At 43.7% G+C, this 142,513-nt stretch overlaps 5 protein-coding genes and 2 long non-coding RNA genes across 7 annotated transcripts; 1 reads left to right on the forward strand and 6 right to left on the reverse strand.

The window, feature by feature from the left end:
* Positions 1–2,056: 2,056 nt before the first annotated feature.
* Positions 2,057–6,554, reverse strand: PSTK (phosphoseryl-tRNA kinase). The gene is made up of 6 exons (XM_064716258.1): positions 6,297–6,554; positions 5,878–6,136; positions 4,966–5,164; positions 4,501–4,576; positions 3,901–3,994; positions 2,057–3,283 (listed from the first exon to the last, which is right to left on the reverse strand). The coding sequence occupies exons 1-6, from the start codon at positions 6,552–6,554 to the stop codon at positions 3,096–3,098; spliced, it is 1,074 nt and encodes a 357-aa protein (XP_064572328.1). The 3' UTR covers positions 2,057–3,095.
* Positions 6,555–7,117: 563 nt separating this feature from the next.
* LOC135449562 (disintegrin and metalloproteinase domain-containing protein 9-like) lies at positions 7,118–23,499 on the reverse strand. The gene is made up of 22 exons (XM_064716714.1): positions 23,430–23,499; positions 21,678–21,775; positions 20,750–20,826; positions 20,026–20,104; positions 19,153–19,229; positions 18,162–18,378; positions 17,378–17,443; positions 17,226–17,297; positions 16,723–16,895; positions 16,181–16,265; positions 15,205–15,326; positions 14,165–14,336; positions 13,216–13,305; positions 12,800–12,995; positions 12,579–12,684; positions 12,214–12,388; positions 11,760–11,840; positions 10,941–11,046; positions 10,112–10,244; positions 9,652–9,715; positions 9,264–9,316; positions 7,118–8,690 (listed from the first exon to the last, which is right to left on the reverse strand). The coding sequence occupies exons 1-22, from the start codon at positions 23,497–23,499 to the stop codon at positions 8,612–8,614; spliced, it is 2,391 nt and encodes a 796-aa protein (XP_064572784.1). The 3' UTR covers positions 7,118–8,611.
* Positions 23,500–25,459: 1,960 nt separating this feature from the next.
* C6H10orf88 (chromosome 6 C10orf88 homolog) lies at positions 25,460–30,662 on the forward strand. Its single transcript, XM_064716095.1, has 6 exons — positions 25,460–25,680; positions 25,771–25,962; positions 26,928–27,000; positions 27,553–27,759; positions 28,488–28,957; positions 30,098–30,662. Exons 1-6 carry the CDS (start codon positions 25,520–25,522, stop codon positions 30,324–30,326), a joined length of 1,332 nt encoding a protein of 443 aa, XP_064572165.1. The 5' UTR covers positions 25,460–25,519; the 3' UTR covers positions 30,327–30,662.
* Positions 30,663–31,866: 1,204 nt separating this feature from the next.
* LOC135449686 (deleted in malignant brain tumors 1 protein-like) lies at positions 31,867–98,847 on the reverse strand. Its single transcript, XM_064716907.1, is given in 52 exon segments — positions 31,867–32,039; positions 32,902–33,170; positions 33,512–33,897; positions 35,049–35,221; positions 36,057–36,280; positions 37,091–37,241; positions 38,232–38,446; positions 39,234–39,369; positions 40,969–41,061; positions 47,844–47,885; positions 47,979–48,020; positions 48,126–48,137; positions 48,714–48,755; positions 48,860–48,898; positions 49,003–49,044; positions 49,159–49,200; positions 49,799–49,894; positions 50,852–50,881; positions 51,410–51,497; positions 51,500–51,636; positions 62,650–62,909; positions 63,605–63,993; positions 64,571–64,743; positions 64,983–65,194; positions 65,506–65,656; positions 67,487–67,798; positions 68,685–68,996; positions 69,829–70,209; positions 71,382–71,693; positions 72,631–72,942; positions 74,482–74,793; positions 78,686–78,997; positions 79,978–80,009; positions 85,124–85,292; positions 85,943–86,214; positions 87,262–87,650; positions 88,039–88,211; positions 88,836–89,038; positions 89,248–89,395; positions 89,897–90,211; positions 91,169–91,489; positions 91,846–91,848; positions 92,541–92,861; positions 93,931–94,238; positions 94,860–94,890; positions 95,318–95,578; positions 95,581–95,649; positions 96,720–97,018; positions 97,545–97,716; positions 98,105–98,416; positions 98,658–98,705; positions 98,772–98,847. Coding segments are annotated over 52 exon segments (9,792 nt in total).
* On the reverse strand, positions 48,273–48,672 carry LOC135449302 (uncharacterized). The gene is made up of 3 exons (XR_010440714.1): positions 48,571–48,672; positions 48,427–48,465; positions 48,273–48,313 (listed from the first exon to the last, which is right to left on the reverse strand). It is a non-coding gene; the product is annotated as an uncharacterized LOC135449302 (long non-coding RNA).
* A 757-nt stretch (positions 98,848–99,604) lies between the features above and the next one.
* On the reverse strand, positions 99,605–104,735 carry LOC135449301 (uncharacterized). The gene is made up of 3 exons (XR_010440713.1): positions 104,575–104,735; positions 102,599–102,698; positions 99,605–99,721 (listed from the first exon to the last, which is right to left on the reverse strand). It is a non-coding gene; the product is annotated as an uncharacterized LOC135449301 (long non-coding RNA).
* Positions 104,736–111,501: 6,766 nt separating this feature from the next.
* LOC135449687 (deleted in malignant brain tumors 1 protein-like) lies at positions 111,502–118,273 on the reverse strand. Its single transcript, XM_064716908.1, has 9 exons — positions 118,268–118,273; positions 117,612–117,715; positions 115,830–116,044; positions 115,042–115,074; positions 114,487–114,637; positions 113,931–114,142; positions 113,490–113,662; positions 112,444–112,832; positions 111,502–111,781 (listed from the first exon to the last, which is right to left on the reverse strand). The coding sequence occupies exons 1-9, from the start codon at positions 118,271–118,273 to the stop codon at positions 111,502–111,504; spliced, it is 1,563 nt and encodes a 520-aa protein (XP_064572978.1).
* Positions 118,274–142,513: the final 24,240 nt, after the last annotated feature.

Here is a 142,513-nt window from a genome sequence, read left to right on the forward strand (position 1 = left end):
GTGCTAGATAAGAATTTGAGACATTAAAAATAAAGGAAGAACTGTTACTTTTCCCATATTTAGACATGCACTTTTACCTTGGTTTGTCCTACTTGAGACAAATTAAAGCTTCCCTTATATATTTCCCTTTTCCTATCAGCAAACCATGTTTTGTTAAAAGCAGGGAGATTTTATTAATGTTCCACAAGTCAGAGGTTGGAATCTCAATAGGAAATGTTTGGCTTACTCAAATTTATATTTTTATGTTAAAACTTCCAGAAACCAATGGAAAAACTTACAGTGATCAGGGTGAGATCAATGCAGGAAAACCACCTGTGTAAGAATTTTAGCTGTAGAAGTAATTTTGACTTTAATTAAATAGAAATTTGGATACCAGATGTGTTTCTGTCTACCTGACTGACCTACAGTTGAATTTCTGTGCTTGAGGAACTGGGTTCTTTCTTGGCTGTGCAGTCTTGAAGTACTGAGGTCAGAAATCTGCCACAGGAGTGGTTCCAGTGTAGTGAAGATGAATAATAATACTGTCATCCCTAAAAATTGTTTTGTTTTCAGGCCTGGTTCAGAATTTGTTTTGCTGGATTTTTAAGACAGAATGTGATTTTTATTTTTCATCAGGACACTCTGTAATTCCAAAATATTTCATTGTTGCTTTATACTTTTTAGATTTATAAGTAAAACTGCAAGTCTGTGTGTGTAAACATCTTTATTTTAAGGAGTAAAAGCTGACTGAAGTGGAATCCAGTTAGAAGTTACTGCTCCTGGGCAGGTTTTGGAATCAAAATCTTTTCCAATTAAAGAGGGCAGAAATGGTGGATCACACATTGGACAATTAAATTTAAATTTGGCTGAAATGTAGTGTTAAGAGAAGACTGGAAGACTTTACAATTATTAATTGATGGAAGTGGTTTTCCTTGCCTTTTTGGTAGATGGTGCACTGTAAGCTCTGGCATTCCCAAGGGAGTTGTGGCCTGCTGGAGCTCCAGGGAGCCCCTTTCAGTGCTGAGGGACCCCAGCAGCCAAGTGCTCCTGCCTTGGGGCTTTTCCCTGCTGCTGTCCTGGCGAGAGTCATGGCCCTGGGCACAGATGTGCTTTCTGACCTCTGGGGCTTCTGCTCACGTTGTTAAAAGGCTTCTCTTTGTCTCTTGATTTGGTGATTTAGGGAAATGACTCCTGAGCCACCATGGCCTTGGGCAGAATCAGGGTAGGGCACTGATGGAGGGGTTGGGAGCAGGAGGGATCCTGCAGGATCTCATGGAAAAGGGGCCCTTGTTTAGGAGGGGATCCCACTGTGGGGAATGGATGTTCTTAACAACAGAACTCAGTGGGAAAAAATCTGTCCCCAAGCCTTGCAAATGGATGTTTGGAAGGATTTTCCTGCTGCTGCCTGGACACCACTGGTTCTGCTCTGGAGTGACTGAGGGAAAGATTAGCTGGGACATCTCTGAGTGGTTGAGGAATGAAAAAACTCTTTTCTTGTTTCCTTGGGCAAACTCCTCATGGCAGGGGGGTTCTTGGGCAGCAGCAGCAGCAGCTTTGGTGCTCATCCCCTGGCTCTGCCCCCAGAGCCCTGGGCTGGATCCCTGTGTCCTCCCCAGGATGGGACTGTTCTGTTCCATGATCACACTGTGTGTTCAGTTTGCCAAACACTGCCATCATTGTCCCCTCCTGTCAACTGAGCAGCTTAGGAAGGTGCCTTTTCCTATTTTTCATAATTTATACATACTATTGACTATAATTTAAAGTCCAGAGCTGGTCCTGGTAAATTCTTTCCAAGTGTGATCCCTTGCACGAGCAGGCCTTACCCAGAGTCAGTGAGGGAGATTTGTCCAGGACTCTGGGATTGAGCCCTTTGTTAAAAGAACTTTTCATTTTGAGTCCTCCATGTGCTACACTGCACTCACTTGTTTTGGTGTTTTTTCTAAAAACCCAAATCCTCACATTATAAGGTAATGGGTGATTAGTATTTTAACTGTTATTAATGGAAGTTTGGAAAGGAGATGGAATTTTTCCATAGCTCAGCTCTGTTAAATTCTGTTAAAGTTGCAAAACACGAACATTGTGGGGTTTTGTTTTTATTGTCACAGATTATTTTATAGCTTTGTGGACATTTCTAATGTGCACTATTTAATACACACTCACAGTTTTGAGACTGAATATTCCAATGAACATATGAATATTTGAGACTGAATATTCCAATGAACATATGAATATTTGAACATCTTCATTAGCTCAGTTAATATTCAACTGTGCAGGAGGCAATAGGAAAAATATTTTTTCACAGACACATGTTTAGACATAAAATGTTGATTGGCTTTTTAATATAAAACTCAGTGCTGGGACACCTTCCAGCAGTGTTTTCCAGACAAATAATCTGTTAATGTTTGTTTTGTTCCAGAATGTTTTGAGGGTTTGCTTTTTGTTTCTTTTTGACAAAGGGAATGTAATTTAGAAGTCTTCACTGGCAAGTTTTCTACTAATTTTAAGCTTCTTTGAAAATCTACAGCAAATGATGTTCTGCTGCAGGAAATCTCTCTCCTGCTAAAGCATTTTTCATTGAGCAATCTTTGTGTATGTGCTTCTAAGTACCTACTTTGTTAATAATATGTATTTCAGTGTAAAGAGCAGATTTTATGCAAAAATGAAAGCTGTTAGAGTTGTAAAATAAATTTTAATGTTAGTGAACGTTTCTGAGACGACAAGGTTAATTCTGAAATAACTCAATCTCGTGTAGTTCATGTTGTGAAGCTTTGCTTTTGTAAGATATGAATAAAATAACACTTTCTAATTAGTTCCCATGTCAATTTTTAATTGCATATCCTTCCAGGGGTGGAGCTGGTGATTTCCCTGGTGCTCCTCCTGGGTTAACTCTTCCTGATTCTGGGAAATTTGAATCTCAGGATGGTTTGCTCTTGGCTTGATCTCCACAGCCAAGAACAGCTTGGTTAGACTTGATTAAAGTGTTTATCTCCCATTTCATGGGAGAGGAGGCACAGGGGCTCCAGAGAGGGGAGCTGCACCTCAGATCTCTCAGCAGTGCTCAGAGTCCTGCATTTGAAACACTTGGGACTCCTAAACACCCAACATTCTCTGTGTCATTATTTTAAAATATATTTATTTACTACCTTGGTTGCCTCCTGTTGGAATGAAGAAATAACACTTGTAGCAGGGTCAGAATATTGGGTTTTCAAAGTCTTCCCTTGCCTCAAGTCTTCCAAAAATTCTGCTTTCAGTTTGTTGAGTTCTTCTGCCAGGCTCTTCATCTCACTCGGGAGAACGTTTTTACCTAAAACAAAATTTTAATGAACTTTTAACTTCATGCTTACTGAAAAAATCACAGAATCACAGAATATCCTGAGCTGGAAGGGACACAGAGGGATTGAGTGCAGCTCCTGTCCCTGCACAGACACCCCAACAATCCCACCCTGGCAGTGCTGCCCAAACTCCTGGAGCTGTGGCAGCCTCAGGGCTGTGCCCATTCCCAGCACCTCTGGGGAAGAACCTTTCCCTAAATCCAATTAAACCTCCCTGGCCCAGCTCCAGCCATTCCCTCCTGTCCCTGTCTCAGGGAGAAGCCTGAACCCAGGCACAGAGCTGAGCTTTGCAGTTAAGGACACTGAGCTGCTCCTCCTGTAAATCTGCCCCTGTCCTTATTGCCACATGTCCCAAAACAGTATTAAAATCCTCTAAAATGCTGCTCTGTACTAAATGGCTTTATTAAAGCTGTAATCAATACAGTTAATAAACATGATGCTGGTTTTTAAACCTACAAACTACAAACAAGCCTGAGCAGAGCTGTGAAGGTGCTGCCTGAGGCACAGCTGCTGGGACAGGACCCTGGACAGTTTATCCCAAGGGAATTGCAGGGCTGGAGCTGGGATGGGTGGGAAGGGCAGATGGTACCTTTGGCATCCTGCATGGCCTCAGAGATGGCTCTCCTGCACGCCTGGTCAGCCTGATGGACAGCACTGGCTGCACACACGGCTCGAGCTGCCTCCTGGCCAGGGCCACCAGCAAGGAACAAAACAAACCAACAAACAAACACTGAATTTACTTGGCTTTTGAAGTTCTATTTGAGAACAAAACATTCCAGCATGCCAGCAGCACCTCAGGCTGGCACCACTGTCCCAGGTGCTCCAAACCCCAATGTCCAACCTGGCCTAAATTAGTGTTTAAGTCCTAGCATGAAGAGTTTAGACTATACTAAGCAAAAACTTATTATTAACCTTCATCAGATTAAAGCAACTTTTACATCAAACTGATTTTGTACGTGAAAATTGCTTCTGTTTGTTTGAGTAGCCAGGTTTTTAAGGATTTCTCCAAAGTCAAAGTTTGGAAGACACCTTAAAGGAGGGACACCTTGCACTGTCCCAGGTGCTCCAAGCCCCAATGTCCAGCCTGGCCTTGGGCACTGCCAGGGATGCAGGGGCACCCTGTGCCAGGGCCTGCCCACCCTCCCAGGGAACAATTCCAAAGCTGTGCCCTGTGTCCCAGCAGTGCTACCTTCTGCTCTGTGTCCTCCTCATTTGGCCTCTCTGGATTTTCCAAAGCAGTGACCAGCAAGTTCATGATTTGCTCACTAAAAAAACAAACAGGGTAAACCATGGCAATCACATTTACTTTCTAATGATGCTACAGAAAAAAAATTAAAAGTAAGATTTTAGTTAATTTTTTAAGGTAATCAGTGAAATAATCTGAAATGAAAAACAATTACAACTCAAATTATTACAACTCAACCTTAGCATTTCAGACAACTTGCAGATTTTCAGTGATAGGGCAGGAATGCTGTGATTTTTGAGGTTAACTCTGCAGAGGATGGTGGCTGTGAGCTCCAGCAAACCTGGATTCTGTGTAACTGCCAAAAATCACCACTGGCAATACTTTTTACACATTGTGCAGATACAATAAAAAGCTTCTATCACTGGAAATAGCACTTAGGGAAAACTCTGGGATCAATCAGCAACATACTCATCCTCTGAGATGCCATCAGAACTGCTCAGGATGAGGCTGTGCTGCTCCCAGGTGTTTTTCCTGGGATCTGGCATCTCTATTTTCCTTGCCATTAATTGTATGGTCTGCTCAGGCACAGGGTGACTCCTGAGGCGGTTCCTCTGCAGGCAGCATTCCACTGGACACTCCAAAAATAACTGGCAGAAGCCCAAGGAGTCTAAAAAGAACAGAACCAGACAATTTTATATTTAAACAGTTCAAGTCACAATTTCTGAGAGCAGCATGCAGGAGAAAGGCTCTACATGAACGAGGAGCTTCTGCTCTGCTTCTGAGCCTGACATGAACACAAATCTGGACAGGGAACAGAATTTTACCTTCAAGGCTGCTCAAGAAATGAGTGAGACAGAACCATGAATTGTTTGGATTGGGAGGGATCTTTAAGTCATCTCATTTCATCCTTGCCATGGCAGGGACACCTTCCACTGTCCCAGGCTGCTCCAAGCCCTGTCCAGCCTGGCCTTGGGCACTGCCAGGGATCCAGGGGCAGCCACAGCTGCTCTGGGCACTCTGTGCCAAGGCTTGCCCACCCTCACAGGGAACAATTCCCAATTCCCAATATCCCATCCAACCCTGCCCTCTGTCACTGGGAAGCCATTTCCCCTGCCCTGTCCCTCCATGCCCTTGTCCCAAGTCCCTCTCCAGCTCTCTTGGAGCCTGCTTATGTACTGGAAGGTGCTTTAAGGCTGCTCAAGGAAGGGTTTTCCACGATCTAACAATTTATAACAAAGCAGTAACAAGGTTACATTGATTGCTACTCTATTACAGGTACCCAGCAATCAGAACAACCCACGCTCCGGGAGAGCACGTGAAAGAAGGCGCTGAATTTCCCACAAACATCCTCATGCCGAAGATCAGGGATTAAATAATTACATTTGCGGGCCAGCTGGTACACCTCGTAGCGCATGCTCTGGTAATAGAAGTTGTCATCCAGCAGGAGGACGAGCGGCCGGGGGGCGGCTCCGGTGTCCCCATCGGGGGCGGCCAGCAGCCCCTCCCGGCGGCAGCAGCGCAGGAAGCGCGGCCAGCCCGGCTGCGCGGGGCCGGGCAGAGGCGCCCCGGTGAGCAGCGCCCGCAGGAGCCCCTCCAGGCACTGCAGCAGCTCGCGGCGGCTCTGCTTCCAGCCGGGCAGCTGTGGGGAGAGGAAGGCGAGAGATCACGGCCTCCATCGCCGCCGCTCAGCGCTCCCGGCCCCGCGTCCGCCGTGAGGGGACCTGGCTCGGCCAGGCCGCGTCCCGTTGCCAGGCAACCGCGGTCGTACGCGATGACGTCACGCGGCGCGCCGCACTGACCGATGGGGACGGGCTGGTGCGGAAGGCCTCGGGCGGGATGAGCTCGTCGTAGGCGAGCAGTGCGCACGCCCAGCCCGGCCGCTGCGGCAGCCGGCGGCTCAGGGCGCGGCCCAGCGTGGACTTGCCGGCCGCGGGCAGCCCGCACAGCAGGCACAGCCCCACCCGGGCGCCGCCGCCGCTGCCGCTCTCCCGGTGCTGCCGCTGCTGCTCCGCCGCCAGTGCTGCGGGTCTCGCCGCTTCCGCCGGCGCTGTGCGCATGCGCCGCGATCGCGCCGTGAGGCGCCCCCTGGCGGGCTCGGTGCGAACGGCAGAGCCAGGAACGGCCCCTTGGACCGGCTCTGGTTTTACCAATTTTTTACCCTTCTGTGGTTTTACCCATTTTTTACCCAATTCTGGTTTTTACCCATTTTTTCACCCCGTTCTGCTTTTACCCACTTTTTACCGGGTTCATGTTTTTACCCAGTCTTTATCCAGTTCTGCTTTTACCCATTTTTTACCCAGTTCTTCTTTTACCCATCTTTTACCCGGTTCTGGTTTTTACCCATTTTTTACCCAATTCTGCTTTTACTCATTTTTTTACTTGGTTCTGCTTTTACCCAATTCTCGTTTTATCAAATTTTTTTATCCAATTCTTTTACCCAATTCTGGTTTTTACCAATTTTTTACCTGGTTCTGGTTTTCCTCATTTTTTACCCGATTCTGCCATCACAATAAGCACGAGAATTCCCTTTAGCCCCCCCTGGAGCATCAAAGGCTGAGCCATCCCCCGTGCCCCGCGGTGCCTTTTGTGGTGATCACAAAACACAGATACAACCACGTGTGCTGCCCCTGAGGATTTATTTTAAATTGTCATGTAATAAATAAAATCAATGTTGTATCATACTTGAGGTCTAAATGACAGGGATATTTACTAAGAACAGTTTGAGATTCTGAGGGATCAAAGAAGACACTTTGGAAGACTCAGACTTTTTGCCAGCAATCCCTTTTGGGTTCTTTTTTCCAGCTCTTCAGTGATGTGGCCATCTGAGGGTTGGAAATATTCTCTCAGTGAGGCAATCCTGTAATTTATTCACTGTTTTTCCCAGTTTGCACTCTGAGATTTGCATGAGCACAGCCAGGGTGTGCTGCAGTGCCCAGGGAAGGTGGATGCACACCCACAGCTCTGTTTTGGCAGTGAGGTGCTCTCTGCACTGCAGCTGGTGGAGATTTCCCTGGATTTCCTGCATCCATCTCCCACAGAGACATTTGAGGGAGCCTGTTTGGAAATCTATATCCCTCCATACAGGGGATATAGATTTGAAATCAGTGCTGGTTTCTAGCTGTCCCATTCAGAATGACAAAAGTTAATCTGTTGCTTTTGTGGTGGAAGCAATTTCTATGAAAAAGGCCAAGCTGCCACCCCCAGTAAACCCTGTGGAGCTGCAGAGCTATTCCCAATATCCCACATTTTCTGTAACAGGCATGGATGGGACCTTTCACACTCAGGACATGACCTACAGAGTTTCTGGTGTCCCCAGGTGAGGTTACTTTTATAAATTACCTGAAATGCAAGCTGACCTGGCTGGTGGGGTGTGAGAGGTGGGCTCTGGGCTGGTGGCACTCCAGGAGTTCTGCAGCACAATTCCAACTGAACTGCTACCATTGCATGTCAGGTTGTGTTCTGACTCTGGCAGTGTTGTTTTGGTTTACTGTGTTGTTTATTTTATCTTTTTATTTTCTTCCCTAGTAAAGAACTGTTATCCCTGCTCCCATATCTTTTCCTGAGAGCCCCTTAATTTAAAATTTATAGCAATTCAGAGGGAGGGGTTTACATTTTCCATTTCAGGGAGGCTCCTGCCTTCCTTAGCAGAGACCTGGCTTTGCAAACCAAGACATAGGTGTCAGGGCAGGGCACAGGGAGTGTCCCCAAACCTGGCTCTGCAGACCCTGAGGAGAGGCCAGGAGGTAAAGTGCAGATCTCCCATCTTTGAATGATGTCTGTGAACAGCAGAATTCACTTCTCTGTGGCCTGAGGGGGAGGCAGCAGTGCCAGTCCTGTTCTCTGGCACTCCCCCAGGTTCACTCCTGTGCACAATGATCTCCAGGGTCTGTAAAAGGTGAGGTAGAGGAGGCACAAACACAGCCAGCAGCAAGGAGCAAAACCCTGGGGTGTCCCCAGTCTGTGCTCAGAGCCCCTTGGCACCCAGGGCCAGGAGGGACCTGCTTCCCAAAGGCAATTTGGCTGCACAAGGAGAGCACTGGAGCATTGAAATCCTTTCATTTGTTTTTCAGGCCAGTTTTTTGCCAGAATTGGCTGAGGGTTCCCAAGAGAGGTCTCAGACAATTGGTCTAGGTGGGACTGGGGGTCGCTGAGGTCTTGAGGAAGCTGCAGGAGGCTGGGTTTGGACTGGCTGCCTGAAGTGTGGAAAACACATTGGGTTTAGTATCTCATGACTTGAGACACCTGACTTTTACAAACTGGTTCTTTAGCATTTTTAAGCAGTTTCTAGCATTTCCAACTAATTCTTTCTGCCCCTCCTCTCCCTTGCAGCATTTACCTGTGTTTATGCCAACATGTTTCCTTCAAGCCTTTAATCTATGCTTGATGCTGCATGAAAAATCTGTTAATTAAATCTAATTAATATATTAATTAACCTAATTAATTTAAATGGAATTTATCTATTAATTAAATCTAATCTAATCTTTAATCTATTTCATGATGCTGCATGAAAAGTCCCCCTAAGCAGGACACAGGACATCAATAACTTCACTTACAGCAACATAAACATAGGGAAGATGAAGTGAAGAAGGTTTTAAACATAGGGAAGATGAAGTGAAGAAGGTTTTAAACATAGGGAAGATGAAGTGAAGAAGGTTTTAAACATAGGGAAGATAAAGTGAAGAAGGTTTTAAACATAGGGAAGATGAAGTGAAGAAGGTTTTAAACATAGGGAAGATGAAGTGAAGAAGGTTTTAAACACTACAAACCTTGTACCAGGAAAATGCAATATGGTAAAAATATTGTGACTGGGTGCAGCAGGCTGGAAAAGACATTGCAAAAACTCAGGTTAGCAGAAAACACAAAGTGTAGATAATTCTTCAGTATTAAGCTAATGTCATTTTAGAACTGGCTCTCATTTGCTGGGGCTTTCTTCATATTTTCTTGCAACATTTTGTCTTGATAATTTTTATTCAGTTTTATCAGAACTAGACCCACAGCCTGGCTAAACAGCATCCCCAGTGTTTGGCCAAAGAAATAACAGAGGTGTTTCAATGTATCAGAAAGTCCCAAAGTCATGATTAATGCTTTGGGGAAAAGGCACTGTGCAGTCTGGATTACCCAACATGAAATAATCCAAGTCTCCATCTATTTTACCTGATTGTTTCCTGTTTCATGACTTGCTCTGTTGCCTTGCTTTGGTTCCTGCCCATTGCTATCCCTGAAACAGAAACCACATCATCAGGAATCCCTCAGGGCTCCAGCATTTTCCAAGGACACAGCCACAGCTCAGAGCTCTGGGTTCTGCTTTGAGTCCATCCTGCTCTGGACTGGACAGCAATTTCAATATGCTCTGCCCCTGCATCCATACAATTCAATTATCAACAAAAATTAGGGAAGTGCAATGGATTTGGGGAAAAAATGCTTGAGAACAGACAAGTGGAGTGTCTGGATTGCACCTCCAAGGAGCAGGGATGGCTGTTAACTCCCCACTGCTGCTGTTAGCAGGGCAGCTTGTCCTGTAGGAGGTGTGGAATATTTTGTGTAGATAAAGCCTTGCTGCACTGCCCTGGGGCACAATCTCATGTTGGAATAGCACCTGTGAGAAGGGAAATACCTGTGCTGTGCTCTGCTTTTCCTGCAAAGTTTTCTCCTTATTGCATCACGTTTAAACACTGCTACTGCAATGAGGATGACTACAGGCAGCACCAGGAGGAAGAAAATCAGCAGCCCATCCCGAAGCGATGTATCTAGGGAAAAAGAATTGAAATAATGGAATTTAAAATATTAAAGCTTTCTTTTTGTTTTAAAAAATACAATCTTCAAATTGTTGCAGAATAGAATTAACAGTTTCACTAAAATTTATAACATGTTGCAATCAGAAAAGTAGGATTTGGCCTTACAAGTTCTTTCTGCCTTGCCCACCCTATGTATATGCAATGTTTTTCCTTTTCCATAAAATGTTTTCAATAATTCTGAAGCAGACAAATTCGTTTTGTATTTGCTTATCACAAGTGCTCAGCATGTTTGCTTTGCCTTCCTAAACTTTTAATAAATACAAAACGTTTTTTCCCTTTCCCAAAGTACAAATTTAGTAAAATCCAATGAAGTTCCACAGAAAGTAACAGAGATTTTCCTCAGAAAACTACAGATTATGAACTTTGCTTCTAGACAAAGAGATGGAAACCATTTTGTGTGTAAAGGCCAGCAAAAGCTACTTCATTATCAAATAATAATGTTTGTTCTTCGAGTCAGTCCATGATTTGGATCTCATGCAACAGAAAAAAACATTAATGTGTTATTAGTAGATTATTTTTATGTTATTAGTAGATTATTTCTTTGTTGTTAGTAGATTATTTTAATGTTATTAGTAGGTTATTTTTATGTTATTAGCAGATTATTTCTCAGTCCCTGGGGCAGAATAAGGGCCAGTTTCAGTGTCCTACCTCTGTGAGCTGGGCCGCTGTCAATGCTGCCGCCGTAGCCAGACTGGTTGCAGAAAGGAGGGGCCCATCCCGGATTGCAGTGGCAGTTCCCGTTGTTGTTACACACCTGCAGCTCAAACAAAAGCGACTCGTGAGTCAGGCAGGGACAGCCCCCGGGCTGTCACACCCCTACAGCCCAAACACAGGGATTAGTCAAACAACACCTCATTAGTCAAACAACGCCTCCCTGAGAGTGGCCACTCAAACCTTTGGCATGGATTTGGAGTTCCATGCGTGGAATTGCATGTGGAAATAAAAAATGCTGCATAGTATTGCATGGAGATACATGAAATATTAACTGGGAATAAGCACTGCCCCTCCATACACCCCAAACCACAGAGGGACTCTGATACCCTGTGGTAATTCTCAGATTCTGATACCCCGTGGTAATTCTCTCTAAATTAACATTTGTGTTATCTGCCTGCAATTCATCACAGTCCAGAAACCTTCTTAGTTTTACAACCTTTGAACTCCATTTTGATTTTTCACAGAGACATATATAAATCATGAATTACCAGATCATCATCCTCAAAGGAATATTTTCCTTTTGTAATTCACCAGCTCGGTAATATTAAAAAAAAATTCCCTTGGGAAATTGAGACAAAATGCCTCTCAATGTTAGTGCTAAGGGGTTGCAGTGTTCTGGCAAACTACAGGTAAAACCCATGGATTTAACTTTTAATACAGATCAGGATAAAGCAAAGCCACCTGCTTGGTTATTGCTTAAAAGCAGGGAAATTGCACAGTCTAGAAACAGGACACAAAGCACCATCTACTCACCCCATTATTATTACACTTCTGCTTTACATCACAGCTGTAGCCCAGAAATCTTGCATCGAGACATTCAAAACCTAAACAGGCCTGCAACAAGTAATTAGTGTCTTGCAAACACAAAACTGTAAAAAATCCCATCCTTTTATAAATATACAAGTGTATATGTTTACAAGCTTTCACTTACATGTTAAGAAAAAGGACTGATATAACATTTGGTATTTCAGAATTTTATAACTTTATTGGTCTCAGGTTTGCTTAACTCTGTGGATGCACTTTGATGGAGTAATTTGATAATGTAGCACGCCAGTTTTTGAACAGCTAATTAATTGTTTGCATGTATTAATCCCAAAAGATTTTTATTGTGTTATATCATATAAACAAGAGAGCCAGGGAATATTTTTGGAAGCTCAGACCCTTCCACCTGGTGTATATTCTGTCATGCAGCTGTGGTTCCTCTTACCTTGTTCTCTCCACAGGCTGTGCCATCATGAACTTGGGCAGGATCAGGGATATCTGATCCCAGGTCAAAGTCAGAGGACCAGCACAAAACCCCAGATGCATTATTGACAACGCTCCAGGCCGGGAGGTTCTGGAGACTGACAGAGGTGCACTGCAGCTTCCCACACAGACTGTGCCTGTTTGGAATGAAGGATACTCTGAGACAAGGTGAACAGGTAAATATTAGGATCACTGTAATCCATTCCAGCTTTTTAGCTTGCATTAAAAAAAATATTCTTTTAAATCTCTCATTTTAAGACTTTGTAACAAAGTTATTTTTTTTACATTGAAGATTTTAAGGTTAGCTTTGATTTGGTAGTGACTTACTGGACAGGGCATTTCTTGTACACTCCACCTTTCATCCCACAGTTCCCAAACCTATCTCCTTTAATATTTGCTTTTTCAAAGCATATATCAGGTGCTTTTCGTGCCCCTGTACAAAAAAAAAACAGTGAATCTCAGTAAGGTGTCTGAAAAACACCAGAAAGAAAAATTGGAAATGTTTATCAGGAGCCTACAAATGGGTTTATATTAAATGCCAAGCCTACCTTTGCCATAGATGGATTCACACTGTGCATCAAAGCTCTGGCACAGCCCATAGTAGCAATAAGCTTTGCTGTTGCTGCAGGGGTGACCATTCATGATGTAAACATCATCTGGGCAGTAGGCAGTGCTTCCATTGCAGTACTCAGGGAGATCACAGACATCTTGTTTGGCTCTGCACTCTGCTCCTGCCACTTTAAACTAGACCAAAGAGGGAGAACACTTTTAGTATTGCAACAGAGGAAGGTCTAGAGTGAAACAAAAACAACTGGGAACATTTATAAGACAAATTCTCTTCTTTCATACTCTCTTACTAGTCAATGTCATTTGAAAATATGTCAAGAGGACTAGGATAGCTCTTTTCAAACACTAAAAAATCCCAATGAACAGTAACAATTGAGTTTAATAAAGCACTGCCCACCTTGCAGTTTTTGCAGCACAGTCCTTGAGCACACTGGGAGCCAGGGGTGAGTTTGCAGGTGGCAGCATCACAGCAGGGGTTGGAGCATTCCTGAGAACATGGAAAGGGAACAGAATTTTATTTATACAGCCAGGAAAGCACTCACCAGTCCACGTGGATGGACAAGCCAAAGTTTAAATAAGTGTCAGATTCTCACATTTTCTTGCTGTAAAAAGAACCAGCAGACACTGCTGCTGTGTTTTGTTTGTACAAGTCAGCAGAAAATCACCAATTTTGATGGGCTGTGGCACAGGGATGCCAATGCAACCAGGGCTTGCTGGCAGCCTTTTGATTTATTGCTGCCTTTTTTGAGACACTTTTACCCTGTGAAGAATGACCAATATCTCCCATTCTTAGAGGGACATTTTGACAATGCAAATGTGACTGTTAAAAGTAATTTTGTGTAGGCAAAGTTGAAGGGTTGCAGTTGACAAACCTGTCCATGTTCTATAGATAAACACCCTCTGTCATGGAACAGAAATATCCATGATGCTAAACCAGCACAAAACCCAGTGGTGTCCCACACCCAAGAATTTCACTTCTTTCTCAGCAGTGCCTCAAGGTTCTGTGGAGTCCAACAGCCCTTAACTGAGTCCACATGAAAATCAAAGCATGATTTTAAACTTTTACTAATATTTATTTTGATATTGCTTGAAAAAATGCAAAATTACAAAGAAAACGCCTCAGATAATAATGCAATTAAGCCAGTATTATATAGAACAATATGATATGATATGATATGATATGATATGATATGATATGATATGATATGATATGATATATAATATAATATAATATAATATAATATAATATAATGTATTATAATATAATATAATATAATATAATGTAATGTAATGTAATATAATATAATTAATATACAACAAGTATCTAGCTGAATTTGATGCATTACCTGTGGTTTGCCACAGTCACATTCTTCATTTTTATCGACCACATTATTACCACAGACAGGTTCTTTGTACACATTGCTTGTTTTGGGAGGATTCCTAAGGCAGTTTCCTCCTCCACTTAGAATAAAGGCCTCAAAATCATCAGCACTACAGGCGCTGAAATTCCTGGATCCACTGGAAAGGATAATATTGGATTATGATAAATATTTTGCTTACAGGAGAATATACAACTCAAGCTCTTAAATATCGTTGTTCCATACTAAATATTGCATTTAACAATGCTAGATCATAAACCAGTTAATTTTTATTTTACTTTGCCTTAAAGTGCAGTACCAGAAGTTTAAAATACTATTTTAATATGAATGCTTTTAGAGGCCAGAGACCATCAGATTAACTATTCTGGTGTCCTGTATGAAACAGGCCTCAGAAATTCCATACTGAGTGTAAAAATGTTTGATTAAAAAATATTCTCAGGAAAACATTCATCTTAATTTGGAGTCCCTAAGAACTGAGGAATGCCCCTTCCTAGAGTAGTTTTGTCCAGTGTTCAGTTACCCTGATTATTAATACAACTGGGGATAAATAAAATATTATGATCTTTTTCTCTTAAGGGGAAGCCAAAGAATAAATGAACTGAAGGAAACATAAGGCAAGAAGATTTTTGGTTTTTTTTTTTTAATTAACTGTTAAATAATTTGTTGCATATTTGCACAAACCCAGTGAGTACATGTAAAGCATTCTCAACAGGGTGAAAAAACCCCAGCAACATACTATTATTAAAAAAATAATTAAGTCCAAACATGTTTTTAGGAATATGTTTTTGTTACAAATAAAGAATGATTAGGTCAGAAAACAGATGGAATTTCATATAAATTAAAATGATGTCAAATACTAAGTCAGTGACTCCACCTCTGTGATCAAAGTTTTCAAACAACTCCCCATCCACTAAAACTCTTCCAGATTCACAGGAGTTTCACAGCTCGTAAGGCATAGTCACTGCAAACAAAATTAATTATTTAAATGAAATAAGTGGAATTCTTACTTATCTGTGCTGTGCATGATATAGTTTGCAGGACACCTCTTGTCATCATGTTTCATTCCCAGATTGTGCCCCAGCTCGTGTGCCACTACTGTGGCGTGCCGCAACATTTTGTCATGATTCAGCTAATAAAGAGAATCAAGTTTAAAACAGTGAAACTGTGGAAAATGCTGTTTGTCCCCAGTGATTTACTCCCACCACAAAGCTCTCAGGGACTGAGAAGGCAGGATACCGAATTGTATTGCAAGGTGAAAGCAGCAAGGACTGAAAATTTGTAATTTTATTTTCAGGTAGGGCCAGATTCTGCCACTCCTTCCCTGAGGATCACATTCTGGATAATAAGTTGGCAGATGGTCTGGATCACCATTGCAGGTTTTATTCTGTGATTCTGTTCTATTTTAACACTGTTAGACATTGATTTCAAAGGAGTCTTCAACAACAAATGTACTGGTAAAGAACAGGATCTGCTTCTGAGATTGTCCACAATGTTGTGGCATCCATACTTTAAGGACAGGAACCTCTGCAGTTACTGGTTCTGCCCCAAGGGTGGAGAAAAAAATAGTTTTATACTAATTGTTAATATTTTTTTTTCCTGTTTACAGTCTAATTGTGAGAATTCCAGACACTTGAGACTACAGTGTTCACTTTCTATGTAAAGATTATTTTGTAGTTGCATTCCAACCCCAACCTCTGTGGTTATAAACTTCAATGGTATAAGGAGGAGATTATGCAATATTGAGTTTGATGAATCACAAAAGATGACCAAAAGAATTTATTGAAGATTAAATGAGCCAAATAGGCTGGAATTTGACAAAGAAATTGGGAAATACTTAAGGAAAAAAAAAAAAAAGGTATAAAAAACCCACAACTCTTTAAGTAAAAAAAACCATGAAAGAAATGAGCCAACTCCATGACCAGGGTGAAAATAGGCCAAGGACCAGGACCAATTTCTCCCATACCCAAATGTTGATGTACTCACAGTGCTGATTGACCCTCCCTGGACATGTGAGCACACAGAGCCCACAAAAGCCATTCCAATGGATCCACTGAAGGAGCTTCTCCCTCTGCAACAAGAGCAGTTTGGAGGTGGTGTTAGAGATGGGTTCAAAGTTCATGATTTCTACTAAAAGACACTGATAAGCTGGAAAGAATTATTGCAAGGCAAAATTTGGTCTTCCTGGAGTCAAGAAGGAATTTATCACCACAGCAGGACTTTATTCTAATTAATAATGAATATCTGAATAAGAACTTGAAAATAATGATCAATCCCTTAAGTCTGCTGTGTCAGTGCACTCAATTACAGAAAGGCTAAGGAGGGAAGGGACCTCTGGAGGTCACCCTGTCCCTGGAGCTGATTAACTCTTAAGAATCCATTCTACTTCCTTGTCATTTTTCCAGGTTAAACCATTTTGGAAGTGCAGAGAATTTTACTCCAGGTATATTTTAATGAATATACAAGCCCCAAATCATATACATTAACACTGGCAGCATGGCTGGTTTTGCCACTGGATGCAAACTTACATTATGAGGTGAGCAACGTCATTTCTTGAGCGCTTCAGAAGATCCTTCTGTCTCCAAGAAACAAATCTACCCAGCACATCCCCAGCTGAACCATCCATCACAGCTATGTGGTTGGCATCTGTCCAAATCTCTAATCCAACCAAAACAATCTGGATGTTTAATGCACTATACATCTAAAAAAAAAAAGATAATTAATGTCCCTTAGCTGTTCTGATGGAATTCTGAAAGATGACTTAATTACTACTGAGTGAACAACAAGCTGAACATAGTGACCAGGACATAACTTCAGTTTCTTTGAAATTCAATACAGGATAATTGTAATTATAAGTGAAGTATAAAATACTTATAAATTGTAAACTAAATAAAAATATTTAGAATATAAAATGAAGTATGACTGAAAACTTTATGAAAGTACATAAACATATCTTTTGGAAAGAAAGCTGCTCTTCTGAATGCTATCATAAAATAGAAACTACTGAATCCAGGCAAATTATCTCACCTACCCCATCAACATAATTAATCAGCTCCACTGTTTCCTTTTGCACTGCAGCAGAATCAGAATTCTTCAGCAAAAACTGTAAAATACAATAACAATGTCAGAGAAGAAAAATGATCAAAAGAATAAAATGTATTTAGTGTTGGATGATATAATTACCCTGTTGTGATCCACAACCACAAATAACTCTACATAGCTCTTCTGGGGCAGGACAGCTCGCTTCTCCTGCAAATGAGAAAGCACAGCAAATTAACATAATGAGTTTGCAATGCTGCATTTTGTAACGTGGCCTCAATTTGTGTCAGATTACCCCACAAACATCTCTGTGTCAGTAATTCCCAGCAGGTCAGACACTGGCATGCATGAGCTGAATGGCAGATTGTGCATTGCATGTCCTGCCCACAGCTGCCCTGGCCAGACCCTGCTGGGTGAGATCCTCACTGTGCTTCTTCTGCTCCAGGATTTCCTCAGCAGGGCTCCCACCAGCCTGGTGCCCATGGAAAGGCCTGTAGCAGATAGGGCCTGGCGTTCGGAAGATCTCGTGATGTTACGGGAAGACAGGGCCCCTGCCCCCTTAGATAAGAAAATTAACATAGGAATGTAGTCCCCTGAACCAGATTCCGATAATTTTCCACTTGCCCAGGTAACTTTCCATCCCTACTAACCATAGATGGTAAGGACAGACCCTCACCTGACGTAGAAGCCCCCTAGACTATAAAACCCCACGGGAAGAGAGAATAAAGGCCTTTGATCCTCCACCACATTGGTGTCCGCGTGTTTCTTAGGCCCGAGCGACCCCGGAGAAGGGGGTCGCCGTGCTGTTTCCTGAAACCAGGCCGCCTGCCTTGTATCAGAAGGCAACAAAGGCCACAAGGAAATGTCCACCAAGAGCCCTGGAGATGCCTTGGAGTGCAGCTCAAGGGAGAAACAGAACTATATTTACCCTGAGGAGCCTGTCCCTGCTGGAGGTACTGTTTGATGAAAATGTGTATTTCACAGATGGCTTCACGAACATCTCATGCTCCAGGCTGCCATTCAGCACCCCACAGTGGAAGGGGACACCCTGCTCATCTTCCAGTCCATAAAGAACATGTTCAAATGTGCTGGATGTGTTCAGGGGCTCCATTCCATACCATTTGCCTCCAATGTAGAGAATTCCCCTAACAATCATAATAGAATAAAACATTATTTCATCATTTTTCCCTCCTGGTTATGACTAGATGAATGAATAACAGCTGGATACTTAGACACTATATAGAAATAAATTATTATTTGAAATTATATTAAAATATATAATATATTAATAAAAGACAATTCAGTCTTTTACAATAAAAGACAAAACAGAACTTATTTAAAATACTCAACAAGTGTGGGCTTCTTGAATCAGTTAGAAAAGGAAGAAAAAAAAGAGAATGAAGCCAATAGTAAATGTTACTATTGTTAGTAAATTGTTAGTAAATGAGTCTGGATTGTGGGTACAGAGCTGATGCAAAGGGTCCTTTCAGCCCTCTATTCATTTAAAGAACTGCCATGGGTGAATTTTATCCCATTTGTGATTTTATTGTATTTGAAACACAAGAACCAGTTCAAATTTGGACAAAATTTTTTCATGGAAATGGTCTGTCTTTTGAAATGTGCCCATTCATAAGACAAAGTTGTTTGCAGGAGTGTTTTAAGTTCAACAAAAGCTTCATCAAGGTAAGATTTTTTTTTCTACAAAGGTATCTCTGGTCACAACATTCACATCTGGAAGCCTCAGGTCATGCCCAGTTTTTCCCTACATTTATTACAATTTCTCTCATATTATCTTCTTTTCTGTGAAGGAATTTTGGAAAAGAGGAAAAAAGTGGGAGTTGAGGGAAACTATAAAACCTGTAATGAGTTTCAGCTTCATCAAAAGGTGAAATATTAAAAAAAATAGGAAGAGGAAATACCTAAGGCCATCACATGTGCTAAGAGCAAGTGTGGAGTCAGCAATTCCTTCAACAGTGCCATGATAATAACAGTGTGTCTGAAATGCAACAAACCCACATCATTAGTGACACAACAAGGTGGCTGCCTTCAACTGCAAACTCATTTTCTAACTAACCACATTATTTCCATGACATCAGGGCTGGCTGTTAGAAATTTACAGAGCTCCCTATTTGGAAAGCAATCCTGACCTTCTTGGAGGAGAATATCCCTTGACATGAGTACCTAAAGTAGCCTTTGGTCCCTTGGTTCTAGAACACAGCCAGCTTTTTTGTTTAACCCATCACTATCTTTTAGATTTTTATAAATTTTAATGTTATTTTTATAAAATGATAAAATATTTTTATATTTTTAATCGACATTGCTCATCCTGCTTAAGAACTGCTCTGAGGAGATCTTTCATGCACAAACCACCCAATTAAGGCTCACTGAGCTCATGTGCAGTTTAAAGATGAAATTAAATTTAGAAGTGTTTATAAGGTCTGTTTGATAAAGGATTTAAAAACTACATTTTAAAAAAAGCTATTTAAAAACTACAGAGCTTTGATGCTGCCATTGTACTTTAAATTGCATATTATGCAAAGGTGGCTCAAATTCAGGGTTGGCATAATCTCCTGGCAAATCCTTTCACACCTGGGGAACAGGGGGGCTGCACCCCACAAACAGCCCAGTCCTCCATGAACCTCATCTTTAGATCACTGGTAACTGTTAAACAGAAATGCTCCACTGTGAAAACTCACAAAAGTCTCATTCCCAGCAAATCTATTTTTTCTTGGCTCCCCTGGTTTTTCAGAGAAAATTCTGCCACAAAGGGGAAGTTTTATTATGTACAATACCTCATTTTTAGATGGTGTTGCCTGCAGTTTCCCATTTCCCCCATATGTGTACAGCTTGAAGTTGTCACTGAGAAGTTTTCTGGAAACAAAAATAAACTACTGCTCTTTTAATGGTCTAGAAACAAGAAATGAGTCAAGACTCCTGGTAAGTGCTACATTCTGTTAGCAGCACTCTTAATGCTAAATTATTATTAAAATCCAAGCACATGAAACAAAATGCTTTAAAACAAGCTGGAATTTTTGGAAAATAAGTTATTTTGAAACTCATTTATTTTAACTAAAATATCCATAGAACGGAATCTAAGCAAACACAGTTGCATAAGGACCTGGTCTATTACAGGCTCAGGAATGAGGAACAAGAGAAACAGAAACATTTCTTAAAATACAACAGAGCTAAAATCCCTCTGACCTGCTAATAAAAACTAATATTGAACTGAATTCTAACTTTTCCTAAGGATTTTCTGAAATGTTCTGTCTTGCACTGCTAATAAAAAAATAGTCAAAATTAATTTCTTCAAAGCTAGAAAAACTTTTATTCCCTTCTATTTACAAGATATTACCATAACAAAGACACTATATTTAACAGTATTGAACAGAGTTGTTTTGTAGTTGCTATAATTTGACATTTAAATGGTTTCTTCTGAATTTTTACAGTATAAAAATTCTTCTCTGTATGCAACTAACCCCAAAACAAGACAATTCCTTAGAACACTCTATCACATACTTATTTCTCTTCAGCTTTAGGAGGTATGTTCCATTTCTGGTTTTAACTGAGTAAGAAAGATTGTCATCTGAATGCTCCTGAAAGCAAAAGAAAATATATCACTTAATTAGGTGATTTTTCTATTTGGTTGTGTTTATTCCATGTTTTGCTTGACAAGAGAGGCTCAACTACTGTGTAGGTTTTAAGTAAAAAATCACAAGATTCCTAACTCTCATATTTCAAACTCTCAGCAGCAAAGTGAACATTCTCTCCTATGTAAAGTGTAAATTCTCTGAATCTATATTTTCATTTAGACAGGAGGGCACAGTCTCTGAATGCACTCTTTGCTCAGTACCACATCGTGCTTTGTGACACTCCTTATGTAAATCAGATAAAGGAGTCCCAGTCTTTTATCACCTATTTGGTTTGCACAAACATGACTAATGTTTCATTAACAGTTATTTCAGTAAATGAACTAGGTACCTGGCACAAAGGTAAGTTACCTCAGAACTGAAGAATTAAGGCTCAGGTTTCTCTTTTAACTCATCTTTTAACCTGTGCCACTCTGTGGGACCATTTTTATCCTTCGGGTGCCACATGGCTGAAATCCTCTGGTTCTTACCCAAAGAGCAGAACACGGACAGCATGGATGGCAGCTCAGGTTCAACATCTAATCTGACTCAGAAGAAATGAAAATATGCTTCCTGTCTCTTCTCAGTTCTGTTTTACAAGGTCATTAACAGGATTAGAAGTTTGGAAGGCACTCAGAGTAAAATCACAGGCCTTTGTGGGAACAAATTTACTTAAAACTAGCTGAAAACACTAAGAATCAGAAGAGAAAATGTGGGGCACACTTCATTACAAAAATCTCTATATACCATCCATTGTGTGTAAGTGTAATGAAGGACAGCATCAACAATCAGAAAAAAAGAAAATCACAATAACAAACCTCATGAGAAAATGGGGGATGTTTCTCTCTGCCTGTGAGACTTCGAGGAATGATTATTTCTAATGTAGAAAGTCTGGATGTGTGTTCAGAGGATCCACCTGAAAATAAAGTTTGAAATTGGTAAAGAATCAGAAAGGATAAGGCATTATGTTGGCACCTGCACAGTGGTGATAGCCAAAAGCCTACTCTGATCCAGCCAGAAATGGAGAAAGAGTGAAGAGCTCAGGAATGATCAACCTGACTTTGAAAAAAGTTACTTCAGATTGAAGCTGGGGTATTCTGGGGCACACAAAGAGAAACTATCAAAGCCTTTAAACAAAATCATAATTCTCTCATATTCTGGATTATTAACTTTGTGACTTTTTCATTTTTTCCTCCATGACTGACACTTTTAATCTGATGTACCACAGAAAATTGGTACAGCTGGCCTTCTCTTTTTTCCATTGTCCTGAATAAGGAATACTTTTAGTTGTGCTCTGGAAACAATTTGTCCCCTTCCCTTCCCTTCCTTAGAAAACATGGCTCACCATGCTGCCTCCTGCCATTGCCTAATCTTGCATTTTGTTTGTTCTAGCAACAGTCAGATCTTTGCAAAAGGTTTGTAGCCTTTTACATGATATCAGAATTATCTCCAGAACAACATGCTAATGCAGGAAGCTAAAGATAAGAAGGCTGCCAAGTATCTGGTTTCAGGTAAATGGTTTTATAAAGACAAAAACAATCTCCAGTGACTTTAAAAATTGTGTAAAGTTGAAATAATCTTCCTTTTCCTGTCTGCTCATCAACTGGTTTGATCAACAGAAACACAACCATTGCTTTAAACAGAATCAACAATTATACGACTTTTAACAATGAAAGTGGTTTCTTCCTTATTAAATTGTTCTTTTATAAGGAAACAAAGAGATTTCTTCACATTTACAGTGGTACAAAGTCACCCTCAGCTTCCCCATTCCTGTGAAAGGAATTCATAATTGCACAAAAGTCACACAACCAGCCATTCAAAGTGAGGAGGTTTCTCCAGTGTAACGATGATCTCTACCTGTTAGATAGCATCAGGATTTTTAAAAGCTAGGTGCAGGTAGCATATATTTAACTGTACAGGCTGCAATTGCAATCAAAATGTGGAAGCTGATATTAGCAAACTGATCTGAAAAGAATATCAGCACTTCATGTTGTGATTTTCTTCTTAATCTTCAATAATTTTATTATCTAAATCACAAAATCCATTTTGTTTCATGAGTCAAGTGTGTGTTGAACTAACCATGGAGATGCTCTTTTAACAATTCAAATTTTGACACCTGAAAGCAGGAAACCATCTTTGATGCACGTCATAAAAATACCACTTTCTAAGAAACATTTCAGGTGTTACACTTAAATCTAAAATGTGAAGCCAAATCGTAAATGGAGATGAGTTAATGAAAAATTCCAGTGAAATTGGAGGAATTTCCCTCACATCAGAGAAGAAGAAATGTTTTCCTACCATCCCTACTATTGGTGAGAGTGGCACCAACTGCAGTTGTGCCAACCAGACAATGATGGATTTACATACCTATGACATCCAGGAGGAAAAAACCCCAAAAAGAGCTCAACTATAAAAAGTTTCAAGCTATAATCTTTTCCAAGATTCTCTCAATGAGCAGGGCTGCACAGGGAGAGCTGTGGCACAGTGTCAAAGGTTTGCATCATTACAATCAGTGTCCAAGCAGACTTGGAGAAAACTTTCTGAATATGTAAAAAAAAAAGAAAGCTTACCTTTTATCCAAAAAGGGTTTCCAGTAAAAATTAGTCCAAAAGTGAACAAAAAGAAGCTGTGCATTAACATGACTTCCCAGAGAAACTACTGCAGCATCTGAGCTGGCTCTGGCTGCTCTGCAGGGAACCAGAAGACCGAGAACCGTCTGCTCCAAAGGTAAACAAGAGAAAAAGCTCTCTGATACTGCATCTCTGCTGAGGAAATGGGAAGTAAAATTTAATCCACTGGGCTTGTGAGAAAACTGGTCAGACAGCCTAATGCAAATAAAAAGCAGCACATTCTTAAATGCTGATTGGTGAGTCCCGTGTCAGGATCAAACTGGTTTATTCCAAAGGACTTTCATCCCACAGTGAGATCATGTGAGATTAGAAACATAAAATGTTGCTACTGACAAATGCAGTGTTTAGGATGTTTATCCTGGCTACTGCCAGCTCAATAAAAAAACTAATGTGAATCAATTTACTCTTTGAAATTTCTGCTTATTGTCTTCGATTTTTTTCAGCTTTACTTTAAAATATAATGCACATGAACACATGAAAATCCCCAAAACAGAGGTTCTACCCAGTCTACCCAGTTCTACCCTATGTTAAACACAATTCTCCTCACCAGATGTCCATAATTTTGTGCAGATCATTGCTCCTCCAGGATCAGTCATCTTCCATGTAACCACATTGTCACCGAAAGCAGAAAATAAACGCTTCTAAAAGTGGATGAGTTTGCAACGCATTTCAGAAGTATCACGCGCATTTAGAAACACAAAAACGAAGCTGCGACAACACACTCAAGCATTTACATTAATTAATTTTAATTAATTCTTTGATTAAAGCAGAGAAAATTCAGTTTTCCATTGCTGGTAAATGCTATGAAACAATGCTTTAAGTGACAAAAAGCAGCATGCTGGCTGTATTTGCAGTATTAGTTTGTCAAAGCCCATCCAGGTCCATTTCCAGAGAGTCACAGACTGAGAACAGCCTGAAATTCCTGCACTGAGCACTGCTGGAAGCAGAACTTGACACCCTCATTCCCTGGGTCTGTGTCTGCCACAGAAGCAGCGTTCCCCAAGTCCAGAAGGCGAGATCCTACTGCAAATTAAATGAACCCCATCTTTTATTGATGGCCTCTTTTATTCATAGCCTTTCCTGTGCGGTGCACTATGAGTACACAACTCGGGAGAATCCCGCTGCTCCAAATTTTGACATATTAGCAAGTTTCACAGAATCCAAGAACCATTTCAGTAGGAAAAGACTTTTGAGGTGTTGAGTCCAGCAGGGGAGCCTGTTCAGAGCTGGATCACACTATGGGGGAAGAACCTTTTCCTAAAATCCACCCTAGACGTCTCCTGGCACAAGTTCAGTCTCTTCTCCCAAGCCACCAGTGACAGGACAAGAGGATATTGCCTTAAGCTGCACCACAGGAGGTTTAGGGTGGACATTATGAGCAATTTCTTCTCAGAAGGAGTGGTTTGACATTGGAATGGGCTGCCCAGGGAGGTGCGGGAGTCAGAGGTGGTTAAGGAAAACCTGGACGTTGCCAAGATAAGGTTGGCACGGGTCATGTATTGGACTCAGTAATATCACAAGGTGTTTTCCATGAGAATTAACTCCGACTCTCTGCGCCCCTTGGGCCATCCCCGAGCTGACGGTGCCGTTCCCCGGGATGAGGGGGCCGTTCTCCTGGAAGGAGGGGTGCCATTCCCCCGGGATGAGGGTGCCGTTCCCCGGGATGAAGGGGCCGTTCTCCTGGAATGAGGGGTGCCATTCCCCCGGGATGAGGGTGCCGCTCCCCGGACTGAGAGGGCCGTCCCCGAGATGAGGGTGCCGTTCTCCCGGGATGAGGGGGCCGCTCCCCCGCAGAGGGTGGCGTTCCCCCAGGCTGACGATCCCGTCCCCCCAGGCTGACGGTCCCCTTCCCCGTTCCCCGTTCCCGCCCCCGGCGCTCCCTCGGGCGGTTCCCGCCGCTGCCCAGCGCGCACGCGCGGAGCCCCCGCGCTGCGCAGGCGCGTCCCGGCGGCGGCGGCGGCCGCTGAGGGTCGGTCGGTGCCGCTGCCCCGCTCCCGGCTGTCCCGGCTGTCCCTGCCCGCGGCTCCGCGATGTCGAGCGGCTGCGCGGCGGCGGAGGAGGAGGAGGCGGAGGAGGGAGGCCGGGAGCCGCTCTGTGTGTCGGCGCGGTGCTCCTGGCCCTGCGCGCCGCCGGGCGGCCTGGCCCGGGCGCTGTGCCTGCGGCGGGGTGCGGGGGACGGCGAGGAGCCCGGGTGAGGGCGGCGGGCGGCGAGAGGGGGCGCCGGGCTGGGCCGGGCGGGAGCGGGGCCGAGGGGACAACGCGTGTCGCTTCCCCCCCGCAGCGGCGAGGCCGTGCTGGCGGAGCGGCGGGAGGGCGGCGAGGAGCCCTGCGAGCTGCGGCTGCAGTGCCGGCCCGGCGCCGAGATGGTGTCCGTGGGCATCGTGAGCCAGGCCCGGAACATGGAGGTGTACGTGGGCGAGGAGTACTGCGGCACCGGCCGGGGACAGAGCCGCGGCACCCGCCCGGCCCCGGGGTGAGTGGCGGGGCCCGCACTCTGCTCTGTGTGTGTCTGTGAGGTGATGCTGCTGTTCGAAACCTGTAGCAAGGCTGAGAGGACTGAGGTTGTTCAGCCTGGAGAAACCCTAGAGCCATTTCCACTGCCTAGAAAGGCTGCGAGAGAGCTGGAGAGGGACTTTGGACAAGGGCTTGGAGAGATAGGATGGGGGGAATGGCTTCACACTGCCGGAGGGCAGGGTTAGATGGGATATTGGGAAGAAATTCCCTATGAGGGTGGGCAGGCCCTGGCACAGGGTGCCCAGAGCAGCTGTGGCTGCCCCTGGATCCCTGGCAGTGCCCAAGGCCAGGCTGGACAGGGCTGGGAGCAGCCTGGGACAGTGGGAGGTGTCCCTGCCATGGCAGGGGTGGCACTGGGTGTCTTTAAAGGTTCCTTCCAACCCAGCCCATTCTTGAGTTCTCTGAAAGTCTCTGTGATAAGTAGTCATGTCAACTTCAAAAAACAAAAGAGAAAATTTTAAAAAGGAGGTTTTGTTTTCCCCTTCAACACTTCCTTCCATGCTTTGCCGGGGGAAATAAAGCGATGTTTCTATTTTGTTTTTAAGTCATTACATGGCACATCTGCTGCTTAATTAGCTAACTAGAAACCAGCCGACTCAGAGCCTCAGGGAGGATGGGTGAATAATGTACAGAACCTCAAAAGCTTCTCTAGTGCGCAGTGCAAGCACACATACAAGTAATTTTTACATAAATATTTCATAAGATTCATTACAAGTTGTGTATAAGCACTAAAGCTGCTATTAGAAAGTAAAAATCTGCTAAAACCTAGAAACTAAAAGTGCTGTTGGAAACCATAAATCTGCATTGGAAACGTGTTTCAGTCAGTCTTGTTTCTTATCTAAATATTTACCAATATAGTGTATTTCTACAAAAGAAAAGTACCTTGTAAATTGATGTCACAGCTTGTTTATTTTGTTTTTCTAGTGAAACTGAAGAGGTTACTTTATACCACAAGTACCTTAAGTTTGAATGCCCTGCAGCCTCCTGTAGAATTAAGGTAGGGAGTTGAACAGCATTGTTTTAATTTTTTTCCTATCTTTTTAATCACTTAATCTACTTAATTGCATTGCTCTTAGTAAAATTATTGGTTTTATACACTTCATCTCTTGACATAATCACTTAAAAATCTGTTGGCTGGTACTTTGTGTTGATGGCAGAGTGCTGCTTTTAGATTGATGTCAGTTTTCTTTTTGTGAAGACTTTATGTGCTACAGATAATTTAGTCTTAGAGAAAAAAAACATAACCCAGATAAACTGCAGATTTGTGATTAGAGCTGTCAGGTCTGGGGTTAAATAAGTTTGTGAAAATTGTGTGGCAACTACTCTTAAACGCTTAGAAATTTGTCTTTGGGGTACTCAGGCACCTCTGTTCCAGTCAGAATTTTATGGGGAACAATAGCAAGGAGAAATTGGCTTAATTTCCCTGGAAAAGAGCTCATCATAATTTTTCCCAAGACTCAAAGAGCAATGCATTGTCCCCTATGTACAAGGAAAACATGAATTGGTTTTTTCCCTAACCAAAGTATTCCTTTTTTCCTTCTTGCAATAGCTGCTCTCCTTTGGTGAGAAACACAGAGTACTCATCAATAAAATAATTCTAGAAGTGAAAGCAGTGTCTGCAAAACTAGCAACTGATTTTCCCTCACTAGGCTCAAGCATAGATCTAGACAGAGTGCAAACTATAATGGAATCCATGGGATCTAAGTTGTCTCCAGGTGCTCAGCAGCTCATGGACATGGTTCGGTGTCAGCAGAAGGTAAGTCAATTTTCCACAGACACTTCACCAGTTAGGAATGCTTTAAAAAGATTTTGGGGTTTTTTAATCTGTACTTTCTGCTATTTTGTTTTTTTTAATCTGTACTTTCTGCCATTTTCATCCTGATTTAACTGTTGCCACTCAAATGAGTGCAGGGAGTAAAGACTATTTTCTCCAGGATATTATTATTATTATTAATGTTAGCATTAGTATTGTTGTAATTTTAAGCTTCACTACTCATTAAGAATGGTGGGCATTTTCCCTGGAATGTTTGGGGTGTAGATAGATGGGTTGGTTTGTCTCTTTAGTGGTCATTTTATATATATACATATATATACATGCATACATACACACACACACATATATATACATACATACATATATATATACATATATATGTGTGTGTGTGTATGTATATATATGTATATATATGTGTGTATATGTATATATATGTATATATATATTTATAAGAATCCTAAATCCATCTTATGTCAATAATTCAGTTTTGGGGACACAGCATGGTAAAAATGAAGTCAGTAAAGCTCTTTTCTTACTTAGACACTGACAAGATAATTAATACTTCATACTTAACAAGAAATGCAGTTCAAAATTATTTTAAAAACCTTTACTAGTAGAGTGCAGGGTTATAATGGATCTGTTGTTATTGCTGTATAATTTCCAGTATATCTGAAATCTCAAATACTCAAATGGGTTTTTCTCCCCTTCAGAACAGTTTCTCTCTTGGAGACAAGCTCAGTTGGATCATGGGGAGGAATTCTGGCTTTGGAGGTGACCATGCACTAGATGGAATGCACAGAGCAGCTCTGCAGTCATCACTGAGTCCACCAGCCAGTGAACCTTTGCCTGTTAAAAATCATTTAACAAGTGAGGCAGTGTACAAAGATGTGAAAATAACTCGTGATCTGAACTCAGAGCTACCTGAAACAGGGAATACTTTGGATTCTGAAAGACTTCCTACCCAGCAAAATGCAGCTGACCTCAGGAATGATTTGAAAGTCATGGGATCTCTGCACGTGCAGCAGCAAGCAGGTGAAACTCCAAACCTGGCCAACCCACAGGTGCTTCTTCCTTTTCTTCAAAACCTGTGCACTCAGGTGAATCACCTTCGGCTCAGGGATGGAGAGAGGCACCTCGGGAAGAGTGCAGTGGCCAAAGAGGAGACTGCTCAGAGTGCTGGGTGAGTTATGTTTGGTGAATCTCTCCAAGTAGTATTGAATATTTGCTGACAGGTTTAAACAAAATGTGTAATGTAATTTTCTTCTCATAGTGAATCTTAGAATATGTGGTTTTGAAGGCCGTGTGGTGATGAACATTACAAATTTTCAATTTCACAACTTTTTTGAATGTAGGAGTTTTTCAGAAGAAGTCACATCATTTGTTACTAAACTGTTTTGTGTTACCTGTCTTAGACAACCCTGGCTGTCTGATGGTCACAATCCAGGGGTGGGAAGGGGGAGAACAGAGGACACCTAAACCACAATAACATAACTGCACATCACTAAAGCTGTTCTTAATATTCACACAATAGTTATTTTCTATTGTGAGAGCCAGTCATCTCATTATCCATCTATAACATCTTCTGCCTCCATTTAATGTAATTTAAAAGCATGTTTCTTCATACACATTTAGCTTGTCTTTCTCATATACTACATTTCCAGTTTGATTACTTTTACCCCTAAATTCTCACATCTTCCCTTTTTCACACAGTGTGCCACAATCTTTGTGCTGTACTTGGTGTGAATCATCCCACTGATTTTCCTGTCCCTCCTCACTTGTTGGCATTTACAGTGCAGGTGTCACAGTTCCCCAGTTGGTACCTCAGGAACAATAGTGGAACCCCTGAGATGTGGGAATCAGGATTTAATGGAGACTGAATATCTCAGCTGCAGTATTTGTACAGAATGCAGATACAAACCCAGAGAGTTGCATAGTTTTATAACTCTTGAAGCACTTTTGCTGACAAGAACAGTCTTCCATGCTGACAGAATACAAACTGTGTATATTGACTTGTGTGGATTTGTTTTATGTAATTAAGCTCTCTAATGCATATTTGAGCCTTTGAAAAAACAAGGTTGAAAGAAGATGACTACATACAGTAGCATGTTTATGAAAAAAATTAGATTTAAAGTGTGGCAGGCAAGGTATTTTGCTTGTCCTAAAAACCTAATGCCTTTCAAAGCTCATTGCCTAATAAATGAAATTTTACATTTAACAGATGTTCATGTGCCCAGATCTCTATATTGCCCCTTGTCATTAAGAAATAGATTATACTTATTCTTATAGGTTATACTTATTCTTGTCTTTGCTTTTCTTACAGAGTGGAACAACAGCCCATTTGCTCCTATTTGGAAAAGATCATTTCAAAAAACCTGGATCTGATGGAGAAGAAGCTAATGGACTATATTGACTGCCAAATCCAGGCTCTTCAGACACACATAGACAATAAAATGTTTCTCTTGATGGACTTGGTTCAGAACTCAAAACCAAACAAAATTTCCCAAGCACACTATGACTCTAACGAGGGGTTTTCTAATGGGGAGAGATAGAGGGGTTCACAGGTGGGGTTCAGTGTGAATACCTGGAGTAATTAATTACACTTCACAAAGCTCAGTATTTATGCAGTTCAAACTATGAAGAACCTCAGTGTTGTTAACTTGCATTTTGTTACTGTAATTCTATCCACTGTTGTACACACTTGGTAGTTTTATGAAAGATCTTAAGAATGTGTTTTTTCCTAAATATAAGAGTTTTGTATGGCCTTTGTGGCTTATTTATTTAAAGAGCATTGCTAGAAGCTGTATGAGCAGTCCCCCAGTTCCAGTTTGAACAATGGAGTGCTCTAAATAAACTGAGTTACTGCTTATCTTTGTACCTACATGTAATCAGCTCACTTTTTTTTGTTGTATTAATTTTGATGTGAAGTGTGTTGTCAGTAGAACAGAATGCAGTTTGTGCTTTTGCTTTATTGGCACTCCTTCAAGAAATTGAAGGCATTTGTTGTTCCATCTCTAAAAGGAAGGTTGGATTGTCATTGCCTGATTTGGGATTGCCTAGTTTGTGGAGCTGTCTTTAGAGAGCTGGGGGAATGTGAACCCAGCCTGGGTCCTTTGGAAGCCTTGTTGGCTGTACAGGCACCTGAATTAGGAGTCCAGGCTTCTTAAGAGATGCCTAAAACAAGATTCTGGTAGTTCTTTCCCTCCTAAGCTAGCTGAGTGTGCAGGAACAAGTGAAATGATTGCACACTCAGCAGGCTTTATCCAGGTTTCATTATCCCCAGAAGTGCAAGTACTTCAGCCATGGCTCCTCTCAAGTGGGTGTTGCTCCCAGACAGATGTGCTGGGGCAGCTCCAGAGGAGTTTTCCTTGCTGCATCACATTTCCTTTAACCTGTTGGGATCAGTTTTGGTGTCATTTGGGGAGGTAGGAATGTGACTCCAAGCCCCTCCTCTGTGGCAGCTTGAGTTTCAAACTTCATTCTGTTTGTTCTTGGATTCTGGGGTGCAAATTGAAGGGTGTAGGGACTTCATGGTAATCCCTCCCCACAAACATTTTTGACAGAAGCTCTTGATGGGGAAGCAAGTGTTGACTCAAAATCAGCATAAGCATGTGCAAGCCACTATCTTTATTTACTCTGCCTGATATTTCCCTCTCCAGGAAAAGTGATGTATTTTGAAGACTGTCAGATCCTGCTGGTAGTGAACACACAGAAGCAGATTTGGAAGAGAGGATATTCTGCTCTAAAAAGACATCTTGCAGTTGTCCCTGATCTTAACTCCTGCCAGGTGCACTTTCAAAGTGATTCAAAAAGAGAAAAAGATTTTTTTAAAGACAAAAAATTATCTTAATTATCTTGTACTTTGTACCTGTGAAGGCATAAAGTCTGTCCTGAGGTATACACACTTTTACAACTCAGTAACTTGAGACAGAGTATTGAGATGTTTTTGGGTTTGGATTTTTTATTTGATAACAAAATGAATTTCTGAGTATTGAGTTCCAATGCTGTTAATTTAATGACTTTTTGTTTTTTCCCTCTCTGGGTGACAAATATGAAGAGCAGTTGACACTAAGTAGAAATCTCCAGAAGTAGTTACAATGAGCTCTGGACATTTTGATACCTGTATCCTCCCTGGTGCTTGTGATGCTTCAGTATCACAGCTACCACAATGAGAATGTTTGAAATTAAAACCACAAATGCCAGAGTGTGGAAGTTGTATTGCTGCAGGTTTGGTGTTTTTTCAGCTTCCACTTCAGTGAGGTATTCTGTGTAGAGAGAAAAAATAAGTGTTTAAAGTTTAGAACACTGTATGATTTAACTGAAATCCTGAATAGTAATACTGAAGAGTTGTAAAAATTGCTAATAAAACAATCCTGCAGATCATCATGATGTTCAGTTCTTTGGTATTGCTGCAGCAAAGTTTCTGCCAAGCAGTGCTGTCACCATGAGAGAGACTTGAGACATTTGCTGAATCAAAGTTGGGCAAAAAAAACCCAATTAGTGGTTTCCTATCTGCTTCTCAGTAAAACTCATTCTGCTTTATATTTGCCTGTGAGTTGGAGATGTGTTCACTTCCATGTGTATGGATGCAAAATCTTTATTGAAATAAATGGAAACATATCTAAAATGTTGCTGTAATTTAGAAAGGTTAATAATTTTTTAAAAAGAAAATATTCTAATTACTATTAAGAGCAAGATTAATTCTAAATATTTCCTAGCTCTGATACCTGAAAGCAAATGGCCCAATGTTCTTTTCTCAGGTGAAGCTTTGGGCTCCATAAAGATCAATGAGCACAGTGGGAGCAGCAATACAAGCTTTTAAAAATAAATAACTTTTCCATATTTTGTAGTTTCTCTTTTCTCTCAGTACCTGACCAATGCAGATCAGACTGCAAATGGCACCAAAGCTTAGTTGTCTTGCAGACTCCTCTGCAGCTCTGATTTAAAGCCATGGTGCTTTTGGTTTCTGCTCTCAAGGCTCCTTTTTCCTCCTGTTCTGTGCAGGCAGTGGGAGGATTTAACCTGCCCTGGAGTCAGTCAGCTGTGCTTATTTTCTGGAGTACCAGCAACAAAACTGAGTGAAGTGCACACATAGATACATTTATTATTTTATTTTTCCCCTCTCACCTGAGAGCTCAGCAGCCCTGGGATCTCTCTTCAGGCGGATGGGCCCCACCACAGTGTTGGTTTTCCATGTGTAGGGAGAGATGGCTCTTTTGTGCCTGGAGATGCAGCCTCTGGCACAGCGAGAGTTGGTGCTGTTGCTGTCACAGATCACAATGTCACACTGCAGATAAACTGATGGGAAGCTCCTCAGGAACCTGAAGGCCCTAAATTTGAATCTTCCATGGTTTTCAAACGCTGGGTAGGTTACCACAGTGTCATCTTTATTGCAGCTGCAAAAGGATGTGCAGGTCTGTTAAAAGAGTCCACTTGGAATAATCATTCTGGATGAGTCCTGAGAGCTGTAACCACAGCATTTAACCAGGGCACTGTTCTACATGTGGGCATACAATGATGTGATTTTTTGCCTTTGCCCAGCATGATGTGGATATTTTTCCTAGCTCTATTTGTGGAACATCTTTAAATTTATCTGCAACTCAGTTCCAACCACAGTCTACTAAAGAAGGTAGGTGGAAGAGACAAAAATAAATAAAATAAATAATAGAAGAAGTGCAGCTGACATTTAGATGCCATTTCCTCTCACATTAGGAGAGTGTAATAAAATCAGCCTTACCCACTCCTGATTAGGTCGTATGTCAGTGATCCAAAGCCAGGCTCTGGAGCTGCAGTGCAGGTATCAATGAACACCTGGAGATTTGGATCAGTGGAGTGAAGAGTCACCTCAGCAAAGAGAGTTTGGTTCAAGTCCACGTAGTATGGGGAGTATTGCACGGGCTTGGAGAACAGATCTGACTCGTAGAAGGCCATGCTGACGTTGTACCTGCCCCCTGCAGCCAGCTTTTGGATGGCATTGTTTGTTGTGGTGTAGATGAGCTCCAGGGTTTCATTGTTGCTCATGGTGCACTGTGCAGTGATCTCGGTGCTCCTCTGGCGGGTGATGGTGCTGCCAGCTGCAGCCAGGGAGATGGTGTTGGTGTAAGTGATGCTGTGCCCTTCATCCTGGGAAAGGAGCGTGCCAGGGCTCAGCTGGGCTTGCACCAGCACAGCGGTTGAGAGGAATTGTAGCTAAAATCTTATCAACCCTCTGTAGCCATGATATTTTCTGAAAAATCCTTTCCTTAGGATTTTTTTCTCCTGAGAAGCTGAGAGGCCTCAGGAACAAAATGCAAACAATGGTTATCTGCTGCTGTGGAATGCAACAGGTGCATCTGGGATTGGTCTCATGTGGTTGTTTCTAATTAATGGCCAATCACAGTCAGCTGGCTCAGACTCTGTCCGAGTCACAAGCCTTTGTTACCATTCTTTCTCTTCTATTCTTAGCTAGTCTTCTGATGAAATCCTTTCTTCTTTTAGTATAGTTTTAATATAATATATATCAAAAAATAATAAATCAGCCTTCTAAAACCTGGAGTCAACATTCTCATCTCTTCCCTCATCTTAAGACCCCTGCGAACACCGTCACAACCCTCCTCTTGTTTTTTCTTAAACACTCAACCAATCCAGGCAGAAATAAGGTTAAGGAATAATTAAGGAATTGTAACTAAACTTACAAACCTGCCCAGCTATGCTTATCAGTCCTGGAAATGTGAAACAGGCTGCAGCCAAAAAAATCTTATCAACCCTCCTCTTATTTTTCCTAAACACTGAACCAATCCAGGCAGCAACAAGGTTAAGGAATAGTTAAGGAATTGTAACTAAACTTACACACCTGCCCAGCTGTCCTTGTCAGAGTCTTGGAACTGTGAAACAGGCTGCAGCCAAAAAATCTTATCAACCCTCATCTTGTTTTTTTCTAAACACTGAACCAATCCAGGCAGCAACAAGGTTAAGGAATAGTGCATGGAGTGTGGGAAGTACTAAAGCTATGCTCCAGTCACCCTTATCAAAATAGTGCTATGAACTGGCTCTTGGGAATCTTCTGGGGGGGTTAATTTGTGTGGATTCCCCCATATTTCTTTTGAAAGGTTCATTGATCATCAGATTCCTAAAGAGGAAAAAATGTTCTTTGTACTTCCAGACAGGAAACATGGAATGGGGTGAGCTGAGTGAAACTAAAATCAATTTACTCACATGCTCTTCATACACTGCTTTTACCAGCTCTTATCTTTCCTAAGCTCTTGTTAGCTTATTGATATTTTTATCCCCTTTACCTTTTTAATTGTCCCACAGCTGGCCAATGGGAAGGAGAAGATCACTGAATCTGTCACAACTGGTCTGCAAGATGGATCATTCAGCTGCAGGTGAGCTTCCCCAAAGCCAAGGGAGGCCAGGTAAGGCTTGCTCAGAACAATTCTCATGCTGTCTGAGGAGCATGTAAGGGTTGCTGCCATTGAAAAAGAATCAAACAAAACCAAAAACACATTAGGACAAACTGCTGTGGTCATTTCTCACTTTATCTACATCCTTGAAATTGTCACATGATTCTGGATTTGTCAGTGAAAAAGTTCATGCCCAGTTGAGATCATGCAGAAGTTGCACCAAAATTTCATGCTCAACTTCAGAATTGGAGCAAAACCCCATAAAACTTATGCTGACAGTTTAATTTAAAAAACAGTAACACAGAAGGGTCTCTGCATTTTTAAAAGGGAAAATGAATCAAAGTGCTGGTGCAGAATGGTGGGTAAAGAAACTGATTTATCTCAGGCACTGAGGCTTTAGAAACTCCTTTCCACCTCAATTAATGGGAAGATGGGCATGCAAGGATATAGGACCAATAAGAAAAATAAGGCCCAGCTCAGAGGGAAAGGAAATTACCACACACCTAAACTCTGACTGCCCCGTGCAGACCAGGAAAATTCCTGAGTGCCTTAGGCAACAAAACCATTTAAACTAACCAGACAATAGCAGTTTATCTTTGCATCTTAACATGGTAACAATGTTTGCACAAAAGAAGGAAAATTTTGATTTTAAGTGATGTCAGCCAGAAAAAAAGCACCCAAAATTGAAAGAACTGTTTTTCTTTGCAGATGGGTCAGGAAGTAACTTATGCTCTATAGATGAGATAATGTGGGATTTTTGTCTGTAAAAGGGGTTAAAAGACTATCAATAAAAAGGCTTAACTCCTCAGTATCAACCACCAGTTCTTTAGGATGTTTGTAAGAGAAGAATCACATTATTAAAAAGAATCAGCATCCTCCCCATGAAGCAGAGGCACTCACTGTTGGGCTCCATGGGTCCTGGCAGGGGAGCAGTGGAATACTGAGCTGAAAATCCTCTGTAGGAGTTGGTGTCATCTGTGGACAGCACAACGGTCAGCGCGTTGGAAGAAGACTCAAAGGTGGGCTGGGCATGCCCACACACTTTCCCCAGCAACCCAGAGGCAGTGCTGGCCCCATCATAGACTGCTGTGAAGTCAAGCTGGCAGTTTCTGTCCAATTCCAGGCTGCAGACACAGGAAAAGAAATCATTACAGGGAAATCTTTGGTTGTACTGGATAGAGGATCCAGTGCAGATAAAGCGTCTGAGAGCTCCACTCAACTGAGGTAATAGAATGGAGAACAGAACACCACAAATAGACATTGTTAAAACCAAAGAAAACATATAAAAATATTATATGTATAATTTTAAAAGTGTAGGGTTGGCTTCTCAAACCTCTTGAGTGTATCACAGAGGAAGATTCTTGCAATTTTTCACCAGTGGAAGGTGGATTCTCCCAGAATTTGAGATGCACCCTGGCCAGGAATGCTCAGAGCATATTGCACCCTGTGCAGAGTTTATCATCTCAGAGGGCAATGGTCAAGGTAAAGGTTTCCTGTGGAATCCTGCACATTTCATACTGAATTCTTGCAGGGCATCCTGCAGTCTGAATATCTCAAGAAATGGACCTGCACCTTGTGGCTGGTCACCAGAGATGTTTTCTGCATTTCCCTGACTGGCACTGCAGCTGCTTTAGGGAAATGTACAGGGATGTAAAACAATCATTTTATCATAACAGTTTATCGTAACTCTTTATTTTAAAAGTGTACAGAGGTTCTAAAAGTTAAAAAGCACCTCTTCCTGTGCTTAACAAAGTAATGTCTGTAAACAGAATATATAAAGAGAAATAGAGCATTTATAAATATATGTATAAATAGGAATATGGATATATAAAAATATACATAATATAAATAAATAAGTATATATAAAAATATAGGATATATAAAAATATACATAATATAAATAAATAAGTAATATAAATAGGGAATTTACTCACAAAAAGTCTCGGAACTCCAAGTTTATCTTGGAGTTTTTTGGTGCTTGTATGTGCCAGACACAGTATTTGAATTGAGGGTAAGGTGCTGGGTAGTTGGGGCTGCTGAATGTCCCATTGGGTCCAGTTAATTCTCCCCCACAATTTTCAGTTCCTGAAAAGAAGAGGAGATATATTGATAACAGAATAAGTCATATAATGAGTCATATAAAAAATCCCCAAACCTTATGCAGCTATCAGGATTTATTCTTTAGGAGTCCATTCCTTTGGAAATGATTAAAGGCACTAAAGATGGAAATTCTGTAGGGAATTTGAGGTGGAATTACAAAATGGAGCCAGTGGTCACTATTTCTGTGAGGCTCAGTGTGATGACACCTGAGCTGGTGTTAACTTTGAGTTAACTTTGGTTAACTGGGAGCAGCTTAGGGAGAGCCACATTTATCCACATTTTGCATAAATTTGATGTCCTCTTGAAAAACTGCTAATGAAGTTGCTACACCAACCATACATGATCTGTATGGAAGTGCAAAATCTGCAAGTATGAGAGAGATTTGACTTGCTAGACAAAGGCAAAAAAAATCAAACCAGTGGAATCTCAGACAAATGTAGACTAGAAACAGGGCAGAATCTTTCAGCAGCAAAATTAAAGACTGGAGCATCATGAACTGGGATTTGGTAAGTACTATATAAAATTAAGTTTTTAAGAGCTTAATACCATGCCACCAGGTCAGCAGAAGCAAAGGGGCTGGTCACAAGCTAAGATTGATTTTGTTCAAGCTGTTCTTATCTTTCAAAAGAAAAAGAGCAAGGAGCTTTTTAAATTTAAATCCTTCTGTGATCTGTTCTTGGCAGGAGTTCTGACTAGATGGTAAAATTCTCCTGGGTAAATGCTGTGATATTTGCAAGCTGAGTACATTTCATAGAAATCTGGAAGTAAAAGTCAAGTCCCATAATGTCACCTTTGCCATCACTTTTCTAAGTTAAATTTAACTTTTTGGGATCTCTGCAAACACATTGCTTGTGCCTCTTTCACTGATTTTTGTCCCACTCCGTTCTCTGAGGCCTGAAGACCTGAGTGAGGCTGATCAAAGTTTTTTTAAATTATGTTTCATTGCTGCAGTTCAGATATTATTTAATGGCTTACTTGATCCTGGTGAAAAGAAGTAGTAGTAGACGAAGAAGTTTCTTGTGAAAGGCACGGAGTTGGTTGTAATGAGAAAAGTTAAACTGTCAGAGGAGGATTCAAGCACTGGGACTGCATCTGTGCCATCACACACTTGGCCAAGGAGAGCTGAAGCAGTGGAGGCACCATCAAACACTTTGATGCTCTCTGTTTCACAGCTTGAAGAAGGAGCAAATCTGTAGGGAAAAGCACAGTGAGAAACACCTGAGCTCCTTGGCAAATGTGCACAGGGGCTGGGGCAGTCCCACAGATACAGCCTGGGTGGGGAATGGGCTGGGAACAGCCCTGAGGAGATGGATTTGGGGGTGTTGGTGAGTGAGGAACTCAACATGACCCAGAAGTGCAACACTGAAAATGAATGGGAGATTGAGGGAAGTGATTCTTCCCGTGGGACCCCAGCTGGAATGCTGCATCCAGCCCTGGGAGCCCAGGACAAGAAGGATGTGCTGGAGAGAGTCCGGAGGAGGCCATGGAGATGCTCCCAGGGCTGGAGCCCCTCTGCTCTGGGACAGGCTGGAGAGGAGAAGGCTCCGGGAAGAGCTCAAAGCCCCTGGCAGGGCCCTCCAGAGAGGGACTGGGGACAAGGGATGGAGGGACAGGACTCAGGGAATGGCTTCTCACTGCCAGAGGGCAGGGTTAGATGGGTTTTGGGGAAGGAATTCTCTGTGAGGGTGGCAGGCCCTGGCACAGGTGCCCAGAGCAGCTGTGGCTGCCCCTGGATCCCTGGCAGTGCCCAAGGCCAGGCTGGACAGGGCTGGGAGCACCTGGGACAGTGGGAGGTGTCCCTGCCATGGCAGGGGTGACACTGGATGGGATTTAACTCAAATCCAACTCAAACCATTCTGTGTTTCACTGGAGGGCACAACACAGATTCAACAGAGAGAAATATTTAGAGGCAATACATTTCTGTGCTTTATTCTAGTGGAATGAAAAAGTGCAAAAGCATCTGTAGGAAATACTTACTTAAAATGGGAGAAAACAATCCTAATTGTTTGATTTGCATTCCTCTGGATTTGCCAGGTGCAGTTTGCATTTGCATTGAGTTCAATCCTCAGGGCTTTGTTGGGCTCATGCAGGGAAGCCCCACAGCGAGGCACCCCTGTTGGACAGCAGCAACAACCACAGAAACAGCTTGCAAGGATTTCTCTCAAGTTTTCTCTTGCAGTGAATATTTAATCCTCTATTATACAAAGATTGGAAGAGTCCATCATCAAACAGATTTGAAAAATGTGCTAATTTTTAAAAAATTATTTATATTATTTCATTTTATGAAATCTGATGGTAAAAGAATATTAAAAAGCCATGGTTTATCCTGGTTTTCCTAGTACCACAGAAAAGGATCAAGCCAGCAGCACAACTGGAAATGCCAAGTGCTGCAGGACACCTCAGCAACCCTTTTCAGCAAGGTTTGTCACCACAAGCAATTCAGGCCTTGGGACCTGTAAGTACCCTTATGAAAAAACCCCACAACTCAACTGTGTCTGACATCACTGACATAAATTAATAGGTTAGGAAGTAGTTGAAATAATGGCCATTGCATGGGAAAGTTTGTAATCCACTCTGAGCATAAGATCTCCTTTCAACTTTAATAGAATTATATTTAATTATATATTCATTTATATATAAACAATATTTATTTATTATTATATTAAATAATAATTAAATAATTTATAATTAAATAATATTACAATCAAATATAATATATAATATATAATATATAATATATAATATATAATATATAATATATAATATATAATGTATAATATATAATATATAATATATAATATATAATATATAATATATAATATATAATATATAATATATATATGTATTATATAAATATACAATAGTATTATTAAATATGATATTAAATATATAATGTGTATTATATATTATATAATTATACAGATATGTATTATATAGATACTTAATATTATAATTAAGTATAATATTAAATATATATTATATTTAATATTAAACATAATATAATTATATAATTATATAATTATATTTAATTATATAATTATATTTAATGTTATATATAAAAATAATGGTCTAAAGCAGTAAGAAGAATTTTCTGTAGAGTGCATGCAGCCCCAGAAAATAAAGTCAGGCTTTCTGATGGACTCCAGAGGGAATAGAAAGGTTGGGGAGAGACTTTTTCCATCACAAATGAAACCTCCTCTCTGTAAGAGCATTACAGGTCAGTCCTGCCCTCTGCACTCTCTGGGGTCAGACACCAGTGGAGCAGCTCTGCTGCAATATTTCATTATCCTGCAACAGCCACCCTCCTTTAATCAGCCACATTGCTGATCTGAGCAGCAAACAGCTCTTTATTGCTTCTGATTGAACAAAGGAAAAATGAACAAATCTCTGTCAAAAAGCAAACATTTCTCAATTAGTCTCCTGATTTCTGTTATTCCAATACAGTGTTAATTTATAAAAGCAAATTTACATTCCAGAGTAAAACTGCTTCAAAATCAAGTTCTTAAAATAAAATAACTGCCATAGGGTGGAATGTATAGAATATTTTTATTATTTACCATTTTTAGTCACGTTTAGGTGTCACTATCATGCCATCAGCCAATTAAAATAAGATTCATTTTAAGAGATGTTTAACATTTTGCCCTTCAGTTGCCGAAGTAAGACCTGTTGTGCAGAAACCAATCAAATATCACAGATAAACAGATTTCCATACCTGTGAATTCTACTGAGCTGCTTTCAGAGAGAGCCAGGGCAGTGAAGAGGGGCAGGAGGAGGAACTGCCAGAGCAGCTGCATTTTGAGGGCAGCTGGGGAGGGCAGGCTTTGGCTTTGCTGGCTTTTATACCTGCTGCTGTTTCACAACCACCCTGTGGTACCAAGAGGGAGGGTTTAATCAGTCAGTGTTTCTTTTTAACAGATATAAATGAGAAAGTAACAGGTGGGTCCATTTTTTTAAACAGGCACGGTGTGGAGTAAGTTTAAAGTGCTTTTGTCAGCTCTCAAAGCACATTTTCCAGTGGATTTCATGGAGAGGCTGTTTGGGGGTGTTGGCATGAGCAGGAATGTTGTGGGAGGGATTGACAGACTCCCTTGGGAGGCACATTTGCAGTTTTCTCTCAGCACTGCTCAGCAGAGTTTGGTTTCTCCCACCTTCATTTTGACACCTCTCCCTTTAGGTTACACAGGGCAGATATTCCCTGTCCTTGCTGGGGATTGCAGCAGCTGCTGTAAAAGAGTTGTCATGAACATATTGCTGAAACACCCAGGGATGAGCAAGGCCAGATTGTCACAGATTAAAAGGAGAAGATTGCACTGCAACCACTTTGCAGACAGGACTTAGACCTACACTAGGAGCTAGAGAAGGAAAAAGGAATCAGCCTTTCCTTCCTGAGGCAAGGAAACAAACACAACCCTGAAAGCCTGAATTCCTTTCAGCACAAATTACCTGTTCCAATATATTAACCCTATTTTGTCTCATAAGGACCAAAGCTCTGGAAAAATGCCAGAGTATTGCAGAGTGTTTCCCAGAGCAGCAGAGAGCTCCCAGTCCCTAGAGCGGCTGAGGCTGTGCCAGGGGCCCAGGTGTGCTGGTACCTGGCCTTGGCTCAGGCTGGGACCTGGGGGTGGGAGCAGCCAGGGCTCCCCAGGAGCTGCTGAGGGCAGCACAAACCCCACAGCTGTGCAAACAGGGCTTCTTCCAACTTTACTAGAAAATAAAGTCAAGACCTTCTTGAAACATAGCCAGGCGCTTTTCTTCCATTGTAATTTTTTTTTTCACAAAACCGTTTTCTTTTATAAGCAAACTGGTATATAATGCATTTGTAATGATACTGTATTTCTAATCTCAGACCTATGACTTCTTTAAAACAACTCTCTCTGACTTTTAACTCACTTTAAGGATTTTGATCTTGCAAGTTGAGTACGTTTCATAGAGGTCTGGAAGTAAAAGTAAGGTCCCATAATGTCACCTTTGCCATCACTTTTCAAAGTTAAATTCAAGTTAAATTTAATCTAAACTTTAATCTAAATTTAACATTCTTCATTGTGAAATGTACTCACACTGCCTTTGAGTGTGGAGGCACTAAATACATGTTTAAGGATGGTGCACAGCATTTGAATTCCCTTTGGCTTCTGGAAATGCTAAATTTGCATTTATTCTGTGTAGCCTTTTATTTCTCAAACCCACACACGTACTTGCAAGGAATTTTCAGATGTTAACATCCCTTTTGTGCCTGGATGTGACTCTGCAGTGAATGTGTGAGCTGGCCTGTGGATCCCTGCCAGTCAGTGCTCCAGAACCCAATGCCCTTTAAATCAATACCTGTGAGAAGCAGAGCACAGGTTAAGGACTGTGGTGGAGTTTTGTGTGAACTGAGCACGAGTAGAACTGAAGGAACATTGAGAAGGAAACAAAATCTTGAGAAAAAACAGGCAGTTGATCCAATTATTTTTTGTCACGGGAGTATTTATTGAAGTTCAGGCTTTTACAAGATCCGCCGCATAGATTCGAAAGATCTGAATTTAAGCAACCCAAGTTCATTTAAGATGAAATACCTTTAGATTTACACCCACTAGCATATTTTTAGAAATGAGCAGCAGATCTTGGAACACAATGAACAGGTCTAGAGGTGCTCAACATAATGTCATGGTCAGAAGCATCATTACTAGGAGACGATGACAATAACGACGTCGCTTGCGCTTCTCCTGGCTCTTCTCCTGTTCCATGGGATGGGTCTGGGAGGAGGGAGCCTGTTCCGTGGGAAGGGTCTGACAGGGGGGAACCTGTTCCCTGGGAAGGGTCTGACAGGAGGGAGCCTGTTCCCTGGGAATGGTCTGACAGGAGGGAACCTGTTCCCTGGGAAGGGTCTGACAGGAGGAGGAGGAGGAGGGGATGCATTGCACCCTGATACTTTGCACCTCAGGCAGAGCCTGGGGTTTACAGCAGCCCCATAACGGAGCTGGATGAGCCTCTGGCCTGGTGTAGGCTCATTCCCACAGGTTGGATCCTTTACACACCTGAAAAAGGGAAAAAAAACAACGCCACATATTGATTTTGTCATGACTGTGGCATGCTCACTAAGTTTGTTTCCTCGCTTGCAAGAAACTTTCTCCCACAAATGTCCAGCAGTGATGTTAATCACAACTCACAGCACTGAGCCCCTGTTCATTCCTTTCCATGCCACTGCATGGAATTTGGATGTCTGTTGGTGCAATGTGCACCACAACACATACAAATGTAATGCCACACCTCATGGAATTTTGTCAATACATATTAAATCACATTACAAACTGTACAGTGATGAGGTAGTGGAATTTTACTACACACTCTGCTATGGTTCATGCTTAATTAAAACAAACTAAAGGACAGCCATGGAAAGAAGGAATTTGAATTTTTGGAAGCTTAGAGCTGTCCATGAAGGATTCCCCTGGGCAGCATCCCAGCCCCTCTGACGTGTCTTTGAATCCCTGCCAGCATCATCTGGTGCCTTAAGTCAGTGACTCCAGCAAGAATGGCTCCTGGGACATTTGGATCAACAGACATGCACCAAGAATGTTTGTCTGTTTCCAAGAAATAGTGGTGTTTTGCAAAATTTTAGTATGATTAGTAATTGGAAGTATGGGTATGAGTGAGTAGTCAAATCAAGTTGTAGCTGAGCACTTGAAGGGTGTAACAAAATGGTGTGAAATCATCTTTGGGGCATCCCAGCTTGGCTGGGGAATCTCACATGAATAAATAACATTTATTCATGCATGAATAAATATTTACCCTTCCAGTGTTACTTCTGGCATCCCAGGTCTCCTTGGCTGGCACAGGCTGTTTAGGTATTTCAGCAACAACAGCTTCACATAGTTAGGCAGGGGAACGAGCTCTTCTGCAGGGGAAGGAATTGAATGTTGAGAAACCAGAAGTAAACACAGAGCAGAATGCAGCAGGTATTTTACTGCATTTTTTTTTTACTATATATGTATTTTAAATACTGGCCTGCTTTGCTAATTTAAATGTGGGCCTGGAATGGCAGCTGAGTGGGGAGGAAATTAATTTCTCTCTCTTTGATGGTGTCCCACAAAAAGCTCATTTCTCCCTCCTACAACTAACAGCTAACCCCGAGGTAACTCCTTGGTGTTGTTCTCTCCTGGAAGAGGGGGAATTTGCCAGGATCATGAGAAGTCTCTGCCTGTGAGCCCTCCAGAGCACAGGGCACGGGGTGGGCAGAGCTGGCAGGCTATGGGAGAACATCTCAAATGGTTTGTGACCATAAACGATGCAGACCTGGGCCAGCTCATCCCCTTGGCACTCACCACTGAGGATGGCTCTGCTGCCAGCCCTGCCTAAGCAGTGTGTGATCCCTGGCTGAGCTGTGGCATTCCCAATCCCTGTGCCTGCATCCAGCCTCTCCCGCTTCCCCTGCACTCAGATCCCCTCTGCCAATGAACTCCCAGCTCTGCCAGCCCTTCCCAGCTCACATCTCTCACCCAGGGTATCCTGCCCTTAGGAAGAGAAGTCATCAAAAAGAAGAAAGAATCAAATACCTGAGCCTGTAGTTGCTGCGTTTGTCTGTGGATTGGCTTTAAATGAAAATAAAAAAGGTTAAAAAGTGAGCTGATTGAGGAAAAGATGTGCTTTTAGGCCATCAGTTAATAGACATTGTAATGAGCAGAACACATTGGGACTAGGGAATATTATTAGCAGCAGTTCTGGGGAATAGAATTGTCATGGACAAAGGTTTCATACTAAGGAAAGTGTGGGGGCTTGGGTACTACATGTGACATATTACTGGCATTAATGGGAACCAGATTTAATTCTGTTTATCCCTCTGTGTGAGGCAATAACCCCATGCTCAAATGTCTGCTTGGCACCTGAAGTTCAGTTTCTTGTGTGTGTTTTACCAAAGCAGCCAAGTGCCTTTTATCAAAGTGTGGCTGCTATGGGCAGACTCTAAAATAAACCCTGGCTCTGCTCTGTGAGCAGCTGGGGCAGAGCATTATCAACTAGGGAGCAGAATTTGCAATTCAGTTTTTTCAAAAGACAAAGCCCACTGTGGAAAACTAAGGTTCAAAGCAAATACCACTGAATATGTCAAAAGGATTCCCACTGCCCCAACTTCCAGTGGGGATGCAGATTTGGAATACAGGGGGGCTGGCTTTGTAGGAGTGAGGTGATCTGGAGGAAATCTGAATTTATGTTGGTGTGGTGTGTCTGCCTCAGTGAATTCCAGTTCCTTAGAACTGGAATTGTAGCAGAGCAATATCAAACTCCCATATCAATACCAACAATTCAGGTTCCTCAATTTTTATGGAAGCCAAAGAAATTATCCCCAAATTTCAATATTAATTCCATGAGATGATACATGGAGACAGGGAGCCTTGCCAGCACATCTCAGATCCCAGCTTTGGTGGGGAATTAAGGGTATAAAGCAGGGTAAGTGTGCTTCATTTACCAGTGACAATGGCTGCTGTTTCAGGAGGTGGAGGGACTGATGCAGCAGGTGAGGCTGTCTCTGTGAGAAGAGAGAAAATTAAACATTGTATATGTTCTAATACATGGATGACCCACATGAAATACAGTGCAGTGCTCCCCACAGCTGCAGGAAGGACCAGAAATAAATACCTGGGATTTCAGCTGCGGTGGGCTCAGCTGTGGCTGTCAAAGAGAAAACAAAACCACCCTTCAGTGTCTGTTCCATGATTGTGGGGGCAAAGCCAGGGCTGGCAAGGGGGAGTGGAGCAGGATTTCACTCAAGCTGATGCTTGATCCTGAAATTCTGACCCATACACTGAAGTCATACACACCTGCTGCTCCAGGTGTTGTGTCTTCTGCAGGTGCTGATCAGAGACATGAGAGAAAACAAAACTGCAGGTTAAAAACTGCTTTCCCAGCATTGGGCAGGTGAGAGATACCCAAACCTCAGGAGACTCAAGGTCTCACTTAAGGGCTGGACAATGTTCCAGAGTGGGAGGAAAACCCATCCCTGACCATGGCACAGCTCTGGGAGCCCGGGCTGTTTGCTGAACACCAGTTTGGGGCTGGGATAAAGATTCTGATGTGCAGTGCCTGCCCAGTGCCATGTGCTGGCGAGGGCTGGGGGTTCCTGAAGCTGCCCACTCCCATGGCAAATACATCCCAGAGTGTGCAGGGATTGGGATGCAGCTCTGGGAGGTGCAGGAAGGATAATTTTCTGGGAATGGGACGACCAGGTGCAAATCTGAGTTTGTATTGATGTAGGGTGCCTGCCCCTTCAGGCTTTCATCAGGGCCAGTTTTTCTCTGTTTCCCCTTTCCCTTTTACTCCTTTATTATAATCTGGAAGCCAAAGGAAAGGCAGGTGGGATTATCTCCAATTCTAACTGATGAGATTATATTGTTATGGAGGCAGGGAGGCAGTCAATACATGATCAGAGCATGGCAGACAGTTCAACATGGAAACCAGAGCAGCATTTCATTACTTACAGGTGGTAGTGTCTGCTGCTGCAGCAGTGGATGCTGCTGCTGTGAGAAAGAAAAGATGAATTTTAATATTTTCTGCATGTCACATGTATTCTTTTTCCAGACACCCATGGCATGTAGGCCATAGTTACTCTTTATTACTTACCAGGGGTGATGTCTGCTGGTGCAGCAGTGGATGCTGCTGCTGTGAGAAAGAAAAAATGAATTTAAATATTTTATGCATGTTACATGTATTTTTTTCCAGACACCCATAGCTTTTAAGCCATACTCTTTATTACTTACCAGGGGTGATGTCTGCTGCTGCAGCAGTGGATGCTGCTGCTGCTGTGAGAAAGAAAAAATGAATTTAAATATTTTCTGCATGTCACATGTATTTTTTTCCAGGCCCCCATAGCATTTAAGCCATAGTTACTCTTTATTACTTACCAGGGGTGATGTCTGCTGGTGCAGCAGTGGATGCTGCTGCTGTGAGAAAGAAAAGGTGAATTTAAATATTTTCTGCATGTTACATGTATTGTTTTCCCCTGACACCCATAGCATGTAGGCCATAGTTACTCTTTATTACTTACCAGGGGTGATGTCTGCTGGTGCAGCAGTGGATGCTGCTGCTGTGAGAAGGAAAAGATGAATTTAAATATTTTCTGCATGTTACATGTATTTTTTCCCCCAACACCCATAGCATTTAAGCCATAGTTACTCTTTATTACTTACCAGGGCTAATGTCTGCTGGTGCAGCAGTGGATGCTGCTGCTGTGAGAAAGAAAAGATTAATTTAAATATTTTCTGCATGTTACATGTATTTTTTTCCCCCAACAACCATAGCATTTAAGCCATAGTTACTCTTTACTACTTACCAGGGGTGATGTCTGCTGGTGCAGCAGTGGATGCTGCTGCTGCTGCTGTGAGAAAGAAAAAATGAATTTAAATATTTTCTGCATGTTACATGTATTTTTTTTCCAGACACCCATAGCATTTAAGCCATAGTTACTCTTTATTACTTACCAGGGGTGATGTCTGCTGCTGCAGCAGTGGATGCTGCTGCTGTGAGAAAGAAAAGGTGAATTTTAATATTTTCTGCATGTCACATGTATTTTTTTTCCAGACACCCATTGCATTTAAGCCATAGTTACTCTTTATTACTTACCAGGGGTGATGTCTGCTGGTGCAGGACTAGGAGGGACTGTTGCTGTGAGAAAGAAAAGGTGAAATTAAATGTTAAATTTATGTTTCTGCTCTGAAACTGGCAGCAAATAATCCAGAGTAACACTGTATTACTTACTAGTGGTGATGTCTACTGCTGCAGTACTAGGAGAGGCTGTTGCTGTGAGAGAGAAAAGGTGAAAATAAATTTTATATGCATTTTAAATGGTTCTTTTTTCCCTAAGGACTGATAGCATATCCACCACAGTAATGTTATTTTACTTACGTGTGTTTACACCTGCAGGTTCAGCGGGAGGAGAGACTGTTGCTGTGAGAGAGAAAAGGTGAAATTAAAGTTTATATGCATGTTAAATGTATATTTTTTTCTTAAGATTGACAGCATGTCCACCACAGTAATACTATTTCACTTACGTGTGTTTACATCTGCAGGTTCAGCATTAGGAGGGGCTGTTGCTGTGAGAGAGAAAAAGAAGAAAAAATGAAATTAAATTTTATGTGCTTGTTAAATGTATAATTTTTTCTCAAGACTGATACTATATACACCACAGTAATGCTATTTTACTTACGTGTGTTTGCATCTGCAGGTTCAGCAGGAGAGACTGTTGCTGTGAGAAAGAAAAGGTGAAAATAAAATTTATATGCATTTAAAAGGTTTTTTTTTCCCTTAAAGACTGATGGCAAGTACACCGCAGTAATGGTATTTTACTTACGTGTGTTTACATCTGCAGGTTCAGCAGGAGAGACTGTTGCTGTGAGAGAGAAAAGGTGAAATTAAATTTTATATGCATTTTAAATGTATAATTTTTTCTCAAGACTGATACTATATACACCACAGTAATGTTATTTTACTTACGTGTGTTTGCATCTGCAGGTTCAGCATTAGGAGAGGATGTTGCTGTGAGAGAGAAAAAGTGAAATTAAATTTTATATGCATTTTAAATGTTTTTTTCCCCCTAAAGACTGATGGCAAGTACACCACAGTAATGGTATTTTACTTACGTGTGTTTGCATCTGCAGGTTCAGCAGGAGAGACTGTTGCTGTGAGAGAGAAAAGGTGAAGGTAAATTTTATATGCATTTTAAATGTATTTTTTTTTCTTAAGATTGATAGCATATCCACCACAGTAATGCTATTTCACTTACGTGTGTTTACATCTGCAGGTTCAGCATTAGGAGGGGCTGTTGCTGTGAGAGAGAAAAAGAAGAAAAGATGAAATTAAATTTTATGTGCTTGTTAAATGTATAGTTTTTTCCTCAAGACTGATAGTATGTACACCACAGTAATGCTATTTTACTTACGTGTGTTTGCATCTGCAGGTTCAGCATTAGGAGAGACTGTTGCTGTGAGAGAGAAAAGGTGAAATTAAATTTTATATGCATTTAAAAGGGTTTTTTTTTCCCTTAAAGACTGATGGCAAGTACACCACAGTAATGGTATTTTACTTACGTGTGTTTACATCTGCAGGTTCAGCAGGAGAGACTGTTGCTGTGGGAGAAAAAATTAAATTAAATATTATGGGAGTTTTAAATGTATAGTTTTTTCCACCAAGACCCATAGCATAAGCAGCAGAGTAATGCTGTTTTACTTAATACAGAACAAAAAGGTGAATTTAAATATTGTCTGCATTTTAACTATATACTTCTCCTCTGAGACCTACAGCATTTCCTGTTTGTAGGAAATCAGGGCTTAGAACAGTGATAGAGCCTAATTTTTCTGGGATACCTTGTAATTCAAGGGATATGACTTGGGTTTGTTTTTTCCCATCCTTTAAACACTGCCTGGTTCAGCCTCTCTCCCCAACTCTTCACTGAGACAATGAGCTAGCAGTTGACTGATTTTGAGGTTCATTAATTTACTTTAATCCTATCAATGTAATCCATTTTGATCAAACTCAATTAGACTGCAATTAGACTTTATGGCATTGTGCCTGTATCTCACCTCCAGCCTGTGTGGAAAGGATTTCTGCAGCCGGGGTTGTCACATCTGCTTCCAGCGCAGCAGGTATCAGGTTTGGGGCTGAAGTACTTGCAAAGGCTGTGAGAGAAAGGAAGAAAGGTGGGAACAAGAGAGAAAGAGCGCTCAGGTAAGGCTGGAATCAGCTCTTGATGAATTTAAATGCTTTCAGATTCCTCTGGGCTCAAAATGTGCTCCATCCTCACGGCAGGCTCTGCCCACAGCACTCACAGCTCCCGCCTGCCTGCTGGCACCACATCCATGGACAAACACGAGCTGCACTGAGAGATGCTCATTTGGCAGCATTTTTTGGCTTCTCCACTGAAGTCCTGTCCCAGCCACGTCTATCTGACCTGCTGCATGTTCTGTAAACGCCCTCAACCTGTCTGTGGTGTAATTGGGATTTCTGATGTCCTGCTCTCCTCTGCGGTGGTGGTGGAAGGCAGGGAGGCTGGAAGAGTGAGAAATTTAGTGGCTGCAAGCAGCAATAAAACCTGTGTTAAAACCTTAAGGAAAAATGGTTTTGGGAACCAGCTTTTGATTTCTGTGTTGCATATAATAAAACATACACTCGTGATTCTATACGGTAGAAAAATGCATTTTAACACTTGCTCTTCTGTGGATTATGAAGAGCATAATTAACACCTAGAAATCCCAAGAAACAGTAATACAGTCTGTACTTTCAGGTTTTCAGGATATTATGATTATTTCAGAAAAAAAAAAAAGAATCAGAAACTTATACCTGGAGTGTAAAGACTTGCCTCATGTTTTCACTAATTATTAGTAGGTAAGTGGTAAATACAGTTTGTACTAGCAGTGCCAAGAAATAATGAAAATAGAAAGAAATAATTTTGCAGTAGGTGAATAAATAGTAATTTAGAGCAATAACTTGTAATTCAGAGCATGTGCTTTCTAGAAAACTGTCTTCCAAGGAGCTGTAATCACATTATTTTTTGAATTAAAAATTAGGCTCTGAGCACTGGGGAGACCCTTTACAGAGCTAATTTTGGGACTCTTGTCCCAAAAGCTCAGCCTTACCTGTCGGTGCAACAGTGGACTGCACTGCATCTGTGAACAGCAAAAAAAGAGCAAGAGTTTACTTTATTGGGCAGTTATTTATATTATATATTTATGACAAGAATTATTTTTGTTTCCACTCACACATGCTTCACAACTGGATGGGCCTCTATTTTCTCCTTACTCTTTGTTGTCTTGTGGGTTGGCTGTAAGTTGTTGGCTAAAGTGGTCCTGAACTACCTGCTTTGCACTATTTTCATACCCAGGGCTTGCTGTCCTATTTTGTTATTTTGTGCAAGGCATCCTTTTGCTCCTCAATCACTCAGACTTAAACAGAAGAAGCACCTCACCTCCACTTTTCAGCCCTGGCCTGATTTCCAAGCTCTACCCTGATGTTTCTTGCATTTACGGTGAACAGCATAGTCCAATGAGTTTTTTTCTTATTTTATAGCATTTTATTTTCATTATCATTTTTATCTTTATGTGAGCAGATGATACCAACATCCTCATTGAGGGCACAGTTGTGCTTGCCCCAGCTGGCATGCCGGCACTCCCAAAGGTGGGATTCACCTCCTCTACCCTGCCCATCATCCAAGGGGATAACTTTTCCACTCTGGCCAAAGTAAGACAGTCCCAGGACACAGACAGCTTGCTCACAGTGAAGCTGTGTCTGCACACAACGTTGGCACTGTTCATATTGAAACAACCATCACAGACCGTGCCCCATTTTCCATCATGATAAACCTCAACCCTCCCTGCGCATCGGTGCCCTCCAGATTCCACTCTCAGCTGTGGTTGTGGTGGAACTAAGGCAAAAGTTGGCAGGTTAAATCTCAATTTGTTTATTTATAGCCGAATTTCTGGTGTTTAAATTTGAATCTCCACGGATTCTGCTGCCTGCAGGGCCTGATCTACCCTGGTGGGGGATGGCTGGCTGTGCTGCTGAGGCACAGCTCACCACAGCTGGCTCGGGGAGCTCTGCACATCTGCCGGGCACGTTCACACTCAGGAGCACATCTCTTACCTTTGGGCTCCAATTTTTCTTTAATCCACTCGGCAAATTTTTCCCATATTGAGTTTAGGTCTGTCTGTGCCTGGTCCCACCAGGCTCCACTTGCTGTGGCAGAGAAGGAAATGTATTAGCCCTGAAGTAACACATCACACTCTTGGTTTGTAAATGATTCAATACACCCAGCCCTTGATCTTTCTGTGAAACCACCTCTTTTTGTAAGTGGTTGGCAAGACTTTTTTCATGGTGCCTGTGGTGATAAATAAAGTTAAAATTATCCCATTCAAACTAACAAGATAATAAGTTTGAAGGAACATGTCATGGAGAGCATATTTCCACCTGGGCCTGGCAGACTGCTCTGTGTTTATTTCCCCCTCTTTCTCTACATTTTAAAATGTACAGTATAGAATAATTTCAACTAAAACTAGAAAATTGGATGAAGAACATTTAGAAAACAACTTCCACAAGCTATTTCCCTCGTGAAAAAGACACAAAGGAATATTCTTCAGCCTTCTTCAGTCTGTAACCTTCATATTTTGAAATATGAAGGTTATATTTCAAAATACAGTATCTTAATATAATATTTCATATATTATATAAATTATATTATGTATTTTGAAATGCATAAATATTTTTAAATGCACACATTTTGAGATGCATTTTGAAATACAACCTATGGATTTGGACTGAATCGTTGAAGTAGAAGACAAACCGTCAATTCTACGGTATAAAATTCATCAGCAATATTCGAGGAGAATCTTTGCCACCACTTCCCAGCAAGCCAGCCTGTATTAGTAAATGATTCTGTAACATTTCAGAAATAATTCAGTAACAGTTCTGTAAAATCAAAGAGGTTTTCAAGGCGTACCTGGTTGGGCCAGGAGAGTGGAGCTCAGCAGAAGCAGCCAGGTGAGACGCACGTGAAGGTCCATGGTTGTTGGGGGCAGTCTGTTCTAGCCCAGCACAGCTGCACAATTTATACCCAATGGGTTCTGTGCAACCTGATGCCCCTCCCTGACCTTCCAGGTGGATGCCAAGGAAGGGATTTAGTGAGGATTTTCCTTTCTCAGGGTACATCCAGACATCCGGATGAGGAGATCCAGCTCAGGGAGCTGTTCCAGACTGAGATCTTCCCAAACACTCCCTGGGCACCCTTGTGGCCCTGTGTTGGTGGTGTGGCTGTTCCAGGAAGCAGTGATTTACTTTTGGGGATTAGGCTGTTTGGTAAGGATTCTCATGCCACCCATTAGGACATTTTCCAATTTACAACCATATTAACCTGATTAATTGGTGTGAGGATTGTGCCAAAAGATTAGCATCCTAGAAGTGGCAGGCAAGCCTCAAACAAATTCTCTTTGTTTGCCAAAATTACTCATGTAAGAAGCAGTTTTTCTCATTTTCCTGACTTCTCTTTAACCTGGGAGAAGATCCCTCAGGATGTTTCAGATCTGCAGCTCTCTGTGTCTGACTTGTAGCCCCCAGAGCAAGAAAAGAGCTTCCAGTGTTCTCTCTGACATTGGGTCATGGTCAACACCACCATGGCCTCTGAGATCCTAAAGGATGCCTCCAGCTCTGCCTCATTTTGTCCTGTCAGGGAGAAGGGACTCAGCTACAGAGAGAAAAAAAACAAAGCTGAATTTTCTTAGCTGAATTAAAAATGAACATAAATTCTTTCTTTTCATAAACGCTTTTCTTATTTTCATGGCACAGTACAGCTCTGTTTGGAGCCCTGATATAGGGATGGGAGGTGACATGGAAGGAACATGGCTGAATGCAAAAATCTTTCATTTTTAAGAAGCATCAAGATTTGCTTTTTCAGCATTCCTCAGTCTCCTTTACGAAACAGGTGAGGCCCCAAGGAGGTCATGCAGAGGGAAAATCCTGTGTGCCAGCAGTGATGACAGCAGGGCTGACCTTTGTGGTCTTGGAAGGACAAAGCTGCTCCCCAGAACATCTTAAAGAAATCTATCAAAATCTGCTCCTAGAAAACAAACAGGGTGTGCAGTGAAATCCCTTTGGGCTGGAGGCTCAGCGTTAATCTTCCTTCACAGAACGTGGTTCTGCTGCCCTGGCGGATCTCCCCTTCCCTGGAAATAACTTTATTTAGAGTTATAATTTCACTGAGTATCTGGGCCTAAAGGGGCTGAAAGCAGAGGAAAACTCGGATCTGTTCTGGTGGCTGCTGCCACTGGAGGGCAGCGGGGCCCCATCCTTGGGAAGAGAGCACAAGGATGGAAAAGATGCTCCAACACCACAGAGCTGCTGTGGCAGCCATGAAAACACTCCACCTGAGCAAATCCCTTCAAAAGTACGCGTTTTTGTAAGGAATTTCACTAAAGTGGTTTTGAAGGAATAAACTAGGGCTGACTGCCTTTCTCCTGTGTGTGTATTTATTTGTAAGGAATTTCACTAAAGTGGTTTTGAAGGAATAAACTGGGGCTGACTGCCTTTCTCCTGTGTGTGTATTTATTTGTATTTCTCATTCCCTGGGGAAAAAGAAAAATCACTGGTGTGTGTGAACTCACAACTTTTTCCCATGCTAGAGCAATGTATTTGTCATTTCTTTCAGCATCATACTGCACTCCTGAAAAGTTTTCTTATGGGATAAATCCTGGTTTTTGCTGCACCCACTGTATTCCCAACAATCTGGGGTGGGCCCTTTCCAGTGCCTTGCCACAGTGGAAGTGTTCCCAGTGCCAAACTCAGTTCTGTACCAGCCCCTTGCCCAGTTCTGTTCCCTTCCTGGGCACACTCCAGCCCCTCAATGGCTTTGTTATCCTGAGGAACCCAGAGATGATCCCGAGGTGCCTCAGCAGTGTTGGCACAGGGGATGGATATGCCATGACCTTCTGGCCCTTCTTGGTCCTTACCCAAATTTAACCTTGACAACTTTTTTTAATATCTGCCTGATGGTAAAAGAAACTCAAAGTCTTGTTCTCCTCTGATTTTTCAAATTGTTGGCAAGGACAGTCAGCTCTTAATTAATTATCCACTTGTTGGACACTCTGTGAAACAAAAGAGGTTTTACAAAAAAGGTGAAGTGTTATCACAGAATCATAGAATTCTTGATTTGGAAATAATCCTGCTGGCCACACCGGTGCTGGAACAGGCCAGGATTTCTCTCTGACAGCCTTTCCACTGAAGTCCAATGAGTTCTGAAGTGAGAGGTGTTTTTGAGGAATGATAGACAACAGGCAAATCCAGCTGAAGTCAATCACACCCTGAATAACATAACCTGCAAAGTGGTTGCCTGTATTTGTGGTGAATTTATTGTAAAGTGGGAATTTTAGGTATGAAGCCACTGTGTTTGGAGTATTGAGTTCTGCGTCTCAATTTTATCAAAAATCCTTTCCTTAGGATTTTTCCTCCTGAGAAGCTGAGAGGCCTCAGGAACAAAATGTAAACAATGGTTATCTGCTGCTGTGGAATGCAACAGATGGATCTTTGATTAGCCCATGTTGGTTGTTTCTAATTAATGGCCCATCACAGTCAGCTGGCTCGGACTCTCTGTCCGAGACACAAACCTTTGTTATCATTCCATTCCTTCTTTTTCTATTCTTAGCTAGCTTTCTGATGAAATCCTTTCTTCTATTCTTTTAGTATAGTTTTAATGTAATATATATCATAAAATAATAAATCAAGCCTTCTAAAACATGGGGTCAGATCCTCATCTCTTCCCTCATCCTAAAACCCCGGTGAGCACCATCACAGTGTGTCCAGCTGCCCAGTCCCAGAGGAGAATTCCCTTGGGATAAGGATGTCACATCAGCCTCTGGAAGCTCCAGTGAGGGAAAAATCTTTGTCAGGGGTGAAGGCTGTGCCAAAGTCGAGGGGTGTCAGTGGCCTTGTCCCCACACATGGCAGGAGAGGTCATTCCGTCCTGTTACCCACCGAGGCTTTCTGTCAACACTCCCTGCTTGTCTTGGCACCTGCTGCATTCCTGCAGCTTTTCCTGCTTTCCCACTTTCCTGTGGACAATGGTCTTAATGGAGAGCTTGCCTCAGCTTCCAGCAAATCCCTTTGGCCTCAGCAGTGCCAGGGCAGGGTCACATCAGTGCTGGTGACCTTCTCCAGCGCCCTTGGAACTCTTGTCATCAAACACAGGAGTGGCCTAGGGGTGCCAGGGACTGAGCTGTCACTGCTGTTGCCTTTAAATTTAATTTCATTTTTAAAATTTAATTTTTCAATTTTTAAAATTTAATTTTTAAATCCGTGCAGTGAGACACATGAAGTTTGCAGTGTAGCTCACTGCCAGTGCAGAGAAGAAGAAAGGCTCTGTAGATTGCCAAAGTTAAAGTGATTTATTCCCAGCTGAGTAGTGGTTGTGAAATCAGTCATAATTAAATAAATTACCTGTGCTAGACAAATGATGGTGGGTATTCATTGATATATTTACAATGAAATATTTAAATTAATAGAGCAAAATCAAGGTTCAACTTATTGAGACAACGGTGACCAAGACTTGAGGTTAATCAAGCCAAAGCAGCACAATGTGGCCATAACTTCCTTATAACTGCATTTCCTTTCCTCCTTGTATTTTAATAACACTTAAGAGCCTTTGAGTTTCATTAGGAAGTACAAAAATTCTCCTAGGGTTTTTTTCTGTGAGGTAAATCCAGATAACAGATAATATTAAAAATGCTGTTTCATGCAACACCTTTCCTTTTTTAAGACTTGAAACTTTTAACAACCTGGTCCAGTGAAGAGGTTTTTCACACTCAAAAGGTCACATCCTTTCAGCCCTGTGGCAAATCAGATTTATATTTAAGTTTCATATATTAAATTTTCTTAAATATTAAAAATCTATAGTTAACTTCATGAAAACTCATGTAACTCAGAATTACTGCTTTCACTGTGGTCAAAATACACTGTATTTTAAGTTTTTCCTTACGCATAAGCCACTGAAGAAACTAAATAAGGTGCAAATCAGTAACAAATAGCAAGTTTTTTGTGGTAGGAATTTTTTTTTCAAGATAGAAAAGGTTGAATAAATATGAAATTGAAAGTACCAGGTATTTCAGTTCACATAGAAGCTGTCAGAGGGGGAAATAGATAAAATATACATTTTAGCAATTACAGTTTCTGTAAAATTAACTGTATTTTTCAAAGAGGTTTTTCCCCCAGAGGGTGGTTGGGCACTGGAGCATCTCCTCTGGTTACAGCACAAAACCTACCAGAGGCCAAGAAGTGCCTGGACAACATTGTAAGTCAGGTGGTTTAATTGTAGGTAGTCCTGCGAGGAGCAGGGATCTGCACTCAAACATCATGGATTGTTTCCAAATCAAGAATTCCATGATTCTATGATAACACTTCACCTTCTTTGTAAAACCTGTTTTGTTTCACAGAGTGTCCAACAACTGAATAATTAAGAGCTGACTGTCCTTGAGAACAACTTAAAAAATCAGAGGAGAGCAAGACTTTGAACTTTTTTTACCTTCAGGCAGACATTTAAAAAAAGTTGTCAAGGTTAAATTTGGGTAAGGACCAAGAAGGGGCAGAAGGTCATGGCATATCCTTCAGAGGGATCTGACACAGCTCTGCTTCTTTTTTATTTCTTTCTGTCCCTAAGCTGCAAAGGAGTTGTGTGTCTGAACCTTTGCATTTGGTTTATCCTGGTTATCTCGCTCAAATAAATGATCCTCAGGTGTTCAATAAAAGCTTTGTCTAGGTGAGATATGTGAGATTAGAACTTTAAGTTCAGGAAAAGTCTCCTGTGTGAAAGTTTGTTGGTTCTGTGAGGGCAGAATGTGCCTCGGGATTGATTTTGTTGTTCCTCCCAAGCCTTGGTAGAGAGCAAACAGAGCTGGTTAAAGGAGGCTACAGGTGACTAAAAAAGTGTGGTGCTAATACAACAGGGTGGCCTCTGAGTGACACTGCTTGAAATGCTCTAAAAGGTTTTGAATTTTAGTTGCAATGCCAGGAGCCCCCCAAGACTGCCCAGATTCTGGCCTGTGTTTCAAACAGTGAATCCCCAGCTTGGTTTCTGTCCCCCAGCTGTGACGCTGCCGCCTTTGCCTGGATGAATCCTCGCGGTGCTGGCAGGGATCAGCCCTCTTGTCCTCCCCAACAATGCATTCCTTAGCAAAACCCAGGCAGCTTCTGGAACAAAGAGGGCTTGTCTCAGGCTGGCAAGGCTCAGATCAAGTGTTTGCTCTGCTTGCTCCGAGTGCTGCTCTCAAACCAGCGCTGCCCGGGGCCTCCAAGCGAAACTGAAGCAGCAGAAGTCCAAAATTTGGATTTCTGAGCCTGGACTGGGGATATCAACGCCCAGAATTTGGGATAGAAGGTTTGGCTTGGCCAAACAGTCATGGAATCACTGAGGTTGGAAAAGAAACAGCTTTGCATGGAGTCACAGAGCCCTCATCTGAACACAGCTCAATTTTCATCATATCTCGTGCAACAAAGTCCTGCTTGAATCCGGGCTTAGCAATAGAAGGTGAAAATTAATGCCAAATGCCTCCAAAATATCTCAACATCTCTAGTCAGCCACTGGGAGGAAACAGAGAATCCACATCTCTGAAATGATGATTAAAATACAGGAAAAAGCAAAGTGACAGTCATTAAACTTGGCAGGCTCTTTAGAACAGCAGCAGGACAATTAATGTCTACATTACACCCTGTGACTAATCCACTTATTTCAGAAAAAAAAAAAAAAAAGAGAAAATTTGGTTGGATGAGTACCAGGTGATTCAGGGCAAAAGAGGTGCTCCAGGTGTTATTCTAGGAAATGGAAACAGCTCTCACTCCAGTGACACAGCCACTGATGAGTTTCCTCAGCCAGGAGAGGTTTCATTAAAATAAACTACTTGTGTCCTGAGTCTGAGAGAGAAGATCTCCTAACATTCACAAGCTGCTGTGTGAATTTTAATGTCTCCTTAGGTTTTGCCATCTAGATAAAAACAGCCAAAAATTTTAAAAATACCATAGGGAGATTCTAGTGCAATCCTGTTAAAAGAGCTTGGTTGTGACTTGGTGAGTCTGATGGAGTTAGCTAAAAAAATAAAATTATCTGTTGAGTGAAATGATCTCCAGAGTATATTCCTTTAGTTACAGAATTGGAATTTGGTGCAAGCAGTGGGGCTTGGGCAGTGAAGGACCCCATGGCCAGAACTGGGAGCAGAAGGTGGTGCTCAGCTGCTGAATTCAGCTTTATGTCAATGCATGTCTGTGGCATTCCATGGCAAAGCACGGAGAGAAAGTAATGAAAACCAGAAAAATGGCGTTTCTTACTCATACCCTGCAAGCCCTAACTGGGTTTTGAAATCTCAATCTACATGAGGATTTGTTATTAACAAATAAAAAATGGAATCTACTTGCTGGCTATGAGATGCAGAAACAAAACCATGTTTATTTATACCCTGTTATAAATATTTTTGTGGCGGGTTCCTGGGAAGGAGGACTACAGATCTGAATGATCTGCTTCATTCTCCAAAATTAGAATGGAAGGATAAACAGGACAGGAAATCCAGCATACAAACAAGCAAACAAGGACTTTGTTTCTGAGCTTTGCTTCAACCCCTGTTCTGGCCAAATAGGTGCCTTGGTGGTACTGGGAACAGCATGAAGTCAGGAATTCAAAGACACCATGCAATTATTTACTAAAAAATACACACGCATTTCAAATCAAATTGCTTTTGATCCCTTCTCTTCCCGTTAAAGAAACCTTGAGGAGAATTTCTCAGGGATGTGCAGTTTTGTCAGAGCTCTGAGCACTTTCAGCTGTTTGCTCGTTCCCCTCTCCCAGTGGGATGGGGGAGACAGTTGGGGAAAAAGAAAACATAAAATAAAACAAAACAAAACAAAACAAAACAAAACAAAACAAAATAAAATAAAATAAAATAAAATAAATTGTAAAATAAAATGAAATGAAATAAAATAAATAGCCTTGGTCTCCCCAGCCTCCTCACTGGCAGGGCAGCACAAGGAGCTGACAAATCCTTGATTGAGTGTGAGAGCTGCCCAGAACCATCATTGTCTTCTCAACATTATTCTCATCCTCAATCCAAACAGGGCACTGTACCAGCTGCTAGGCAGAAAATTAACTGCCCCAGCCAGAAGCAGTGCAGGGTGTGATTCTGTCATTGGGTTGACATTTCTAAGGGATTTTCTCATGGTGCTGCAAACAAAATATTTGTTGTTGGTGCTGAGATGATGGGTTGAGTGCTGGGTGAACAAGCACATGGCTGAGTCGTGACAGACACTCCAGGAGGAAATAAAATAACCCAAAACCAAAGTCAGACAGTTGTTCAAAGGAAAAAGCTGCCAAGTGATGGTTGGTGTGTCTTGTCTGAGGGCAGAGCAGGTGACAGAAAGAAGCAGCCCCCAGAAAATTGATTTAAAGAGCAAAAGAAGTGTCCTTCACGTGCTCCTGGTTCTTGACACCCTTGTGTTTGCCGGCACCAGCCTTCACTGGGAGATTGGCATAACTGATCCCCTACAGACCAAACAAAAAACCAAAACAAAAGGCCAAATAAACAATTTTAGCTTACTTTTTGGCCTTAATTCCTTGTATTTTTTAACTGGGACATGAAAGGCAAGAAATCCCAGGTCTTGCTTTTCATGTTTTCATGCATCAGTGATAAATGTTTATGTGGCATTTGGCTGTTTGCATTTCCAGCATATTTCAGTCTGATTTATAAATGTGCACAAGACATTCTGAAAGGCTGGGTAAGTCCTGAGAAGCCAAACTCTTCACAACTGCAAAGCATAAAGCCATGGAGGAGAAAAAAAATTAAATAGTTTTGTGATCAGCAACCAAAAGTAATAAAAATTGAACAAAACTCTTCCTTCTGGAAAGAAGATTTGAAATGTCTTTCACCTCTTGACACTTGGGTGAGAGCTGAAAAGGCTCCTGGCTGGGATTCAATCTCTTGGATGACATTTGTGCTTTTGCCTGGTTTAGGGTGTGTGTTAATGGAAGGCTAAAAATTGATATAACAAGCCTTTAGAATAGATTGTGTGTTTCAGCCTTAAAGATTGCAAACAAAATGTCTTTAACAGCTCAGTGTATTTTGAATTTGGATTTATTAAATCTAGAGAAGTTAAAACTTAATGGAAAATATATTAATCATGCTCAGAATAATTAGAATGTTGTACAGCCACAAATTGTTGTGGTAAGATCAATTTTTACATTTCTTTTCCAGAGATGATCCATTCTCATCAAATTAAATCTTCCTTCCTTTCAATGAACCTTGAAATATTTCTTGATGCCTCACTCACCTTTTCACTCCAGCTCACAAAATTTTGAGGCATTAGATAAATGGTTTTAGAATGATGTGAGAGGAGAATTTAAGAGGACAAAAAATGATAAAATAATTGTGCTAAAATCTTGTGGCATGAAAGTTGAAATTGTTTCTTAATCCTTTAAGAGGTGTTAGGATTACAAAGCTGTTCTAAGGCATTGCAGCAGAATTTATTGAAGATAAAGATATCACAGCTTCCCACAAATGGCACATGTGAGTCTGTCATCAGTGAGGCATTTTGGTGGCTCATAGAATTTAAAGTTTGCCCTGCATCCACCCAGTGAGTGATGCTGACCTTTGCTCTGACATTGTGCCATGTGAAGGCAGCTCCTTCAGTGCCAGCCCGGCAGGAAAACCATCAGGAACAGAAACAACAGCCAGGAGGGTGACAGCACCAACCACTGGTGTGAGGGAATTGTCAGCAGCAGGGGTAAGATATTGAAATATTTATAATTTTAATAATTATAATATTTATAACATTACACTTAATATAATTATATATTTAATATACTTTATATTAAAGTATCTTAAATATTGAATAATTTATAATATTTATAATTATATTTTAATATATTGAAGTAATTTTTATATTAAGATATCTAGAAGTTCCCTGTGGAGTGTTTCAGAAGCAGAGGCTCAGACCATCACTTGGAATTTTTAATCAAACAGACCACACTCTTCAACACAGTAAAACATTTGTATTTTAAGCACAGAGACATTAATTTGAGAGACAAAACAGATTTATTGCTTTGTAAATATTCCCTCCTTTGATTATAAATTACACTGCTCAGAGAACAGATTAATTTTATCTTGGAAATCTCTGCATTTTATAAATAAGCCCAGACCCATCATTGTTTCAATGAGAAATATAGCACTAAAAGGAATACTCAGAGTAATTAGAATATTGTGTAGCCACAATTCTGGTTGCTAGAAGAGTCCAGCCCTATGAGTGAAATTTTCAGGGTTTGATCTCAGTGTATTGAAGGTCAAGGCACAAAGAGCTCCAGTTTTAAAGGATGGCTTCCAGATCAAAGTCAGAAATAAGCAAACTCACAGATTCATTCACTGCTTTCAATTATTTGGACAGGCTTCACATTAGCAGGGATGACAACTCAACTAAACAAACTTCATAAGCAGAACACAACTGAGGGAATGAAATACTTCTCAAGAAGGCTGGGAGTTTGCTGTCATGGAATCATGGAATCATTTAGGTTAGAAAAGACCTTTAATTTATCAAGTTCTACCATTAAACTAGCACAGATAGGTCCGCCAAGAAACCATATCCCCAAATCCACAATCATACTGGAGCTAATTAGCACAATTCAAAGAGTTACAGCACTAAAAAGGATTACAGAGAATTCTCCTTTGGGACAGCCAGGGAAGTTAGAATTTTTAAAACGTGGGTGAAAGCAGAAGCTTGCAAGGTGTGGATCTCTTCCTTTTTATGGCAAAGTTGGCAAAAGCAGATTTCAGTGAGACATGACAGAGCTGTGGCTTTTCTTGGAGCCCGTTGGTCACCCTTGGAGCAAACGTGAGAGAAATTTATTCATCTTTCCCAGTGCTCTCACTGGGAGCATCCCCTCCTCGGAGCTGGAGGGGCCCGACCACCACATCCACTTGTTCCTCAGCAGGGCTGGTGTCCCTCTTGGGCCTGGAGCTGCAGCCCCTGTAGCAGCGGGAGGAGTAGTCCCCGAGCCTGCAGACCAGCATCTGGCACTTGAGGTACACCGACGGGTGCCGGCTCATGAACTCGAAGGCGTTGAACTTGAACCGAGCAAAGTGGCTGGAAGGGGAGTGGTAGGTGGCATAGGAAGAGTCTCTAGGACACCTGGAAAGGAGGAAAAGAAGGGGATTATCTTCATGGATACGCACATGCGCATTCCTGAAAAATTAAAATTCAAATGATTCGATTTATTATGATGAATTCCCCCAAAATTCAGATTAAAACTGAATTATGTCATAGTTGGGTACTAGGAAAGCAGTGGGATAAAAAATGTAACCTTCATAGCATGGTATAGATTTTAAAAATATAGAAATATATCAAATATAAAATAAAATATAAAAAGTGTATTTTAAAGCACTATGAAGCAGCTGGAGTGTTGGCAACCCTTCTTCTTTATCCAAGAGAAGGACACTTTAAGTGACGAAGAGGGTACAACAGACTGCTGTTAATGTCAGTGTTATACAAGGCCTAAAAAATTAGTCTAATGCTTGACCTGGTTTTACTAAAATATTTAACTCCTAGGATGACAATTCCTACTGCCAGTTTTCACTGTGTCCACTTTTCTCCCATACTTCGAATTTTGTTCACAGGACAAAGATGGAGTAAGTGAAATGAAATGATAGTAAGGTTTAAATATAATTTCTTATTTCCAAGTTCATACTGCAAAAATAAAAAAGATCAAAGACCACTTTTCTCGGTCTCTTGACAGGGAGTTCTAACCCCATTCAGATTATTTTAACAAATTATTTTAAATAAATGTGGATGACAGGTGTGCCTCTAGCTTTGAAGACAGCTCTTACCCATTCCTGACTAAGTAATAGGCCAGCGTGTTAAAATCCCGGGGGTCAGGCGCTGCCACACACGTGTCCACAACCACCTTCAGGTTTGGGTCCGAGCTGTGGAGACAGGCTTGCAGGTAGAGGTTTTGGTTGAGGCCGATGTAGTAGGGAGAGGCGCGCACTTGGCGCCGGAACGCCGGGGACTCGTAGAAGGTGATGTTCATGTTGTATCTCCCAAACTGGTACTCGTCCACATCCATGGTGTCCTCAGCGGCGTACACCACCTGCTGCCAGCTCTTCCTCAGCATTCTGCAGCTGACGTGCAAGTTGATGTTCTTCTTCCTCCTGATTATGTACCCGGAAGATGCGACCCTGATGGTGTTGGCGTAGTTGATTGTGTCGTTGTTCTCCTGTTTTATGATGAAATTTCAAATCAGGAATTGTGCTTTTGTCATGTGCCACTGTCATATTTCCTGAAAAATCCCTTCGCCAGGACTTCTTCTCCTGGGAAGATGAGAAGCCTCAGCTCCTCCTGTGTTTGCTGCTCTGGAATGTGGTCTGGAGATTGTTTATCCAAACATGTGAATTGCTTTTACCTAATGACCGATCACCATCAGCTGTGTCAGACTCTGAGGAGTCAGTCACGGGTTTTATTATCCATTCTTGTTAAGCTTTCTGTCTGTATCCTTCTCTTTCTTTAGTATAGTTTTAGTATATCATTCTTTAATATAATATCATCATATCATATCATATCATATCATATCAATAATATAATATAATATGATATAATATAATTAATATAATATAATATAACATAATATAATATAATAAATATAATGAAATAATAAATCAGCTTTCTTAGAACATGAAGTCAGATTCCTCATGTCCCTCCTCATCCTGACCCCTCACAAACACCACAGTCATGTTCCATCTAAGTCTTGCCAAGCTTAGATATGGCCAATTGAGTGCCCAAAACACAGAGTTTACCTCTTGGATTGTCCCACAGCCATTGTAGGGGATGTTGAATACAACCTCCTGTGAGGTGACTGTCGGTCTGCAGCGATTGTCATTCAAGGTGACCTTCCGTGCTGAGTATCCCTGGGACTGGAGGTAGTCCCTGCTGACCACTACATGCATGTAGTCTGGCAAGCACTGAATGGCTGGTGGGAGAGGAAGGTACAATATATTTATGAATTTAGGTATTTGGTAATGATTAGAGACAGTTTTTTTCTGAATTTAGAAGTCAGGCGGTTCCCACCCCAACCCGCTCTATTTCACACCCATCATTCAATTTCCACAATTCAATTTCCAACAATCTTTAAATTTACACAAATATTTATTCTGCAAACAAAAGCAATAAATAGGCTTGTCTGTTGGGAAACACTGGCCAGGAACTTACTGGTGTTGTGACCTGCTGGAATGGAGGAGTAGTGAGCCTGAAAGCCTCTGAAGGAGAATCTGGAATCACTGTGGAAGCGAACACTCAGCATGTTTGAAGAGGACACGTATGTGGGAAAGGAGCCAGAACAGAATCTCCCAAGAAGAGGGGAAGAGTGGAGAGGTCCATCATAGACTTCAATGTAGTCGTGCTGGCACGTCCCACTTTGCATCCTGGTAGAAAAACATCAGCACTTTGTCAAATCCGTTTCAGAAACTCTGATTTCACTGCCTAAGATGTGAAAAAGTCTTTCAGCATTTAAAGTTTTCTCAGCACAAATTTAATTTGGCTTTTATGCAGCTTTAGCAGAAAATGGTGAGTAAAAAATGCAACATCAGTCCAGATTTTGATCTGGTCTTCCAACTGTGGATGTCATTGGAAGTATCTTTAAAATTGGGAAGGTTGGTTGTTTCAAATAAGATCTCAAACTTGTCAGGTAAGTTTTGACTTTGATATTTGCCCAGGGAATCAAGGTTTTACTTACACAATATCTCTAAATGTCAGTGTTACACGGAAATTATTCTCCACTTGTATTTCCCACACGCAGTCAGCGTCGTTTGGATAATTTCCAGGGTAGTTGGGACTCTGCAGCACCCCAGAGGGATCTGAGACTGAGCCACCACAAAAATAAGGTGCTGCAGAAAGAAATGGGAAAGAATTTACTTACAGTAACCTCTGCAAAAGTGCACTTGAGCTGTGTGTGCCCCACCCACAGTTATTGAAAATATGGTCTCCTGCTGACTGCAGGTGGTAGATATAGGAGCTGAGTCAAAACTAATATTTGTTTTTGCTTTCATGTTGGATTTGGAATTCCCTCAGGGGTGGATTTCCATCCATGGTGTCAGACTACCCTCTTCAGGCTGGGCTGGTAACACCTGGATGCTTTCTGCCCCTTTTTAGAGCTGAGGTCAATTCTGGGAGGTGTCATGACAGTTGAAATGGAAGCGCCTTCCTCAACAGACAGCCTGTCATCAGTTACTCTGTTGCTTCTCTTTATTCCCCTAAGGTCTTTGGAGGGGATGTTTTCTAGAAAACAGCAACTTTTAGGTCTCAGACTGAAATAAGCCCTTCAGGCTGCTGTGAAAAGTCCTAAGTACAAACATAGCTGCAAAAAGCTTTAGTGTTCCTGCCAGAAATAATGACATAATTCTTGTCACAGGTAATCCTAAAAGTGTCTTTGTAGAAGGTGAGCAGAGCCTCTGAATATAAATGCTGCAAGATGTGACATTTAAAGATGAAATCCATTTTATATTCTGCTTGAAAAAGATCACTCACACTTGCAGCGATATTGTCATAGAGACAAAAGACAAATTTACAGAAATGTGCAACAGGGAGACAGACAGATCACAAATAAGCAAGGTGAGGAGAGCCACAGCAAAGCATTACCTGGTGGACGTGTTGAGGTGGCCACTGGAGCTGTGGGTGTGAAGGAAGAAGAGAGAAACATGAGAAGTGCAATTTGTGAGAAAAGAACTGAGGCCTGGACATGGCCTCACCTTGAGGCACAGAGTGATAAAATGGGGATCACAGGGAGGCAGGGAAGTGAAAACAGGAGATGAGGCACAGAGGGCCATGAGCTCCAAGGGAGACCCAATTGAAAGCACTGCAAATGCCCTGATTCTAGTTTCTTCTGATCATATCCCAAAACCCAGAGTATATCTAGAAAACAACTCTGGTACAACTAGTACAGGAATTGAAGGGATGAAGGCAGATTGACTCCTGGATGCAGCGAGAGGCAATCCCTGTGCAAAGAGTTTCATTAAACCAGCGATGGTTGCAAAGTACCTGGACTCAAGGCACAGCTGTGCCATTTGCCAGCTCTTCCCCATGCTCTGTTTGCATCCTCACTTTAGTTTGGGGTGGCCTAACAGGACAGGCCCAGGGCTGGGAGACTGCCTGCAGTGCAAGGAGCTCTGACAAGGGAGAGGAGGAGCAGTGGGGAGGGCAGTGAGTGAGAGTGGACAGGGTTACCTGGTGTGCTGCTCATTGCTGTGCTAGCCACTGTGCTCGTGGTGGTCAGCAGTGCTGGGCTGGACACCTCGGTTGTGTCCAAGGCTGGTGCTGTGGTGGTCATTTCCAGAGGGGTGGGTGTCTCTGTAAGTTGAGGATGTGATGAGTTCAATGGCCATGAAAAGCAGAGGAGGAGGCCTAATGCCAGGCGAGAGGGTGGAGCTCTTTCCTTCCTTTCCCCCATGCTGGCACCAGCCTGACCTGTCCCCAGTCCTGCCCCATTCTCCATAAAGAATGACCCCTCAATCCACAGCTTTACCTCATCAGTGGATGCCAACAGCAGGAATTGTGGAGATCCTGCTGTTCCCCCTGTCTGTTCATGAATGGGGATTTTGGATGGCATGGGCTGGAGTCCTAGGCAGCAGAAGAGCCCAGCCGCACCTCTGCCCTGGCCTGACCCCAAACCCTGTTGGAATGATATGCCAAAGAGCCAGAGTTCCCTGCTGGCCACTCACCTGCACAGATGACACTGGCATCCTCCACGTGCCCGCAGTTGTGCATGCCCCAGCCGCTGTGCTGGCACATCTGCAGGGAGGGCTCGTCCCCACGGCACTGCACGTTGTCCAGGAAGATGCGGCCGGAGCCCGGGCCAAAGCGAGCATTGCCTGGGGCTCTCAAGGCCTGGCCACAGCCCAGCTGCTGACAGACCACCTGGGCATCCCTCAGGTCCCACTGGTCATCACACACGGTGCCCCAGGTGCTGCCGTCGTACAGCTCCACGCGGCCCTCGCAGCCGTTCCTGCCGCCCGACAGCCGCACGCCGGGCCCTGACAAATGGCACAAGGCATTGATTTGAGTCTCTCCAACCCAGCATCCACAGTCCCAACTTCCCCTACTGTTTTACAGATTTTTGCCTCTGTGACTTTGATCTGGGGTGTTGCAGATCTAGGGTGATCAGGGAAGGGCAGTGACTGTGCAAACATTGTTGGAATATAGATGGCAGATGTGACTTCCTCTGGCCTTGCTGCCACTGTCCTGATTTCGATCCCTGGGGACAGAGATGCTCAAGAGCCTGGCTCATGTGCAGAAAAACCCTTTGCTACTCTTGCATGTGGCTCATTCACTGTGGGGGACAATTATGCACCCTGGAGATGTCAGGGGAATATGGGAAAAGCAGTATTTCGCCAACCAGATCAGCCCTGTTGGACACCCCTCTTCACTTATTTTGCCAAGTTGAGGCTGACTTTAAAATTGGGCCTAAATTAGGTAGGCTGGACTTACCTGTTGTGAGCGGCCATTGAGGAGGAAGGGTTGGCTGGGGAACTGCAACAAAGAACAGGCAGTCAACAAATGGGTAGTGAATGCAGCAAGACTGTAATAATGGATGGACATGGACATAGAGAGACATGGACAAGGACATGGACGAGGACAAAGATGTGGATGTGGACATGTACATGGATGTGGGTGTGGACATGAAAACCCAGGCTGTAGGATGTAAAGGGGATGAGAGGATGGAGTTCTCTCCAGCCTTTCTCCCATCCAGACACCACTCTGATGTACTCCCAGTCCTGCTCCATCTTTCCCACTCTACAGTCTCTCAATGTGTTTTCTGCGACCTCATCACTCAGCCCCAGCTCTGCCCAGAGAATTCAGCCTGCCTGCCTTCTGTGGAGGAGCCCAAAACCCTTCAGATGGTCTCTGCTGGCCACTCACCTGCACAGATGACACTGGCATCCTCCACGTGCCCGCAGTTGTGCATGCCCCAGCCGCTGTGCTGGCACATCTGCAGGGAGGGCTCGTCCCCGCGGCACTGCACGTCGTCCAGGAAGATGCGGCCAGAGCCCGGGCCAAAGCGAGCATTGCCTGGGGCTCTCAAGGCCTGGCCACAGCCCAGCTGCTGACAGACTACCTGGGCATCCCTCAGGTCCCACTGGTCGTCACACACGGTGCCCCAGGTGCTGCCGTCGTACAGCTCCACACGGCCCTCGCAGCCGTTCCTGCCGCCCGACAGCCGCACGCCGGGCCCTGACACACGGCACAAGGCAGGGATTGGGGTCACTCAAACCCAGCATCCACAGTCCCCACCACCTCTCCTACTTTTTTGGAGATTTGGCCAAAGTAACCATGGTCTGCGCTGGTGCAGACTCCAAAGACTAGAAGGGGACAGTGGCTTAGGAAAGACCCTGCGTATGGAGATGGCACAAGTGCCCTGTCCAGAGACCTGCTAGATGTCCCTGGGGACAGAGATGCTCAAGAGCCTCTGTCATGTGCAGAAAAGCCCTTTGCTACCTATGCATGTGGCCCAGTCACTATGGGGGATATTCATGCACCCTGGAGATGTCAGGGGAATAGGGGAATGGCAGCATTGCATCAACTAAGATCAGACCCATTGAACTCCCTTCTCTTATCGTGCCAAACTAAGGCTAGCTATAAAACTGGGACTAAACTGGGAGAGCTGGACTTACCTGTTGTGAGCGGCCATTGAGGAGGAAGGGTTGGCTGGGGGGCTGCAACAAAGAACAGGCAGTCAACAAATAGGCAGCAAATACAGCTGGATTGTAAAAATGAATTGACGTGTGTGTGAGCATGGACATGGATGTGGATGTAGATGTGGACATGAAAACCCAGGCTGTAGGATGAAAAGAGGACAAGTGGATGGAGTTCTGTCCAGCCTTTCCCCCATCCAGACACCACTCTGATGTACTCCCAGTCCTGCTCCATCTTTCCCACTCTACAGTCTCTCAATGTGTTTTCTGCGACCTCATCACTCAGCCCCAGCTCTGCCCAGAGAATTCAGCCTGCCTGCCTTCTGTAGGGGAGCCCAAAACCCTTCAGATGGTCTCTGCTGGCCACTCACCTGCACAGATGACACTGGCATCCTCCACGTGCCCGCAGTTGTGCATGCCCCAGCCGCTGTGCTGGCACATCTGCAGGGAGGGCTCGTCCCCGCGGCACTGCACGTCGTCCAGGAAGATGCGGCCAGAGCCCGGGCCAAAGCGAGCATTGCCTGGGGCTCTCAAGGCCTGGCCACAGCCCAGCTGCTGACAGACTACCTGGGCATCCCTCAGGTCCCACTGGTCGTCACACACGGTGCCCCAGGTGCTGCCGTCGTACAGCTCCACACGGCCCTCGCAGCCGTTCCTGCCGCCCGACAGCCGCACGCCGGGCCCTGGCACACGGCACGGGGACAAAGATGAGCTCACAGCAGCCCAGCTCTCTGCTCTGCCCACATGGGCCACTGCAACGGGGCTGCTGCAAGGCCAGGCAGGGGGCTGGGGGGCTGGAATTACCTGTGGAGTATGGTGCGGATGAGATGGATGCTGGAGTTGTGGCTGCAAGGAAGAATTTGATATCAATGACAAATGTTCTGTACAGAGTCATCACAGTGTCATGCAGAGGAGTGCAGCCTGTTTTCTAGGAGCCCCTCTCCTGTGATTCCTACAACATCTTGCAGAGATGTTTCATTCATCTCTAATCACCACCCAGACTTTGCTGTTTCACACTAGACCCCTGTGCACACAGAGATCTCTCCTGAATGTCCAAATAATTAAAACAGCATCTTTCTTTCCTCCATCCACATTCCTGGTGCCTGAGCATGTCTAGGAAGCAGCCCTGGTACTACCCATGCAGGACATGAGGCAGTTAAGGCAAAATGAATTTTTTGCTTATGGTTGCAGTGAGAGGCAATCCCTCTGCAAAGAGTTTCATTAAACCAGCAATGGTTGCAAAGTTTCTGGACTCAAGGCACAGCTGTGCCATTTGCCAGCTCTTCCCCATGCTCTGTTTGCATCCTCACTTTAGTTTGGGGTGGCCTAACAGGAGAGGCCCAGGGCTGGGAGACTGCCTGCAGTGCAAGGAGCTCTGACAAGGGAGAGGAGGAGCAGTGGGGAGGGCAGTGAGTGAGAGTGGACAGGGTTACCTGGTGTGCTGCTCATTGCTGTGCTAGCCACTGTGCTCGTGGTGGTCAGCAGTGCTGGGCTGGACACCTCGGTTGTGTCCAAGGCTGGTGCTGTGGTGGTCATTTCCAGAGGGGTAGGTGTCTCTGTAAGTTGAGGATGTGATGAGTTCAATGGCCATGAAAAACAGAGGAGGAGGCCTAATGCCAGGCGAGAGGGTGGAGCTCTTTCCTTCCTTTGCCCCATGCTGGCACCAGCCTGACCTGTCCCCAGGCCTGCCCCATTCTCCATAAAGAATGACCCCTCAATCCACAGCTTTACCTCATCAGGGATGCCAACAGCAGGAATTATGGAGATCCTGCTGTTCCCTGTCTGTGCATGAATGGGGATTTTGGATGGCATGGGCTGGAGTCCTAGGCAGCAGAAGAGGCCAGCCGCACCTCTGCCCTGGCCTGACCCCAAACCCTGTTGGAATGATATGCCAAATAGCCAGAGTTCCCTGCTGGCCACTCACCTGCACAGATGACACTGGCATCCTCCACGTGCCCGCAGTTGTGCATGCCCCAGCCGCTGTGCTGGCACATCTGCAGGGAGGGCTCGTCCCCGCGGCACTGCACGTTGTCCAGGAAGATGCGGCCGGAGCCCGGGCCAAAGCGAGCATTGCGTGGGGCTCTCAAGGCCTGGCCACAGCCCAGCTGCTGACAGACCACCTGGGCATCCCTCATGTCCCACTGGTCGTCACACACGGTGCCCCAGGTGCTGCCGTCGTACAGCTCCACGCGGCCCTCGCAGCCGTTCCTGCCACCCGACAGCCGCACGCCGGGCCCTGACACACGGCACGGGGACAAGGACAAGGACAAGGACAAGGACAAGGACAAGCTCTCACCAGCTCTGCACCCGTAGCCCTGAACTTCCCAACTGCTGTTCAGATCTTGCCACAGTGGCCATGAGGTGGAGTAGTGCACAGCCAAGGGGATTGGGGTGTTTTGTGACTGAGGGTAGACTCTAGGCATACAGACAGCCATTCTAGCCCTATCCAGGGACCTATTGTTGTCCTGTTGGAATTGCCTGGTTCCAAAAGTCATGGATTCACTGAGGCATTTCCAGAAAATCTCTTTGCAACCCTTGGGAGCAAACCAACCCCAATGGGGACCCTTCAAGCACTCTGGAGTTGTCATGGGCCAAGGGGGTCAGCAGCCTTGCACTGAGCAGGATCAGCACTGTTGGACTGCCCTTTTCTCATCTAGTGCAAGGCTGGGCATCACTTTGAAACTGGGCATAACTTGGGTGAACAGGACCTACCTGTTGTGAGTGGCCATTGAGAAGGAGTGGTTGGATTGGCAGCTGCAAAGAAGAAGAGGGAGTGAACAAAAGCATAGCGAGGCTGTGGCAGTGTATGGACTTGGATGTGGACATGGTCTTGAACATGGACATCAAAATTCAGGCTGTAGGAATGAAGGGGGAAGAGAGCTTGGGTCCTGCATTTCCCCCCATTCCTATACTAGCCAGACCTGTCCCCAGTCCTGCCCCATCTTCCCCAAAGAACAATTTGCCCCCTCCTTTATCCTTTAAAGCAGGAAGTGTGGAGTACCCAGTGTGCCTTCTCTGTGTAGAAATGTGTCTTTTGCATCGCACAGGATTCAGCCCCTGGTGGCAAAAATCCCTGGTGGCAGCCTCTGCCCTGGCCCTAACTGGGCAGCTCAGCTTGGTTGTTCCCAGAGAACCCAGAATACACTTAGAGTGATATGCAGAAGGCCACTCACCTGCACAGATGACACTGGCATCCTCCGTGTGCCCGCAGTTGTGCACACCCCAGCCGTTGTGCCGGCACATCTGCAGGGAGGGCTCGTCCCCACGGCACTGCACGTCGTCCAGGAAGATGCGGCCGGAGCCCGGGCCAAAGTGAGCATTTTGTGGGGCATCCAGGGGCTCTCCACAGCCCAGCTGCTGGCACAGCACCTGGGCATCCTGCATGTCCCACTGGTCGTCACACACGGTGCCCCAGGTGCTGCCGTCGAACAGCTCCACGCGGCCCTCGCAGCCGTTCCTGCCGCCCGACAGCCGCACGCCGGGCCCTGACAAATGGCACAAGGCACAACAACATCAGGTTTCCAACACCTCAGCACCCACAACCGCATCTCCCCTGCTGTTTTGGAGATTTGGCCACAGTGACTTTGATTTGAGGTGAGCAAACCTAAAGAGGCCAAGGAAGGGGAGTGAGAGAGCAAAGATTCCCAGTGCATGGAAGGCTGATAATGAGCAAGGCAAAGCTGTGCCGCACAATCCCAACAGTCTCACGTGCTTTTGGTACCATGTTTGGGAGAATGGCAGCGTTTTCATACCTCAATTTCCAATCTGAGTTTTAATAATTGAAGGAGTATAACAGTAACACCTTAAAACAAAAAAACCCACAAACCCTGAGTACCCAACTCTTTGTAAGAAATGGGACTACAGCCTTCTTCAGTGCAGAGTACTGGTGCTGCAGAGCAGCACGTATTACAATATGGGGAAACCCATGAGAACAGCCTGGGGGTCCTGGGAGCTGCTGGGCGCATGGGGCATTTGCCAAAAAGCCATTTTTGCACACCAAGATCATGTGACATTCCCCATACCACTCATACACCTTGCAGGGGTTTGAGGCTATGGGCCCTGGCAGAGCATCCACAAGGAACTGGCCACCTTTGCTTGATGGCTGAACAGCAACAGCCGTGACCTGGCATCAGGACAGATACCTGTGTCTTGGGCTGGGCTGGCAAGCACATGGGCTTGAGGGAAGGGATTGCCCCCATCCTCTCAGTACTTGCTGCCCCACAGCCAGGAGCCATGGAGTGTCTGGCAGACCAGGGCTTGGACTCAGCACCACTGCAGCTGCCGTTCTACTGAGGCTCAGATCCTCCCTGGCAGAAGACCTCAAATGACAAAACCCTTTGCCATGGGTAGAAGGGACCAGCAGCATTGCAGTGAGCAGGCTCAGCCCAGCAGGCCCCCTCTCTTCTCCTCCTTCTCTCTTCTCCTCTTGTGCCACTATAAAACTGGAAATATGCTGAGTGGGAAGGAATTACCTGTTGTGTACGGCCATTGAGCAGGAGGGGTTGGATTGGCACCTGCAAGGAAGAAGAGGGAGTGAATGAAAGAGTACTAAAGGCAGAAATCTTGTGGCAGAGGATGGACAAAGACATGGACATGGATATGGACATGGACATGGGCATGGATATGGACAAAGACATGGACATGGCATGGACATGGGCATGGATATGGACATGGACTTGAAAATGCTAGACTCAAGGAATAAAGCGATGAAAGGGCATGAAACTCCTGCCACTGACCCAGCCAGACACCAACCTGACACGTCCCTGGTACAGCCCATGCCATGATCCCACCAACCTACTCTTTGCAGCCACATGGAGCACCTACACCTGTGAGACTGGAGAGCCTGTTCTGACCTCTCTGTGCAAAAATGGGGATTTTGCATGACGCGTATTTCAGCACCAGGCAGCAGAAAACCCCAGACTCTCATCTCTGCCCTGGATCTGCATGGCTGCTTCCCATGGAGGACACCAGAACCCATCCAGTGTGAGCTGCTGGAGAGCTGATGGTCTCTGCTGGCCACTCACCTGCACAGATGACACTGGCATCCTCCACATGCCTGCAGTTGTGCATGCCCCAACCATTGTGCTGGCACATCTGCAGGGAGGGCTCGTCCCCACGGCACTGCACGTCGTCCAGGAAGATGCGGCCGGAGCCCGGGCCAAAGTGAGCAGTGTCCAGCGCAGCCAGGGGCTCTCCACAACCCAGCTGCTGGCACAGCACCTGGGCATCCTGCATGTCCCACTGGTCGTCACACACGGTGCCCCAGGTGCTGCCGTCGTACAGCTCCACGCGGCCCTCGCAGCCGTTCCTGCCGCCCGACAGCCGCACGCCGGGCCCTGGCACACGGCACGGGGACAAGGATGAGCTCACAGCAGCCCAGCTCTCTGCTCTGCCCACATGGGCCACTGCAACGGGGCTGCTGCAAGGCCAGGCAGGGGGCTGGGGGCTGGAATTACCTGTGGAGTATGGTGCGAATGAGATGGGCGCTGGAGTTGTGGCTGCAAGGAAGAATTTGATATCAATGACAAATGTTCCGTACAGAGTCATCACAATGTCATGCAGAGGAGTGCAGCCTGTTTTCTAGGAGCCCCTCTCCTGTGATTCCTACAACATCCTGCAGAGGATCTCTCATCTCTTTCACTCATCTGAAATCACTGTTTTGACTTTGCTGTTTCACACACTAAACAGTGAGTGAGAGTGGACAGGGTTACCTGGTGTGCTGCTTTCCTCTCTTGGAATCCCTTCTGAAGTCACCATCTCTGCTGAGGTGGTCATCTCTGCTGAGGCAGTTGTCTCTGCTGAGGCTGTCGTCTGTGCTATGAAGGTAGTTTCCTTTATCTTCTGCTCTATCATGGGTATCCCTGCTAGGGAGGTAATTCTTACAGTGGCCACAGCATTTGGTATGACAGGCAAGGATGGATCATTAATACTGGTAGACAGGGTGAAGCTCTGTCCAGTCATTTCCCATAGAGACACCAGCCCAAAATGCCCTGAGTCCTTCCCCAGCCTCCCAGCTCAGTCACCCCTCTGTCCTGCTCTTTGCCACCTCTCTGAAACCCTATTCCTGCAGGCCAGGACAGTCTGCTGTGCTCTCTTTGTGCAAACAGGGCTTTTTCTTGGCATATGCTCAGCTCACCAAGCAACAGAAAGCACCAATCCATCAGTGGGACATGTACCAGGGGTTAGGGTCACTCAGTAAAGACATCAGGAGCACTTTGGAGACTGATGAGTGAGAGATGACAGAGTTACCTGGTGTGCTCTCCTCTGGTCTCATAGCTCTTTTCTCTGAGGTGCTCAACAAGGATGAGGTTATCATCCTTGTGAATGTGGTTGTCTCTGGTGAGCTGGGCATCTCTGCTGTGGAGTACGTCTCTGGCATGGCACTGGATGGCACTGTGGACATCTCTGGCGTGGCACTGGATGCCATTGTGCTGGTCATCTCTGCTGCGGATGATGTCTCTGCTGAGGTGGACATCTCTGCTGAGGTGGGCATCACTACTGAAGTGGACATCTCTGCTGAGGTGGACATCACTGCTGAGGTGGACATGTCTGGCGTGCTGGTGGGTGGCAGTGCACTGGTCGAGTATGTTGGGCTGGATGTTCCTGCTAAGGAGGTCGTTAGTGCAATGGCAATGGACATGAAAAGCAGAGCTGGACAAATAATGGGAGAAGAGAGCATGGAATTCTCTCCTGTCATTTTGGGGGTCTGTCTGCAGTCTGGGAAGGAAGCCCAGGGGCACTAAAGAGGACAGTGAGTGACAGTGGACAGGGTTACCTGTTGTGCTCTCCACTGTGCTGATCATATCAGGCAGTGAGTACGGCAGTGGTGGGGCAGAGGATGGCACTTCTGTCTCTGGTAGAGCAGACATCCCTCTCATGGTTGTTTGCCATGGGTTGGGTGTGACTGCTAGGGTTGTCATTGGCACTGTGGTGGCCATCTGCTCTAGGAAGGATTCCTCTGCTGTGGGGGATGATGTCACCATGGCAGTTGTCTGAAATGGGGTTGTCACATGAGGCAGAGTGGAAATTTTCCAGAGCAGAAACCCATTTTGATTTAGGCGAAATGTACATTTTTGAGTTAAGTCTGTGGTTAGAAAACATAGCTATTTAGCCTGACTGCAAAAGCCTAGTTTTTCTAGAAGGACAGAGATAAGGGGGAAGAGATAGAAAGTGATAAAGAGACAGAGACACTGCTGTGAGAGCAGGTCAACCTGACCTAGGAATTCTTTCTGATAAAGAAGAACTAGAGGCAAATATCACACAAAATTCGTAAAAATGAATATGCATGAACCTACTGTGAAATTGTATGCATATGTATTTGAGAGGGGGATAAAAAGAGACCCCAAGTTTCCAGAAGTACGCATGTCATTTTAGGAAAATGATTCCCACATCCATCCAGTGCTGTAATAAACATACAAAAGTTGTGGAGTTTTGATTATCTCCACAAAACACACCTCCTCTGTGTTGGTTGTTAATCCAGTTGTGGCCATCTCCTCAGGGGATGTCATCTCATTTGCAAAGACTGTTGATGCTAATGTTGATGTCCCTAAGAGAGGTTCTGTGGATGTTTGCCCTACTGTGGAGGTTGTCCCCAGTGCTGAATCTGCTGTAGACGTTGGTATTGGCTCTGCTTGTTTTGAATCAGACTCCTCTGTGAAAAAAAAAAAAAGAGAAACACTCCACACATCAGCACTGTGCAATGGATACCTCTGTGTGGTAGCTACGAGCCCAGACCCTCAAGGATGAAGTGAAATCAAGAGCAATTAGACTGATGGGATAGTCCTTCCTATCTGGGGTCAATGGACAGAATGGAGGTGGGTAACAGCCAATTTAAATTTTTTTTGGAAGAGGTATTTCCAGATGGTCAGCATGGTAAGGTTCAGGGTGGCATCTGCTCCCAGCCCCTGGACTCCACAGCCCAGGCTCAGCCTGAGACTTCACAGGCTCCTAGCATGGAGGGGGGAGCTGTGGGGCTGCTGGCAGCAGCAGGGCTTGAGCCTGTCCCCATTGTGAATGCCCTTCTGCAGGGGATCAGGACATCCCCAGGAACAGCCTGGGCAGTGGTCTTGGATGGTGCTTGGTGCAAGGGCAGGAGTGGACTGAATCATCTGTTGGATATATCCAGCCTGTAGAAGGCACTGGAGCTATGAATGCCGGCAAGAAATAAATGGCATTTAAAAAGGCTCTGTGTGATGTGTTCACAGGTCTGGTAGAAATTTTTATTCTTTTCTTCTAAGGGAAAAACACTGGTGTAGCTAGCACTTCCTTCCAGCATGGATTTAGCTCTCCAGGCTCTTACTCTCTAAGGAAACGTGGAAAACTGCACTATTGATACAAAACACCTGAACAGTCTGTTGTCATCAGCAATGCTCGGTTCATGATGATCAATTGTTAATACATGAGAAAATAAGATACAAATAAATTCTCCTAAAAAGTAATGGGAAAGTAAAATGAACACAGCAAGGTGAAAGATACTCAAATTGGATGGGTATTTGCAAAGGAAAAAGGCATAAATGGACCCAAATGAAGGAAGACTTGAAAAATATGGAAACAATCCAAAGTGAATTGTGAGCTATGACAATCTGAGCTGTGATTGTGAAATTATTATTGCCCATAACAAATCCATTAAGAATTCACCTAACCCCATTCTTCCTTGATAAACTTTGCTGATCAGACATAGCTTTGTGTCTAATTTTGAATTGTTTCCTTATTGCCCCTGCCAGGTGATTAGATGGAATAATTGTCCTTGTGCATCTGCAATGTATATCTGATCCTTGGGGTTTTTAATTGCTTTGAATGGATGAGCAAGCACAGGTTTCACATAAAGAGAAAAACACAAATCTGTAGGGGGATAGAATATAAGAAAATAAAGATAGTGTAGAAAGTAATCTTACCCCTAAGGAGTTGCAGCTGGGCCAATTATCAAGGATTAGGAACAGGCCTGTCTTTAACAGGCCACTGCTGTAACCAATGAGAAGAAGATGCTATAAAAGAGTGATGTGGCTAGTTGAGAAGGGGACTGGAGTCAGTTGGCTGCTTTGTGAAGAAGAAAGAGTCAGTGATCTGAGGAGCTGCTCCATGAGGAACACCAAGAACATGTGAAACTTTGTGATAGGGAGACAACAGTATGGAACCCCTTCAATAAGATGACAATGCAAATCCATGCTAGTTCTGCAGGGTCAGTGGAATGAAAGGACAGGATTTGGGGGTGAAAAAGTGTGGGAGTACCTGAACAGACAACAGAAGCATCTTCGTAGTGGGCGCAGTTGTGGATCCTCCACCCCGTGTGGTTGCAGCGCAGCAAGGACGCCTCATTTCCACTGCACCTCACGTTGTCCAGCACGATGTCACCCGAGCCCTGCCCGAAGTAGGCACTTCCCAGAGCTGCAATGGCCCTGCCACAGCCCAGCTGTCTGCACACAACCTGGGCGTCAGGGAGGTCCCAGAAGTCATCACACACTGTCCCCGACCGTCCCCGGTAGTAGATCTCAACACGACCTTCACACCGGTGCCTTCCGTTCACCAGGTGGACGTAGGGAGCTTTGGGAGAGAGGGCATGGGCACAAAACAGTCAGGGAAATAGGCTGGAAGGGACTGGAATGAGCATCTATTCTGCTTTCTTCCAGTATTGTCCCTAGAAGGTGTTGCCCAGTCCATTATTAAGTGCCTGTGAGGACAGAGGTGATTTGTTCCTTTTTATTCCTGTCTTCCAGTTTTCAAAATCAGCCATGTGTTTTATGCAAGATCCCTGCAATAAAGTTAGGCAGCAGGCTAAGCACAAGCGGTTTAAGCAAGAAAAGAAATTTTTGGGACAAGACTGAGAGGACTGAGAGTCCACACGTCACCAAATCCTATAGCTTATAAGACTAACTTTAGTGAAAGAGTTCTACCAAATGTTCTATAGAATGGATGATTCTGTTTCAACAGGATTATAACGATTTGAACAGGAATTCAGTGGCTTTATTACTTATATACCAGTAAAATTTATTACATTTTGAAATAAAGAAATAACCTATCCTGTATACAGCTGATTACTACATTCATTCAGGTAAAGTCCATCTGCTTTCCACTTTTATGTCTTGTTTAGACATTGTGGTGTGACCAGCATGAAAGTCCTGATTTTAGAGATCCATTTTTGGTGAAGAAGTTTATTAAATGCTTCACTATCAATTGTAAGCAAGCAAATAAATGTTTGAACTTTGGATTTGCAGTATTTACACTCTGGAAATCAAAACATGCACTTGTTATATTTTACATTGCTGCCAAGTACATATTTACCTTATTATTAAACACTAAGTCATCCAGAGCAAAACAAATTTCAAAAGTTAACACCTCCAGGATTTCTTCACTGCACCTAATTCTTTGCTGTTGATCCAGAAGTACAGTCAAGATGGTGACCAAACTAAATTTGCCCTGATTTGTATGACTTTCAAAGGGCAAAGCTATAAAAGTGCCCCTTGACTTATATCTGACTTGTTCCTTCAAATATCTATTTGAACATGCACATTTTTGAGCCCTACTCACAGGGTTTTTGAGAGGTGAAACAGCAAACCTGGCAAAAAGTCAGAGTGGGATTAGGAAATTAAGCCAACCTAAGCCAGTTTTATTTGCTTTCATTCAAGGGCTGTCATTGCTGTGAGAGCATAACCATCAGCTGGGGATGAAATTGGATAGGCTGGATCCTTCCTCACACTTCAAAGGTATCAAAAAGACAAAAGCCTGTGATTATACAAATACAGCAAATACTCTGCTCTGGGACACAGAGCAGCCAGAGTGAGATGAGTTATCACCAGAAAAGCAGGAGACAGAGGGAGAGAATTGATGAGGTGAACGGTGGCAATATAAATTATCATCACGAAGCTTAAATAACTCATTAGAAAAGTCATCAGCAATTATTCTAAGATACACACAGAACTATTAACTCAAAGTCACCCAAACCACTCAGGAGATAGAAAGCAATAATGGAAGGAAAAATTCTATGATCATAAAAATGTTGAACTAAAAGTATTTAGTCTCTCATAATTTTTAGACGTCCATCATTTAACCACAGTGCTAGAGTGTGAAAACCTAACTTCATGTTATATTTTGTTAAATTGTGCATAATACCAAGAAGAACCAAATGATACAAGCAATATTAAATATATAGAATATGTGTGCACACGTACACTCTGGAATAAAAGACTCATGGAAAAAAGTAAAGAAATAAATCTTTCAATGATTTTTGGATCAGATTTCTGGAACTGGAAGAATACCTCATTCATGACATACTCACAGACACAATTCTTGCAATGATACAAGGCACTAAGATGAGTAGGACCCTGTGGCAGCAAAATGAGCCCCACAAAATGGTTCAAATAATTTTTATCATCCACTCTGATGATTAGTTCACAATTTTAGTAGAACAAAACTCTGCTCTTTCATCCAATTCACAATCTTTTGCCCAAACCAATACCAGCCTGAATTTAATTTCTGCTCTTGGAACCAACAGAGAGGACTCCAAGCAGTCTTTATAATTTTTTAAATCTGCCCTGGAACAGGTCTAAGTCTTTTACCTGTTTTGGCCTCCAGAACTGCTGGACCCAACAAGAGAAGCCATGCCAAAACCATGGGGGTACCCATCTCACCAGGTGTTGGTGGTAAAGAGGACCTCACAATATATACTCTATTTCTGAAGGGGAGTGGCTCTCCAGGTCTCTTTTTCTTCAGCAGAACAATAAAACAACCACAGCCCTCTAATCTGAAACAAACATGTGTTTGATTTGTTATTTAATATTTTGTAACTTCCTGGGTTTTGCAAAAAGACAATATCTCAAGAGTAACATTTTCCATTGCCTGGAAGGAAGTATTTATGCTACCATAGGTTTCACAATCATGTCATTGTACCAAAAAAAAGAGAGCTCCTGTCCAAAGATACCGTTCAATTCTGGCTGATGCATCTCAGCATTTTTCTTTCATGAGGAGGTTCCTGGTCAGGTATTGGGTTGGTAGTGGAATCTTAAAACTTAAATGAGTTTCTTGCAGCAAAATAGCAAGAAACCCTTGCCAACTAATGGGCAGGTCTTCTTGGGGAGCCATAAATGTCCTAAAGCTTCAGTGGACTTTAAATAAAATAAGATCAGACCTGGTGGCCCTGTTTAATTCTGACTGGGGCGTCTCTGAAGGACCTTGCAGCTGAAATCAACAGCTCTAGCCCCAGTACAAAACAATTATTTTGGGGCACATTAAAGTACAAGCCAAAATTCCAAAAAAACTCACTGTCAGACAGATTGCAAGGAAATGTCAGAGAATCAGGGTCAACTGATAACTTTTTGTGCAAACACTGTGGAAAAAATCTGTGGATTTCATGCATAGTGAAGGAAATTACATAGATTGAAACTGATTTTGTTCTAAAATATCATTTGATCCTTTGAACCAACAAATTGGAGGAAAAAAAAGTGATTTCTTCAGATTAAGAAAATGTCTTAATATATTCCTTGTGACATTTTACATTGTGACAAAAACAGTGGTATGATTCTTTGAAGAATAAATCCAAGGTTTTTCTACAATATGAAACAATTAATTCTCATTCATAACTCTTTTGCCAGAGTGGTTATTTTCCTCTATGTTTCTAACAATTTAACAAGAAAATCTGATAATCATCCTAATACTGAAGAGTCAGAGCACTGTTCTCCATCTCATCCCTACCTCCACAGCCATCATGACTTGCATGGAATTATCACCAGTTAAAATTGTTGCCACATATGAATTTATTGCCTCCAGGGACAGCCATCAAGCAGGAAGACCAAAGCCCAGGGGGAAAAGAGAATGATCTAAAACATCTTTCCACACAGGCCAATATCATTGGAATGGAATAAGGAAGTGAAAAATATAAGAGGCCAAAGATAACTTTGGAAGCCTTGAAAGTGAACATTCAGAATAGTAAATATGTTTCTTCTTTATCCAAACAACCACATTTGCACATGAATGAGGATGTGTACACACCACCTGGTATTCACTATTCATATTCTGGTTTTGACACTCTGACAAGAATGAGAAATCCAGTTTATTTGAGTGGCCAATCAAACACTGCAAGCAGTGAAGCAAGAATGAGTGATGGATCATAGTTCTTCTCCAAACCCTTGTAATAACTCAAAAAGGGTAAGGAGGAAGGGGAACACAAAAGGAATTCCCAGGTGGTTCAAGTGTAAAAAAAAAAGTCTTAAGCTGCCCAGGTAAAAGATCAATATTGATTGTTTAATTGATTAGTTCTTCACTACCTTCCTCATAAACAAATTATTAATTTCAAAAATCTAGATATTTCTAGAGATCTTTATTATCAGACAATCTCTGCACAATGAAAATGGATAAATAATTTGTTTAATTAACCTTAGTTAGTGAAATACCATACAGTATTTAACCCTTCCCCCTGGCCAGATCAATCTCTTGCAGTAACACATTTTTGTTCTCAAGGTCTTCTTCTGGCAGCTTGAGGCATTTCCCAGCTCTGAATGAAGCTACACTGAGCTTTGAAAACACCTTTTCTTCTGCTGACAGTTGTGAGGGCACTTTGCAAACATACTGGGTTTTTAAAGGTAAGAATGGAAACCAATGAAGGGACAAACAAGCTTTCACCCATGACTGTAGGAAATTATCTACACTGGAATAAGGATATCCACAGCCTTCTCCACAAAGGAGTGATAGTCTGCATCCAGGCAGGAAGGTTTGTGGCAGAAAGATAATTTCCCAAGCACATGACCCTTTCCTCATCATCAAACCCAATTTTCTTGAATCCTGCATTTCTATAATGCTTGTGGATCAAGGCAGATAGCAAGATATGAGGAGGAGTCTGAAACATCTACCACCTGAGCAGTTTGGCAACACTTCCTGCAGCAATATTTAATATGAAAACCAGTGAACTTGGTAACTCTACCTTGTATTTTTATCCAGCCTTGGTATTTCTCCATCTGGGAGCCCTGGCACTGACATGCTATGGGAAAACTCAGCTCTGAACAGCACAGGGCTGGTGAGGATTGGAGACACCAGGATCTAGGCCTGAGGTCTTTCTGCTTGTCTGTGAAAATAATATTGAGAGAATAGGAGAAGGGTAAAAAAGTGCCTGCAAGATGGTGTGGTAGGAACACCACAGCAGCCGGAAGAAGGAGAATACAGGTCTGGGAAGAGCACAGGGGAAGGTCCTGTTCTACAGAGTAGGAAAGCCCAGGTCCAGGAGTGTCCTTGCTGTGCTGAGCAGATGGCTGCATTCCTCTGAGCCCAGACAATCTCTGGTCCAGAGAACAGGTGAAGGCAGGCCAGTCTTCTGAGGTGCTCTGCCCTCCAGGGGTGGCTGCAGGCAGAGGGGGGAGGAAGACCCTCAATCCTTGTTCCTCAAGTGTGGAAAACCCCTCTCACTTTCTGTGTGCAGTGCCAGCCCGTACCTGTGTGATCTCTCTTTACATCACGGAGAGGTGATGAGAGCCCTGCCTGGAGCCATGAGGAGAGGGCAGCTCGAAGGAACAAATGGTCCAGGCTGTGGGGCTGGCTCCTGTCAGAGCTGCCCTCATCCTCCTGGTCAGGTCAGGATGTCACCCATGAGCACAGCTCACCTTCCTCACACGTCACCACTTTGGCTCACCTTCCACATCTGACACTGCTCAGTTCCAAGTGAACTTGCCTCTTTCACAGCTGGCTGGAGAACAGGAACGTCTCAAGAAGGGCATTTCTCAATCAATACCAGTGACCTTTCCACCTGTATTAAGCAGCTTCTTCCAAGAAATTCTTCCTTTTTTATTGTTTTTTTATTTTGTTTTCACATGGGGTAGGAGAGAGATCACACTTCATTATGGGAACTTATCTACATTTTCTCCTTCCCACCCATTCCAGGTGTAGAAATGTGTGAGAGCTGGAGCAGGAATCATTGCTTGGCAAAGTCACTTTGTCAGAAGCCACGTTCTCAAACGCAGGAGTGTGTTAGCCATGAGGTCACACATACAAGTGGGATGTTTGCAAGTACGCAAAAAAAAGTATTGCTCAAAAAAATATTTTCTTTCCTGTTGTTTTTAATTACACATTAAAGTAACAGGATTATATTCATCCTCCATACAAAATCGTATAAAAGGCCTACATTTATTCAGAGAAATATGGATTTGAGAAAAATCAATCTGCCCAAAGTCAGGAATGCTGTACAGCAATAATTCTTCTAGTGCAGCCCCTGAGCATATTTGCTTATGGCTCATTATTGAGATTTTTTGCTGCAAAGAAACATTTTTTCTTTGCAGCAAAAACTACTTCCTAGTGTATCTATGGTGCTACACAGGTGTTTCATCTGCATATCAGCAAGGGCCAAATAAATCAGTTCTTGTTTCTCAAGTCACCAATTTCGGTCTTCTCAGACAGACATTCAATGTGGAGCTCAACAGAAAAGCTTTGAAATGTCCAGCACTGAAGGTGCTTATTTGGATGTTGGGATGAAAGAATCAATCCTTCTTTACACCTCAGGTTTTAAAAATCAGGCTGCTTTATAAATTCAGCTCATGGTAACATCAGGTGTAGTCTTGATTCTCCAAACATGGCCTGGATGGTGGAATAGCCAAGTAAGAGCTGCCCTTCACACTGATTGCAAACCCAGATAACAAAGCAGGGGGCTGGTGAAAGTGTCCTTCCACCTCCATGCCTGGAGCTGCCTCTCACAGTTTCTGGTATGGGATGCCCTCCTGCAGTTTCCTCTTCCAAAGAAATCCTCCCACTGTGAGAGCAGCAGCAACCAGCACCACGATGGTCACAGCCAGAGGAACGTGGGAGCTGGCAGCAGGCTCTGAGCTCAGGGTCTCCCCTTTTGCCTGGATGTCAGAGGCCAGCCCTGTGCATAAAAGAGTCGGAGAGAAACTTACTTTTTTGGCCCCCTGAGCTGGTTAATTATGCAAAGATAATTATGCAAAGAGAATTTGAGTTTAAAAGCTCTAATCTGGATCTGATTGGAAAACTGCACATTATCTCACAAATTATTCTGTGGCCATGCAAAACAAACAAAGATTCTGGCAAGAAATTGAAGAGAAGCTGGGAGTCTGTAATGATTGCACTCAAAGACCTTAAGATGTTGCTTTCTGGTAGTGGAAACAGCAGCTACAGGACACTGAGAAACAGTATTTCCAAGAGGACCTAGAGATTGATTGTAAATAAATAACAGACATGCAAATTAGGCACAGACAGCTTTGGAAAATTAATTTCAATCAGATTAGTTACATCTCATCCCTCTTCCCATAGAATTTAACCAATTGCCACTTGATGTGTGCAGAACAAAGAGTGGATCTAAACTATGATAGAAGGAGCTTGTAAATCTAATAGAACTATTTTATATAAATAAAAAATAATAATCCCCCATAAGAATTACAGCCAAATTGTAAATAAACCAGCAAAGGCACATTTCAGAGCTGGATTTCCTGTCTGAACTGAAATGCAAACAGACAGTAACACACAGAGTCTTACGTTATTCAAGATATTTAAACTTACCAATGTTCCTGCTCTCAGCGTGAGCTTCCCGAAGCTGCACGGGTCCAACAACAACAGTCACTTGCTCGTGGGAAGAATCTGCATTCCTCCTGAACCTGCTCACGCAGCCTTGGTAGCAGCGGGAGGGGTAGTCGTGGTACCTGCACACCAGCACCTCGCAGCGCAGGAACACCGATGGGAATCGGTTCACGAATGAGAAGGAGTTAAACCCAAACCGAGCGATGTCGCTTCGTGGCGAGGGGTAGAGAAAGTAGGTAGAGTCACTAGCACACCTGGAAGGACATGGAATCAACAGATTAGTTATGAACTCACAGCTTCTCATGAGCAGAAGCACCATTACAGCCGCTCTTTGCGTTAAACGCAAATCGAGCGATGTCGCCGCGTGGCGAGGGGAAGAGAGCGTAGCTAGGGTTACTGGAACACCTGGGAGGACAAACAATCAACATTAGGACATAAAATCAACATAAAATCAACAAGATTAGCTATTAACTCACTCCCTCTCAGGAGCAGAAGTACTATTACACCCTCTCTTTACAATAAGTTTCAAGGTTAAGTATAAAACCAGCAAGTAAAAGAGAAATCAAAAGACTTTAAAAAAAAAGTGCTTTTAGAAAGAAGAGAAATTACTTAAATGTGCACAGCACAGAAATTTCATAGCTTAACAAGTTCTGTGTAAACATGAATAGCTGAAAAATGGCTAGTGGTTCTGCTGGTTTCTGTGTTTCAGGTGAGAGCCTGTGCTGCATTTACAAACAGGATTAACTGTATGAAAAGAGGCCCTTGAAAGTTGTTGCAGAAAGAGAAAGTTCTCCTTTCTTCTCTGGAAACATAAAACTAATTTTAATATACCTTTTTTTAAAATAAACATTCTCTTTAGTGTTTCAATGTACTTGGGTATAAATTCAGGCAAAGTGGTTTAGGTTTCTAGAATAATAAGAAAAGGCTAAGGAATTTCTCTTCTTTTTGAGTAGACAGTTTTGTACTCCAGTTATGATGCTGTAAAACTCATGATGTACAGAAATGTAGAGCCATGGACATCCTTCCCTTTCATATGTCTATTTAAGAAACAAAGTCAGACCTCAATTTCCTCACTGCCTCTTTGGGTGAAATCTCAGTGCTTGACTGCAACTTCTGAATGACATTTGGTCGCCATTCTGAATTTTACTCAGGCTTTGCCAAAAAGTTATTCTTAGAAGAACATTTGCCCTGAGAATTACAGACAATGTACACTGGTCCTAAATCACCTCATTTCACAAATGAAGTTCTTTTAGAACAACACATAGAGATGCTTTTAAAGTAATTTTTTACAAAGGTCTTACCCACTCTTGCTCAATTCATAGACCAGTGTTCTAAAATCACTAGAATTAGGTGATGCCACACAGGTGTCCACAAACACGGTCAGATTTTGGTCAGAGCTGTGAAGAGAAGCTTGGAGGTACAAATTCTGGTCCATGTCAACATAGTAAGGGAAGTCATGCACTGGCCACTGGAAGGTTGAGGAATTGTAGAACGTCAGGCTCACTTCATATCTGCCATACTGGGTTTTGTTGACATCGATGATATCATCAGCAATGTACATGACCTGAACCCAGGTGTTCTGCAGCATTTTGCAGCTGATGTGGAAGTGAAGATCCTTTTTCCTCTTGATGACTGTGCCAGGAGCAGGCACTTTAATCACGTTGGAGTAGGTGATTGTTTCATTGTCGCCCTGTTTGACACATTAAATGAGTGTTGAATTTCCACATGGGGTCATGTTCACTGTGAGCATTATGAACTAATGCATGTGCGAGGTCCTGGCAGTCAGAAAGGACCTGTCACACTGAAAAATCCCAAGCACCCAGGATGGGATTGCTCACTTCACGCTCCCCTCTGTTTTTGTTCTCTAGAACATCATTCTGAAATAGGTACAGGGAAGGATGTAAGTACCCTGGGAAGGATAAGTATAAATATTTAACCAAATTCAGCCTCCAGAAACACATGCTCCTTTTCTATGTTTTGCATACCTGTGGCCTACAACACCCTTTGCAATCCATGACAATTTTCTAAATGTCTTAAATTCCCATGCCCAGAGCTGTCCCAAATATCTTGACACCAACCTGTCTACTTGTACCACAGTCACTGTATGAAATGTTGAATATAACCTCAGTTGATGTAATGTTTGGTGTACACTGAGGGTCTGCCAGGCTGATGTTCCCCACTGAGTAGCCCTGGGACTGGAGATAATGTCTGTCTACCACTGCATACATGTAGGTTGGCAAGCACAGAAGGGCTAGGGGAAAAAAAATATATTAATTATTAGTGATTTTGGGTACTTGATAATGCTTTCATATTGGAAGTCCAACAAATGCAATCACTGCTGCCATTTAGAGAAGAGAATTCATAAGCCAAACCACTTATTTTTACACTTGAGACTTAGATATGGGAAAGCAATAGGACAGTACTGGAACAGGTCACCCAGAGTAGTAGCTTTCAATATTTCATCCTCTGAATATTTCCAGACATTCAGCCAGACCAGTTCGTAATGGATTTGACCTGGTGTTGGCAGTAGCTCTGTTTTGAATAGACTTCAAAAGTCCCTTCTAACCAACATTTCTATGACTCTGTGAAAGTTTGTCCACAAAAATACATATGAATTATGATGTTGTACAAAGAATATGAGTTTAGAAAATAACAGAAAACATCTAAAGGCAAATAAATTGAGTATTTTTAAAGAAAAAAAGTAGTTATTTTCTGAAAGTGAGCAGTCACAAAACTCAAACAGGAATATCATCTATGTAAGATTCCTTCAACAACATTAACAAATACTTATTTAGTAAAAAAACAGTGTATAAAAGCTTTTGAGCAAAGCAAGCATTACTAAGAGAACAGAATCACAAATAGAATGGAAATTTACTGGTGTTCCGGTCTGCTGGAAGGGACTGATACCGAGCCCTAAAACTTCCACTGGAATATTGGGAGTAAAATCTCACAGACATGAAGTTTGAAGATGAGGTGTATGTGAGATGAGAACTAGAACAAATTCTTCCAAGTAGAGGAGAAGATTTGGGTGGCCCATCATAGATCTCAATATAGTCATTCTGGCATCCACCTTGCAACCTGAGGAAGAAATGAGAATATATTAAAAAATGCATTTGCTAAACTTTGGGGTTTAAATGCTGAACAAACAATATAATAGGATTCTGTGCTCACACATTTCCCATGTATATTTATCATTCACTTATAGGATGGGAAATATGCCCAGGAACTGTGCATGCAGTTGATATTTGGAATTTTTTTATTGCCCAAGCATAAAGTGGTTTACTTACTGAATGTTATCAAATGTGAGTGTAATGAGGAAATTGTTTGTTACATGTATTTGCCACAAACAATCTGCTTTATCTGAAGGGTTCAAAGAAGGACTCTGAAACGTTCCAGAGGACTTAAAAAGTATATCATCACAAATAATTTTTTTGCCTGAAAAAGGAAAGGAAAAAAAAAAGAAATTTAGGGATAGAAGTGATTAATTTAGGTTTCCTTTGGATCAAATAAAAATATGTTCTATATATAGAAAACTTGGAAACACAAGATTAAATCTCTAAAGAAACATAATGATTGTGCTCCTCTCAGTTAGGCTACAAGAGTGATGAACTCTTCAGAGGATTATGACCTGTGCTTGCAGTTATTAACTCTGTGGGCTTCAGGCACATGGGTATGAAATAAAGTAAAATGTTGTCACCTAAATGCCATAAAATCAGAGAATGAACAAAAGAAAATCTCACATGTAATCAGCATACCATGAAATCCACCCCCAGCCATAGAATCACTCAAACACAAAATACTAATGTATAGCATATAACGAATTAAAACCAAAAAATTAAAACCAAAACATAATCCCCAACACACACCCATATCCCCGGCCAAGAGGGGACACTTCCTGAAAGAGTCCCAGCATGCAGGCTGTCAAACCAGTGGTACCTGAACACACAACACCAGCATCTTCACTGTGCTGACAATTGTGGCTGCCCCAACCACGGTGGCTGCACTGGAAGAGGGATGATTCTGATCCCATACAGTTCACATCGTCCAGGTAGATGCTGCCATTGCCTTGTCCAAAGGAGGCTCCTGTTGTTGCAGAAACAGCAGAGCCACATCCCAGCTGCCTGCACACCACCTGGGCATCTCTCAGGTCCCAGCCATCATCACAGACAGTGCCCCGGCCCCCAGAGTGGGAAATCTCCACGCGACCCTCGCAGCGGTTCCTGCCGTTCACCAGGCTGATGGTGGTGGCATCTGGGAAAGAAGGAGATACAGATACTTCAGCACAAAGGCACCTCTTCTTGCCAGGGTGATGCCTTTCTCAATCTAGAAATAAAATAACACAGCTTTGGGGATCATTTTTGTACAGGAAGTAATATAAAAGTGGATCTTCATTGGAGGCCCCCAGGACAGATATGGAAACATATCCACAAAAGTCACAAAATATCCACAAATGGTGATGCAACTCCCCCCCAGTCCAAGTCCCATCAAAATCCTCTCTGCCTTCAAATGGGACTATACTTTGTTGATGAAATGCGTCTGAAGAGCCGTTTTTCGCCATTTTCAGCCAGGAAGAACCAAGATAGCATAGGGATCCTGGAATGAGCTTTGACTTCCTCACTAGGAACATGCTGGTGCGATGTAACAATAAAAATCTACAAAGCTACAAATATGTTTGCAAAGGATACAGAAAATTTATAAAGGAAAAAAAGATAGTAACCAAGATGGCATCAAGGCCTTGAATACACACTATGAGTTTCAGGGCAACACAATGCCCAGTCTTGGCTGTCATAAACTGCTTTTCATGGCTTCTCCTGTCCCACGAGAAATCTAAACACTAAATTCTGAGGCACTAAACCTTTCTACAAAATACAGCAGCCAGAAAACGCAGGGGAGATTCAGACCCACTTCAAGTGCAGAGAGGTGATGCTGGGACTGGTTGTGCCTGCAGTTGTGGCAGACGTAGGGGAGGAAAGGAAAAAGACAGGTGAGGCCTGTTGGATGAAGGTTTGTGCTGGACTTTCCCCCAGTGCTGGGCACGTTGCTGCCAGCTCGGCACATGGACAACGTGGAGCACAGCAATGTCACCAGAATGGTCTCTCATGGTAGGAGCAACAAAAAACTGACCCTGCCCTCACCCGCAACAAATCATCTAATTGGAGCTAACTAAGACCACCCCCTAAAAGACTCCCAGCATGTAGGCAATCAAACCAGTGGTACCTGAACACACAACACCAGCATCTTCACTGTGGCCGCAATTGTGGACGCCCCAACCACGGTGGCTGCACTGGAAGAGGGATGATTCTGATCCCTTGCAGTTCACATCGTCCAGGTAGATGCTGCCACTGCCTTGTCCAAAGTAGGCCCCTGATGTTGCAGAAACAGCAGAGCCACATCCCAGCTGCCTGCACACCACCTGGGCATCGCTCAGGTCCCAGCCATCATCACAGACAGTGCCCCGGCCCCCAGGGTGGGAAATCTCCACGCGACCCTCGCAGCGGCTCCCGCCGTTCACCAGGCTGATGGTGGCACCTGGGAGAGAAGGAGGCGTGGAAACCTTGGGAAGAGATTTTAGCACAATGGCGTTTTCTCTTGCCACAGAGAAATCGCTCTATGAATTTCAGGCTACCACAACTCCCAGTCTCGCTGTATTAACTGCTTTTCCTGGACCCTCTTCTATGGAGAAAACAGACATCAAACTCTGAGGCACTGATTGTTTATGCAAAAGCAAATGCCAGAAAACCAGGAGAAATTCAGACCCACCTGAAGGAACGGAGGTGGGGCTCTGATGTAGTTGTGGTATGGCACCTGTAGGGGAGGAAAGGAAAGATGGATTTGAGAGCTGTTAGATGGAGATCCATGTTTGCTTTTCTCACAGTACTGGGCACGTTCTGCCAGCTTGGCACACGGGCAATGGAGAGGCTGGAGGTGTCAACAGAATGGACCCCTAGTGGGATCCACCAAAAACACAATTCCACACACACCCCAGCCAATAGGGGACACTGCCTGAAAGAGTCCCAGCATGCAGGCAGCCATAGCAGTGGTACCTGAGCACACAACACCAACAACTTCATTGTGGCCACAATTGTGGACACCCCAGCAGCTGTGGCTGCACTTCAAGAGGGTTGATGATTCTGATCCCATTGCAGCTCTCAGTCTCAGCTGCATTCTGCTGTGCTTTTCCCAGGCTCTGTTCTGCCACAGATGAGACTAAGCGCAACATCTGAGGCACTAATGGTTTCTGCAGAAAGCACCAGCCAGAAAACCAGGAGAAATTCAGACCCACCTGAGTTGTGGAGATGAAGGGGATTTCTGTAGGTATGCTTGCAGCATCTGTAGGGGAGGAAAGGACAGGAGGAGTGAGGCCTGCTGGATGAAGATCTATGCCTGCCTTTCTCCCAGTGCTGGGCACTTTGCTGCCAGATTGGCGCATGGGCAATGTGGAGCCCGGGAATGCCAGCAGAATGGTCCCTCTGGTGGGACCAACCAAAAACATGACCCTGCCCTCAACCCCAACAAATCATCTAAACCCAACTAACTCATACTACCCTCTGAAAAGTTAATAGTATGCAGGCAATCAAACCTGTGGTACCTGAACACACAACACCAGCATCTTCATTGTGGCCACAGTTGTGGTTGCCCCAGCCATTGTGGCTGCACTGGAAGATGGATGACTCCCAGCCTGCACAGTTCACATCGTCCAGGTAGATGCTGCCACTGCCTTGTCCAAAGTAGGCCCCTGATGTTGCAGAAACAGCAGAGCCACATCCCAGCTGCCTGCACACCACCTGGGCATCGCTCAGGTCCCAGCCATCATCACAGACAGTGCCCCGGCCCCCAGGGTGGGAAATCTCCACGCGACCCGCGCAGCGGCTCCCGCCGTTCACCAGGCTGATGGTGGCACCTGGGAGAGAAGGTGGCGTGGAAACCTTGGGAAGAGATTTTAGCACAAAGGTGTTTTCTCTTCCCACAGAGAAATCACTCTATGAATTTCAGGCTACCACAACTCCCAATCTTGTCTGTATTATACTGCTTTTCCTGGCCTCTCCTCTCCTATGCAAAAATCCAGACATCAAACTCTGAGGCACTACTTGTTTCTGTAGAAAGCACCAGCCAGAAAAACCAGGAGAAATTCAGACTCACCTGAGGGAACGGAGATGGGGCTCTCTGTAGTTGTCCTTGCAGCATCTGTAGGGAGGAAGGAAAGAAAAGAGGCACGTGAGGCCTTTTGGATGGAGATCCATGTTTGCCTTTCTCCCAGTGCTGGGCACGTTGCTGCCAGCTTGGCACACGGGCAATGGAGAGGCTGGAGGTGTCAACAGAATGGTCCCCGTAGTGGGATCCACCAAAAACACAATTCCACACACATCCCTAGCCAATAGGGGACACTGCCTGAAAGAGTCCCAGCATGCAGGCAGCCATAGCAGTGGTACCTGAGCACACAACACCAACAACTTCATTGTGGCCACAATTGTGGACACCCCAGCAGCTGTGGCTGCACTTCAAGAGGGTTGATGATTCTGATCCCATTGCAGCTCTCAGTCTCAGCTGCATTCTGCTGTGCTTTTCCCAGGCTCTGCTCTGCCATAGAGGAGACTAAGCGCAACATCTGAGGCACTAATGGTTTCTGCAGAAAGCACCAGCCAGAAAACACAGGAGAAATTCAGACCCACCTGCAGTTGTGGAGATGAAGGGGATTTCTGTAGGTATGCTTGCAGCATCTGTAGGGAGGAAAGGACAGGAGGCAGGTGAGGCCTGCTGGATGAAGATCTATGCCTGCCTTTCTCCCAGTGCTGGGCACTTTGCTGCCAGATTGGCGCATGGGCAATGTGGAGCCCGGGAATGCCAGCAGAATGGTCCCTCCTGGTGGGACCAACCAAAAACATGACCCTGCCCTCAACCCCAACAAATCATCTAAACCCAACTAACTCATACTACCCTCTGAAAAGTTAATAGTATGCAGGCAATCAAACCTGTGGTACCTGAACACACAACACCAGCATCTTCATTGTGGCCACAGTTGTGGTTGCCCCAGCCATTGTGGCTGCACTGGAAGATGGATGACTCCCAGCCTGCACAGTTCACATCGTCCAGGTAGATGCTGCCACTGCCTTGTCCAAAGTAGGCCCCTGATGTTGCAGAAACAGCAGAGCCACAGCCCAGCTGCCTGCACACCACCTGGGCATCGCTCAGGTCCCAGCCATCATCACAGACAGTGCCCCGGCCCCCAGGGTGGGAAATCTCCACGCGACCCGCGCAGCGGCTCCCGCCGTTCACCAGGCTGATGGTGGCACCTGGAGAGAAGGAGGCGTGGAAACCTTGGGAAGAGATTTTAGCACAATGGCGTTTTCTCTTGCCACAGAGAAATCGCTCTATATGAATTTCAGGCTACTACAACTATCAATCTTTGCTGTGTTAAACTGCTTTTCCTGCCCTCTCCTCTTCTATGGAGAAAAGCAGACATCAAACTCTGAGGGTCTGATTGTTTCTGTAGAGAGCACGAGCCAGAAAAACCAGGAGAAATTCAGACTCACCTGAGGGAACGGAGATGGGGCTCTCTGTAGTTGTCCTTGCAGCATCTGTAGGGGAGGAAAGGAAAGAAAAGAGGCAGGTGAGGTCTTTTGGATGGAGATCCATGTTTGCCTTTCTCCCAGTGCTGGGCACATTGCTGCCAGCTTGGCATACGGGCAATGGAGAGCCCGGGGCTGGTCAGCACAATGGTCTCTCATGGAGGGACCAACCAAAAACATAATCCCCATCACACATCCATATCCAGCCAGGAGGACACACTTTGTGAAAGAGTCCCAACCTGCAGGCAGCCATAGCAGTGGTACCTGAGCACACAACACCAGCATCTTCACTGCAGCCACAATTGTGGAGGCCCCAGCCACTGTGGCTGCACTTCAAGAGGGATGATTCTGATCCCATTGCAGCTCTCAGTCTCAGCTGCATTCTGCTGTGCTCTTCCCTGGCTCTGTTCTCCTTAAGAGGTCACTAAGCCCCAACCTCTGAGGCACTAATTGTTTCTGAAGAAAGCACCAGACAGAAAACTCAGGAGAAATTCAGACCCACCTGAATAATTAGAGGTGAAGGGATTGTTTGTAGTTATGTTTTCAGCATCTGTAGGGGAGGAAAAGAAAGAGGCAGGTGAGGCCTGCTGGATGAAGATCTATGCCTGCCTTTCTCCCAGTGCTGGGCACGTTGCTGCCAGCTTGGCACATGGGCCATGGAGAGCCTGGGGGTGTCACCAGAATGGTCTCTCATGGTGGGACCAACCAAAAATATGACCCTGCCCTCAACCCCAACAAATCATCTAAACCCAACTAACTCAGACCACCCTCTGAAAAAGTGCCAGCATGCAGGCAATCAAACCTGTGGTACCTGAACACACAACACCAGCATCTTCATTGTGGCCACAGTTGTGGTTGCCCCAGCCATTGTGGCTGCACTGGAAGATGGATGACTCCCAGCCTGCACAGTTCACATCGTCCAGGTAGATGCTGCCACTGCCTTGTCCAAAGTAGGCCCCTGATGTTGCAGAAACAGCAGAGCCACATCCCAGCTGCCTGCACACCACCTGGGCATCGCTCAGGTCCCAGCCATCATCACAGACAGTGCCCCGGCCCCAGGGTGGGAAATCTCCACGCGACCCGCGCAGCGGCTCCCGCCGTTCACCAGGCTGATGGTGGCACCTGGGAGAGAAGGAGGCGTGGAAACCTTGGGAAGAGATTTTAGCACAATGGCGTTTTCTCTTGCCACAGAGAAATCGCTCTATGAATTTCAGGCTACCACAACTCCCAGTCTCAGCTGTATTAAACTGCTTTTCCTGGCTACGCCTCTTCTATGGAGAAAAGCAGACGTCAAACTCTGAGGCACTGATTGTTTATGCAAAAAGAAATGGCCAGAAAACCCAGGAGAAATTCAGACCCACCTGAAGGAACGGAGGTGGGCTGAATGTAGTTGTGGGTATGGCACCTGTAGGGGAGGAAAGGAAAGATGGATTTGAGAGCTGTTAGATGGAGATCCATGTTTGCTTTTCTCACAGTACTGGGCACGTTCCTGCCAGCTTGGCACACGGGCAATGGAGAGGCTGGAGGTGTCAACAGAATGGACCCCATAGTGGGATCCACCAAAAACACAATTCCACACACACCCCCAGCCAATAGGGGACACTGCCTGAAAGAGTCCCAGCATGCAGGCAGCCATAGCAGTGGTACCTGAGCACACAACACCAACAACTTCATTGTGGCCACAATTGTGGACACCCCAGCAGCTGTGGCTGCACTTCAAGAGGGTTGATGATTCTGATCCCATTGCAGCTCTCAGTCTCAGCTGCATTCTGCTGTGCTTTTCCCAGGCTCTGTTCTGCCACAGATGAGACTAAGCGCAACATCTGAGGCACTAATGGTTTCTGCAGAAAGCACCAGCCAGAAAACCCAGGAGAAATTCAGACCCACCTGAAGTTGTGGAGATGAAGGGGATTTCTGTAGGTATGCTTGCAGCATCTGTAGGGGAGGAAAGGACAGGAGGTGAGGCCTGCTGGATGAAGATCTATGCCTGCCTTTCTCCCAGTGCTGGCACTTTGCTGCCAGATTGGCGCATGGGCAATGTGGAGCCCGGGAATGCCAGCAGAATGGTCCCTCCTGGTGGGACCAACCAAAAACATGACCCTGCCCTCAACCCCAACAAATCATCTAAACCCAACTAACTCATACTACCCTCTGAAAAGTTAATAGTATGCAGGCAATCAAACCTGTGGTACCTGAACACACAACACCAGCATCTTCATTGTGGCCACAGTTGTGGTTGCCCCAGCCATTGTGGCTGCACTGGAAGATGGATGACTCCCAGCCTGCACAGTTCACATCGTCCAGGTAGATGCTGCCACTGCCTTGTCCAAAGTAGGCCCCTGATGTTGCAGAAACAGCAGAGCCACATCCCAGCTGCCTGCACACCACCTGGGCATCGCTCAGGTCCCAGCCATCATCACAGACAGTGCCCCGGCCCCCAGGGTGGGAAATCTCCACGCGACCCGCGCAGCGGCTCCCGCCGTTCACCAGGCTGATGGTGGCACCTGGGAGAGAAGGAGGCGTGGAAACCTTGGGAAGAGATTTTAGCACAATGGCGTTTTCTCTTGCCACAGAGAAATCGCTCTATATGAATTTCAGGCTACTACAACTATCAATCTTTGCTGTGTTAAACTGCTTTTCCTGCCTCTCTCTCTTCTATGGAGAAAAGCAGACATCAAACTCTGAGGGTCTGATTGTTTCTGTAGAGAGCACGAGCCAGAAAAACCAGGAGAAATTCAGACTCACCTGAGGGAACGGAGATGGGGCTCTCTGTAGTTGTCCTTGCAGCATCTGTAGGGGAGGAAAGGAAAGAAAAGAGGCAGGTGAGGTCTTTTGGATGGAGATCCATGTTTGCCTTTCTCCCAGTGCTGGGCACATTGCTGCCAGCTTGGCATACGGGCAATGGAGAGCCGGGCTGGTCAGCACAATGGTCTCTCATGGAGGGACCAACCAAAAACATAATCCCATCACACATCCATATCCAGCCAGGAGGACACACTTTGTGAAAGAGTCCCAACCTGCAGGCAGCCATAGCAGTGGTACCTGAGCACACAACACCAGCATCTTCACTGCAGCCACAATTGTGGAGGCCCCAGCCACTGTGGCTGCACTTCAAGAGGGATGATTCTGATCCCATTGCAGCTCTCAGTCTCAGCTGCATTCTGCTGTGCTTTTCCCGGCTCTGTTCTCCTTAAGAGTACTAAGCCCCAACATCTGAGGCACTAATTGTTTCTGAGAAAGCACCAGACAGAAAACTCAGGAGAAATTCAGACCCACCTGAATAATTAGAGATGAAGGGATTTTTGTAGTATGTTTTCAGCATCTGTAGGGGAGGAAAAGAAGAGCAGGTGAGGCCTGCTGGATGAAGATCTATGCCTGCCTTTCTCCCAGTGCTGGGCACGTTGCTGCCAGATTGGCCATGGGCCATGGAGAGCCTGGGGTGTCACAGAATGGTCTCTCATGGTGGGACCAACCAAAAAATGACCCTGCCCTCATCCCCAACAAATCATCTAAACCCAACTAACTCAGACCACCCTCTGAAAAAGTGCCAGCATGCAGGCAATCAAACCTGTGGTACCTGAACACACAACACCAGCATCTTCATTGTGGCCACAGTTGTGGTTGCCCCAGCCATTGTGGCTGCACTGGAAGATGGATGACTCCCAGCCTGCACAGTTCACATCATCCAGGTAGATGCTGCCATTGCCTTGTCCAAAGGAGGCTCCTGTTGTTGCAGAAACAGCAGAGCCACATCCCAGCTGCCTGCACACCACCTGGGCATCTCTCAGGTCCCAGCCATCATCACAGACAGTGCCCCGGCCCCCAGAGTGGGAAATCTCCACGCGACCCTCGCAGCGGTTCCTGCCGTTCACCAGGCTGATGGTGGCATCTGGGAAAGAAGGAGGTATGGAAAACTTGGGCAGTGATTTTAGCACAAAGGTACCTTCTCTTGCCAGGGCCTTGGAATCAGACTATGAATTTCAGGCCACCATGTCTCCCATTCTTGGCTATGTTAATCTGCTTTTCCTGGGTTGTCCTCTCTCAGGGAGAAGACTAAACACAAACCTCTGCCCCACTAACTATTCAGCCAAGAGACGTCGCCAGAAAAACATGGACAAATTCAGACTCACCTGAAGGAGTGGCCAACCTCAACTTGGGTGGATCTTTGGCTGTGGCACCTGTAGGCAAGAAAGAAGTAGCAAGTGAACTCCTGGTGGATGAAGGAGCATGTCCAGGTTACTCACAAGACTGGGGATGTTGGTGCCACCGTGGAACACAGGAGATGGAGAGCTTGAGGGTGTCAGCACAGTGGTCCTTCATTGTGGGATCAACCAAAAACATAATCCCACACTCATTCCCAACACACACCAAATTGCAGCCAACAAAAACCACAAAAACCAGCTGCCTTCCCTTGCCAGAGCTTTGGCAATGCTCTATGAATTTCAAGCTACCATGACTTCCAGTCTCAACTGCATTCTGCTGTGCTTTTCCAAGGCTCTGTTCTGCTTGTGAGAAGACTAAACCCCAAACTCTGAGGCACTAATTGTTTCTGCAGAAAGCAGCAGCCAGAAAACCCAGGAGAAACTCAGACTCACCTGAAGGAGCAGAGACAGAGAGGCTGGCTGTGGCATTGGTGGCATCTGCAGAGGAGGAAAGGAAAGAAGCAATTAGGGCTCTGTTGGATGAAGTAGGATGGCCAGGTTTCTCCCAGTGCTGGGCACGTTGCTGCCACCCTGTCACATGGGAAATGGAGAGCTTGGGGGTGTCAGCAGGATGGTTTTTCATGGTTGGATCAACCAGAAACATAACCCTGCACTCATCAACAACACAGACCAAATTCCAGCCAGCAAAGACCACAAGCAGGCACTTTCCCTTGTTGGCACATTGGCATGGGTCTGCAAGTTTCAGGCCACCAGGAGTGCCACCCTTGGCTTCAGTTATGATGTGCTTTTCCTGGGCTCTGCTGTCCCATGGAGGTAACCAAACCCCAAACTCTGCAGGAATTACTGGTTCCTCAAAAGCAGTGACCAGAAATTTCAGAGAGACTCAGACCCACCTGGAGCTATGGAGGGCATTAACATGGATGTATCAGTGCCTGTGGCATATGGAGAGATGGGAGATGAAGCAGGTGAGTCCCTGGTGGGTGAAGAACCATGATCAAGTTCCTTCCAGTGGTGGGGATGTTGGTCTAGCCCTGCCAAATTGGATATGGAGAGCAATGTGTCAATCTCAAGGCTGATCTTTTGTGGAAGGAATAAGGAAACCAAGAATTTTTGGACATGTATTCAAAACACTTTTTTCCCTATAAAATGAGTCCTAATTTTTTGGTTGCCCTGAGATGTTGTGGGTTTTCCTTCACTGACAACTTTCCAGGTCAGACATGGCTCTGAGCATCAGTTTTAAACTGTCTCTGCTTCTTTTTGGAGGTTTAAGCCAGAGGATTATTAAAATTGCCTTGTAAACAAATAATTCTATAATTCTTTGACTCCATGAGTGCATTACTTTCAGATTCTTGTTGTACATGGCTTCTTTCAGAGACTTAATTTACAATACATCTGACAAACAAATTCATATCAGGTATGTTTTTCCCTAGAGAGCTGCATCTTCTCGGATGCAGAGCGAAGATCTGGTCTCTGTGAAAGAAAAGATAATTAGTAATGTCATATTCCACAAGGGTGTGGTAGCCTCACAAAATTATCTTTTCAATTAATAAAAGGATGCAAATAGAGACAACTGAAGGGAAATCTCCCAACTAGCAAACCTGTTTTTCATACATGCATGCTTGGAGTAATGTCTGGTCAGACTAAAGAGAATAATTTGGATTTTTGACTAATTTTTTAGTTGCAATTCTTAAGGTGTATTTGCTAGGAATAGACAGGATTTGCTGGGAGGTCAATAAACCAAGTATTAAAGTCTTACTGATAACCTAATAAAGTGAAATATTGAAAATTTACAGGAAGAGGTGCCTCGGCATGAGTAATACAAAATATGTTTGGAACTCCCTTAAAGATGTGCTTGTAATTTGAAGTACCACAGTACTTTCAGTTGTTTGTATACACAGGTTTATCTGTAAAATTAAATGTGTAATAAAAATAACAAGAACAAGGAAAACTTGCATAAATGTATTCATGATTTTAATGCAAGAAGAAATCAGTCACCTGCTTAGTTAGGCTCAATGATCTGATACAGCATTATACAAGTGCTGTGTCTTTCTCAGGCCTCTTTTATCTGAGTAGCACACACAAAGTACTTGGTAATTCCTAGATATATAGAAAATGACTTTATGCAGTGAGACAGATATCAGACCCTTTTGGTTTCTTTGTTCTACAATTTCATTGTTTTAAATGTCTCTTATTCTAATTTCCTTGGATTAGTTTTCATTTGTTTCTCTTTCTATAATTCAAGCATTTTCAACTGTCTTTTGAAAAGCAGTGGGCAAAATCAGCAATGCACACTCTATCACCAATATTCCCATGGACATAATGGGCATTTTTTCCTTATTTATAGATGAAAAAAAAAAAAACAGTGAAAAAAGAGGTGTCTAAATCAGAAGGAACTCTTAGCAGGAGGCTAGGACTTCAGATATCTTCTGTGAAAGAGGAGTGAGTCATACCTTTTTTATTAATTTGTTGGGGTTTTGTTGTTTCAGCTTTTTTAAAATACTGGTAGTGTTTAGAAAGTCCTTAGCAATACTAACTATTGGTTTCTGAGGAAACCCAACACTGTTTTATATTTGCACCTGTGTAGGCTGGATTGTTTCAATCTTCAGATTTTTATTCCACCTGCCTGAAAATCCCAACTTAGTAAAATGCACACACCTGGGGCTTCCTGACACCCTACAGCACAGCAACTGTGTCTATGTTGCACTCCCATTAAATTATATAAAGCTAAATAAGTTTTGAGTGGTTCCATGTGCATTTGCTAGGTGGAATTTGTAGTACTATAAAGCAAATATCCATTATAGCCAAAGAAACTACAATCCCTCATAATTCCATACTGGTAGCCATAGAGTTATAAGAACAAGGTCTCTCAGTCTTTCTTGTCAGAATTCTTTTTAAATTTGATTCAAACTTAGCTGCAAGACATTACTGCAAAACAATGATAATTTCATCACACTAAATTCACTTCAACAAAAATAATACTTAATTGTGCCATTGATTGGTTTGTATTTTTAATAAGACAACCTGATGTTATCTAATTTCAATCTGTCTTCCAATCTTTCCAAAGGGTTGATTAAACTGGCCTCTGAGTGCCATGTATACCCAGAGTAGCAAAGTAAGACACCCTTTTTCCTACCTTTTTGGGAAGAATAATTTTTGGGTAGATTAGGTGAGGTGGCATCCAGGAGTGCTGCATTTATCAGGAATAACCACAGCAGGTCCCTGGTGGCACCCATCTTGTCAAGAGATCCCAGTAAAATTGAGCATTAGATTTTATACTCTGCACTGCTAAAAACTGGGGCTCCCAAGGTCAGCCTGGCCCATGCTGTGTCTGATTTATTATGCAGTATTTTTTATGATTAAATGATCTTTACAGAAGGATTACATAGGAGTGATAAAGTTTCCAGTTCCTAGATAATTTGTGTTGCTAGGAAGAGAAGAAACTCTATGCCAGCCCTTTATTATACATTACCTTCAACTGTATGTGCTGGCCCAGAGTTACCTTTGGAACCAGACTGGTGAATACACGTGTTTCTTTGCCTCAACCATCCCAATTTTATTTATTTATTCTTAATAGGTAATTGCTTCATTATGTAGACTGTAAGGTATTGCAGGATGAAGCAGCAAATTCACAGTAGATTTTCTGATAAATTCTTCAGCAGAGAGTCCTGGTCTCAAAAATAATTATATTTTAGTTCTCCATTTGAAACTGTAGGTTTGTTTCCTTGCTGTTTGTATACAAAAAAACCAAAAAAAAAAAAACAAAAAAAAAAAACCCACAAAAAAAAAAAAAAAAAACAAAAAAAAAAAAAAAAAAAAAACAAAAAACCAACACATCATAAATGGGATTAAGTCAGGAATAAAAAGTAAATTCATGCCATTTTTTGTAACATACCCTAAGTGGACCTCACCTGCAGGGCTCTGTTGAGCTTGCCCTGGTTTACCAGGGTCTTCCCTCAGTCTACAGCTTTGGTCCTCAGATGCATGTGCCAGCAGGACTCCCTTCAATCTCTTCAATCACAAAGTTTATAAAAAAGAAAAGAAGGATGAACTGAAATCAAAAGTCCTGTTGAGCTGGTTTCCTTGGTTGGTCTGTGTGAAGTCTTAATGGAGTTTATGATGACTTAGGGGAATGACAAGTCCTGTCTGCTGGGGTCATTTTATTGCATTTCTACTCTTTCTGCTCACCTGATGAGGAGAATAGAGCTCAGCTAGAAACAGGCCAGTTGTTGATCTAATATTCTTTTCATTACACCCCATCCAGGCTGTATCTTTATGTTTATTTTGGCTACCAAACCAGCTACAACCAAACTGCAATAGTTGGACATAACTCAATATTCTTGCTGGTGTGTTCCAACCCTCCTTGTGTAGAAAGGCACAGCTTGGGTCTAGAACAAGGGGAATAAAGAGTGCTCTTCCTGCAAAGGGTCACAGTGCTCAAATTGAGGAAAGAAAGACTAAAGGCCAGAGTCCAGAAACAGAATCAGAAGCTGTTAAAGCTGTTTCTGAGAAGAGCAAACAAACTGGAGGACAATGGTAAATACAACTGATTGTACTCACATGTTAATAAAGAAATGGAAGCCTGAACATTGCTATTCACAGCTCCACTGCTCCTGACTGCCTGACAAGAGCAAAAACAATACCATGTGCTCAGTGGAGTCATCACACACTGTCATTGGGAGGGGCTCACAAGGTCAATTCTGCTTTAAGATTCTTGAAAAATGAACCAGACTTGTCTCAGTGGTGCCTGTTGGCAGGTTGGGAAGCAATGGGCATAAACTGAACTACAATAAACTCAACATGAGGAAAGAGAATTCCACTGTGAGGCTGGACAAGCAGTGGAATAGGGTGCCCAGAAATTTTATAGATTCCTCAAGATATCATTCAAGATATTCACACCAACTGGGCAGTCCTGAGCAGCTTGTTTTCTTTGACCCTACTTTGAGCAAGGGGATGGACTTGAGGGTCTCCAGATTGTCCAGCTATAGCTGCTATGAGACACTTTGAACAGAAAATTTATGGATGATATCAAGGAGTTTCAGCAACAGAGAAGGACTGAATGTTAAATTAATCCACAATCATTAAATCTGCTAGCAAGGTTCATGAACACATGAACGTCAGGCTACTTCCTGGGTCTCACCAGTGCATTTCTGGCACTTCCAGTAAGTGCTTTTTAACTTATATGAGGACCTATGCCTTAATAACAGGCACCTTTGATTTGTAGAGGATAAAATTCCAATGTAATCTACAAACCATGCCTCAAATTATCTGTCTTATCTATTGCACATACTGAGATTAGAGCATCAGGAAGTTTTGTAAAAAACAAAGTATTATAAAAGTCCACAAAAAACGAAAGTTATTGAGACTGCATTCCTGGTAGCAGAACACATATGTATGTGCATATATATATATATATATATATATATATATATATATATATCACATCAGGAATAAATAAAACTTTTGCCTTGGCTCTTGACCACTGATTAGTGAGATAAAATACATGGGGTCAAATTTGTCTTACTGTGGTCAAAAGCCTTGAGACACAGGAAACTTTAAGACATTTGTCTAAGAATATCAACCTCAATTAATGCATAACATGTTTTTTCAGAGGTCAGTGGCTTGCTGGAGCAAGTGTTCAATATAATATATTCAACATATAATATATTGAACATAATATATTGAACAATATAATATACTGTTATAGTTGGATTAAAAACCAAATATTTTTATGCAATTTCAATCAAAATGAAGCAACTCTTGAATTTTTCAATCACAGTTGTCATTTTTAGTGGCTCAGAGCTGTTAAACGCTATAGAAAGCCCTGCTGTGTTCATTGATCAATCATTTTCTTTCAGTTTAACAGAGAATAAGAAGACTTACTTACAATAACACTCTGTACTGGTTTCCTGTCATTTGCTTCTTGCAAGAGGGAACTTGAACAAAATCAGTCTCTGTATCTGCCTGGGAATGCTCTGCAGGACTTCAATTCCCATATCTGTCCCTTTTCATTTTGTGTTGCACCAGATGGGCCATACCCCACCTGGGAAGCACCCAGCACTCAGACTTTTTCTCTTAGTCTCCTTTGCTTTGCCCCCACAAAAGGAAAACTGTTCAGTTTTAAGCCTAAGAAAGAGGCAAAAATAAATATCAGATGTTTTATGAAAAGCCATATTCAGGTGAAATCTATCTGTACACCACCCATGCCTGAGTCTGACATTCGGGCGGTGTCCTGGGTCTCACAGCCTCAAAACCCCTCGTATGAACAGACCTGCACTTCCCTTGGGACATGACACGTGTATTTTTGTCACATAGTGAATGAATGTCCCCAGCAGCCAGAACTGCCTGTATTTGAAGGACTTCTGGGAGAGAGTGTGAGAATAACTTTGGTGGATGCTCCTTATTGGGCCATATCTGTGCCTGCCTTAGTGACCCTGCAGCTGAATTCTTTCCTACTGTGTTATTCCTGATCCTCAAACCTGGCTCTTGACCTCCACCCCCTTTTTATACTCCTCTATTCATATCACTCTTAGTTCTTTTAAGTGTTTTTAGCTGTAGTGTTCATTAAATGTTTCAGTTTCCTTTCTGAGTTTTACTGAGAGAAAAAACACCTGACTGGGGGAGTCTGGGACAAGTGGCTCCTGGAAGAGGTGGTGTGAACACAGAAAGCAACTTGGCTCCAAGACTTCCAGCTCTCTTCAGTGTTAATCTGTTCACCTTCTTGCCCTGACCTTGCCTTTAGGCCAGCAGGACCAGCAGGAAGGAAAGAATGCTGCCAGTTGCCAAAGGGAGTGGCTCAAGGAAAGTCAGCTCTCCATGAGCAAAAATGCTTAAATGCAGGAAAAACTACTGGGGCTCAAAAGAGACAATCCACCAGAGGTGTTGTGCTGCTGCTGGGGGCTTTGTGGTGGACATCTAAACCTAAGGGAGGTATAGAGGAAAGGAATATGCATTATTGTAGGGGGATACAGTATGGGTAAATGAAGGTGGTGTAGAATGTAATCTTATCAAAGAGTTGCAGCTGAACCAATTACTAAAGATTAGGAGCAGGCCTGATGTTAACAGGCCACACCTGTAGCAAATAAGAACAGTGTTATAAAAGAGTGGATTGGTAGAAACTGGAGTCTGGTGGCTGCTGCAAGGATCAGGAACAGTCTGTGCTTAGAGGAGCTGCCTATGAGAAACATTGAGGAGGTGGGAAACTCTGAGGCTATGGAACTCTTGCACTAAAATGATAACAGAACTCTTGATATATAAGACAACATCTTCCTGTCTGTGTGAAAGGTATTTTCAAAGCAAGAAACAGAAAAGGAATCAGTCATTTAACAGTTCCACGGTAATTACTTCTCATCACCAATCAGTTTATAATCTCTTGCTCAACTTTTATGATGCTTTAAAGCTGGTACAATCTGATAAACTTCAAAGTCCTTCTCCAGAAAGATAAAACTGACCTTATATACACCATTTTGTCCCAATGCTTTTGCCTGTTCTTTTACCTTTCCAAGAGTGTGTTTCTATGTCTGCCTTTTGCCAGCCTGATTATTTCTTCCTTCGTTCTCACAGCTTGGCAAGAATTACATATTTCTGAAGCCTTTTAATAACCCATGAGTTTTGAAAATGTATTTGAAACTAATTCCTTGGCCACAATATTACATCTTTGTCAAGGATTTCTGTTCATCCTATATACCTCACAGAAATTATCAAAATTAAAAAGAAATCATCTTAAAGTAATATTCCTTCTGCTTAAATACAGAAATGCAAAAAAAAAAAGCTGAATTAAGCTACTTTAAAAATAATTAACTGTATTTACTTGTAATGTTAGTGGATTAAAAAACCCTTGTCACTAAATTTCTGTATATATAGGGTTTAAGGACATTCAAAAGCTAATACAGTAAGAATTCCTTTTTGTGATATGACTGTGGTACCATGTCTCACAGTACTTGTGTTTCATGTCTATTTATGTGGAGAGAAACACCTGTGGTCCTCAGGGAAAGAAAAGCTACATTAAATTTACATAATATTCTTTATCCTAAAGAAGCCAACTGCACTGAAGGTCGTGATTCCCAATCATGTAAGTCTACATTTCTAAACAAGAGTGGATTTGATAATTTCCCCACTCAGCCCAGCTTCTGCAGAGTCTTCCCAGAAATTCCCTGGACAGCAGATATCTATGTGTGCTGCCCCATGCTTTGTCTGTTCTAGGAACTTTTTCTTTCAAAGCTCAAAAACCAGGAAAAGCTCCAAAGAGCCATAATGAAAAAGGCGGGATTACTGGTTTTGTATTTTTTTCTAATCAAGGCCCCAGTAATTTATATCCTTTGTACAAATTGTGTGTGCCTTGATTTGTCATTTAAAGTAGAACTAGATTTTTGTTTGTATCTATCGCAAATCTTTTAACTTAGTAATACTTTTTATGTTCTTCCTTGCACTAACCAAAGATCTAGAAGCATCAAGCAGTTTATCTTCAGAATGTGCAGCTCTAATAATCAAAATCTGCATCAAAGAAAAATTACTGATGAACAAAAGAAATTTCTATCTGCAGTCCAGTACTCAGTGCAACACAATCTAGTTTTCTGATTTGCATGTTTTATTTTCTCTGAATCATACATGTAGCAAGATAGAAAACAAAGTGTAGTATGTGCCATTTCCATTCACATTTTCATTTTTTTCCCCACCTAACTGGGCAGGTAATTTCTGCCAGTGTGCTTTTTATGGTGTGAGGGATGCTGTACACCTGACCATGTGAGGCAGCAGTATTTACTGAATGAGTGGGCAATGACACCTGTAAATACATCTCACATTACCCCCACTTCACAAGGCATTCTGTAACAATTCATAGACTGGGAAGAGAAGTTAGTTAATTTTGCCACAGCAAAGGAAACCAGTTTTACACATATATTGCTGTTTTAAATATTGCACGATGGCAAATATGCATTGACATTTAACTGTGAGCCAAGAGAAACCATTAAAATAAAATATTTGAATTAGCAAATGTTTAAATAAGTTATGTGCATAACTTTTCTACTATGACTAGTCTCCCAACTTCTTTGTAAACCACTGGGGCAGCTAAGTGTTTGCCCTAACTTCTGCATGATCAGGCCTCCAACACACTTCTGGAAATCCATCCTGAAGATATTTGCTTAACTACTCACTGCTTGAGTGAAGCTCTCCGTTGGTAAATTTCACAATGATGGTACATATTGAGGGCAAACATACCTCAGCCCCCACACTGGAAAACTCCCCAGAACCAAGCCAGAAACCTGTGTCACACCCTCCCGCACAGTGCACAGCCTGGCACAACCAGGGCATGGCCAAGCAGCAGGTTTTATTCTTTACCATTCAAAGTCAGAGATGAGGTCTGTTCAGTGGGCTCCATGCTGTGTTTGCTGTTACAGAAATAACCAAGAATTTATGGCCCAGAATTTGGCTGCACTGTAATTCACGGGCAGGCACTGGCTGTCCAAGGGCTCACAGCCTGCTGGAACAAGCTGGCAAGACTTGCTTGCCTGAGCCAGGAATTTTAGCAAACATCTCTTGGTTAGAGAAGATGAATTTTGTATTGGTCTATTTATCTAAATCCAATGGAAAGAACGAAAGGGGGAAAGGTGGTGGAGACATCTTAAAATGAGAGGATATAGAATATATTTTTATGACTTTCACTGATATTCAGCTATATTAGACTGACTTCAAGCTCAATAAATATGGACCTAGAACAGATCAGATCCACAGAAATGTTCAAAGTACTCTGGAAAGATTCTGCATTGTGTTTGCAAGTTAGAACTTAATACATCTCATCTCTTGCTATATCCTATCCTCATCCCTCTCCTAGATGCTTTTCTTGAGGATTTCACTGTGCTGCAGCTCTGGCTTTGGTGTTCCCTGGTCCACGTGAATACAACACAATGAATCTACTCTGTCCTTCATAAGGATGGGTGAGTCATCCCTTCAAAAAGAAAGAGACAATAGCCATTGACTTATTCCATTGTTCTCTTTGTAACTGCCACCCTACAGTGTAGCAAGATTGGTGTAGTTTTGAACCAAGAACTTGAGCTAAGAATAATAATAATGTGGGTTTTTACTGAAGTGACAGAAATAAATGTCAATACAACCCTTTTCAAATAAGATTTGGTAGAGCACTTCAGGGAAGCATGCTTAAAAAGCAAACATATGAGAGTAGATGTAATTTATTAATAATCATCATTTGCATTAACTAAGAGCACTTAAAGGACTACACCATGTGCCCTAAACTTAAGATTTTATATAGAACTGGAGAAGACTTATGCATAGTCAAGGAATGGTGAGGAGAACTTCAGGCCTTAATGCCAATGTGACAGTGCAAATACCTCTTTGGGGACATTGATGTATTTTCTATTCATTCACCACTATTTAATAGAGGGGGAAATTATGGAGCTGTGTGGGGTTTTGCTGCAATTTTGTAGGTTGTGGTTGCATGATAACAGAAGGTCATCAGAAACCATTAGCTACTCCACTGGCTTAAGTCACAAATATGAAACCCTTGTGTGTCATTAAACTTCCATCCAGTTCAGTCCTCAGTCCACGATATCTCCCAGCCCTCTTCCCTTTCAGGACCCTTCCACTGAAAAATTTCCTCCTGCTGTGGTGCAATTACTTCATCACTGTGGCACATGAAAAGTAAAAGGCACTGCAGTCTGATCTAAGCTTTTTTCCCTTGGGAAGTTTTGAACACATTTCCAGCTCCCACTCCTTATGTGGTGCATTCCCTTCCCCAGCTCCCTGCCCTTCTCTGGACACACTCGAGCACCTCAGTGATAGTTTGCAGTGAGGGGCCCGAAACTGAACCTGGGGTTTGAGGTGCCACAGCAGTGCTGGCTCCCTGTACATGCCACATGATGGCACTCAGGATTAGGTGTTACAGGCACAGGATGTTTTGCTGTGCTGATCTATCAGCAGATCTGGCTGTATTTTTCACTGGCAGAAACATGATATGCATCTTGAAAAGAGGGATTTTATGGTTCATGTGCTGTGATTAAATAAGAAAGCCTAATATTGCAGGGTAGTGTCCTGGGTTGACTATATGATGTTTTTATCCCAAATCGTCTCATTTTGTTATGCTGAATAATAAGTTTTATATCTTTAAGACTTGTTGCAGAGAGTGAAGGGGGCAGAGAAGAAGCGCACAGTTTTTTTTCAGACACTGCTGTCACTCCTCCACATTCCTGCTCCTGACTGGGTTGTCTGCGGATGGACAGACAGTGGGACAGAGCTCTTTATTGTTTTTAGTTTATCTAGCTGAGGCAAAGTTCCTTGGATTGTGGGGTTTTTTCCCTTTTCTTTGCCCTGTTTAACATGCTCTGGCCTGAACACCCAGGGAAGCACCGGCAGCTGCACCTGAGGCCCACCAGGCCGGGCCTGGCCTTTGACATTTCCAGCACTGAGGGACTGATCAGAGACTGAGTGAGCTGAGCTGCAACCTGGGGAGGGACTTTCTCAGTTTGTCTCTCTTTTGGAGTGGCAAGGGGTTTTATTGGTTAATATTGTTTAGGTTTTATAGTTTAATAAACAGGTTTTTTCCACTTTTCTCCAAGGAGGTATATTCTCCTGGACCGGCTAGGGGGAGGGGCCGATTGAATTTGCTTTTCTATTGGAGCTCCTTTGGGGATTCTATCCCAAATTTGCTCTAAGCCAGGACAGGTGGCAACTTATCTGGGGGTTGCTAAACTTTCCCTGATCTTTTGGCTTCTTCAATGTTGAGTTAGGTCAAGCCCACCTCTTTTCATGAAGTGAGCCTCCACCAAGGAAAGCCAGACAAACTTGGGTTTTATTCTTGAATCATCAATTATATTACTCAGTACTACAAAATTTCTCAAACCACCCAGCTACTCAGACAATGTGACCAGGTGTTTTGCAAGGTTTACATAATCTGGTATGGAATCACTTTCTTCATTTTCTGCTTCAAGAGAAGCCCATCCAGAGTGAGAGCAGTGACTGAGGGGGGCCCTCATCATGGTCTGAAGCTTCTTTGTGAGGGGAAGTGAAGGACAGCACCAACTCTGGTGGCCAGTGACAGGGCTCAAGAGCGTGGCCTGAAGTTGTGGCAGGGAAGTTTAGTTGGATTTCAGGGAGAAGTTCTTCCCCAGAGATGCTGGCACTGCCCAGGCTCCCTAGGGGATGGGCACAGCCCTGAGGCTTCCACGGCTCCAGGAGTTTGGACAGCATTGCCAGAGTGGGATTGCTGGGGTGCCTCTGCAGGGACAGGAGCTGGACTGGATGATCCTTGTGGATCCCTTCCACATTCTGTGATTCTGTGAACTGCCAGAGGCTGACAACAAAAATTAAATTATGCTCAGGAAACATCAGAGGGAACAGCAGCTGAATTCGGGTTTTCCTGTATGACAAATGAATTCAGCTCTAGGAAAGATGAAAAGACCAGGTCATGCTTTATCCCTCATTGTGTTATGTCCCAAACCTTAAAAAATGCTGGAAAATATTGTTCTAGATTAACAGATTTCTTGCACACTAATACATCCAGACTCAGGTGTACATTAATAGAGCTTGTTTATAGAACCTAAACTGCAATTTCGACATTCCAGTTTTACCATTACAAAAGCAAACAACAAACCAAAAGCTTAAAAATCACAAATATCACTCCCCACAGAACTGCTGAGGTAGCATTTCTGTTATATGGGGACGACTGATGTGAAGTGGGATTAACAGGCATGAGTCAGAGAGCACATTCCTAATATTTATTCTAGAGCTTCTGGCAACCTTGCAGCATGGTTTCTTACAGAATTCAATTGGCATTTGATGATGCTATCTGTCAAAGGAGACAGTTTTACTCAGACCCAAGTTCATCCATTATCTCAGGTTTCCAAAGCTGTATTGGGCCAGCAACAACAATCACACTTTCTTTCTCAGAGCTGGCCTCTCTCTTGGACCTTCGAAGACAGCCTTGGTAGCACCTGGAGGAATAATCATAGGCCCTGCAGACCACCAGCTCACACTGCAGGTAAACCTCTGGGTTGCTCTGAATGAACTGGAAGGCATTGAATTTAAACCTGAGGGTGTGTCTGAAGGGTGAGTAATACGTAGCATAGGTGGGATCTTTGGCACACCTAAAAAGAAACAAAAAAAAAAAAACCCTCTCATGAATACACACTGCAGTCAGTCATTTACATGCAATAAAACACACATGAGAAGTGATTTTTAATCATAGTGAAAACAGTTCAGAAAGCTGCAAGCTGGAAAACCAAAATGCCCTTTTTTTGCATAATTCAAGCACATTGCCTTTCCTCAGCCTGTCGTGTGTCTGATACCTGGTGTTTGTATGATTCTGTGAAGGTAAATTAACCTTACCTGAGGCATTTCACTATTACCTTCTAAAAATTAATATTTATAATAATTAATTAATAATTATTTTTAATAAGTTTAATAATTTATAATTTAATAATGTAATTTGATAATTAGTAATAAAGTAAAAAATAAAAATAAACTATTATAATTACAAAGATATAATAATTATAATATCCATCGTAAACTGGCCATAGTCATTTGGTCTACTTTTTATTTTAAGCTGTGGCGTGTTTGTTATATTTTGGGTCAGTGCATCTCCCTTTTCCCAGTAAACCCTGAATGCTCTTGTCCATTAATTAATTAAAAGCTGCCATTATCGTACGCTATATTCACACTATTCCATTAAATTAAAAAATAAAAATTAATAAGAGATGCAGGAATTTGAAGGCAGTTTTATCTGTAATTGTAATTCATAAGAACTCACCCATTCTCGATTATAGGATAGGACTTTGTTGTAAAGTTGTGGCGAGTGGGAGATGCCACACAAGTGTCCAGAAATAACTCCAGGGATGGGTCAGAGCTGTGCAGGGAAGCTTGTAGGAACAAATTCTGGTTGATGCCAACACGGTAGGGTGAGTCATACACTGGCCTTGAGAAGCTTGAGGAGTCATAAAATGTGAGGTTGACATCGTATCTCTCATACTGAGTTTCGTTGACTTCAAAGTTGTCGTCCGCGACGTACATCGTTTTTGCCCACGTGTTCTGGAGCATCTTGCAGTTGACATGCAAGAGAAGATTTCTATTTCTTGTGATTAATGTACCAGAAGAGGACCCTCTAATAGTGTTGGAATAGCTGATTGTGTCGTTGTTCCCCTGTTTGGCACATAAAATATAAAATTAACTCATATATTCAGGTACCCTACTATACATTCTGAACTTTGCTGTATCCTTACAGCAATGTGCACTGTAAAAACATTATTTCCCAGAAAGTCTGATGTGGAAAAGTCTGAATCTAGTAATTTCTGTTCTCAAGATAAGAGTCTGTAATCTTCATGTGATATTCAGTGCCCACAATTTTGACCTAGAAAACTACTCACAATAAATGCAGACATAACAGAATTAAATACTACCTGTACAACATTTAGTACGTGAAGGTTCAGGTCTGGCATAATATTTAGCTGAAATCTGGCCATGACATTATTAGTCATGTTTAGTGAAAGCTTTGAAACTTTTATAGCTATCACACTCAGCCTGGGACCTTGAAAATGCCAAGTACTTGTATCCTTCCACAGCTTATTCCTTTGGAGATGGGTAACGGGCTGTAAGGGAATGCTCTGTTTGCAGAGGCAGGGAATGCAAGTGCAAATATCCTTCAGGAGAGAGGGAGACAACCCACAATCACCAGGACACTTCCAGTCCCTGCAGGTGCCAGGTAGTTTTCAATTTGTGCTGGTTTCCAAAGCAAATTCTCCTGTTTGAATTTTTATATCCTCCCGTTTTTGCCCACTTTGTTGAAACGTTCAGTCCTACCTCTCTGACAGTGCCGCAGCGAGTGTACGGAATGTCGAATGACACAGAATTTGATGTGATGTTGGGTGTGCAAAGGGGGTCGTTCAGGGTCAGGTTCCAAGCAGAGTAGCCGTGGGACTGAAGGAAGTATCTGCTCACAACCACGTGCATGTAGTCTGGCAAACACAGCAGGGCTAGTGGATGGCAAAGAAAATATGTCACAAGCTCAGTAAAGTGACCAAAAAAGGTTGTAAGCAGTGGATTAAACAAACACCACCTTTTGCAGAAGCAGCTGATATGGCAGAAGAAGCTCAGAATCCAAACCATGGACTTGAACCTCCACAAAACCACTACAGATCTAACTTAAATTTTAAAAATCTAATTTAAAACACTAACAAGATTAACAACCAGCGAACTAGATAATAATTGCAAAGCATGTTTCTGCTTTAAAGATGAACTTACTGGTGCTGTCATCAGCAGGAGTGGAGTGATAGTTGGCCTGGAAGCCTCTGTACGTGTATCGGGAGTTGCTGTGGAAGCGGACGCTCAGCAGGTTGGAGGACGATGTGTATGTGGGGTAATAACCAGAACAAATCTTCCCAAGGAGAGGAGAGCTGTGCAGGGGCCCATCATAAATTTCCACGTAGTCTGAGAGGCATCTGCCGCCTTCCATCCTGGCAAGCAACGTAGCTATTTAGTTTTATGCTTCATTTTTATGTTCTTTTGTTTTTGTTTGCTTGTTGGTTTGGGTTTTAGACAGATTAGCTCTTTATAGCAGAAGAATACATTTGATCGATATGACTGTCAAACCTTTGGAAGAGAAACTACAGCCTCCACTTTCTGTCTCAGTAAATGCCAGCCATGTTTTTGACTAAATAAGCAAAAATTAATATATTTTCCCTCTCCAGATATACTAAAAGCTTTGATAAAGATCCTTGAAATCAAGTAGGTTTTGCTTAGTAAGTCCAAGTTGTCAGTCCCATATGTTCACCTTCCCATATAATAAATTTCTACTTACTGAATATCTGTAAATGTAAGCGTGACACGGAAGTTGCTTTCTACTTGTATTTCCCACACGCAGTCAGCATTGTTTGGATAATTTCTGGGGTAAAATGGGCTCTGTAAGGTACCAGATGAAGAGGAGAGCAAGCCACCACAAGAATAATCTTCTGCAGAGAAAAATACAAGAAGAAAAAAATATGTATGCACCTTGAGGGTTGTGTTTGGAGTACATCTGTGTGAAGTTTATGTCTAAATGTAGAGACAGTGACTTCTATCAGCTGCAGTGGCCTCTCCATTAGATTCATATACATCTGAAAGCAGGTTAGGAGATGCTAACCACACTGAATAGTTTTTATAATGCTGATCTGCAGTGCCTGCACTAGCAGGACACAAATATTTTCCACAGCACTGGATAGTTTTGAGGCTGGAATTGTGGAGATCAGCTCTTCCTTGAAAGAGGTTCCCCTATTACAATTGCTAATGACCAAAAGGAGGAGGAAAAAAAATTAAATAATTTTGTTTCAAAAGAAAAAAGTGATAAATATCCAACTAATAAGTCCTCCAAACCTACCTGAGGTTGGTGACGCAGTAGAAGTATTGGGAGCTGTTGGGAGAGAGCAGCAGGTGATAAGAAATATAAAATACATTCAGCATTTTGCCTAAGAGAAACAGCCCTCTGGGGGTCAGCCCTCCCCAGAAGAGCCCCTGAAGGGACACTGCAACACCAGACCCACAATCACTGCCTGGACACGTGGTGGGTCCCTGGTGGCTCCAAGCCCTCCCTCTCCACCCACCAGCCCAGGCTCTTGATCTCCTCTGTTAAAGGTCAGCAGGGTGGGATGGACTGGACCCTCAGCATGTTTGTGGTGACACCAAACTGGAAGGAGGGGACGGTCAATCAGAAAGTGCTGCTGCCATTCAGAGGGAGCCTGGCACTGCAGACAGAGCAGCAGCCAGCCTCAGCTGCCAAAAGGAGTTCTCTGCACTGTGGCTGAGCACATCAGCTCCCTTTATTTTGGAAAAACAAGAAGCAGCCCTTGGCCTCTGAAGCAATGAGTTTGCCAAGGCTGATCAATTCCTCTGCCTACAGCACAGAGCAGGAAAATGGATGATAGCTCAGTGGCAGCACAGGGGGAGTTGGAGAGAGTCCCATTCCTGCCCACCAGGCACAGAAACAGTGTCGGGCAGCAGCTTCATAGCCATCCTCTCCTGAAAAACCACCCTTGAGCCAGGATGCCTCTAAGTGTCCCCTCTAAGAGGGTCTGGATGCCCACAAGGTGCTGAGAGCCGTCAGAAGCTCTTTGTGATTGAGCTTGAGCCCCAGCCCTGGCAAGGAGTTAAGGACAGTCCCAGTCTTACCCATGGTGGTACTGAAGGCAAGAAATGAGGAGTAGTAGGCGTGGAAGCCCCTCCTGGTGACGCTGCCGTCGCTGCGGAGCAGGATGGTGAGCTGGTTCCCAGAGGAGTTGAAGACACGGTTGTCGTTCCTGCAAACACGGCCCAGGAGCCTGCTCTGGGGGGAGCCTCCATCAAACACCTCGATGGCATCGTAGGAGCAGCTGCTGGCCTCCAGCCTGCAGGGAGGAGATGTGGCCTCAGCTCTCCTCACAGAGAGCAGCATGTAGGAAAGGCATTTTGTGCTGTTCTTGTGAGCCAGAGAAGGCCTCCTGAAGATCAGGAAAGCCCCGTGTCTCTCTTGAGGAAGACACCAAGGTTGTCACCTGTTGGAACCCAGGAAACTCCTCTGGCTGCCCTGGAGGACTCGAGCCCCTGCCCAGGGGGCACAGAGCCCAAGACCCCTGTGCCTTTGATTTAGCCCTTAGAAAAAACTATTACCAACTTTATTACAAACCACAACAGTTTAAGTAGAATGATAGTGAATTTATCACAGGGTGAAAAATAGATTTTATGGGCTTTTTAGAATTGGGATTCAGGGGACAAGATGGAGGAATCTGGGTGTGTCCCACCATTCTCCTTCTCCTTCTTGGCCTCCGTCTTCTGCTCTGATGTTGACACTTTTGGATTGGTTTAGAGTAGAAGCTCACTGTCTAACATAGGTGATAGGTATTGGAAAGTAATTGTAAATATTGTACATGTAATTTTTAGTATAGAAAGATAACACCACCTGGGGGCTGGCAGAGTGCCTCTCTGTCTTGCTGAGAGGACTTCGTCTGGACAGGAGAAAAAATTTTATAGACAAGGAACAGTAAACAACTTTGAGACCAAGAAATGAAGAATTCTGACTCCTCCTTCCACCACCAGGCTGGGAAAAGAGACTTTCTGACACATCTTGGGGTCACTCTAACCAGCTAGAGACCCCGAGAGTCACCATGACAACGTGATGAAAGGGAGAAAGTTAAAAGATATGGACTCTAGCTGGCACACAGAATGACATGGCTCCTTGTTCACATATTGAGAACTTTGTTTCTTTCTTATGACCAACGGGCAGTGAATGTGTCTGTTAAGTAAATGTAAATATCTCGAAAAACTACAAAAGCAACCTGTTGCTGTAATAAATCTCTCTTATACACCCTTCTGATGGAGTCTCGGTGCTTTGCGTCGTGTCGTACTCTGTAGCGACAGCACCAACAGCAGGCACAAAATCCCCAAGGAGTTTTCCTGGGGAAGGCAGTGAGAACCTCAAAGGAGAAAACAATTCTTATCTCTAGTCACTGCTCCTGTTTTTGTACTTGTGGAACGTGTTATGGAGATTGTTTACCCAAAGTGATTTGGTTAATTGGACATGGGTGAAAGTTGTTTTGAGTGATTAGCCAATCACTCAAAGCTGTGTCCTGGCTGTCTCAGACATGACTGTCTGTCTGGGTTTTTCTTTAGTATTCTTTAGTATAATATCTCTTTAGCATAGTATCTTTAGTAGTATAGTATCTTTAGTATCTCTTTAGTTATACTATAGTATTAATGTAATATAATATAGTTTTAATGAAGCAATTTGTTCAGCATTCTGAATCATGGAGTCAGGGCATGTTATACCCTGGCCTGTCTCTACTATAAGAGGAAGATCTGTCTGAGCACAGATGCAGGGACCAGCAGCCACATTCCCACCTCACCCCAGCGCTTGGGCAGAGGCTGCCAAGGTCCCACAGTGGGGACAAAGCCACCCCAGAGCCTGGCTGGACTCACTCCACATCCGTAAACTGGAGCTGGATCCTGCGGGCCGGGTCCCACAGACGGATGATCCACACGCAGTAGGCGTTGTTGGGGTAGGAGTTGGGGTATCCTGGGCTCTGGAGGGTGCCAGACAATCCCTGCAGTAAGCCACTACAGGAGTAGTTCCCTGAGGAAAATAGCAGAGCCCAGGCAAGGGCAGAGAGATCTTATTCCATTGCCAGAATCCATCAGAGAAGGGCAAGGCCCTGCCAAGGAGGCTCTGCCACAGCCCCACAGAGACCCTCCCTGCCAGGCACCCCAAAACATCACCCCTGCATCCCCCCAGCCCAGCTCATAAAGAAACCCAGGTCCATGGGGTTGGCTGTCCAGTGGGAAGGAGAAAATCAGACCCCTAAACCCCTCTGGACCACAATGTGGTCAGTGCCAGAGGGGAGGTTGAGCTGGAGGCACCCAGTGCTGCAGGGCGGAATCAGCAGGGTTCACTCCCAGCATTTTTCCCAAGAGATGCAACCTGCTGGAAGTCAACCCAATGGTAAGCTAGGTGAAATGGGCAATGAAAACAATCCCACATTGAATTAGAACTTTTGGTCCAAAAATCTTCCCAAGGCAGCATCTGAACCCCAAGAACTGGAAATCCTTAGTTCTTTAACAATGGATTTTTGCTTTACCTTCATATCTAGGGCTTGGCGAAAAGGTGACCCTCCAAAGTACAATGTTACTCCCCATTATTTTGCATACAGAAACTTAAGTTTTTAGTGTAATTTTTCAAACAGTTAGGATGTGCTTTCTGAGGCTGACCAATATCCACGACAATTACCCACGGGATATTGGTTCATTTGTAGAGACAGGGCTTGGCAAGGCATTCTAGCACACCTTGAAGTTGGCCCTTGTAGCATTAAGATGCTCACTGTAATTGCGCCTTCATCTAAAGCAGTCATGAAAAAAAACCAAGGGAGAACAAGAGCTGTTCCTCATTATAAGGAGAACTGTCAGAGTGATTTCAAGCCTTAGAAAGCTGCAAGAAGGTTTTCAGCAGGTATATTTTTACCCCAATTGGCTTCAGCACTGGCATTGAAACAATTAGATCCGGTTAGATGTTAGATGAGCAAACAAGCTAATGCCACATCCTCTGCAATTAGAGATATGTTGATAGTGTTAGACATGCTACCCTTCAAAATAGAGCAGCAATTGATTTTCTTTTACTGGCACAAGAGCATAGTTGTAAGGAATTTGAAAGATTGTGTTGTATGATCCTGTCAGATCATTCTGAATCCATTCACAAAAGCATACAAAAACAGAAATATTTGACAGCCCAAATTAAAGAGGACAGTGGATCCTGGTTAGATAATCTGTTCCAAGAATAGAGCTTTACACCTTAGCTAAAGCAACTTTGCAAGACAGGTCTCAATTTATTGGGTGTTTTGGTAATGATATTGACAGTAATACCCTGCATACTTCAGTGGGTGTGACGAATGATGAACAAAACAGCTAGAGAAGTTTTTGTCCTACAAGAGAGAGAAGTAAGAAGTAGAAGCACAGAGAGTGTTCGAAATCTCACGGAAATGACAGATGAAAGTACAGAAATAGAAGAAAGTTTTGATTTAAGGCCCTAGAATCGACAAGAATTTTTTGAACAATGACTTGTAACTATTGTCAGACGTGATTCATATCTTTTTCACTGACTGAGCCTTCACAGCATTAAGTTGCTGTGCTGTAACATAGCAATGCTTGGCGTCAGCAAGAACAGGCCTCAAGCAGATAGTAAGCAACAATACTATAGTAGAGCTATGGAACCCAAGTAGCAAACGACACAGTTACGAAAGTTTCTTTTTAAGTCAACAGAGAGGGGGAATTGTGGGAATTCATGAAAATCAGAGGGTTTAGAAAAGTGGTAAAAAAGACAAGCCTTATACAGCAGAGGTGTGAACAGTGCTAAGGCAGCAGAAATAAGATTACTAAGCTGTAGCCCAGACATGAGAAAAAGAAAAATAGGCCTATGTAATTTGGCTTTCTAAGTTGCAAAAAGTATATTTAATTATATCTTCAGAAGGTTAAATATGAATGAAGCTCTGTGCTTTGTTTCTTATAAATGAGCCATCCTATGAGAGAAAAAGCTGCTATTGTTTGAACCAAAGCTATGTGTGCCTCAGGTGGTTGCATAGAACTACTGTCAATATACTTTTGCTCTATGTGATTGGCTGAGACTGAGATTGAGACTGTTTTATAGTATGTTGTAACACTAAGTTTCTTTGGCTTTCTGCCAGACCAGAGAGCTGTAGCATATTTCCTCTCCATTGTCATAACAATGTAATGAGATTGAGGCTGGAAAACTAAAAGCTCAATACGCTAGTTGCAGTTGCCCCATCCTATTCGTGTCAGTATATAAACTGTTGCTGCGCCAAATGTGAGCATTTTAATCATACTAAATTCTTCCCAACCATAAAAACTGTGACAAAAACATAAATCTATCACTATTACATAAAGTAACAATCTGCTACATTATACTTACAAGTCGTGGGCGGAGTAGTTGTTGTGGGAGGTGGTGTTGTTGTTACTAGAGAAGAAAAAAGATAAGATAGCATATGTGAAGGTCAACGAGGCAAATTGAACATGAAACTTCCTCAAACCCTGTTTCAGTCTCGAGCAATTTGCCGCCAATGAACTTTATATCCAGGAGGTTTCTGCCTATTTTATTCAACCTCAGCAGTGTTTTCTCCCATTAACCATCAACACTCTTTGTGAGGCCTCCAGAACTTGCTAGTGGCCCAGAGAGTGCCTTAAGGTGGGACCAGTTTCCTCAGGTCCCCCAGTTCCCTGAGCTGGAAGAGAGGGACAGGGAGCACAATGAATCCCCCATAATCCATGGGGAAACCTGTAACCACTTGGATATTCACAAACCTCTGGGGCTGGATGGGATCCACTGAAGGGATCCCATCCTTCCTCAGCCTGGAGGAGAGAAGGCTCAGGGGGGACCCAATTGCTCCCCACAGCTACACTGAAAGGAGGTGGCAGCCAGATGGGGTCAGTCCCTTCTCCCCCATAACAGGACATAGCCGCAAGCCAGACAGGAGATAAGGAGAAATCTCCTCCTGAAAAGAACAGGCTGCCCAGGGCACTGGTGGAATCACCATCCCTTGAGGGGATTAGAAACACATGTAAATGTGGTACATGTAGACATGTAAATGTGTGGGGCTGCTTGGTTAATGGTTGAAATGATGATCTTAAAGGTCTTTTTCAGCTGGAACAATCCTCTGATTCTGTCTACTGGTTTCACTTGACCTGATCAGGAGATGATGGCTCTGCTACTGATATGAGAATAGGCTGTGACAAGATGCTTCTTTCTGCAAATCAAGCAACAAAAACCTCAACAGAAATGAAGAGGACATAAAATATGTGGGGACATGGTCAGAACAAGGCCAGTGACAAGGGAGGCTGAACTTCTCATTATTGTCATCGGGCACAGCTGCAGGTTGAAAGGGAGTCTCCAAAAGCTCCCTGTCCCAGGTTCTGCTGACATTCCCACCACATCCAAGCTCCCTCTCATTCCCTTCCACCCCCAACACCACTCATTCCACCAACACCTCGCTGCTGGTTTCACCAACTGGGTCAAAGCAGATTTTCCCTGCCAGGGCTGATGGAAAGCCTCCAGGTGGCACTAAGGAATCAGAGATGTCCTGCAGGACAGGACTCTGGCACCCCCAGAGAGGTGATAGATCTCTGTCCCAATGTTTTTTAATTGCGTCAATAATCTATCACTATTATATAAAAAAAACAATCAGCTAATTTCTACTTACTAATCGTGGTCTCAGTAGTTGTTGTGGGACCTGTGGTTGCCACTAGAGAAGAAAAAGATAAGATGACATATGTGAAGGTCAACAAGGCAAATTTAACATGAATCTCCCTCAAACCCTCTTTCAGTCTTGAGCAATTTTCAGCCAACAAACTTGAGACTTATGTCGATTTTAGTCAGCCTCAGCAGTGTTTCATTCCATTAACCATCAACACTCTTTGTGAGCCCACCAGAACCTTCAAGTGGCTCAGAGAGTGCGTTGAAGTGGGGCCATTTTCTCAGGCCACCTAGACCCTGAGCTGGAAGAGAGGGACAGGGAGCAGAATAAATCCCCCCTAAGCAGGGGGAAATCTGTAACAACTTGGATATTCACAAATCTGTGGGGATCCACTCAAAGGAGCTGGGTTGGGTCAAAGCAGGTTTTGCCTGCCAGGGCTGATGGAAAGACTCCAGGTGGTACCAAGAGATCAGAGGTGTCCTGCAGGACAGGGCTATGGCACACCCAGAAAGGTGATGGATCTCTGTCCCAATGTTTTTGAATTGCATCAATAATCTATCATTTTTATATAAAGTAACAATCTGATAAATTCTACTCACTAGTCGTGGACTCAGTAGTTGTTGTGGGACCTGCTGTTGTCACAAGAGAAGAAAAAGATAAGATGACATATGTGAAGATCAACAAGGCAAATTTAACATGAATCACCCTCAATCCCTGTTTCAGTCTCGAGCAATTTGCAGACAACAAACTTGAGATGCAGGAGATTTCTGTCTATTTTATTCAACCTCAGCAGTGTTTTCTCGATTAACCATCGACACTCTTTGTGAGGCCTCCAGAACCTGCAAGTGGCCCAGAGAGTGCCTTAAGGTGGGACCAGTTTCCTCAGGTTCCCCAGCTCCCTGAGCTGGAAGAGAGGGACAGGGAGCACAATGAATCCCCCATAATCCAGGGGGAAACCTGTAACGACCTGGATATTCACAATCCTCTGGGGCTGGATGGGATCCACTCAAGGGATCCCATCCTTCCTCAGCCTGGAGGAGAGAAGGCTCAGGGGGGACCCGATTGCTCCCCACAGCTACACTGAAAGGAGGTGGCAGCCAGCTGGGGTCAGTCCCTTCTCCCCCATAACAGGACATAGCCTCAAGCCAGACAGGAGATAAGGAGAAATCTCCTCCTGAAAAGAACAGGCTGCCCAGGGCACTGGTGGAGTCACCATCCCTTGAGGGGATTAGAAACACATGTAAATGTGGTACATGTAGACATGTAAATGTGTGGGGCTGCTTGGTTAATGGTTGAAATGATGATCTTAAAGGTCTTTTTCAGCTGGAACAATTCTCTGATTCTGTCTGCTGGTTTCACTTGACCTGATCAGGAGATGATGGCTCTGCTACTGATATGAGAATAGGCTGTGACAAGATGCTTCTTTCTCCAAATCAAGCAACAAAAACCTCAACAGAAATGAAGATGACATAAAATATGTGGGGACATGGTCAGAACAAGGCCAGTGACAAGGGAGGCTGAACTTCTCATTATTTTCATCAGGCACAGCTGCAGGTTGAAAGGGAGTCTCCAAAACCTCCCTGTCCCAGGTTCTGCTGACATTCCCACCACATCCAAGCTCCCTCTCATTCCCTTCCACCCCCAACACCACTCATTCCACCAACACCTCGCTGCTGGTTTCACCAACTGGATCAAAGCAGATTTTCCCTGCCAGGGCTGATGGAAAGCCTCCAGGTGGCACTAAGGAATCAGAGATGTCCTGCAGGACAGGACTCTGGCACCCCCAGAGAGGTGATAGATCTCTGTCCCAATGTTTTTTAATTGCGTCAATAATCTATCACTATTATATAAAAAAAACAATCAGCTAATTTCTACTTACTAATCGTGGTCTCAGTACTTGTTGTGGGACCTGTGGTTGTCCCTAGAGAAGAAAAAGATAAGATGACATATGTGAAGGTCAACAAGGCAAATTTAACATGAATCTCCCTCAAACCCTCTTTCAGTCTTGAGCAATTTGCAGCCAACAAACTTGAGACTTATGTCGATTTTAGTCAGCCTCGGCAGTGTTTCATTCCATTAACCATCAACACTCTTTGTGAGCCCACCAGAACCTTCAAGTGGCCCAGAGAGTGCCTTGAAGTGGGGCCATTTTCTCAGGCCACCTAGTCCCTGAGCTGGAAGAGAGGGACAGGGAGCAGAATAAATCCCCCATAAGCAGGGGGAAATCTGTAACAACTTGGATATTCACAAATCTGTGGGGATCCACTCAAAGGAGCTGGGTTGGGTCAAAGCAGGTTTTGCCTGCCAGGGCTGATGGAAAGACTCCAGGTGGTACCAAGAGATCAGAGGTGTCCTGCAGGACAGGGCTCTGGCACACCCAGAAAGGTGATGGATCTCTGTCCCAATGTTTTTGAATTGCATCAATAATCTATCATTTTTATATAAAGTAACAATCTGATAAATTCTACTCACTAGTCGTGGACTCAGTAGTTGTTGTGGGACCTGCTGTTGTCACAAGAGAAGAAAAAGATAAGATGACATATGTGAAGATCAACAAGGCAAATTTAACATGAATCACCCTCAATCCCTGTTTCAGTCTCGAGCAATTTGCAGACAACAAACTTGAGATGCAGGAGATTTCTGTCTATTTTATTCAACCTCAGCAGTGTTTTCTCGATTAACCATCGACACTCTTTGTGAGGCCTCCAGAACCTGCAAGTGGCCCAGAGAGTGCCTTAAGGTGGGACCAGTTTCCTCAGGTTCCCCAGCTCCCTGAGCCGGAAGAGAGGGACAGGGAGCACAATGAATCCCCCATAATCCATGGGGAAACCTGTAACCACTTGGATATTCACAAATCTGTGAGGCTGGGTGGGATCCGCTCAAGGGATCACATCCTTCCTCAGCCTGGAGGAAAGAAGGCTCGGGGGGACCCAATTGCTCCTCACAGCTACAATGAAAGGAGGTGGCAGCCAGATGGGGTCAGTCCCTTCTCCCCCATAACAGGACATAGCCTCAAGCCAGACGGCAGATAAGGAGAAATCTCCTCCTGAAAAGAACAGGCTGCCCAGGGCACTGGTGGAGTCACCATCCCTTGAGGGGATTAGAAACACATGTAAATGTGGTACATGTAGACATGTAAATGTGTGGGGCTGCTTGGTTAATGGTTGGAATGATGATCTTAAAGGTCTTTTTCAGCTGGAACAATTCTCTGATTCTGTCTACTGGTTTCACTTGACCTGATCAGGAGATGATGGCTCTGCTACTGATATGAGAATAGGCTGTGACAATCTGCCTCTTTCTGCAAATCAAGCAACAAAAACCTCAACAGAAATGAAGAGGACATAAAATATGTGGGGACATGGTCAGAACAAGGCCAGTGACAAGGGAGGCTGAACTTCTCATTATTGTCATCGGGCACAGCTGCAGGTTGAAAGGGAGTCTCCAAAAGCTCCCTGTCCCAGGTTCTGCTGACATTCCCACCACATCCAAGCTCCCTCTCATTCCCTTCCATCCCCAACACCACTCATTCCACCAACACCTCGCTGCTGGTTTCACCAACTGGGTCAAAGCAGGTTTTCCTTGCCAGGGCTGATGGAAAGCCTCCAGGTGGCACCAAGAGATCAGAGGTGTCCTGCAGGACAGGGCTCTGGCACGCCCAGAAGTCTGATGGATCTCTGTCCCGCTGCTTTTGGATCGGGTCACAAATCTATCACTGTTATATAAAGTAACAATCAGCTAAATTCTACTTACTTGTTGTGGACTCAGTAACTGTTGTGGGACCTGCTGTTGTCACGAGACAAGAGAAAGATAAGATGGCATATATTAAGGTCAAAAAGGAAAATTTGACAAGAAATTTACTCAAACTTTGTTTCATTCTCAAGCAATTTGCAGGCAACAAACTTGAGATGCAGGAGACTTATGTCGATTTTAGTCAACCTCAGCAGTGTTTTCTCCCATTAACCATCAACACACTTTGCGTGCCCACCAGAACGTGCAAGTGGCCCAGAGAGTGCTTTGAGGTGGGACCAGTTTCCTCAGGTCCCCCAGCTCCCTGAGCTGGAAGAGAGGGACAGGGAATAGAATGTATCCCCCATAATCTAAAGGGAAACCTGAACACCACTTGGATATTCACAGATCTGTGGGGATCCACTCAAAGGAACTGGGATGGGTCAAAGCAGGTTTTCCCTGCCAGGGCTGATTGAAAACCCCCATGTGGCACCAAGAGATCAGAGGTGTCCTGCAGGACAGGGGTCTGGCACGCCCAGAAAAGTGATGGATCTCTGTCCCAATGTTTTTTAATTGCGTCAATAATCTATCACTATTATATAAAAAAAACAATCAGCTAATTTCTACTTACTAATCGTGGTCTCAGTAGTTGTTGTGGGACCTGTGGTTGTCCCTAGAGAAGAAAAAGATAAGATGACATATGTGAAGGTCAACAAGGCAAATTTAACATGAATCTCCCTCAAACCCTCTTTCAGTCTTGAGCAATTTGCAGCCAACAAACTTGAGATGCAGGAGACTTATGTCGATTTTAGTCAACCTCAGCAGTGTTTCATTCCATTAACCATCAACACTCTTTGTGAGCCCACCAGAACCTTCAAGTGGCCCAGAGAGTGCCTTGAAGTGGGGCCATTTTCTCAGGCCACCTAGACCCTGAGCTGGAAGAGAGGGACAGGGAGCAGAATAAATCCCCCATAAGCAGGGGGAAATCTGTAACAACTTGGATATTCACAAATCTGTGGGGATCCACTCAAAGGAGCTGGGATGGGTCAAAGCAGGTTTTGCCTGCCAGGGCTGATGGAAAGACTCCAGGTGGTACCAGGAGATCAGAGGTGTCCTGCAGGACAGGGCTCTGGCACACCCAGAAAGGTGATGGATCTCTGTCCCAATGTTTTTGAATTGCATCAATAATCTATCATTGTTATATAAAGTAACAATCTGATAAATTCTACTTACTAGTCGTGGACTCAGTAGTTGTTGTGGGACCTGTTGTTGTCACTAGAGAAGAAAAAGATAAGATGGCATATGTGAAGGTCAACAAAGCAAATTTAACATGAAACTTCCTCAAACCCAGTTTCAGTCTCGAGCAATTTGCAGGCAACAAAATTGAGATTCAGGAGATTTCTGTTGATCTTAGTCAACCTCAGCAGTGTTTTCTCCCATTAACCATCGACACTCTTTGTGAGGCCTCCAGAACCTGCAAGTGGCCCAGAGAGTGCCTTAAGGTGGGACCAGTTTTCTCAGGTTCCCCAGCTCCCTGAGCTGGAAGAGAGGGACAGGGAGCACAATGAATCCCCCATAATCCAGGGGGAAAGCTGTACACAAAAGCACGTTCAACAAGAATCTCTTGGTGCTTGATGGCTCTGCTACCGATATGAGAATAGGCTGTGAAAAACTGCCTCTTTCTCCAAATCAAGCAAACAAAACCTCAACAGAAATGAAGAGGACATAAAATATCGGGGGAGGTGGTCAGAACAAGGCCAGTGACAAGGGAGGCTGTACATCTCATTATTGTCATCAGGTACAGCTGCAGGTTGAAAGGGAGTCTCCAAAAGCTCCCTGTCCCAGGTTCTGCTGACATTCCCACCACATCCAAGCTCCCTCTCATTCCCTTCCATCCCCAACACCACTCATTCCACCAACACCTCGCTGCTGGTTTCACCAACTGGGTCAAAGCAGGTTTTCCTTGCCAGGGCTGATGGAAAGCCTCCAGGTGGCACCAAGAGATCAGAGGTGTCCTGCAGGACAGGGCTCTGGCACACCCAGAAGTCTGATGGATCTCTGTCCCGCTGCTTTTGGATCGGGTCACAAATCTATCACTGTTATATAAAGTAACAATCTGATAAATTCTACTTACTTGTCGTGGACTCAGTAATTGTTGTGGGACCTGCTGTTGTCACGAGACAAGAGAAAGATAAGATGGCATATATTAAGGTCAAAAAGGAAAATTTGACAAGAAATTTACTCAAACTCTCTTTCATTCTCAAGCAATTTGCAGGCAACAAACTTGAGATGCAGGAGACTTATGTCGATTTTAGTCAACCTCAGCAGTGTTTTCTCCCATTAACCATCAACAAACTTTGCGCGCCCACCAGAACCTGCAAGTGGCCCAGAGAGTGCTTTGAGGTGGGACCAGTTTTCTCAGGTCCCCCAGCTCCCTGAGCTGGAAGAGAGGGACAGGGAAAAGAATGAATCCCCCATCATCCAATGGGAAACCTGTACACCACTTGGTTATTCACAGATCTGTGGGGATCCACTCAAAGGAACTGGGATGGGTCAAAGCAGGTTTTCCCTGCCAGGGCTGATTGAAAGCCCCCATGTGGCACCAAGAGATCAGAGGTGTCCTGCAGGACAGGGCTCTGGCACGCCCAGAAAGGTGATGGATCTCTGTCCCTATGCTTTTGGGTAGGGTCAGAAGTCTGTCACTATTATATAAAATAACAATCTGTAAAATTCTACTTACTAGTTGTGGATTCAGTAGTTGTTGTGGGACCTCCTGTTTTCACAAGAGAAGAACAAGATAAGATAACATATATGATGGTCAACAAGACAAATTGAACATGAATCTGCCTCAAACACTCTTTCAGTCTCAAGCAATTTGCAGCCATCCATCTAGAGATCCAGGTGATTTCTGTCTATTTTAGACAACCTCAGCAGTGTATTCTCCCATTTACCATGAATGCTCTTTGTGAGCCCACCAGAACCTGCAAGTGGCCCAGAGAGTGCCTCGAAGTGGGACCAGTTTTCTCAGATCCCCCAGCTCCCTGAGCTGGAAGAGAGGGACAGGGAGCACAATGAATCCCCCATAATCCAGGGGGAAACCTGTAACCACTTGGATATTCACAAATCTGTGGAGATCCACTTAAGGGAGATGGGGGGCTCAGCCTGGAGGAAAGAAGGCTCAGGGGGGACCCAATTGCTCCCCACAGCTACACTGAAAGGAGGTGGCAGCCAGCTGGGGTCAGTCCCTTCTCCCCCATAACAGGACATAGCCTCAAGCCAGACTGGAGATAAGGGGAAATCTCCTCCTGGAAAGAACAGGCTGCCCAGGGCACTGGTGGAGTCACCATCCCTTGAGGGGATTAGAAACACATGCAAATGTGGCACATGTAGACATGTAATTGTGTGGGGCTGCTGGGTTAATGGTTGAAATGATGATCTTAAAGGTGTTTTTCAGCTGGAACAATTCTCTGATTCTGTCTGCTGGTTTCACCTGACCTGATCAGGAGATGATGGCTCTGCTAGCAATGTGAGAATAGGCTGTGACAAACTGCCTCTTTCTGCAAACCAAGCAAGAAAAACCTCAACAGAAACAAAGAGTACATAAAATATCTGGGGACATGGTCAGAACAAGGCCAGTGACAAGGGAGGCTGCACATCTCATTATTGTCATCGGGCACAGCTGCAGGTTGAAAGGGAGTCTCCAAAAGCTCCCTGTCCCAGGTTCTGCTGACATTCCCACCACATCCAAGCTCCCTCTCATTCCCTTCCACCCCCAACACCACTCATTCCACCAACACCTCGCTGCTGGTTTCACCAACTGGGTCAAAGCAGGTTTTCCCTGCCAGGGCTGATGGAAAGCCTCCAGGTGGCACCAGGAGGTCAGAGGTGTCCTGCAGGACAGGGCTCTGGCACACCCAGAAGTCTGATGGATCTCTGTCCCGCTGCTTTTGGATCGGGTCACAAATCTATCACTGTTATATAAAGTAACAATCTGATAAATTCTACTTACTTGTCGTGGACTCAGTAGTTGTTGTGAGACCTGTTGTTGCCACTAGAGAAGAAAAAGATAAGATGACATATGTGAAGGTCAACAAGGCAAATTTAACATGAATCTCCCTCAAACCCTCTTTCAGTCTTGAGCAATTTGCAGCCAACAAACTTGAGATGCAGGAGACTTATGTCGATTTTAGTCAACCTCAGCAGTGTTTCATTCCATTAACCATCAACACTCTTTGTGAGCCCACCAGAACCTTCAAGTGGCCCAGAGAGTGCCTTGAAGTGGGGCCATTTTCTCAGGCCACCTAGACCCTGAGCTGGAAGAGAGGGACAGGGAGCAGAATAAATCCCCCATAAGCAGGGGGAAATCTGTAACAACTTGGATATTCACAAATCTGTGGGGATCCACTCAAAGGAGCTGGGTTGGGTCAAAGCAGGTTTTGCCTGCCAGGGCTGATGGAAAGCCTCCAGGTGGTACCAAGTGATCAGAGGTGTCCTGCAGAACAGGGCTCTGGCACGCCCAGAAAGGTGATGGATCTCTGTCCCAATGCTTTTGGATTGCATCACAAATCTATCACTCTTATATAAAGTATCAATTTGATAAATTCTACTCACTAGTCTTGTACTCGGTAGTTGTTGGACTTCTTGCTGTCACTGGAGAAGACAAAGATAAGATAGCATATGTGAAGGTCAACAAGGCAAATTTAACATGAAACTTCCTCAAACCCTGTTTCAGTCTCGAGCAATTTGCCGCCAATGAACTTTAAATCCAGGAGATTTGTGCCTATTTTACTCAACTTCAGCAGTGTTTTCTCCCATTAACCATCGACACTCTTTGTGAGCCCTCCAGAACCTGCAAGTGGCCCAGAGAGTGCCTTAAGGTGGGACCAGTTTTCTCAGGTTCCCCAGCTCCCTGAGCTGGAAGAGAGGGACAGGGAGCACAATGAATCCCCCATAATCCAGGGGGAAACCTGTACACAAAAGCACGTTCAACAAGAATCTCTTGGTGCTTGATGGCTCTGCTACCAATATGAGAATAGGCTGTGAAAAACTGCCTCTTTCTCCAAATCAAGCAAACAAAACCTCAACAGAAATGAAGAGGACATAAAATATCGGGGGAGGTGGTCAGAACAAGGCCAGTGACAAGGGAGGCTGCACATCTCGTTATTGTCATCGGGCACAGCTGCAGGTTGAAAGGGAGTCTCCAAAAGCTCCCTGTCCCAGGTTCTGCTGACATTCCCACCACATCCAAGCTCCCTCTCATTCCCTTCCACCCCCAACACCACTCATTCCACCAACACCTCGCTGCTGGTTTCACCAACTGGGTCTAGCAGGTTTTCCCTGCCAGGGCTGATGGAAAGCCTCCAGGTGGCACCAGGAGATCAGAGGTGTCCTGCAGGACAGAGCTCTGGCACGCCCAGAAGTCTGATGGATCTCTGTCCCGCTGCTTTTGGATCGGGTCACAAATCTATCACTGTTATATAAAGTAACAATCTGATAAATTCTACTTACTTGTCGTGGACTCAGTAACTGTTGTGGGACCTCCTGTTGTCACGAGACAAGAGAAAGATAAGATGGCATATATTAAGGTCAAAAAGGAAAATTTGACAAGAAATTTACTCAAACTCTGTTTCATTCTCAAGCAATTTTCAGGCAACAAACTTGAGATGCAGGAGACTTATGTCGATTTTAGTGAACCTCAGCAGTGTTTTCTCCCATTAACCATCAACAAACTTTGCGCGCCCACCAGAACCTGCAAGTGGCCCAGAGAGTGCTTTGAGGTGGGACCAGTTTTCTCAGGTCCCCCAGCTCCCTGAGCTGGAAGAGAGGGACAGGGAAAAGAATGAATCCCCCATCATCCAAAGGGAAACCTGTACACCACTTGGTTATTCACAGATCTGTGGGGATCCACTCAAACGAACTGGGATGGGTCAAAGCGGGTTTTCCCTGCCAGGGCTGATTGAAAACCCCCATGTGGCACCAAGAGATCAGAGGTGTCCTGCAAGACAGGGCTCTGGCACGCCCAGAAAGGTGATGGATCTCTGTCCCAATGCTTCTGGGTAGGGTCAGAAGTCTGTCACTATTATATAAAATAACAATCTGTAAAATTCTACTTACTAGTTGTGGATTCAGTAGTTGTTGTGGGACCTCCTGTTTTCACAAGAGAAGAACAAGATAAGATAACATATATGATGGTCAACAAGACAAATTGAACATGAATCTGCCTCAAACACTCTTTCAGTCTCAAGCAATTTGCAGCCATCCATCTAGAGATCCAGGTGATTTCTGTCTATTTTAGACAACCTCAGCAGTGTATTCTACCATTTACCATGAATGCTCTTTGTGTGCCCACCAGAACCTGCAAGTGGCCCAGAGAGTGCCTTGAAGTGGGACCAGTTTCCTCAGATCCCCCAGCTCCCTGAGCTGGAAGAGAGGGACAGGGAGCACAATGAATCCCCCATAATCCAGGGGGAAACCTGTAACCACTTGGATATTCACAAATCTGTGGAGATCCACTTAAGGGAGCTGGGGGGGCTCAGCCTGGAGGAAAGAAGGCTCAGGGGGGACCCGATTGCTCCCCACAGCTACACTGAAAGGAGGTGGCAGCCAGCTGGGGTCAGTCCCTTCTCCCCCATAACAGGACATAGCCTCAAGCCAGACTGGAGATAAGGGGAAATCTCCTCCTGGAAAGAACAGGCTGCCCAGGGCACTGGTGGAGTCACCATCCCTTGAGGGGATTAGAAACACATGCAAATGTGGCACATGTAGACATGTAATTGTGTGGGGCTGCTGGGTTAATGGTTGGAATGATGATCTTAAAGGTCTTTTTCAGCTGGAACAATTCTCTGATTCTGTCTGCTGGTTTCACTTGACCTGATCAGGAGATGATGGCTCTGCTAGCAATGTGAGAATAGGCTGTGACAAACTGCCTCTTTCTGCAAACCAAGCAAATAAAACTTCAACAGAAATGAAGAGGACATAAAATATCGGGGGAGGTGGTCAGAACAAGGCCAGTGACAAGGGAGGCTGCACATCTCATTATTGTCATCGGGCACAGCTGCAGGTTGAAAGGGAGTCTCCAAAAGCTCCCTGTCCCAGGTTCTGCTGACATTCCCACCACATCCAAGCTCCCTCTCATTCCCTTGCACCCTTCCATCCCCAACACCAATGATTCCACCAACATTATGCTGCTGGTTTCACCAACTGGGTCAAAGCAGGTTTTCCCTGCCAGGGCTGATGGAAAGCCTCCAGGTGGCACCAAGAGATCAGAGGTGTCCTGCAGGACAGGGCTCTGGCACACCCAGAAGTCTGATGGATCTCTGTCCCGCTGCTTTTGGATCGGGTCACAAATCTATCACTGTTATATAAAGTAACAATCTGATAAATTCTACTTACTTGTCGTGGACTCAGTAGTTGTTGTGTGACCTGTTGTTTTCACTAGAGAAGAAAAGATATGATAACATATGTGAAGGTCAACAAGGCAAATTTAACATGAATCTCCCTCAAACCCTGTTTCAGTCTTGAGCAATTTGCAGCCAACAAACTTGAGATGCGGGAGACTTATGTCGATTTTAGTCACCCTCAGCACTGTTTTCTCCCATTAACCATCAACACACTTTGTGAGCCCACCAGAACTTCAAGTGGCCCAGAGTGTGCCTTGAAGTGGGGCCATTTTCTCAGGCCACCTAGACCCTGAGCTGGAAGAGAGGGACAGGGAGCAGAATAAATCCCCCATAAGCAGGGGGAAATCTGTAACAACTTGGATATTCACAAATCTGTGGGGATCCACTCAAAGGAGCTGGGTTGGGTCAAAGCAGGTTTTGCCTGCCAGGGCTGATGGAAAGCCTCCAGGTGGCACCAAGTGATCAGAGGTGTCCTGCAGGACAGGGCTCTGGCACGCCCAGAAAGGTGATGGATCTCTGTCCCAATGCTTTTGGATTGCATCACAAATCTATCACTCTTATATAAAGTATCAATTTGATAAATTCTACTCACTAGTCTTGTACTCGGTAGTTGTTGGACTTCTTGCTGTCACTAGAGAAGACAAAGATAAGATAGCATATGTGAAGGTCAACAAGGCAAATTTAACATGAAACTTCCTCAAACCCTGTTTCAGTCTCGAGCAATTTGCCGCCAATGAACTTTAAATCCAGGAGGTTTCTGCCTATTTTATTCAACCTCAGCAGTGTTTTCTCCCATTAACCATCAACAATCTTTGTGAGCCCTCCAGAACCTGCAAGTGGCCCAGAGAGTGCCTTGAAGTGGGACCTGTTTCCTCAGGTCCCCCAGTTCCCTGAGCTGGAAGAGAGGGACAGGGAGCACAATGAATCCCCCATAATCCAGGGGGAAACCTGTAACGACCTGGATATTCACAATCCTCTGGGGCTGGCTAGCTTTTTACACCTGAAAGAGGAAGGGGTAGAAAGACAGCAGCTGTGGCAACACTTTTTGATATTTTTCCATCCCTGCATAGAGGACACAGCAGGTGCTGTTGAAAAAGAAAGGGTTTGTCTCTCCCAACACCCTGCTCATTCAGGGAGGTCTCACCTGGAAAGGGGGAAAGTGTTTTTGGAATAGAAAAAGCCTATTTCACCCTATTTGAAATATCCCCGCTCCCATCAGACCCACCAGTATTTGTGTTGGTCCCCAAAGCGGTGGAAGTGGCTGGGCTGATCATTGACTCTGCAACCATATTAAATTACACTCCTAACAGGAATTAGTCTCTGGGAAATTTGACTAACAAAAATTACCATTATAATTTCCATTATAATCTAATCAAATACAAACCACATGGTTTGTACACCTCACCCCCTTTAAAATAAACTTGTATATATAGTCCAGAAAATACTTTTTAGTCTTTAAAGCCATTATCCCAATATAAACGATAGGAAAATGTTATAATTGGCTTTGCAGTATATTCATTTTAATTTTCTTTACTAGGCTCTTTACAAAAAATAATGGGAAAAAAATGAAATTCATTAAGCAGTTTTGATAACATTGATTTGCTCAGCTCATAGGTTTGCCCTGCTCATGGTTTTCAAGAGAGCTGAGCCATGCTGGTAAATCCTCTTTGACCATTAAATCCCAACATTAGCCCAAGGTGAAATAAAGCTACAAAGGTGATTGGAAGTCTTTACCTGCATCCACCTGAATGTGAAGAATTACCATCAGCACCCAGAGCAGGATCCTGGTGGCAGCCATCTCCTTGGAGCTGCCGGACCGGGAGGACACCACAATTTATAGGCAGAGTCCCCAGAGGGTGCAGCTCGGCAGCCCAACCTCTCCTTTCTGTAGCTCAATATCACATTCCCCTCTGCTCTCACTTCCCCGTCTTCCATCGCCACATGTTTGATTTGTAAACGAATATTTACAGGTTCCTGGTTCCACAGCAGGACAACACCTGGCATCTGATGCAGGGAAAGCAGAGATCAAAGGGGCTGCAGTAGCTGCTGTTTTTCCAGCCCATCCCTCCTTGGCTGTGGTCTTCTCTTGCTGTCACTTATGTAACCTGTCCCTTTACTTGAGCTGTAACTGACCCAAAGCTGCTTTTTAGGCTGTTGCAAAATGTGCTTTTCTTTTTGTGACTGAACATGTGGAAAGGTGGGACTACAGTGGGAAACAACCCTTTGTACCCTGTCCTAGAAGATGTCGCAAAAACATGCAGTAAAAGTGAGCGCAATCTTCTTTTTCTGTTCATCCCTCAGTGTGCTCTATCCTCACCAGGGCAGCAAGAGTCAGGATGTTTAAGCTCTGCAAATTCATCAAAAGTAATCTTTTGACTTTTGACACAAACCCAAGCCAAACTTCAGTGGTCATACACTGATCATTGTTAAACTGCACAAAACCTTCCCAGAGAACAAGGGCTCTAAGTCTGGGGATGGGGGCAAATATAGAAAACAAGTGAAAATTCATCCTAAATTCTCTATTTCTGAAGCTCTTAAGAGCTTGGCAGAACTCTTTACACAGTTGTCCCCCCGAGATTTCTGAAAGATTTAAGGTAATAGAAACGTAAGGGCACCCAATGGAACTTAAAATGGATTTTTACAAAGATAAAGTACCTCAGGTCATGATGAAGTTTCAGTGGATCCGAGTGCTTATCAAGGAACCCACATTTGCACAGCAAATTTGGCAATATTTGAACACTATTAAAACCCGAGAATCACAGAGCTACTTAGCCTGGAAGAGGCCCTGCTCTAAGACTCAATTCAAAGCAAGGTTATATTCAAAGTTCAATCAATTTTTAAAAAGTCTCAGGGTCTTAGTAAGTTGTGTAACTCAGAATTCTGCATTTTCTTTTCTAGAGAGAATGTGCAGAAACTTCTAGTACATAAGAATTTGACATCCTGGTTGTCCCTGTTGTTAGATTTGGATTTATTACTAATTGGCAAACAAATGACTTCTCAGAAACTCAGGAACAGGTTTCTTGTGCCTCCTGAACCATGAAATGCAACTGTCCTGGACAGCAAATGACCAAACTCAACCTCACACAGCACAGGAGAGCCCAAGGAAGATCAAAAGGAGAAAGGAGGCACAAACTCCATGGTGAGGATGGGGGAGAAATGAAAGGATTAGTTTGTTAGACATGCAAACAGTTTGTTGGCTCTGTAAACACAGGGATTCTTTTATTCTCATGGCTTTGCTGGGCAGGTGGAGGACGTGGTCCTTGGAGGGACTGGAGGAGGTGAGGGTTGTGGCTTGGTAAACACAGTGGGGCAGCTGCTGCAGACCTGGAGAGATGAAAGAAGAATATAACCAGAGTAAAACAATTCAAAAATCAATGAAAATTGTACTATTTGAACACAAAAGAGACCATGTGAGACAACCCCACACTCAGGGTGACTGGTGCACACGGATCCCAGTGGCAATCACCACTGCATGGCCATCCCACCCCAGGAGTGGCATCCTCTGCGTGGAGCCACCATCTCAGTTCCTCAGATAAAAAGGAAATGTGGTGAGATGCCTTTGCTTGGCTGCAAGACATCACCCAGCCCCACTCTCATTCCTCCTGCTCAACAGGGCAGAAGAAAATAGAGTGAAGAAGTTCATGGGTTGAAATAAGGACGGGGAAATCACTCATATATCACATGGAAAACAGATTCAGCTTATAGAAAAATAACTTGATTGCCAATTAAAATAGGCTTGTATGGTGAGAAACACATATAACTTGAACAACACCTTCCCCACTCCCTCTTCTGCCAGGCTCAAGGTCACTCCTTCACTCCACTGCTGTTCTTTCCCCCTCTCTGAGTGGCACAGGGGGCTGTGGTCAGTCCCTGGCAGTTTGTCACTGCTGCTCTGCCCTCCTCACCCTTTTCTCGTGCTCATTTGTAGGCACTTCTCCTGTGCTACAGTCCTACAGCATGAAACAACAGCTCATCCTTCAGGATAATCCAGCATCAGCTCTCCATGGCCACAGGTCCTTCAGGAAACGTCCTTTCGATCCAGCACAGGGGCCTCTGTGGATTGTGGGGATAGCTCTGGCACAAGGAGAACCTCCTCCTCCTCCATCTCCTCTAACTTTGTTGTTCACAGGGGCTGTTCCTCATGCTTTCCACCCCAAATCCTCATTTCCTGCATGGAATTTATGCTTTCTTAGATACAGTTTAATAGTTAAATACAACTCAGCCATGCCCTGAGGTGGGACAGTTGCAGAGCTGGCTGGAACACACCAAAGCACCAGAGCTGCTGGGTCAGTGGTCAAGACACCAGCTGGCACGTGTTGAACCACTCCCTCCATTTAATTTGATTTGCTTCATTTGCAGTGGTCACTAAAAAAATTCACAGAATGAATTCACAGAATGAATTCACAGAATTACCAGGTTGGAAGAAACCTTCGAGATCATGGAGTCCACCCCAGCCGCAACCCTACAACTCAACCCTGGCCCCCAGTGCCACATCCAGGCTTTGTTAAACACACCCAGGGATGGGGACTGCACCACCTCCCCAGGCAGCCATTCCAGAACTTTATCACCTTTCTGTGAGCAAAAGAGCCAGCAGCAAAATGGTGCTCTGCTACTGACCTGGCTTTTGCACCAAATGACCTTTCTTCCCACCGGGTGGGATGGCTGATGGAGTGGGGGATTTTCTTGACTCTTGGCTCATTTAACCAGAGCTGGAACTTGATGGGAATGTGTGGAAATATTAGTTTCAGTTTGGATCCGTGTTTTCTTTAAAAGTCAACTATGCAATGAGATGCTTGTCCTTTGGATAGGAGAAAGGATGGAAATTGTTCACACTTTTAAATTAATTGTTGTAAGCAGTCAGCTCCCACTAACTCCTTCAAATTCAATTGTTACCATAACTTCTATTCTAGCATCAGTGTTGCTTCTCCCCTACAAGGGGGCATGGCAAGGGCCAGAAAGCAGGTACCAACCACTCATCCCAAGCTGAAACAGCCTCCCTGGCACACAGTTCCCTGCTCCCTGTCCACTCTCCCCATCTGTTCACTTTCCTTGCACCTCTGGGCAAAGCCTTGTTTGCACAAGTGACACCAAAGCAAATTGTGAGGCAGGAATGGTTTCACTGCATCAGGAAATCAAGATTTATGATTGAGCTATGTTTGCTTGGGATGGGGAAGATGAAATTATTTAATCTGGCACTGGACACAGCCTTGCTGCCTGGCCGTGGGAACACCATTCCCCTCCTGATAGACCTCCTGCCATCCCTCATGATACTCAGGATCTATTGTTGGGAAGGATGAAAGCTTGACAAGAAAGTCTCACAGATATGTGTGCTTAGCAGAAAGATTTTTAAATGTGGAATCCGATGAAGGAATAGAGATGGAATCAAGTTTTGATATAGAAGAAAAGAATTGCGGAGCCAGTCCTACTGGATAACCAAGGAGGCAAAGGGTGTGTTGGTTAGAAGGGGTTTTTATGGCTTAGAGCAAAGGATAAACCCACCCCAAACAAGAAGATGTTTTTACCAAGCAGAAAGATTTCACAGGCAAACAAGTCAGCAAATGTTGCAAGTAGGAAAAAAGGTCTCAGAATTTTCCACTGCAAGAAAACTGAATAACAACTTCTAAACTGTAATGTACTAACTTTTAGTGATTGGAGAATAGTAACATGAATATGGTAATTATAGCAGTTATGGTAGGCTATAGATAAAAGTTGAGGTATAGATTGGTTCTACTGTGTTAAGATGCTCAGCAAAGAAAAGTATAGAATGCAATGTAACCAAAACCAAAGGGTCTCCAGGCCTGCCTGCAGCTGGAGCTGACAGCTGTGGGCACAGCTCTGTCACCCACAACCCTGGGCTGCTGTAACCTGTTGGATGGAATAAACTGCATTTTGGAGAGCTGCCTGGAGTCCCGCATCCCTCAATACAGCTCTTACCATCTATGACATTCCAGAGCAGTAACCATGCTCCAGCCAGGAGTAGTTGAAAAATAGGGAGAAAAAAGCACAAATTCAGGCTGAATTCAGTAAAGAATTGCATTTGACCAAAATACTAAAGTGTCTAAAATTTCTGTTCTGGAACTGTCATAAAAAGATGTTTCAAGTAATGTCATAGGAAATAGAACCAATCTATTATTTAAAGCTTGAAGAGCCTGAGACACAGTTCCTTTGAGCCAGTGAAATATTGCAGCTGAAACATTTATTAGGCAACCAGCTCTGCTATTTTTGAGTTGCTCTTCCACGTTTGGAAGAGATGTTGAAGAAATTGGGATTATTTGGGAAAAGCACTAGGCAGATGAAAGGACACTTGTGCCTTGTCTCATTTTGTGCTGCTGTTGGTTGCATTTCATCTTCTTCCAACATTTCTGCCTCTCCCAGACCTCCAGTGGCTCTAATCCACCCCTATTAATGAGAACCAACTTCTTGGAACGCAACAAAATTTGTTTACCAAATATGAGATAAGGGAAATCTTTGACCTTACAGTAAAGGGACATGGTGCAGAACAGGAACCCTTTGATCCCTGTTTGCTTTCTGGTAGCAAATACCCCAATATTTTACACACCATATCAGAGCACAACGTATTCCTCTGCATGAACGTAAAGTCACCACTCCTTAAAACAACACTCTCAGGTCTGCAGCTGTTAAAATCAATAAAGGGTCAACAGCAATGGAAAAATAAATGAAAAATATAATTTTTGAGAATTTCCTTGTCATTAGGATGTCTTAATACCCAAGATCTACACAAACAGCTACTGCAACAGAGACAATAATGAGACCTAGAGTAGGGACTGGGACTGAAGTGTCCACACTTCCAAACAACCTTTAAAATTGCAAAAAGCTGCTCCTTACCCTGCAATTCCCTATGCCTGGCACCACAGAGGCAGAGCAGAGACCTCTCCCACCCTGGCCATCTGGTAATCAAGTGTTTAGGTTGGTTTTCTGGGATGAGAGTGATGGATTTGACCAGGAGCATTTCTTTGCGGAACAGAATAACTCTTAAGCCATTTTAAGATGGGAACCACCTCTGCTCAGAGAGAAAATATCTTCTGCTTTTCTCTCTCAAGTACCCTCATCTGGCACTCGCTGATATTTGCCACCATTTCTGACCTTTTTGACAGTTGCTAAATGTCCCAGTCTCAATAATTAAATTTAAATACCTCCAAGGTTTGTGGCAACTGATGCCAGCAAGAGATAAGGGAAGGGCAGTTCAGCTCCTATCCATCCCAGATCTCCCCTGGATCTTGCTTTATGTTTGTTGAACAAATTTGATCTGTTACCCAACAAACCGCAGAAACTGAAAAATGCACTGCTGTGATTTCCAGGAGGAGGGTGGGTCTGAAAGATTTTATTGTTTGCTGAACCAAGAAAGGAAAATAATTGGAGGAATGATCCATTAAACCACAATCCCATGAAATTTCACTGAAGAGTAAAAATGTTGCCATAAACTTAAGGATAACCAGAAGCACTTGACAACTATCACAGCTCAAAAATTCACATTTATTTGTAACTAAGAGCTCCAGACCCAAAGCTGGTGTTCATGCTCACAACCTGCCATGAGTTCCTTTACCCCCAAAATGCTAAAACATTTTGTTTTGTCATTAAATAAAGCTTAATGCTGCTATCAAACAAATATTGACAATCTTCCCACGTAGTCCCCCCTTGCACAAAGAAACAGTGCTATGTATTATTAACACATACTTTTTCCTATACATCTTGGCCAGCTTCCTAAACAATCTATCCCACCTTGTTTTGAGTTTAGGACAATGGTTTCATTAATTCAGCTGGGCTGGTTGCTGCTGGTTACAAACCTTGAGCGCTGCCTCCTATTCCCAATATGGCCTGAAATCGCATCAAACACTTCTGCCACCTTGATAAAATAAATAAGACCACAGCCAGACTAAAAGATGTCAAAGCCAAGGGCATATGTATTAAAAAGGGAACTCTATCCATAAAGTCATTTGAAAGACAAAAAGGAAAGGACAAAAATGCCCTTCGTGAGGGGAACAGCTGTTTGACCAGCACAGACACGAGACTGAGTTCTGCAGTTGTATTTGGAGGCAAAACTGACTTCCAACACCAAATGTCAGAAATTCAGACATTTAAGGCAGATTCCTGGGAGCCTCCCACTCAGAGATCCAAGCAAGTCCCTTGGATAGCTGCAGCCTGGCACTGATGCTCCAGTGGAGACAGCCCAGCTCTCCCTGCCCTTCCACAGAGCTTTGGGGTCCCACCAAGGCTCTTTTCTCCCTTTGGTTTCTGTGCCATTTCCCATTCCTTGTTCTTCAGAGACACTGCCCAGTGTCTGGAAATCATTTTCTGTGGCCATTGTTGAAAATAACACAATTCTATTTCTTTGCTGAAGCAGATTCTCCTGGAAGCACAATTTCCCTGCTGTGGCTGAGGTTTGGCAAGGATCTGATCCAGAAACAGAAAATGCCCTAAAGCAGATCCCAAACAGATTGCAGGACTGCAAGAATTACAACCTCCACTTTATAAAATACATACAGGCAGCTCATCACAATAATGAAGTGCCAGGCAAAACTTGGAGGCAAAATCCGCTCAGAAAACCACATTTCTTATCCACAGCCAACCCTGCCACCTTCCCCAGTGCACCAGCCATCTGGTCAGCATCCTGCTGAAATACTTCACTTTCAATGACACCTGAAACAACAGGGCACCTTTTCCACATTCCCATTCAGGATCTGCCACAGAATGGCTCAAACAACAGAAAAAGGAAAAATTCCTTTAATAATAAGCACAAGGCTGTCTCACTCCTGCAAGCTCAGCACTGACTGTCCATCTTGTTGGCTTTCTGAGCAGCGCCCACTTCCATAGCAGACCCTAAATCCTCTTCCCTTGGATATGGGCTAACCTCAGAAATCTTCTATTCACCCTTCTGAGTCCCTGTGGCCCAGGAGAAATGCAGGCAAAGATAACAGATTTAAGGAAATTAATTGTCATAGATCAGATTTTAATGTGGCCATCCCAAAATCCAGAAGCTTACCTCATCTGAAAGACTGCATTTTTGTTCAAAATATTAATAATTTTGTTAAGTGCAAATGTTTGGTGGGTTGCTGTAATTTTTCTCCTCTAATGAGTGCAAGTTTCAGGTTTTAGTAATAACAACATTATTAATGTAATATAATTTGTGTATGTCATTTTGGATCAAGGGGTTTGCACAGGCAATTATTATATTTGAATGTAACAAATAATGGTTGATTCTAATAGCAGGATCTGCAATTACATAACAGGTGGTTAATAGCATGTTATAATCACTTGAAAGTTATATTAAATTGATGTAAAGATTTGCTTGTGGTAGGTAACACCTGGATAGATGACATCTGGATTGGGGTAAATGAAATAATCAACCCTTTCTATTTTAGGAACAAATCTCCTACCACTTCTGTTTAAACAAGTCTGAAGCACTTCAGTGATGAAGATGAGAAAGTAAATTATGTCTTAGTCAATCTTCAGGCTGCAATTTCAAACTCTCCCAGCCTGAAACCAGAGCTATAAAATGAATATAATCCTATATAACATCACTCCATGCTAGTTACAGATAAATGAAGTGCTGAATCTCCTGAGTCTCTTCCATCTGCTGCAAGTGATGCTGTGGCCAGGCTGGGCACCTCAAAAAGTACCTGGACCAACTGAAAAGATGTGTCCAGTAATGAGGTCAAGGATAGAAAATACAACCTGAAAGAGAATAAAACAATCCCTGAGGACAATTGCCCTCCGTCTTCAGGACAATTGTGCCAAAGTGGAGCTGCAGCATCCAGGATTTGGGTAACAAAGCAAATGTGAACATCTGTGGGTTGGGGGTTGCTCTTATTGTTTCTTTTTCTCCTGGGCAGAGACCTTTGGCTTTTAATTGAAAGGGAAGCAAAATCTTGGTCTGTTCTCCAGGCAATAAAGGCAGCCCTTTGCAGGGGTGGAAAGGTTTGCACCTTTCAGTGCTCACAGGAGCTCACTGCACAGGCTGGAACTGACTCCAGTGGAGCTT

This window comes from Zonotrichia leucophrys, chromosome 6 (assembly GCF_028769735.1).
Source record: "Zonotrichia leucophrys gambelii isolate GWCS_2022_RI chromosome 6, RI_Zleu_2.0, whole genome shotgun sequence".
Lineage (NCBI taxonomy): Eukaryota > Metazoa > Chordata > Aves > Passeriformes > Passerellidae > Zonotrichia > Zonotrichia leucophrys.

Excerpts from the sequence above, each read along its gene's own strand:
- PSTK (XM_064716258.1), bottom strand. The coding sequence starts at position 6,554 with ATGCGCACAGCGCCGGCGGAAGCGGCGAGACCCGCAGCACTGGCGGCG. Across the intron at positions 6,137-6,296 it reads GCACCAGCCCGTCCCCATCG|CTGCCCGGCTGGAAGCAGAG; the intron begins GTCAGTGCGGCG and ends CTCTCCCCACAG. Across the intron at positions 4,577-4,965 it reads GATGGCATCTCAGAGGATGA|TGAGCAAATCATGAACTTGC; the intron begins GTATGTTGCTGA and ends TTGTTTTTTTAG.
- LOC135449562 (XM_064716714.1), bottom strand. The coding sequence starts at position 23,499 with ATGTTAATGCACAGCTTCTTTTTGTTCACTTTTGGACTAATTTTTACT. Across the intron at positions 20,827-21,677 it reads ATCCCCCATTTTCTCATGAG|GAGCATTCAGATGACAATCT; the intron begins GTTTGTTATTGT and ends TTTTGCTTTCAG. Across the intron at positions 11,047-11,759 it reads AGAAGTGTAATAATAATGGG|GTGTGTAACAACAACGGGAA; the intron begins GTGAGTAGATGG and ends TTTGAGCTGCAG.
- C6H10orf88 (XM_064716095.1), top strand. The coding sequence starts at position 25,520 with ATGTCGAGCGGCTGCGCGGCGGCGGAGGAGGAGGAGGCGGAGGAGGGA. Across the intron at positions 25,963-26,927 it reads GGCACCCGCCCGGCCCCGGG|TGAAACTGAAGAGGTTACTT; the intron begins GTGAGTGGCGGG and ends TTGTTTTTCTAG. Across the intron at positions 27,760-28,487 it reads TGGTTCGGTGTCAGCAGAAG|AACAGTTTCTCTCTTGGAGA; the intron begins GTAAGTCAATTT and ends TCTCCCCTTCAG.
- LOC135449687 (XM_064716908.1), bottom strand. Across the intron at positions 116,045-117,611 it reads CTCCAGTTTACGGATGTGGA|GCTGGAGGCCAGCAGCTGCT; the intron begins GTGAGTCCAGCC and ends TCCTCCCTGCAG. Across the intron at positions 114,638-115,041 it reads TACTGCGTCACCAACCTCAG|AAGATTATTCTTGTGGTGGC; the intron begins GTAGGTTTGGAG and ends TTTTCTCTGCAG.